General features: G+C 41.7%; 1 protein-coding gene across 3 annotated transcripts; it reads right to left on the bottom strand.

Annotated features, from left to right (window-relative positions):
- Positions 1-67,404: 67,404 nt before the first annotated feature.
- Positions 67,405-139,669, bottom strand: LOC125447274 (kinesin-like protein KIF18B). 3 transcript variants are annotated; one of them, XM_048521573.2, is made up of 18 exons: positions 139,559-139,669; positions 133,629-133,995; positions 127,641-127,798; positions 123,676-123,780; positions 118,528-118,638; positions 116,141-116,338; positions 115,235-115,411; positions 112,756-112,830; positions 108,974-109,080; positions 101,773-101,935; positions 96,974-97,138; positions 96,339-96,460; positions 93,645-93,892; positions 81,189-81,801; positions 79,564-79,650; positions 76,589-76,662; positions 71,911-71,964; positions 67,405-68,441 (listed from the first exon to the last, which is right to left on the bottom strand). In XM_048521573.2, the coding sequence occupies exons 2-18, from the start codon at positions 133,945-133,947 to the stop codon at positions 68,383-68,385; spliced, it is 2,835 nt and encodes a 944-aa protein (XP_048377530.1). In that variant the 5' UTR covers positions 133,948-133,995; positions 139,559-139,669; the 3' UTR covers positions 67,405-68,382. The 3 variants fall into 3 exon arrangements, with proteins under 3 accessions (XP_048377530.1, XP_048377529.1, XP_048377531.1); XM_048521572.2 differs by having other exon boundaries at positions 67,405-71,964; XM_048521574.2 differs by lacking the exon at positions 96,974-97,138 and having other exon boundaries at positions 67,405-71,964.
- Positions 139,670-144,179: the final 4,510 nt, after the last annotated feature.

The following is a 144,179-nucleotide window of genomic DNA, read 5'->3' as shown; positions in this document are numbered from 1 at the left end:
TTTCAAGGTACAGAGACCGAAACGGATTTACATATATCTACCTGCCCAACAGACTGGGTATGCATCTGTGTCTCATAACTATGAGTCGGTTACTGAGGCAGCACTCTAAAACTGTTTTGTTCCCTATTGTCTTTAGGCCAGTCTGTGCTGGTATAAGACAGGGTCTTTCTGACACTGATGACGAAGAGTATACTATTCTTTCAAGGTGGCTGTAGCTCAATAGGTGACTTCCTTATTTCTGGGTCAGGAGTTTGTGAGTTCACCTCCCAGTCCTGGGACATGAGCACAAGATCCATGTTAATTCTCCTGCTGCACTATTGAGGGAGTACTGCACTGTTGGAGGTGCTGCCTTTCACATTAGATCTTAAAGTCCCATGTGTCCTATCGCGGGTTTGACTGCTATCCACTCCTCAGGCTGGGTAGTAGCTGGGCTTCGGTTGTCCTCAGTGTGGTAGGAATCAGCTGATATTGCTACTGTTGGTGCAAACTCAACAGCACTTCCTACATGTACATGGGGATTAAGGCACATAGGAACGCCACACCATGCAAATTCCCCCTGGAACCACTCACCATCCTGACTCGGAAATATATCACCATTCCATCAGTGTTGCTGGCTCGAAATCCTGGGAATCCCTCCCCAAAAGCATATTGGGTCTATCTATACCACATGGATTGCAACAGCTCAAGAAGGCAGCTCACCACCACCTACTCAAGGGGCAATTGGTGATGGGAGATAAATAAAAACTGAAAGAACTGTTAATGCTGTAAATCAGAAACAAAATTAGAAATTGCTGGAAAAGCTCAGCAGGTTTGGCAGAATCTATGGAAAGAAATCAGAGTTGATGTTTCAGGTCGAGTGACCTTTAGGAGTACTGATTTCACTTCGCAGATGTTGCCAGAGCTGCTGAGATTTTCCAGCAATCTTTGTTTTTGTTTCTGACAGGAAATAAATACTGGCACAGCCAGCAACGCACACATCTCCCGAATGAATTAAAAATGTGTATTTTTCTGTGCAAGTGGCATTGGCAATTTGGATACATCCATTTCTAAAATCCTGTTGACTCAAAATCAAAATGGATAGAAATTGGTTTGGTGATGAGGCACGGAATCAGGACACTGTGAAAGTACCTATTGACCATAATCAAAGTGAATGGATTATGAATTAAATTAAGGGCCTCCCTACTGTCATACTTCAATGAACCCCAGCACCTCTGCTCACTGCTTAAGAAGGAGATCTTAGTCAAATCAGCAATTGAAGGTAGATTTCATACCCAGAATCTCACAAAATAGGCCAATGTGACAGAATTTAAGCGAACATAAGACAAAGCTTAACCTTTAGATTCTGGTCCCAATCTCAGCATAGTCCAATGGACACACTTTCTTTTTAAGTATGTGTCACTGACTTCCTTTGCCTGTTATTCCCACTGGAAGGGCTGCATTCCCTGGGAGGGGTCACAAAAGGGCTTCTTTCTCAATCGAGGCATCTCAAAGCGTTGATCAAAGTGTTGGCTGGAGACACAGAATGTAACCAAGGATACAATGTGATCTGAACCAGATACATGATCTGTCCAATGATGACAGTGCACCACACACTCACATAGGTAGACAGACAGACAGACAGACACACACACACACACACACACACACACACACACACTCACACACACACACACACACACACACACACACACACACACACACACACAGACACACTCATAGACACACACAAACACAAGCATAGAGACTCACACAGAAAGATATACACATACACTCACAGACACGTACATATTCACACACACAAACACCGACACATATACTCACAAACACAGACACACACACACGGAGGCATACATAGACACATACACATAGAGATGCACATGGAGAAACGCACATAGAGACACATGCACAGACACATAAAGATACACACACAGATACACACACAAACACTGACACACACAGAAACACAAGTAGCTGTCACTATGTATTGTAGACCTGTGGAAATCAACATGGTTTCACTATGGCAGATGCCTTGATTAGTGAGAGACAGTGATGTAATTACCTGTGTGTCATTTCTCTGGTCAGCTGTGTGACACAGGCCACAAACCTACTTAAAATAAAAGTGAGCCCTCTGTCATTTACATTCTTGACAAATATCTCACCCCTCAGCCATACATAGCCTCAAAGGGATGGATCTTTCTGTAAGCGCTAACATCCATCCATATATAACCTGGAAAGGAAGAATCACACTATATAATACTTTTACCAGGGCCTCAGCTGGTCCTGAAGCACTTTGTACCTGAAGGGTTACATCTGCGGCACAGTTATCACAGAGAGACAGTCAGTATGAGCCCATCACTAGCCCTCACAAAAAAACGCCCGATAAGTCTACATGATCAGGAATAAAAGTGATGAACTTAGAGCATGGATCAGTACCTGGTGCTATGATGTTGTGGCCATAACAGAGACATGGGTTTCTCATGGGCAGGAATGGTTGCTGGATCTTCCAGGGTTTAGAACATTTAAAAAGAATAGGGAGGGGGGAAAAAGAGGAGGGGGTGTAGCACTACTAATCAGAGAGGGTATCACAGCTACAGAAGCTTCCATTGTCGAGGAAGATCTGCCTACTGAGTCAGTGTGGGTGGAAATTAGGAACAGCAAGGGAGTAGTCACCTCGTTAGGGGTTTACTACAGGCCCCCCGGTAGCAGCAGGGAGATTGAAGAAAGTATAGGTCGGCAGATTTTGGAAAAGTGTGCACGCAGTAGGGTTGTTGTAATGGGTGACTTTAACTTTCCTAATATTGATTGGAACCTCCTTCGAGCAGAAGATTTGGATGGAGCTGTTTTTGTAAGGTGTGTTCAGGAGGGTTTCCTAACTCAGTACGTTGACAGGCCGACGAGGGGAGAGGCCATTCTAGACTTGGTGCTCGGAAACGAGCCGGGGCAGGTATCAGATCTTGTGGTGGGAGAGCATTTTGGTGATAGTGACCATAACTGCCTCACATTCTACATAGCTATGGAGAAGGAGAGGATTAGGCAAAATGGGAGGATATTTAATTGGGGAAGAGGAAACTATGATGCGATTAGACATGAGTTAGGTAGCATGGACTGGGAGCAGTTGTTCCATGGTAAGGGAACTATAGACATGTGGAGACTGTTTAAGGAACAGTTGTTGGGAGTGATGAGTAAATATGTCCCGCTGAGACAGGCAAGAAGGGGTAAGATAAAGGAACCTTGGATGACGAGAGCGGTGGAGCTTCTTGTGAAAAGGAAGAAAGTAGCTTACATAAGGTGGAGGAAGCTAGGGTCAAGTTCAGCTAGAGAGGATTACATGCAGGCAAGGAAGGAGCTCAAAAATGGTCTGAGGAGAGCCAGGACGGGGCACGAGAAAGGCTTGGCAGAAGGAATCCGGGAAAACACAAAGGCATTTTACACTTACGTGAGGAATAAGAGAATGGTCAAAGAAAGAGTAGGGCCGATCAGGGATAGCATAGGGAACTTGTGTGTGGAGTCTGAGGAGGTAGGGGAAGCCCTAAATGAGTTTTTTGCTTCTGTCTTTACGAAAGAAACGAACTTTGTAGTGAATGAAACCTTTGAAGAGCAGGTGTGCATGCTGGAATGGATAGAGATAGAGGAAGCTGATGTGCTGAAAATTTTGTCAAACATTAAGATTGACAAGTCGCCAGGCCCGGACCAGATTTGTCCTCGGCTGCTTTGGGAAGCGAGAAATGCAATTGCTTCGCCACTTGCGAAGATCTTTGCATCCTCGCTCTCCACTGGAGTCATACCTGAGGACTGGAGAGAGGCAAATGTAATTCCTCTCTTCAAGAAAGGAAATAGGGAAATCCCCGGCAATTATAGACCGGTAAGTCTCACGTCTGTCGTCTGCAAGGTGTTAGAAAGGATTCTGAGGGATAAGATTTATGACCATCTGGAAGAGCATGGCTTGATCAAATACAGTCAACATGGCTTTGTGAGGGGTAGGTCATGCCTTACAAACCTTATCGAGTTCTTTGAGGATGTGACTAGAAAAGTTGATGAGGGTCGAGCTGTGGATGTGGTGTATATGGACTTCAGTAAGGCATTTGATAAGGTTCCCCATGGTAGGCTCATTCAGAAGGTCAGGAGGAATGGGATACAGGGGAACTTAGCTGCTTGGATACAGAATTGGCTGGCCAACAGAAGACAGCGAGTGGTAGTAGAAGGAAAATATTCTGCCTGGAAGTCAGCGGTGAGTGGGGTTCCACAGGGCTCTGTCCTTGGGCCTCTACTGTTTGTAATTTTTATTAATGACTTGGATGAGGGGATTGAAGGATGGGTCAGCAAGTTTGCAGACGACACAAAGGTCGGTGGTGTCGTTCACAGTGTAGAGGGCTGTTGTAGGCTGCAGCGGGACATTGACAGGATGCAGAGATGGGCTGAGAGGTGGCAGATGGAGTTCAACCTGGATAAATGCGAGGTGATGCATTTTGGAAGGTCGAATTTGAAAGCTGAGTACAGGATTAAGGATAGGATTCTTGGCAGCGTGGAGGAACAGAGGGATCTTGGTGTGCAGATACATAGATCCCTTAAAATGGCCACCCAAGTGGACAGGGTTGTTAAGAAAGCATATGGTGTTTTGGCTTTCATTAACAGGGGGATTGAGTTTAAGAGTCGTGAGATCTTGTTGCAGCTCTATAAAACTTTGGTTAGACCGCACTTGGGATACTGCGTCCAGTTCTGGGCGCCCTATTATAGGAAAGATGTGGATGCTTTGGAGAGGGTTCAGAGGAGGTTTACCAGGATGCTGCCTGGACTGGAGGGCTTATCTTATGAAGAGAGGTTGACTGAGCTCGGTCTCTTTTCATTGGAGAAAAGGAGGAGGAGAGGGGACCTAATTGAGGTATACAAGATAATGAGAGGCATAGATAGAGTTGATAGCCAGAGACTATTTCCCAGGGCAGAAATGGCTAGCACGAGGGGTCATAGTTTTAAGCTGGTTGGTGGAAAGTATAGAGGGGATGTCAGAGGCAGGTTCTTTACGCAGAGAGTTGTGAGAGCATGGAATGCGTTGCCAGCAGCAGTTGTGGAAGCAAGGTCATTGGGGTCATTTAAGAGACTGCTGGGCATGTATATGGTCACAGAAATTTGAGGGTGCATACATGAGGATCAATGGTCAGCACAACATTGTGGGCTGAAGGGCCTGTTCTGTGCTGTACTGTTCTATGTTCTATGTTCTATGTTCTATGATGTACTTGGGCGAATGGCAATCGAGGAATATGACCAAAGATCGAGAGTAAGCCACTCAGCCCTTCAGATCTGTTTCCCCATTTAATACAATCCTGGCTGATCTGATTTTAACAATAACTCTACATTCCTGGACATCATCAAGAATCTATCTACCTCTGACTTCAAAATATTAAGAGATCCTGCACCCACTTTTTCAGAAAGGGAACTCCAACAATTCATAACCCTCTGAGAGAAATATTTTTTCCTCATCTCTGTTTTAAATGGGCAACGCTTCATTTTTAAACTATGTCCGCTAGTTCTAGATTCTTCACGAGAGGAAACATCCTTCTAACACCCACCGATCAAGACCCCTCAGGATCTGAGATAATGGGAACTGCAGATGCAGGAGAATCCGAGATAACAAAGTGTGAAGCTGGATGAACACAGCAGGCCAAGCAGCATCTCAGGAGCACAAAATGCTGCTTGGCCTGCTGTGTTCATGAGGTCCACACTTTGTTGCCTCAGGATTTGATATGTTTCTGTTCATAGAGTCATACAGCAGGAAAACAGGCCCTTCAGTCCAACTTGTCCACACTGACCAGATATTCTACATTAATCTAGTCCCGTTTGCCAGCATTTGGCCCACATCCCTTTAAACCTTCCTATTCCTGTACCATCCAGATGTTGTAATTGTACCAGCCTCCACCACTTCCTCTGGCAGCTCATTCCATTCACCCATCACCCTCTGTGTGAAAAAGCCATCCCTTTTAAATCTTTCCACTCTCACCTTAAACCTATGCTGTCTAGTTCTGGATTCCCCTAACCTAGGAAAAAGAGATCTTGTTATTTGCCCTATCCATGCCCTTCACAATTTTATAAACATCTATATGATCACTCCTCAACCTCTGATGCTCCAAGGAAAATAGCTCCAACTTATACAGCTTCCCCCTATAGCTCAAACCTTCCAACCCTGGCAACATCCTTGTATATCTTTTCTGAACCCTTTCAAGTTTCACAACATCCTTCCTATAGCAGGGAGACCAGAAACGAATGCAGTATTCCAAAGGGGGCCAATAGCGGACTGACCAATGTCCGGTACAGCTACAGCTGAATGATGGAGCAAGATCAAGTAGCTGAATGGTTTCCTCCTGTTCCCAATACCAGTTAATGTGTTTTTGGGATTGGGGTCTCCCCGGCATACTTTGAAAAGAGCAACACATTAATTTGATCAATTAGACATGGTCTTTGCTTAACCTCTCATCCAAAAGCCTTGCAGTCAAACAGAATATCAATCATTTGAGACAGCTGTCAAGGGTTAACCTACATCTGTCTGTCCTCAAGGAGGTCTTGAACTCACAACCTTCAATTGAGATTGTTATCAGTGAAGCCAAGCTGACACATGTGACTGCTCCTCGAGGACAGAGATACAACACAGATCTCTGGTTCACAAACCAGGCACTGAACAAGCAAACACCCAGCCTAACCCAACAACCTGACCCTCCAACCCCCACCTCTAAAGGATTAAGAGGAAGCATTTGGTTTCCCACAGTCAAACTGAGCCATGCACAGGGGGATTGTCTCTATCCTTTGGCCTGTACATTCCTGAGCTGAGTAAAACCATCCGGAGTTTAAGAGTGACTATTAAACTCCGAACCCCAATGAGTGTGTGTTTTGTGGCGATCCAGCAAGGATGTGCCTCCCCCATTAACACGCAGATGGGAAAATAGGATTGAACCTTAAAATGATTGTGTTGAATGGCAGAGCAGGTTCGATGGGCTGAATGGTTCACACTCACTCTTATTGCTTATGTATTTTCCCACCCAACCTTGTGTCCTCGTGACTACAGTCACCGTCCAGGTTCAGATAGGTGAAATGTAGCCTCTTGAATGAAGGATTAGAGGTCATTTGATGATGTGCCATCATAGTCTAACAATAAATTACGATAATGTCTGAAAGGCAATGATCCAACAAAACATGACACAGAATCCTTACGCCTTGGAAGCAGGCCATTTGGCCCATCACGCTTGCACCAATCCTCTGAAGAGCAATCCACCCTGTCACATAAGCATGCATCTCCCATGGCTAATCCACCTCGACTGCACATCCCTAGGCACTCTGGGAAAGTTAGCATGGCCAATCCACACAGCCTGCACGTGTTTGGACTGTGGAAGGAAACCCAGGCAAACATGGGCAGAATGTGCAAACTGCACATAGACAGTCGTCCAAGGATGGAATTGGATCTGGGGCCGTGTGAGGCAGCAGTGCTAACCACTGAGTCACTGTACCACCCCACAGGGTGAGGGTTAGGGTGAGAATTAGATACATTCTTTAAAAATTTAGTTATAATTTTGACTAAGGGTTCCTGCTGGATGTGTGACAGGTCCAACCCCAGAATCAATCTTAGAGTTAGAACTGCTTAAGAGGAGGCCATTCAGTCCCATTGAGGACATGCTGGCTCTCTGTAGAACATCAGAGTCAGTCCCATTCTCACATTCTATCTCTGTCCCTGTATAGGCTTATTTCTCTCATGTGATCATTCAGTTTCCTTTTGGAATTATTGATCACTGCCTCATCAAAACTGCTCCCCCCTCAAGACAATGAGTTCCTGGTCATTACTGCTCAATACTTTAAGCCATTCCTCCTTATGGCCCACCTACATGTTTGGCCAAAACCTTAAATCTAGTTCCTCTCCAGTTCATCTACCAACACCTATGGGGCTAGCTTTTCACGATTCACCTTAGCCAAACTTGTCAGAACCTTGTATGATTCTATCAAACCCTCCCTCCTTTGCTCCAAGGGTACAGCCCCGATTTCTCCAACACAGCCTTGTTCTAAAACCCAATTCCCAACTCCTCACCCAATCTTTGGAGCCATTCTGCTGAATCTTTTCAGTTCCCTCACATCCACCTTGACATGTAGTGACCCAAAATTGGACTCAGTACCTGACTTAGAACATAGAACATAGAACAGTACTACACTGGGGTGGGCCCTCCTGGGCCCACAAAACTGACACCAAATTAAACTAATCCCTTCTTGCTGCCCATGATCCATATCCCTCCATTCCTGGCATATTCATGTGATTATCTAAAAACCCCTTAAAGGCCCCTATCATATCTACCTCCACCACCATGTTCCAGTCACCTACCACTCTCTGCGTGAAAACCTTGCCGCTCACATCGCCTTTGAACTTTCCTTTCCTGTGGCCTACCCAGTGCACCATAGTCTCTAGTCCCTATGTTCCCCCCCCCCACCCCCACCCTCCCTGTTTCCTCCTCCCTCCATCGGGGAAAGGAACGACCTGAAAATCCTTCATCGCTGAATGCTCTTGAAGTCGAGGTCGGTAAATTCCTGACTGGGAGTCAAAGATTTTGCCAGGAAAATGGAGTTGGCTAGAGGGGACAGTCAGATCTTATTGAATGGCGGAGCAGGCTCGCTCGAGGGGCTGAATGGCCTACTCCTGACCTCAATTCATACGTTTGTGCAGAAGGCTGAAAACATCCAAGGGAAGTCGATGGGAAATTCAGTCAGGCTAATCTCTCAAACTGGCGCTATGTAGAGGCAATTGTGAGAATTTCAGTAATAGTTATGGAAGAAAGACTTCGCAGATCCAACCCAGCCCAGAAGGTATTTTTGATACTGGATCTGAAACTGGAATGCATCATCTGTCACGCTGCCTTCTCATCTCAGGTGGTATGCTGTGTCTGAACACCACTTTTTTTTCTGTTTTGCATTTTCTAGTTTATTTTTATTGTTGTACTTCCCTGTGTGTGGAATTGTTGTAGCTCACTTGTCTGAGTTAAGGTGAATCCTGCCAGAGGTTATGCTTTCCCAAATTATCAGACCCGCTGCAGTTCACAGGACTCACTGCTTTGTTGGGGGCGCTGTCTTTTAGATGATACCCTCTCAACTGTCTGTGAGATGCTCTCATACCACGATTTGAGGGAATTCTCCTTGGTCCTGCTGATATTTATCCCTGAATCAACATGCCTGAGAAAAAACACAAGCATTATAGCTGATCATCGTGGTGTTGTTGTTTGTGGTATCTTGCTGTGCGCATGTTAGTCACAGCATTTTCTGTAGCAGAGCAGTGACATCACATTAGAAATACTTCGTTGGCTGCAAAATGCTTTGGGAAGTGCTGAGGTTGTGAAAGACACTATTTCAGAACAAGTGCTGTCTGAACTGGACTAGCCATGCAAATACTGTGGCTAAAATAGCAGGTCAGGCACTAGGAGTCCTAATAGCTCAACTCCTCATTCCCCAAAACCTGTCAGGAATGTGATGCAATTAACCTTCCTAAAGTGAGGAACCAAAACAGCACACAGTATTTCAGCTGTACCTGAACTAACCTTATATATAGCACCATCATAACCTCTGGCCCCTGTTGTCAATGCCTTGGTTAATAAAAGCAAGCATCTTCATGCCTTCTAAACCACCTTATCTAACTGTCCTGTGGCCTTCAATGATCTTTGGACATGCACACCAAGGTCTCTCTGTGCTTTCTACCATTCAACGTGTACCCTTGCCTTGCTAGTCCTTCCAAAGTGCATCACCTCACATCTTTCAAGATTAAATTTCATTTGCCTCTGTCCTGCCTATCTGACCACCCTGTCTATATCGCCCTGCGGTGTAGGGGTCTCCCCCTTGCTGTTTACCACGACGCCAATTTTCATATAATCTTCTCCATCATTCATGTACACAACAAACAGCTGCAGACAAGATAAGACGCATCAGACGACAGCAGGTAGAAATGCTGGTCGCATTAACAAGGGATACAATAAATGTGCTATCCTGAATCACATTACAGAAGAGGCCATTCAGCTCACTGTGTTTGCACCGACTCTCTGAATGATCAATGAATCTCATGCCATTTTTTTGCTGATTCTGTGGACTCCTCCTCTTCAGAAAAAATAATCCAAATCTTGGCTTCTCTGTGTTAAAACTTTCTCAGGTTGCTTCTTTCGTCAATTACTTCAGAGCTGTGCTGTCTCTTTCTTGATCAATTTTACCAGACTGACCATCTTCTCCCTGTCTGCTCTGTCCAGACCTCTCATGAATTAAAATACCACAATCGAATCTCCTCCTGCTCTTCCTTTCTCAAAGGAAATCAATCTCAACTCCTCCAATGTATGTGCATACAATGAAGTTTCTTGAATCTAAAACCATTCTTGTAAAACTTTGCTTCACTCTCCCAATAAGTTCACAGTTTCTGAAGAATTTTAAGAAACAGAGTGAAGTGGATGAGAGAGAAGTCACAATCTTTTTTGTGAGGCTTTGCAGCAAAAACCCATGCGGTGAGCCATCTAGAAAGGCTTCCACTCTGCACCCATTGTGTTGACTTAATGATATATTTGTTTCCTCACCATTCCCAGCTCAGAACATTGGTGATAAAACTTGCCACAATATTGTGCATGCAGTGTGTGAGAAGCCTTGTTCCCGTGATCGAATGATCAAACTACTTGTATCTTAGGGAAGTGTTCCAGAAAGCAAAGACTTACTAAAATATCTTCATTCTACAGTTGGTCAGCGCATTGAGTACAGGAATTGGGAGGTCATGTTGTGGCTGTACAGGACATTGGTTGGGCCCCCTTTGGAATGCACTGTTCAGTTCTAGTCTCCCTGCTTTAGGAACCATGTTGTGAAACTTGAAAGGGTTCAGAAAAGATTCACAAGGACCTTGTGAGAGTTGGAGGGTTTGAGCGACAGGGAGAGGCTGAATGGGATGGGACTATTTTCCTTGGAGCGTCAGAGGCTGAGGGTGATCTTATAGAGGTTTACAAAATCATGAGAAGCACAGATAGGGTAAATAGACAGGATCTTTTCCTTGGAGTGGGCAGTTCAAAACAAGGTTTAAGATGAGAGGGGTAAGATTTAAAAGGGACCTGAGAGGCTTTTACACACAGAGGATGGTGCATGTATGGAATGAGCTGCCAGAGGAAGTGGAGGAGGCTGGTACAATTACAACATTTAAAAGGCATCTGGATGGGTACATGAATAGGAGGGGTTTAGAGGGACATGGATCAAATGCTGGCAAATGGGGCTAGGTTAATTTAGCATATCTGGTCAGCATGGATGAGTTGGACTGAAGGGTTTGTTTCTGTGCTGTACAGCTCTATGACTCTAGCTGGCAATTTCTACCATCAATTTAAGAACTCTAAAGCAGATAATATATTTTGGCACACCCTAGTAGCTACATCGCTAAACGACTTGTCTTGCCAAAAATTACTTCAGAAGCAACAAGCTCAGTAAATCCCATAATGTGCAATGAACACGTCAATGCACTAGCTGAAAAAAGACTTCATTAATCAAAATTCTCTTCTCTATGTCTTTATATTGCCCCAAGAAGGATTCTATCTCTCTGACATCCAGCAGACTGGAAGACAAGGTGGGAGCAAGCTGGATAATTGGTTCAACAACAACTTCCATTTGAGTGCCATCTTCATCATAATAACATTTCCCAAGGCACTTCACAGGAGTGCTGACTGACATGATCTGACACTGAGCCAAACGAGAGCTTATTGGGTCTGATTTGGAAAATGGATAAAGATAGATTCTACTGAGCAACTTAGAACAGGAGTGACGTGGAGAGGTCTAAGAAGGGAGCTCCAGAGCTCACAACCCAATTGGCTGAAGGCACTCCAGCCTTTGTTAGGATGAGGTCAGGAGGACAGTAGGAGGCGAATTCTGAAGAAACCAGAGTTGAGTTGCGCAGGGCTGTTCCACGAGGTTATACAGTTAGGGAAGGACAAGGCCATGAAAGGATTTGAACAGGAGATGCAATTTTTAAAGCATGAGGCAGGTAGCATTTTAAAAAATTCATTCACAGCATGGGATCATCTCTGGTTGGGCCGACATTTATTGCCTGTCCCTAGTTGCCCCTTGAGAAGGTGGGGGGTGAGCTGCCTTCTTGAACAGTTGCAATCCATGTGTTGTGGGTTGACTACGAATGCTGTTAGGGAAGGAATTCCAGGATTTTGAGCCAGCGACACAGAAGGAGCAGCGATACATTTCCAAGTCAAGGTGGTGAGTGGCTTGGAGGGGAACTTGCAGGGGGGTGGTGTCCCCATGTATCTACTGCCCATGTCCTTCCACATGGAAAAGTGGTCATGGGTTTGGAAGGTGCTGTCTGAGGAGCCTTGGAGAGTTACTGCAGGTGGAGAAATGATTCTGAGGATGCGATTGGGCAAATGGCACCCTGCATCTTATAACAAACTTGCAGGTTTTGACACCTCCTGTGTATAAGCATATTTTTGGTGATGCACTAGCTTGTGGCTCTGATATGGTTTGGTTGGTTTCTAAGAAACAGCGCTCTCCCAAGGAACTGAGGAGTGACATGAGTACCCACACTCAATTCATGTTGAAGGTTTAGGGGAATGATTCAATCATTAGCAACAACTTTTTCAAAAGGTCACCACAGAAACCTATGGAAGGTTGAATATTCCGATCTTGGAATAAGCCAGAAAGCTATGTTGTTGGCCCATCATGGAATGCTGGTCGGAGACCTTGGGGGTCTGAATCTTTAATGATATGCTGGCAAATGCAATAGGATCTGCCCAAGGATGAGACAGAACATGACTCAACCAGCTGGTCTTCTGCCAAAACTCTGCAGAAGATCTGTGCGCCTGATAATGTAGCTGTCACTGAAGGTTAATCCTGTTGTCAGGAAGAGAGCTCCTCAGAGTTTGATGTGATTCTGAGAGATCTGAGACATCAGGTCTTGTAAATCATCAACAAAATGGTCCAGATGTTCTGGGAGAGAGGTGGTTGATCTCTTTTCTTTACGGGTGGAGAAGTTGTGTGCAGCTTTTTTGCAATTTTTATTATTAACTTATTTTTCTAGTCAACCTGTTGAGAGACTTTATTATATACTTCTGGAGCAGGTGGGTCTTGAACCTGAATCCTTTGGCTCAGGGGTAGGGAAGCTACCACTGCACAGAGGATAGCCTCCTGTAAATAGCAGACGGTGGTTTTGACCTGTTGGCCTCTGGGTTCTGGGCTCAGTTTCCACTCTCTTGCAGTCAACTTGAACAGTCACAACAGATTTCAATGGCTTTTCCCCACATCATCCCCAATCTGCTGGACCTGTGGGCGATAGGGGAATATCACCCTATATTGTTTTTAGCCTTGAGTAAACTTCAACGTATATCCCAGGATGAATTGTTGGTGCAATACATCAGTGATCACCCAAAGCCAACTCTCCTGACCAGGACACCAGAAATCTTGAAGCAAAGGAATTTGGTCACAGTAGGAGACAGCATTAACTCTTTGGGAATGTACTCAGAGCTTCCTGGAACTGGTCAACCTTCCCTTGCTGGCTTGTGAGAGACTCGGACTTGCGGTTCACCAAAATGGAAAGTGTATAGTTGGGTAGGGAGCAAACACGCAGGAAGAGGCTGATGTGAAGTTGTGCAGATGTCCAAACAATCCATTCACTCAACTCTTCCAGCGCCATCTACCTCACACGTGGTTGGGTTTGCATGTCACCCAAGGGACTCAATGGCTATCATTGAACGAGTGTGAACAGAGGGGGAGCCTACTGGAGAAAGAAAGTGAACGAGTGCTCCCCTCCCAAGAAGACTGTACTTTTGTTGAGACCTGGAATCCAAACTGAGATCCTGAGTTCTCTCATTTGAGGAAACAAAAGTTTCCGAAGACCAAGTAGGGAGTTCTCCGCAACATTCTGCCTAGCGTTTAATCCCTCACCCAAAATAACAGGTAGCAATGATCTAGTGGTATTCTCGCTAGACTATTAATCAGGGAACTCAGTTAACGTTCTGGGGACCAGGGTTCGAACATTGCCACGGCAGATGGTGAAGTATGAATGCAATAAAGAATCTGGAATTAAGAGTCTTATGATGACCATCAAGCCATTGCTGATTATTGGAAAAATCCATCTCATTCGCTAATGTCCTTTAGAGAAGGAAACTGCCATCCTTACCGGCTCTGGCACACATGTGACTCCACACCCACAGCAATGTAGTTGACGCTGAACTTCCCTGTGGGCAATTAGGGATGGGCACTAAATGCGGGCCTAGCCAGTCAGTGATGCCTGAATAAAAAATAAAATCGCTGACGTAGGGCAGCTAGGAAGTTGTTCGACTGTGGCACCAATGAAGCTTAATGCCTTGGCCATTCAGCATCTAGGAAATGAGGGCATTGTTATAAGTACTTGCTTACTCCATAATTACTTGGCACAACAGTGGTATCTATCCTTGCTGACACTCGGGAGGAATATACGTGGAGGTTCCCACTCCTCTGCCCTTTTGAGAGGTCAATCTCCCTGTGTTAAGATCAGTTCCTTCACTACATTAAAGGAACAGATCTATTACCATACAAGACCATAAGATAGAACATAGAAGAGTATGGCACAGTACAGGCCTTTTGGCCCACAATGTTGTGCCAACCTATTATCCTACTAAGATCAGTCTACCCTGCATACCCTACATTTTACTATCCTCCATGCGCCTATCCAAGAATTGCTTAAAAGTCTGTAAAGTATCTGACTCCACTACCACTGCTGGCAGCACATTCCACACACCCACCACTCTCCACGTGAAGAACCTACCTCTGACATCTTCCCTATACCTTCCTCCAATCATCTTAAAGTTATGCCCCTTCGTAATAGTCATTTCCGCCCTGGGAAAAAGTCTCTGACTATCCACTCTATCTATGTCTCTCATACACAGGAATGCAAGAGTTGAGGTTAAAATCAGATCAGCCATGATTGTATAGAATGGGCTGGAAGGGCTGAATGGCCCACTCTTGTTCCTTCCAAAGCATATAGGAGCATAATTAGGCCAGTCAGCCCATTGACCCTGTCCAATATTCGCTCATGGCTAATATGTTTCTCAACCCCATTCTCCTGCTTTCTCCTCATAACCTTTGCTCTCATGGCCAATCAAGAACCTATCTACCTCTATATTAAATACACAATAATTTGGCCTCCACAGGGGTGATTATGTTATGACGACATCGTTAGCCTAATATCCAGGTAATAAATTCCAGGGTACGGGAATAATTTATAATGTACATTTATGTAACTCCGGGACAACTCAGCCTCAACAGCGATCATCATGATTTATAGGTAGCAAAGACATTCATCGCATACTGCTTCAAATTATTTCACTGCAACACTGCAGCTGTGTCAATAATACACAAGACAAAATCATGTACTCGCCTTGGGCTGTTATTTAAAAAATAAGGCGATAAATTACGTTATTCTGCTGTTGACACAACAACAACTTGTAATTGGATAACACCTTTAACTTGGCAAGATATCCAAAGGCATTTCACAGGCTCAATGACGAGCCCAGTTCGACACTGACTCACATGAGGAAATGTGACAGGTGAAATGTGGCAGAGGAGGCAGGTCCCAGTGAGTATCTTAAGGGAGAAGAAGCTGGAAAAGTCAGAGGCTTGTGGATGGATTTGGCGGAGCACAAGGATCTTGGAGGGCTGAGAGTGTGGAAGTAGAGAGCAAGAGAGGGAGAGAGAATTGTGAAGAGGGCTGCAAATCTAGGGTGGCACGGTGGCTCAGTGGTTAGTCCTGCTGCCTCTCAGCATCAGGGACCCAGGTTCAATTCCAGCCTCAGGTGACTGTCAGTGTAGAGTTTGCACATCCTCCCTGTGTCCTGGGTTTTCTCCCACAGTCCAAGGATGCACAGGCTAGGTGGATTAGCCATGCTAAATTGCCCATAGTGTTCAGAGATGTGTAGATTGATTGGGTTATAGGGGGTTGGGTCTGGGTGGGATGCTCTGAGGTTTGGTGTGGACTTCTTGGGCCAAAAGACCTGTTTTCACATTGTTGGGATTCTATGAATTTTTTTGACAAATACCAAAGCGGAATACTGAAAATCTGAAAATAAGAACAAAAAGTAACAGCTGGGAATACCCATCGGATCAGGCAGCACATGTGGAGAGAAGCAGAGTTAATGTCTCGGCTCAATAAAGCTTTCATCAGTTCAGATGAGAACGATTTTGCTCAGAACTACCAGTGAGGTTTCAAAACTAGTCCTAGACTTGCCCCTTGAGATGTGGAACTGAGACAGTAAATTACGGACTAAGTTGAGATTTTGCTCAGGAGTTGACCCCCATCGTTGAAGATGTGTGAACTATTCAGTGACTCCAGGGGATAGCAGTTTGAATTACGGTATCATTACAGTACAGAAGAATGCCATTTGACCGTTTGTGTCCATGTTGCTGTCTCTCTTAAGGAGCGGTTCATGTACTGTCCCTGCTTTGCTCTCTCCTCACATCAATGTGTTATCTTGAGTCTAATTGCCAACTCCAAAGTTTTGTTAAAATCCTTTTGCTCTCTTTCAACACCTGCATAAGACATTTGTTAGACTGCTGATGCAGTACTGTTCTGGAAGCTGCACTACAGGAAGAATGTGAATGCATCGGACAGTGATAAGGAGCTTCAGTGATATAGATAAATTGGGACTGTTCTCCTTGAAGAGGAGAAGGCTGAGATTTGGTAGAGGTTTTCAAAATCACGAATAGACAGGGAGAAACCGTTTGCACTTGTAGAAGGAACAAGGAGGCATCGACTTAAAGTGATCTGCAAAAGAAGCGAGAGTGATGTGAGAAGATGTTTTTTCACACAGTGGGTGGTTAGGATCTGGAATGCACTGCCTGGAGGTTTGTAACGAAAGCAGGCTCGATTGACGCATTCAAGAGGACACTGACGATGATCTGGATAGAAATAATATGCAAGGGATATGAGGAGAAAGCTGGGTACTGGCACAAGGCAGTGATACTTTCTTAACAAGCCAGGGCAGGCAGGATGGGCTGAATGGCTTCCTCTATGCTGTAACAATTGCAAGATCCTGCAAACCTTGGATTTCAGGACTCCTCGATGCTGCAACAGATTCCAAGAACCTGGCTTCAATTTGCAGTTCGTAAATTTGGCTGAAATCCGGGGAGTGCATTCATCTGGCTGGCAACTCACACTGTTGTCACTCTGTGAATTTGAACATATCCCGTGCACCAAATCAGCGGGAGTGCAGGGAGAGAGACAGTTTCATTGCTGTTTATGCAGCTACACCTGGGATTAGGGCTTGCTTTGAGACCACTTGGAACATTTATGGGATTAAATATTGGTGTGAAGGCAGCCAAGATGTTTTCCAAGTTCCCATATCACTTGCATTGCTTAACAATTGAGAGTAGATCAGATTCCACCCCAGCGATTCTGATTTTCATGCAAGTGGAAGAGGAAGTTTAATTACCATACAAGTCTAGTCCCAAATGATTTAAGCCTCCTCTTCTGATTGGGAGAGGTGAAGCTTGATGGAAGCTGTGAGCTGTTAATGTTCAGGAGCATGGGACTGGAGAGATGGATTGTAATTAGTCTGGGGTAATTGCCTCCCTTGAGAAAGTGGTGATGAGCTACCTTCATGAAACACTGCTGTCCAGGTTCATAATTCTTTGGAGGTGGCATCAGATATAGACAGGGTGATTAAAAAAGCATTTAGCACGCTTTCTTTCATTTAGTCAGGCCTTTGAGTGTGGGAGGTGGGACCTTATGTTGAGTTTGCACAGGACATTGATGAGGCCTCTTCTGGAATACTGCATCCAGTTCTGGTCGTCCTGTTAGAGCCAGGCTATTGTTAAGTTGGAGAGGGATTTACCAGGATGTTGCCGGGAATGGAGTGTTGAATTATGGGAAGAGGCTGGATAGGCAGGTACTTGTTTCACTGGAGAGTAAGAGGCTGAGGGGTGACCTTATCGAGGTTTATATAATCATGAGGGGTATGAATAGGCGGAGTGGCAGGTGTCTTTTCCCTGGGGTGGGGGATTTCAAGGCTAGGGGGGCATATTTTTAAGGTGAGAGGGGAAACATTCAAAAAAAGACATGAGGGGCAATGCTTTTACAAAGGGAATAAATACACGTATAATCAACTTCCAGCGAAAGTGGTGGGTTCAGGTACAATTACAACATTTAAAAGACATTTAGAGAAGCATGTGAATAAGAAATGTTTGGAGGGATATGGGCCAAGTGCCGGCATGTGGGATCAGTCTAGTTTGGGATTATGTTTGCCATGGGCGAGTTGAACCGAAGGGCCTGTTTCCATGCTGTATGACTCTATGCAGTGTAGGGGCACCAAAGGGTCTGTTTCCATGCTGTATGACTCTATGTAGTGTAGGGGCACCAAAGGGTCTGTTTCCATGCTGTATGACTCTATGTAGTGTAGGGGCACCAAAGGGTCTGTTTCCATGCTGTATGACTCTATACAGTGTAGGGACACCAAACGGTCTGTTTCCATGCTGTATGACTCTATGTAGTGTAGGGACACCAAAGGGTCTGTTTCCATGCTGTATGACTCTATACAGTGTAGGGACACCAAACGGTCTGTTTCCATGCTGTATGACTCTATGTAGTGTAGGGGCACCAAAGGGTCTGTTTCCATGCTGTATAACTCTGTGCAGTGTAGGGACACCAAAGGGTCTGTTTCCATGCTGTATGACTCTATGTAGTGTAGGGACACCAAAGGGCCTGTTTCCATGCTGTATGACTCTATGTAGTGTAGGGGCACCAAAGGGCCTGTTTCCATGCTGTATGACTCTATGTAGTGTAGGGGCACCTAAGGGCCTGTTTCCATGCTGTATGACTCTATGTAGTGTAGGGGCACCAAAGGGTCTGTTTCCATGCTGTATGACTCTATGTAGTGTAGGGACACCAAAGGGTCTGTTTCCATGCTGTACGACTCTATGCAGCATAGGGACAAGCACAAAGCTGCTCAGCAGGGAGATCCAGGATCTTTCGGGGTCATTGAAGGAATGGTGAAACATTTCCAGGCTAGGATGGGGTGTGGCTTGGAGGGGAAATAGCAGGCGATGGTTTTCCCCTGAATCTGTTGCCCTTGTCTTTCTACACAGTGGAGACTGCAGGTTTGGAAGGTGCTGTTGTAATGAGCTTTGCTGGATTCCTGCAGATGGTACTCATTTCTGTTAGACTGTGGCAGCGGTGGAGGTATAGGATGTTAGCAATAAAGTGGACCCCTTTGTTCTGGACTCAGATGATCCTTTTGCGTGTTGTTGGGGTCACACCCAGGCAGGTGAGCGGAGAGCACTCCATCACCCTTCTGACATGTGCCAGGTAGATGGTAAGCAGTTTTTGGCAATATGTTTTGAACCAAGAAAGCCTGCAGGCTCAAAACTGACTTGCTCAGCCATGTTTGTTCCCACCAATGAGAGTTTGACTCCTTTACAGCACATTAACAGTCCATTGAGATGAGTAGCAGACCTCATTGAGGCTGCTTTGCTCTCAAGCTCTGGGTAGCAGTTCTGCAGAGGTCCCGCTCCCCACATGCAGGCCTTAATCTGATGGGGTCAGGAGAACAACAGCAACGGCGATGTGGCTTTCTCCATCAGAGAGTGCCAAGAGGGGTTTGGATCAGAAGAAATTTGGTTATTTCATTTCTCAGTGGGCCTCTGCATCACCCGGGACACCCTCCCAAAAACGCTCAAGTCCTGCAGGGGTTCCCCTTACGCCTGCCAGGTAACAGGGTCCACGAGGATTAAGGAAGAGTCTGATACGGCTAAACAATGAGGCTCAGGTCAAGGCTCCAAAAAGCCTGTGAGTCCTGGATGGATGGTTTGCTGGCTGCTTCAGACAACCTGCTGAGAATTAAAGTTAGGGATATCAATTAATTCTCAATCAATCCCAGTCAACATGGTTAGCTTGGTTGTACAACATCAGATCTTTTTAAACTGAGGGTCTCTGGCTGGGTGCTGTTGTAAAGACTCTTGCAGTGCAGTGGTAATGTCCCTTTCTCTGGACCAAGAGACCCAGGTCAAAGTCCCACCATCTCTAGAGATGTGTCACAACAGGTTGATTATAAATATCTCAGAGCTGTACTGTTTAAGGTGGCTCAGTGCTCAGTACTACCGCCTTACAGTGCCAGGGACCTAGGTTTGATTCCAGCTTTAGGTGACTATCTGCGTGGCATCTGCATTTTCTTTCTGTGTCTGTGTGGGTTTCCTCCGGGTGCTCTAGTTTCCTCCCACAGTGCAAAGATGTACAGGTTAGGTGGATTGGCCATGGGAAATGGCCCCATATTGTCCAAGGGTATGCAGGCTAGATGAATTAGCCTTGGGAAGTGCAGGGCTTCAGGGATAGGATGGGAGCTGGGGCTGGGTCTGTGTGAGATGTCCTTTCGAGGGTCAATGCAGTCTTGATTGGCCAAATGGCCTCTTTGTGCACCGTAGGGATTCTATGACTATTAGACTGTGGGAGCATTGCTGTCTGCAGTAGGGAGATGTCTTTCTGGTTGCATGAGAATTCTGGATGCTTATAACAGAGACTTTACTGTATTACTGTGTTTGTCACTGTTTCTTTCCCTTTGGCTTGGAGCACATTACTGAGCGAACAGGATCTAGTCTGTGTTGCATCAGAATTTGCCCATGATTCACTACCGACATTTTCAAAAATTCATTCATTGAGTCTGGGCATTGTGGTTTGAGCCAACACTGACCACCGACCCTGGCTACCCCTCCAGCAGGTGGGGGTGAGTTGCCTTCTTGAACCGCTGCAGTCCATGTGCTGTAGGTTGACCCACAATGCCCTCAGGGAGGGAATTCTCTCAGGGAGAGACTATTTTACCAATGGCCCTGAATCACTGAAGGATCCTGACAGCACACTCCTGCTCCTAATCCATTATGTATGTTTGTATTTTGCTAATGCCCAGACCTAATTGCCATAGAGAAGGTGATGCTTCTGAACAGGGCATTCCTTGGAGTTTAGGAGACACACATTCTGTTAAGAAGGGAGTGCCAGGATTTTGATCCCATGATACTGAAGGGACAGTGATATATTTTCAAGTCAGGATGGTGAGTGGTTTGGAGGGGAACTTGTAGGAGATGATGTTCCTGAGTATTTGCTGCCTTTGTCCTCCAGATGGAAGTGATTGTGAATTTGGAAGGTGCTGTTGGATGAGCCTTGGTGAGTTCCTGCAGTGCATCTTGTAGGTGGTACACACTGCTGCGACTGAGCGTTGGTGGTGGAGGGAGTGGATGCTTGTGAATGTAGTGCCAATAAGGTGGGCAGCTTTGTCCCAGTTGGTGTCAAATTTCTCAAGTGTTGTTGGGGCTGCACTCATCCAGGCAGGTGGGGAGTATTCCATCACACTCCTGGCTTTGTGCCTTGTGGATGGATGATAGACAGGCTTTGCGGAGTCAGGAGATAAATTACTCACTTCAGGATTTGCAGACTCAGCCCTGCTTCTTGCTTCCCGCCTAACGGAAACAACTTCCTTCTTCTAAGAATGAGATTTCTAAATTCCTGGAAGTGCAGGGTCAGATTAAAACAAGTCAGCATGGATTTAGTAAGGGGAGGTCGTGCCTGACAAATCTGTTAGAACTCTTTGAAGAGGCAACAAGTATGTTAGACCAGGGAAACCCAGTAGATATTATCTATCTAGACTTCCAAAAGGCCTTTGATACAGTGCCTCACGGGAGGCTGCTGAGCAAGGTGAGGGCCCACAGTGTTCGAGGTGAGCTACTGGCTTGGATTGAGGATTGGCTGTCTGACAGAAGGCAGAGAGTTGGGATAAAAGGCTGTTTGTCGGAATGGCAACCGGTGACGCGTGGTGTCCCGCAGGGTTCAGTGTTGGGGCCACAGCTGTTCACCTTATACATTAATGATCTGGATGAAGGGACTGGGGGCATTCTGGCGAAGTTTGCCGATGATACAAAGACAGGTGGACAGGCAGGTAGTACTGAGGAGGTGGGGAAGCTGCAGAAAGATTTAGACAGTTTAGGAGAGTGGTCCAAGAAATGGCTGATGAAATTCAATGTGAATAAATGTGAGGTTTTGTACTTTGGAAAAAGAATACAGGCATGGACTATTTTCTAAACGGTGAGAAAATTTGCAAATCAGAAGTACAAAGGGATCTGGGTGTGTTGGTCCAGGATTCTTTAAAGGTTAACTTGCAGGTAGAGTCCGTAATTAAGAAAGCAAATGTAATGTTGTCGTTTATCTCAAGAGGGTTGGAATATAAAAGCAGCGATGTGCTTCTGAGGCTTTATAAAGCTCTAGTTAGGCCCCATTTGGAATACTGTGTCCAATTTTGGGCCCCACACCTCAGGAAGGACATACTAGCCCTGGAGCACGTCCAGGAAAGATTCACACGGATGATCCCTGGAATGGTAGGTTTAACATATGATGAATGGCTAAGAATCCTGGGATTGTACTCATCAGAGTTTAGAAGGTTGAGGGGAGATCTAATAGAAACTTAGAAGATAATGTATGGCTTAGAAGGGGTGGACGTTAGGAAGTTGTTTCCGTTAGGTGGGGAGACTAGGACCCGTGGGCACAGCCTTAAAATTAGAGGGGGTAAATTTAAAACTGAAATGAGACGACATTTCTTCAGCCAGAGAGTGGTGGGCTTGTGGAAAATATTGCCACGGAGTGCAGTGGAGGCCGGGACGTTGGATACCTTCAAGGCAGAGATCAACAAATTCTTGATCTCACAAGGAATCAAGGGCTACGGGGAGAGTGCAGGGAAGTAGAGTTGAAATACCCATCAGCCATGATTTAAATGGTGGAGTGGACTTGATGGGCCAAATGGCCTTACTTCCACTCCTATGTCTTATGGTCTTCCTACTCTCGCATTTGTGATGCTCTGATGATTGAGACGTCCACTCACTCACCAGCATGTTCGCTTGACTAAAGAACAAGAGCATCTCCTGGACCATCCTTAAACCCATTTTAAATCAGGAGAGAAACAACTGGAGGACAACAGACAAATTTCCTAAAGCTATGGCTGCGTTTCATGGGAGAATGACTGCAAATTTTGGCAAAATACTCTCAAATCTTCCTATTTAAAGAACAAAGCAATAAATCTGAGATACAAAACCTCAGGGCTGGTACTCTGAGTCCCTAAACAGCACACGCACATAAATCAGAGCCCATGAATTGAACTGAATGCCATAGAAAAGTTGGCACAAGATGATAATAAACAAAAATATTTTATGTTAAACTATGCCCTTGAGACTCTTTAATATTGCTCCAGGCAAAAAGCTATTTTCAATTGAGTAAAAACTTCTAAGGTTTCACTTAAATGATGCCCAAACAAGTGTTTGTTTGATAAATGCTCTTTATTTTGAAACACATTCTCCTCAACTGGCCGTATTTCAGAATTGGTAAAACAAATGAATGAAGATTAATTAAAACAGTAGCCTTTAAAAAATATAATAAGGTGTCGACCTTTCAGCAGCTCACCGAGTGACGCCAAATGCCATCTTTTAGATGAGATATTGAACCAAGTCATTTTCATCCTCTAAGGGCATGTTTTCTTTAGTGATTCAGCGGTGTTGGTGTCACAATGGAAAGGCCTGCACTATCTGGATTTAAATGTGGTAGTATGCTGGGCTATTCCAAAGGGCCTTAAGAGTCAGTAACATAAGATTTGGGGTCTATAGTCACAAACAGGCCAGGATCACAGACTTCCTTCCCTAAACCTTGATATTTTAGAGTACCAGGATAGTGACGAAAGTAGATGGTACGCTTGTCTTTACTGGTCAGTGCATTGAGTACAGGAGTTGGGAGGTCATGTTGTGGCTGTACAGGACATTGGTTAGACCACTTTTGGAATACTGAGTTCAGTTCTGGTCACCTTGTTATAGGAAAGATGTTGCGAAACTTGAAAGAGTTCAGAAAACATTTACGAGGATGTTACCAGGATTGGAGGGTTTGAGCTATAGGGAGAGGCTAATAGGCTGGGGCTATCCTCCCTGGAGTGTTGGAGACTGAGGGGTGACTTTACAAAGGTTTATAAAATCATGAGGGGCATGGATAGGGTGAATATCCAAGGTCTTTTCCCAAGGTAGAGGAGTCCAAAAATAGAGGGCATAGGTTTAAGGTGAGAAGGGAAAGATTTAAAAGTTACCTGAGGGGCAACTTTTTTACCAAGGGGATGGTGTGTGTGCAGCATGAGTTGCCAGAGGAAGGGGTGGAGGCTGGTACATCTATAACATTTAAAAGGCATCTGGATGTTAAGAAGGATATGGGCCAAATGGGACTGGATTAATTTCAAACATCTAGTTGGCACAGACAAGTTGGATCGAAGTTTCTGTGCTGTGCATCTTTAGAACCCTTTGATACTGTTGTTCAATCGAACTGAATCGACTTTCAATTCTGAGTTATCAAAGTGCACCAACTGCCTTGTGAAACCATATCCCCAGAGCATTAGCTCAGGATTACTTGCCAATACATCACTATCACTGAGGTGTGCTGGAGGCGGGCTCCAATGCAGTTATTACACAGGAACATTATCTGAAGAGGAAATATTGCAGAATTCCAGGGGAGTGGCACTTAGTGAATTACTCTAACCAAGAGCTGGCACATACGCGATGGGCCTCTTCCATTCCACATAGCACTCTTCTAACATGGTATGGCACATCTCTGGAACTGATGGGACTTGAACTGAGACTGCTTGGCTCAGAGGCTAGAACACTACACCACAAAACCCCATCACTCTTCCGAAAAGCAACAGCATGATTCCATCCTAGTGCTCTGGTCAATTTTCATCCCTCAATCTACACTAAGAAATAAACAGATTACCTGGTCGTTATCACCGAGCTGTTTATTGGAGCAAGCTGGCTATCAGCTTTTCTACAATATAACAGTAAACAGGGCTCCAGTTTAATATTGTTCCTGAAAAATTAACACCTCCGATAGTGCACTCGAAGTGACAGCTTTTCAGTTTGTGGTCTGGAGTGGGATTTGAACCAGTGGCTTAGGTGACAGTGCTGTTTGCCGCACTATGCCGAGCACATAGACAGGCAAGTACTGAACAGTATTCCCAGTTGGATGCTGATGAATGTACTGAAGTAATGAAAGGAAAAAGAAACAGATTCACTCCATCTGCTTGAAATAACCAACTAGCATCAAGTGTGGTTTCAGTTGCTGCGGTACCATGGTCTGTGTTTTATTTGTTTTTCCCAAGCAGAATCCAAAATTTCAAGCAGAAGCCAGAAACCCTTCCAAGTGTGAGGAGCGTGTGGGAAACCAGAGAGTTTTGGCTGCCAGCGATCAGCCACAGACCATGAGTGAGATTACATCCACCCGCTCCCTCAGAAACCACATTCTGTGCTTCGCTGAGGGAGACTAACCCGACAACAATCTGGAAGCTGACACGAAAGCTTGCCAGAAGACACATTCTGTCAGAATCTCACAAAGAACGGGGCACATTCACGCTGAATGGAGAAGACACGATTGAGGACCTCTCCAGAAATGATACACGATGGGGCATCTGCTCCCAATAGAGTCAGAGAGGGTAAAAACAGACCCGTCAGTCCAACCATTCCATGCCAAACATAATCCCAAACACGAAACCCCCATCCTAGGCAAACAACAGATACCATTAACTCTATCTATACCCCTCATTATTTTATAAACTTCTGTCAGGGCACATCTCAACCTCCTTCACGCGATTGGCAAAAGAATCAAAACCAACATCAGAAATAGCTTTTATCTTCGATAACAAAGTGTGGAGCTGGATGAACACAGCAGGCCAAGCAGCAACTCAGGAGCACAAAAGCTGACGTTTTGGGCCTAGACCCTTCATCAGAGAACTTTTATCTTCGTAGCCTTCTTCCTTCCATTTGTTGCCCATCCCTAACTGGCCCTGAAGTGAAACGGTTTGCTAATCCCTTTAGAAGACAGTTAGGATTCGGCCCCATTGTAGTGGGTCTGGAGTCACATATATGACAGACCAGGTAAGGACAGCAGATTTCCTTCCCTGAAGGACATTAATGAATCAGTTGGGTTTTACAACAATCAGTAATGGTTTCATGGTCACTGTCACTGAGACAGCTGTGAACTTCTGATGTATTAATTGAATTGGCCTGATCATTCTCAACTCCATTTTCCTGCCTTTTCACCTTGCTTCCCTGAGAGACTAAAAATCTATCTCAGCCTCGATTATCCTTAATGGCCCAACCTCTACAGCCCTCTGTGGTAAAGATTTCCACAGATTCACTACCCCTCTGAGAGAAGAAATTCCTCCTCATTTCAGTCTTAAATATATGACCCCTGATTCTGAGGTGATGCCCCTCTGGTCCTAGCAATTTTGTCAAGGGGAGACAACCTCACCTCAATGACACTGAGCCATCTATGTTGCTTATTGCTATACAAGCAACCAATAATACTAACCCTTATTTTCTTTATTCTCTTTTGAGATATAGGCATCACTGGTAAGGCCAACATATTTTGCCCGTCCCTAATTGCCTTTGGACTGAATGACACATTGAGCCATTTCAAAGGGTAGTTCAGAGGCAGCCACAATACTGTGGGTCTGGAGTCACAGGTAGGCCATACCGGGTAAAGATGGCAGCTTCCTTCCCATCAGGGCTTTAGTGAGCCAGATGGGTTTTAAGACAGTGGTTGCAAACATTTTAAATTTCAGATTTACCGAAGTTCACCGTCTGCCCTGGTTGGATTTGGACTAATCTCGCCACAGCATCAGCTTCGGTCTGTCAATTACCAGCTCAGTCACAATACAATGGGTGCACGAGCAACTAGGCATTTTTAATCTCATAATAACCACGGAGTTAGTAACTGTGCTATTTGTGGCTGCGTGCCTCTTGTCTCGGAGTCAGAAGGTGGTGGTTCAGAGGCTCTAGTGCACACACCTTGGGGCATGACGGTGAACAATACAGAGGGAGTGCTGTGCAGCCAAAGTGCCCTCTTCTTCATAAAACACTAAGCTGGGGGCCCTTCTCCTGTCTCGGTTGGACATTGGAGAACCCATGGTGTTATACTGAAGAACAGGCAAGTTCTCCCTGGTGTCCCTGGCCAACATTTAGTCCTCAACCCAACATCCCTAAAACAGATCAGTTGGTCTGATTGTGATGTCATTGCTGTTCTGCGGGATCTTTGTGCAAAATAAATATGTGTCGATTATGGGAGGAGGATTGTTCAGGTCTGCTTCAAATGTGTGTTTCCGCACGCTCCAACAGCGTCTCCACTTCGGAAGTGTTTTACCAGGCTGTTGACTGCTTCGGGACGCCTTGGGTGCTGTGAGGGGGCGCTATGTGAATGCAAATCCTGTCCCACAGAGAGTGCGGCCAAGGGTCAGCTGCGGCAAACTGTTCCCTGGCAGGGCCATGGTCAGTGGAATGCAGGAGGTACCCAGAAGGGCATGGGAGCTACCCTGCGGGTTTAATTCGCTGTGCAAGTGGTGCTGTTCCAGGATCATGTCCTTCGTTACAATTATCTTTCAACAGAAGCTTTCATCAACTGACAGAAGGGAAGATAAAAGAAACAATGAGCACTACGTGTGGAAGTGTCTGACAGTTTTGCATAGCTCTCTATCAGGAAAAGCTGCCTTAGGGGATTGTACCTCCCTTTCTCTCTGCACACAGTGTATCATGTCCAGTCTTGTCAAATCAATTGGCATTGAAAGCAGGCTCCTGTTTAATCCGCTACCTTTGCATAGACTGCTTTGAGAATTCCTCTCGGGATGAGTGAGTTAAGGTGTGAGTCAGTATTTAAACAGAACTGTGCTGAATTTAGCCTGTTAGAGGAAGACAAAGAACTTTTCAAGACACAGAATAACCAACTGACCTGGATTCAGAGGCCAGGCTGTAGCCTAGGACTCAAGCCTATTTCGATGAGATTGTTTCCGTAACCTATTGCGAAGGTCTACCAACCCCTGAAGTTCCAACAGCGCCTTCACAAAGGTCCAGATGCTCTGTTCATTGCTCACATGATCCACTCTCTGTGACTGAAGCCCTCCCTTTTCCTGTCAACCATTCTTCCTGATTCACCCCTAACAATGATGGATGCTATTCAATTTGGATGATGTTCTCTCTCACACGATTGTCACCTCTGGTCTTTGACTATACTAACCCGGGTCAGGGCAGTCTTTGCTGGGACTTTGGTCCAGTTGCTTTAGATGCTGTTAACCTTGCCAGCCCACTCCATCTCAACTCCCTCACCCCTTCATACCCTTAGGGCAACTCATGTCCCCACCCAATCCCCACACCATCCATGCCATCTCTATGACAACTCATGACCACACCCATCCTCCCACATTTCCCCTTCATCGTGCCACATAGCTTCATGACACCCCCATGGTCATTCACACAATATCCACCACAGACAGACCTTACAAATCATGTGAAGATTAAAAACAAACTTCCAACTAACAAGTACAGTTCTGACTCAGCCACACTTGGCATTAACAAGAAACCCTTTCATTCAAGTAATCCATCCAACACTTTTATAACTTCAAATGGTTAGTCTTGTACTAAATAAATTTCTATTCAGGGTGTATATCAAAAACAGCTCATCATTTACGAGTCTCTTTAAACTATCAATGAAACTGAGGAGTCAGAATGGCTGGTGGGATAATTTGAGCTTTTGTAACTCAGTCAAACATTCATTATGATTGCACAATAGCCCTCAGTGAAATGTCAACAAAGGCTTTTACTGCAACTGCTAAGAAAAACAGCAGTGTTAATTTGTAAACTACACCAGATGGCCTGTCAATCAAACCAATTTTGTTTATGAACCCATAACAACAATTCGGCATCTCTTTTCTCATATTTAAAGACCCTTCAAATCATTGTAATTAAACATACATGACAGTTTATATCTATGCTTATATCAAACTGCTAAAAATGATCAAAGAGGAACGAAACTAGTCAGAGGATCTTGCATTGATCTAGGCACCAGAAACAATAGTGACAAACACAGCCCTGATGACCCTACAAAGTCCTCCTCTGGGACAAACATCTGGGAGCTAGTGCCTATATTGGGATAGTAGTCTCACAAACTGGTCAAGCAACAGCCAAGCAATGACCATCTCCAACAAGATAAAATTATCCATTGATTAATGACTAGTGAGAATCCATTCTATGTTTGATCAATGCATTGAATCGCTTGATATTCTGTAGGATGATCACACATGGTTCAGTGGGCATCTCAATTGTGGGAACATCACAAATCTAAGTCACAACTACATGTACAAGAATAAGTAATATGAGCCCCCCACGGTCAACATCCTGCGGGTTACTGTTGACTAGAAACTCAACTGGACTTGCTACATAAATATGACTACAAAAACAGGTCAGAGGCTAGGGATGCTGCAGTGAGAAATGCATCTCCCGTCTCCTCAAAGCCTATCCATCATCGACAAGGCACAAGTCAGGAGTGTGATGGAATACTCCCCACTTGCCTGGATGGGTGCAGCCCCAACAACACTCAAGAACCTTGACACCATCCAGGATAAAGCAGCCCGCTTGTCTGGCACGACAACGACAAGTATCCATTCCCTCCATCACCAGCGCTCAGTAGCAGCAGTGTGTACCATCAACAAGGTTAGTGGAGTCATGTTGACACTTTGAAAGTCTATCCCTAGGAATCGACATTGACCTGGAAGAGGTCAATGTGGCTATTGGAGAGAAAGCCATGAATACAATTAACTGCAAGCACAAAGGAGAGTGAGGTAATACGTTGTATCAGCACAGAGCTAAAACACAAATCAGGAGGGATTATTATTTCTACCAATGGCAAACTTGTCTCCTTGACTCTGTGGTTTAGTCGCCTGGTCGAACGTTGCTTTTTAAAGGAAAGGAAGAGTTGCGTTGATATAGTGCCTATCACGATTTCCAGACATCTCAAAACGTTTCACCATCCAATGAAATACTTCTGAATTGTAGTGACTCTTGTTATGTAGGAAATGTGGCAGTTGATTCACACAAAGCTAACACCCTTAACAACAAAGTGACAATCACCACAAACTCTATTCATCAATCCTGCTGAGGGATAAATGTTGAGCAGGTCCTTTACCTGGAAGGAGGGTTGAGGTTTCCATTTACATTTTCCCTGAAATACCGTTCTTGTGGCCATGCAGCTCTCCCTCAGTAGTGTGGAGGAGTGTCATATCTTCATGCTTGGGAATGGGAATTGAGTTCACAGCCTTTGCCTGATCCTGCTCCAGTATGGCACCTCCGGACGTTTCATAAGGTTTCACCATGATTTAATGAGTAGCATTTTAAACAAGCCTGCGCATAATCAACACTGTTCACTTCTTACATGGATTCTGTTCAGGAGTGCCCAGAGGTATTCTGTTCAATAAGCCCTCACCAAATGGTGTGTTGATTATCACAAAGCCATTGTTGATGTTGGAAGCCATTCCCAATTCAAAACATCCAACTGTTTATTGCTCCCAGTCACATGCCTCCACTTTACCATTGACAATCTGTCCTATACTTGATCATACTTGAATGCTTGTCATTTTCATCCAAAGTACTCGCATAAAAATATTTTTTTGTTAAAAATGTGTTTTGTTCATGGGACATGGGTGTCCCTGGTTAGGTCAGCATTTATTGCCCATCCCGAATTGGCCAGTGAAGTGTCAACCACATCGCTGTGTGTCTGGGAGTCACATATAGGCCAGAGTGAGGTGTAGATGGCAGTTTTCATCCCTGAAGGACATTAGTGAGCCAGATGGATTTTTAATGACAATTGGCGGTGGTTACATGGTCATGCTCAGAGTAACTTTTCTCTTAATTCCAGACTTTTCAAAACTTGAATTCAAATTTCACCATCTGCCATGATAGGATTTGAACCCACAACCTCAGAACATCATTCTGGGGTTCTACATTATTAGTCCAGTGAAGTAAATGAAATGAACCGTTTCTGTTGCTTAGCAGAGTCTTGAGGTCTTCCTGATGCAGTTTCACCCTTCCCCTCAGGTCCAGGGAGACCAGATTTCCTCCCCATGAGCAACTCTGCTGGATAGTCCCGAGACCATCCTGAAAAACTTACAGGTATTAAATTAGGGCTTCACTCAAGCAGTTGTTTTGTAATCAAAAAATCTTTCTCAACCAATTTCACCCCATCAAGCTTGGACCCAAGCCTTTCACTACGATCAGTGGTGACTGAGCTTCTTCTCACTAAACACTGGGACCGAAGTTGTCCCCTTAGTCTGTAAAGGTTCCCCAGTATAGGGTCTCAGTCCAGCCAAGGTCTTGTGCAAACTTAAGGTTCAGAGTCCAGAGGGAATTTTGTTACAGACTGGTACTGCTTCATTGAACAGGTGGTATTGACCTTCATTACAGGTGACCATTTAATTGGAAGCCTATTTTGATTGGCTCTGATGTGGATGTTGCTAAGCAATGTAACCATTCCAAGCAAGATGGTAGGTAGGCTTTCCAGGAAGTACACTCCTAGATTCTGGCCTATGAGTTCCCCGACTCCATTTAGATCTAATGGGGCTCTATTGCCGTCTCAATTCCACATACCGGCAGCAACTACAATGGCACGCTGGCCTGTGTCCTGTAGAAAATCTTAAGCATTTGGCTGGTGCTTGGCTTTGTTTTGGGGCTTTGCAGTGGGCTGACCTGGAGTCCCTCTGTTCAGGCTATGTCCTGATTGAGGCCCTGCAATTGCCTTCACTGAAGTGGTGTGCCCCAAGTTCAGTTGGCCCGGCGAGGGTGTCCACTTGCATCAGAACATCCTGCAACTCATATGCTCCATTTGCCGCATTTTCCAATGATAAAGCCAGTTGTAGTCCCTATTTGAAGTCCAGTTGGGCTTCAGCTGGTAGGTACTTTTGCCTGGTTACATCATTAATCCCATGTACCAAATGGTCTCTCGCCATATCTTTCAGGGTTAAACAAAAGTCACATGGCTCTGCCAGATAAGGATTCCCCTGGTTCTCGAATTGCTGAGTAAAAGAAGTAAAGTCTCAGAATTAGAGGAGGCTTGGAGTCATAATATTCCTCAACTAAATCAGTCAACCCTTGATAGCTTTTATTATCTGGTGTCTCAGGGAAAGTTGGGCTCCTAATATCCCAAAAAGCTGCGGGTTTTCAAGCTGTCAGGAGAATGACTCATTTGTTTTTTCCTCCTATGACAGTTGCCAAGGAAAAAATAATGTATTCTTTCCACATATTGGAGTCAGTCTTCAACAGCAGGATTGAACAAATCAAGCTTCCCGAATGACAACATGATGCCAGAAATGTTTACCCCAACTCAAAGATGACTGTTTTCTCTCGTCACCACTGAAATAACTCCACAGAGTTCGGTATCCCATCACCAAGTCACCCTTTATTTACACATGGAGAGTCCTTGACACTGTTCTTGCTCCCTCAGAGCCAGCTGTCAGACTGAACAAGATGTCTGCCACTCCTGTTCTTCTCTGTCTGCCAGGGCTCCCTGATTGGACCAGATTAACAACCCCAATCAGGGAACTCATATTCTATGAGATCCACCTCATTACAATCACGGCAATTACCACTTCACTACCTCTGTCACCCTCCCCTCCTTTCCCTGCACGCTGCCTTTCACAGCCTCAGAGCAAATGTAACAATATTTTGGACATCACAGGCGAATTTAGATGGAGTTCCCATTTTCTTGAGGCTAATGATAAAAGTCAATGAGTGATTCAATCAAATATAAGGACAAGGGCATAGATGCATTGGGAATTCCACCACCTGCAAGCCTCTCACCACCATGACTTGCCAGTAAATCACAATTCCTGCAGTGTCACTAATTCTAGAATTGCCTCCGTAACGGCGCTGTTTTCCTTTGGAACTGCGGCAGTTCAAGAAGGCAGCTCATCACCTTCTTCAGGGGAATTAGAAACAGGCGAGAAATGCTGGGCCCAGCCAGTGACACCCACATCCCATAAATGAGTAAATTAAACAAGTGGTGCCCTTCCACGTCGCTCCATCCTCTTAAAGTTTTTTGTGTGACTTGTTGGGAGTGCAACTGGATCCCAGTTCTCTCAGAGTAAAGTGTGAGATTATACATTTCTATATTCATCTTTCTTCGAAGGTATCGCTTTCCTGCAGCGATGTGGGGCTTTTACTGAACTTTCTACCTTCGCTCTCACTCAGAACCCAATGCTGATGGTTCTTGACCCCATCTCATGAAGAAATAAAATAAATCGTGATGATTTGCAATGCATGGCAGCCCCAACTTCCCGAACACAGACTAACAGAGGCTGCAACTCACCAATATTTTACAAGCAAGCTCTGGGCTACTATATTTAGAACTACCAAAAATTTCCTAACATTGTGTCCTTGCAACATCCATTCCAGTTGTAAAGATTAAACTCGAGTTAGGATATATTCTAGGAAAGTGCGCACTTGACAAAGGAGAGAGTAGAGTTAGGGTTGACAGATCCAAAGGAGAGATTCTGAAGAACTGTTGTCTAGTCAGGCTCAGCTCTGCAACCTGTAGTTCCTCACAGGACACAGATCACAAAAGCCAAGTTTGGGTATGAGCGTGGGGTCCCTGGGCTACCCAATGCAGAATCCAGAAGATATAAGCTCAAATCCTACTCTGGACATTTGTAAACGTGTTAAGGGTAAACCCAGTGTTTTGGATTCCCTTTAAGCTACTAAAATAGGTAAAGAAATATGTTGGGAAGTGGACATCTGGAAATTACAGAAGGTTGTAGTGCAGTTAAGCAGGTGTGCAAATGGAACAAAATGCAGAAAAATGAGAAATTTGTCCATTTTAGTCGGAAGAGTAAAAGAAGCATATTGTCTAAATGGTGAGTGGTAGCAGAGCTCTGGGCTGCAGAGGGAACTGGGTGTCCTTGTACATGAATCACACAAGCTTAGTATACAGCTATAGCAAGTAACTAACAAAACCAAAAGCAAGTTATCATCTTTTGAAAGGTGAATTAAATACAAAAGTCAAGAAGTTCAGCTTCATAGGGTGGCACAGTGGTTAGCACTGGTGCATCACAATGCTAGGGACCTGGGTTCAATTCCACCTTTGGTTGACTGTCTGTGTGCAGTTTGCCCATTCTCCCGATGTCTGTGTGGTTTTCCTCTGCATACTCCCATTTCTTGCCACAGTCCAAACGTGTGCAGGCTAGGTGGATTGGCCATGCTAAATTGCCTGTAGTGCCCAGGGATGTATAGCTTAGGAGGGTTAGCCATTGAAGAGGCAGGGTTACAGGAATAGGGCAGGGGGCAAGTCTCGGTGGGCTGCTATTTGGAGGGTCAGAGTGGGCTGAATGGTTTGCTTCCACATTGTAGGGATTCCATTCATTCATACAGGGCATTGGTGAGAGAACTTCTGGAATACTGTACACACTATTGGTCACCTTATTTAAGAAAGGATGTAAATGATTTGGAAGCAATTCAGAGGTTTCCCAGACTAATGTATGAAATGGGGTATTTACGAGGAGAGGTTGGAAGGGCAAGGTTTGTAACTGCTGGAGTTTAGAAGAAGCAGAGGTAACATGATTGAAACATAAAAGACCCTGAGGGAACTTGACCTGATGGATGTGGAGAAGACATTTCCTCTTGTGGGAGAATCTAGAACTAGGGCTTTGAAAATCTTGCTCCGCACATCTAAAACTAAGAGGAGGCAAACACTTATTTCGCCTGAAAAAGGAGCAGCGCTCTGAAAAGCTTGTGATTTCAAATAAACCTGTTGGACTATACCCTGGTGTTGTGTGACTTCTGACTTTGTCCAGCCCAGTCCAACACCAGCACCTCCACATCATGACTTTTTTTTAAGGCAAAGCTGGATAGATTTTTGTTAAACAGAGGGGATGAAAGGTTATCAGTGGGAAGGTGGATTTGAGGTTACAGTTAGATCAGCTACAATCCTGTTCAATGGTAGAGCAGGCTCAAGTGGCTGAATGGCCTACTTTTTGCTCCTGCTTCAGAAACAAAAATCCAACTGGCTTTGCTAACATCTCTTAGGAGGCAGGGAGCCTCCTTTCTTCAATGTGGTGAAGCCTAAAGCTGACTGCAATCCCAAACAATCATGGTTGACGTTTCCCAGAGTCCAGTGAATTCTCACAGAATTCTCATGGATTTACACAATGCTGAGTGGCCTGGACAGAGTGGATGTTGGGAAGATGCTTCCATTGGTAGGAGAGACTAGGACCCGAAGGCACAGCCTCAGAGTAAAGGGAAGACATTTTAGAATAGAGATAAGGAGAAACTTCTTCAGCCAGAGAGTGGTGAATCTGTGGAATTCCCTGCTACAGGAGGCTGTGGAGGCCAGGTCATTGAGTACATTTAAGACTGAGATAGATAGGTTCTTGATTATCAAGGGGATCACGGGTTATGGGGAGAAAGCGGGAGAATGGGGTCGAGGAATTGTATCAGTCATGATTGAATGGTGGAGCAGACTTGGTGGGCCGAATGGCCTAATTTCTGCTCCTATGTCTTATGGTTTTATGGTCTTAAGACGACTAGCCTCCTAGAGGGGTAACTAGGGATGGACGATAAAAGACATTGATCGCCAGCGAAGACCATGTCCAGAGAATACTGTGACAAGTAATTTACTTCCTGACTTCCCAAAGCCTGTCCATCGTCAACAAGGCACAAGTCAGGAATGTGATGGCACTTGCCTGGATGGGCTCATCCCCAACAACACTCAAGGAGCTTGATACCATCCAGGGCAAAGCAGCCCATTCGATTGGTGCCACGTCCACAAACATTCACTCCCTCCACCGCAGACACTCAGTAGCAGCAATGTGTGCCATCTACAAAATGCACCGCAGAAATTCACCAAAGATCCTCAGACTGCACCTTCCAAACCCATGACCACTTCCATCTAGAAGGACAAGGGCAGCAGATACATGGGAACACCAACCCCCTGCAAGTTCCCCTCCAAACCACTTACCATTACACTTTGGAAATATATTGCCGTTTCTTCACTGTTGCTGGGTCAAAATCCTGAAATTCCCTCCCTAAGGGCACTGTAGGTCAACCTACAGCACAGGGGCTGCAGTGATTCAAGTAGGCAGCTCATTACCACCTTCTGAAGGGCAGCTAGGGATGGGCAAGAAATGCTGTGGCCCAGCCAGTGACAACTACCTTCCATGAGTGACTAAAGAAAAAGCAAAGCGGTCATTGTGGATGTAAAACAATTCACAGAATTTTTCGATGACTTCAGAGTCTTGTGCAGTAACTTACCGACTGTAGCAATGCAGGGGGTCCCTGAGGTGAAGGTTATCCTTCCAGAAAATGGTAGAATATTCAATTGCAAATGATCACCTGTAGCTCCCCACATCACTATTTCCCAGCCTTAATCTTGACATTCTGCAGCCTTGCCTCCCTTAACACTATTCCACTTATACAGACCCCTGTGCTATCTTAGGGGATGGAGCGTTGTACTGACTTTTCGGAAGCATAGGCGAAATATTCCCGCAACCTTAGCCCTGTCACAAAGATCCATGCAAGAAGAAGCGGGTGGGGGAGGAACAAAGATGGCGAAAGCATGCTCACCCACAACCTTCCTCACGGACACCTGTTCTCCTCCCACCAGGCCCTCTGCTTCCTTCATTCTACATTTTGTCAGCAAATTAAACTTCATCTGCCTGCGAGCTCATTCTGTGACACGCCAGGTGGGTTATCGTCCCCAGCATCCTTTGCAGTGCAAGGAAGTTGCCCCAGAGGTTGCTGGGTGATGGAGCAGGTAATCGATAATCAATAATCCAGGCCTGGCACCTGTCACTTTGGTTTACTGCCAAATCAGAGTGGTTCTAATAATTCGATTATTGCCATTTAATCAATGCACAAAGCTAACTGTGTGCACTTATGATTAGAAATTCATTCTGTAATGAAAGGCCCTTTGACAATATTTGTCTGTTTGGCAGAAGGAACTGAACTTTACAATGTTCGTACCATCCCTGGCCACTGACGTCCACTCACAAAACTGCCGAATCTGCACTTTGGTTACTTTGCAGCAAAATAAATGACATTCCATAACAACACTCCAAAAGCTTGATACCATCCGGACAGAGTAGCACATTTGATTGGCACCACATCCACAAACATCCACTCCTTCCTCCACCAACGCTCAGTAACAGCATTGTCTACTGTTGACAAGATACACTGGAGAAATTTGCCAAAGCTCCTCAGACAGCTCCTTCCAAACCCAAGGCCACTTCCATCTAGAAGGACAAGGGCAGCAGATACAAGGGAACACTGCCCCCTGCAAGTTCCCCTCCGAGCCCCTCCCCATCCTGACTTGGAAATATATTGCTGTTCCTTCATTATCATTTGGTCAAGATGCTGGAATTCCCTCCCTAATGGCATTGTGGGTCAACCCACAGCAGGTGGGCTACAGTGGTTCAAGAAGGCAGCTCATCACTACTTTCTCAAGGGGCAACTAGGGACGGGCAATAACTGCTGGGCCCAGCCAGCGACACCCACACATAAACAAAGGAAGAAAAAGATTTCTAGGCACAAGAAATGCCGAGGAATACCAGCCAGTGCTGGAATAGGGAGATCATCAGCCGAGATCTAGAGTGGCACAGTGGACTGGATGGGCTGAATGGTCTACTCCTACTCCTGTTTTCCCACACCGGCAGAGGTTACGATGAAGACCCTGCCTTCTCGACCTCTCCCCTTGCCTGAGGCCTGATGACCCTCAGGTTAAACTGTCACCAGTCGTATCTTTCTCTCGCTTTCTCTCTCTCTGTAAAGTGAATAGCCCAGTAATCCAGTAGGGCCAGGCAACTTTAGCTTCTCTTTATTTTCCTGTGCACTCAGACAATAGATCTTACCAAAATGCAACCTTAAAGCAGAGAGAGGCAGATTTCAACCCCAAGCAAGGCATGAATAGCTGCAGTGGAGTAACTGTGGTGCCCACCAGCACAGCAGAGAATCTAACCTATTTACTAACACATGACTTCATCTCAACTCACCTGCTGTACTGTGCGACTTCTGGACAAGTTTAGATCTGCAGGAATGTATTGTGTCCTTGTGAAAAGGAAACAGGCCTGGTTTAATGGGTTACAACTGGCAAAAGAAAAATTCAGTCTGGTCTTTGATTAATGGTAGGGGACATTCAAGAAATCAAACAAACTCCATTCTCTTTGCAAGATGACTAATGACATAAATTCGATGCAGACATTAGAATATGCCGCTGAAGTGTTTGCAAACAAGTCATCTTTCAGAGTTTTTTTTGTCTCAAGGGCCACTGTGATGTGTTTGTTGAGACTTTCAGAGGGCGTGTGTTTTCCAATTACTTTCAAATTGTAATTTTGAGTTTTGAAAACGTTCAGTAATTAGGGCCTTGTAGCTGATAAATACCTTTGCTGGGAGGAGTGGTGGAACAGACTTGCATTTTTTACTGTGTCTTTCATATCCTTGGGTCATCCCAGTAAAGCACTTCATAAGCAATCAATGATATTTGAAATAATGTCACTGTTGCATAGCAACACATAGACTGGCCAAACTGTGAGCAGTGAGGTGTCAAAATCATTGTAAACCAGTGAACAGGAATAGGCCATGCAGCCCTTCTAGTCTATTCAGTTATTTAATTAGCTCACAGCTGAGGCATACATTAATTCCATTTTCCCACGTTTGCTCCATGATCTTTCCAAATTAAAACCTGCCTGAATACCACTGAGACACATTCATACACTGTTTTGTCTTGGCAATCATCAGGACAAATGCAAGAATGCCAAATTTCAAATGGACATGACAATTTATATCACAGGGAGAAAAGGGTGGTGATTGGTTGGCAAGTTGACTTTGATTGGTTGAGGCATTACCACGGAGAAGCTAATGAGGAACTATGCTAGTGTGGTGTTAAATTGCTGTGATGTGTGAAATTTGGCATTCTTACATTTGTCTTGTTGAATATAAGATGGAAAAGCTTTAAAACCTTGTTTCTACCTTCAGCAATCCATTTCTAACAGCCTTCAAAACTTTATCTGTCCCAGCACTGTGGTGGTTTTTTGTGGAGTTTGGAGGCAGGGTGGTATGGGGGTGAGCTAGGCATGGGTAGTGGCAGTGATGTGAAACACCACTCCCGGACTTTATTTTGTGAATGGCCACTCCCCGAGCGAGCGTCACAAGCACTATCGGACACATGCTAAACTGCCTTAGCTCTTTATGTGGACAATACGGGACTTTGGAATAAAGCTCAAGGTAATGCTTCAGGACAGCACCAATGTGAAACTCACAGTCTGAAGATTGCTAAAGATTGTAAAGGTGGATGAGCCAAAAGGGAAGCAAAATGCCAACGTCTCCTTCCAATGCCTGCACACATATTCAACTAGAACGTCTTGCAATGTCAGAATTATAGTCCTTAATGAATAGCAGAAGCTGTTTCAACCTCAAAGAGCTCGCATTTTAAAAAAATTTGTTCGTGGGATGTAGGTATTGCGGGCTGGGCCATCTTTTAGAGTCATAGAGTCACACAGCACGGAAACAGACCCTTCAGTCCAAACAGTATATGTTGAACATAATTCCGAATTAAACTAGCCCTACCTGCCCTGTCCCTCCAAACAGTTCTTATTCATGTACTTGTCTAAATGTCTTTTAAACGTAGTAACTGTACCTGCATTCATCACTTCCTCTAGAAGTTCATTTCACATATGAATCACTCTGTGTGTTAAGAAAAAATGCCCCTCAGGTCTTTTTTAAATCTTTCTCCTCTCACCTTAAAAACGTGCCCCCTAGTCTTGAAATCCCTCAACTTCTCCCCCAGGGAAAAGAAACTTGCCATTCATGCCCCTATGATTTTATCAATCTCCTTTGCTCCAGTGAGAAAAATTTCAGCCCATCCAGTCTCCCCTTACAATTCAAACAGTCCATTCCCAGCAACTCTCTTCTGCACACTCTCCAGCTCAATAATATCCTTCCTCTAACAGGGAGACCAGGACTAGACACGATAGTCCAGAGTAGGCCTCACCAACGTCCTGTACAACCTCAACATTTTACTGCCTGTTAAGAATTAACCACAATGCTCTGAGTCTCTAGTCCCAGCAGACCGGACTGGGAAAGCAAGGCAGATTTCCATCTTTAGCAGACATCAACGAACAAGATGGATTTTTATGGCAATTGTCAGTGGTTGCATGGTCCACATTAGAACAGCCTTTTGTTTTTAGATTTATCAAATAAAATTTCACCATCTGCCGTGGTAAATTTTAAACCGATGTCCTCAGAACATCAGGCTGAGATTTTGGATTGCTAGTCAGTGACATTACCATCACCCCCCCATCCAGTGCACACTTAAAGAAAATGCTCTAGAGGTACAGGCTGATTAGAAATTATGTAAAAACTGCTCAGTTCCACTGAATTCGGTGAAAAAAAAATCTTCCATTTCAGGGATGCCACGATGTGGAGGTGCTGATGTTGGCCTAGGGTGGACAAAGTCAGAAGTCACATGACACCAGGTTAGTGTCCAACAGGTTAATTTGAAATCACAAGCTTTCAGACAGCAGCTTGTGATTTCAAAAAAAATCTGTTGGACTAAAACCTGGTATCGTGTGACTTCTGACTTTCTGGGATAAGCAGTTGTCCCACTTTTAAGTCCAGAGCATGAATTTAAAATCATAGAATCTCTACAGTGTGGAAGGAGGCCATTCAATCCATCAAGTCAACACCAGCCCTCTGAAGATCCAGCCCCTATTATATCCCCATAACCATTTATCACAACTAACTCACTTTACCCATTACAGAGCAATTTAAAGCAGCCAATCCACCCCAACCTGCACATCTTGGACTGTGGGAGGAAACCAGAGCACCCGGAGGAAAGCCGCACAGACACTGGGAGAATGTGTAAATTTCACACAGACAGTCACCCCCAGGGTGGTATCAGTCCCAGGTCCCTGATGCAGTGAGGCTGCAGTGCTAACTACCATTGCACTGTCCATATGCACCATCCCTTAAACAAGCGTGAGGGATTTGAATTTGAACTGAGATGATTTTACTGTGCTTTGAGGGCAGTAGAGGACAGGTCAATGAATGCATTCAAAGTTGAGTTAGGCAGGGATTTGATCCACAATGGAGTCAAGAATGAATGTGGGTGAGGGCAGTAATCTGGTTGCGGACAAGAATTGAGCTGAGGCCATAAGTAAACAGGCATAATCTTATTCAATGGTGGTACAGGCTTGAGGGGCCAAACGGCCTATTTCTAATTCATGCTCATGGTAATACGAAACACATGGTGTTACACGTTGAATCACGGCTGCAGGAGACCTGAGGTAGGTCTAGTGTAGACTTTTAACTCGAAAATCAATGGTATGCCTGCCACTGCAAAGCCACAAGCTGCTGTTATCGGTCCTCAGTTAGGGCTCTTGTGGTATATGGGTAGTGTCCCTACTTCTGAGGTAGAAGACCCAGATTCAAGCCCCTACTCTGCTCCAGAAGAGCAGGTTGATTAAAAAATATCTAAAACTGCTCAGATCCATTGAATTCAATGAAAACAAAAAAAACCTTCCATTTTTAGGATGGGCAATTTTAGGCCCAGGCACCAATTCAAAACACATTGCCCTTTTAATGAATGAGGATTTTGAATTTGAGCTGGAGGCGATTTACCAAACTCCTCTGCCTGATTAGTACCAGGGTTCCATTATTATTTTACCATGAAGACCTTCCAAAACATTTGGCTGACTTAGCGAGAGTTGGCCTTGTAATAAAGATCGCTGCTGGTTTATGCTCTTGCACAGACCACAAAACTCAGCTCTCATCGAAGTTTAAAGAGACAGAGTAGCCAATCTAGGGGGCGTTAATCTAGAAACAAATTCAAAGTAGGATAGAAACTCAAATCATGATAACACCCAGAAGGTTAAATTAAAAGGGTGTGTGACGTGTGCAGTGTCTTTGATGAAAAACAACAGGTGCAGCAAATGATCGCTTTTGGCTGCACGGTGGCTCAGTGGTTAACACTGCAGCCTCACAGCAGCAGGGACCTGGGTTCGATTCCAGCCTCGGGCACCTTACTGTGTGGAGTTTGCACATTATCCCCACGTCTGCGTGGGTTTCCTCCGGGTGCTCCGGTTTCCTCCCACAGTCCAAAAATGTGTAGGCTAGGTGGATTGATCATGGGAAATCGCCCCATAGCATTCCGAGATGTGTAGGTTAGGTGGGTTACAGGCGGATGGTTCAGGGTTGGATGCACTGAGTGTCGGTGTGGACTTGTTGGGCCGAAGGGCCTGTTTCCACTCTGAGGGGAATCTATGAATAATCATCGTGGTATGAACTGGTGAACAAATAGATGATTTCTCTTGTGTAACCAGAATGCTGGAAACTGTTTTCCTTCCTTGAAGTCCCACTCGCTGCAAACAGCCTTCAAATTTCTACCTCCTGGACTGGTGATCTGCTGTTAACTCTAGATATTTTCTCATCACTCTGTTCAGGGATGTGGGCAACATCATGTGGGAGTGAAATCTGTTTTTACAAAGTTGAAAGGGGAAATGCTGAATCTCGTCTCAAAATACCAATTAATATCCTGAAATGCAATGTCATTGATTAGAATTCAGCTGGCACTGGTTGGATGGGAGTACAGGCCATTAGGAAAGAGCTTTGATGAAACAGTGGAGACTGGTCTGAGAAGGTTCACTTGGATGATCCCTGGGACGAAACCTTTCCCTTGTCACGAAAGGTTTCAGACTGGGTCAATACTCATCAGAGCTTAGCGGAATGAGACATTCTTATTGAAATATATACGATTGTGAAGGTGTTAACAGAGTGGATGTTGAGAGGTTATTTCCCGTCGTGGGGGAATCTGGAACCACGGGCAGAGTTACAACGTAGAGAGTCTGCCAATGGACATGGAGATGAGGAGGAATTTTGTGAATCAGAATCATTAATCTTTGGAATTCTCTGCCCAGTTCATTGAATATGTTTGAAGCTGAGTTAAGGAGGTTTTAAATCGACAAGGGAGTCAAAGGTTGTGGGAGTCAGGCAGGAAAGTGGAGTTAAGGTCACAATCAGATCAGCCACGAGCTTTTTGAATGGTGGATCAGTGTCTGGGGGTAACTCCTGCTCCTGCTAATCTCGCTCTCTGGAGCAATTTGAAGTTGAAACCCAGCCCCCTGGCTCAGAGGCAGGGGCACTACCACAAGAACACCGTCATCTCTTTAAACTCTTTGCTCGAGTGGATTTGCATGCTTATTGCTAAACCATGGTCACATAGGGTTTGTTTTTCTGTTTAACCCACTGCACAGGAATTGTATCTGCAGGTGGTTTGACTGTGGTATTCCCAAAGTTTCTAAGAAGGTTTGTAGCTTGGTCTGTGGATGAGGTTGTAAACTTGTTCGCGAAGCCGGTGTGTTGCAAATGTTTTGTCACCCTGCTCGGTAACATCGCCAGCATGCCTCTGGTGAAGCGTCAGTGTTCTGCCCTGCTTGCTATTTATATGCCTCGGTTTTCTGGGTGTTTGGTATTCCTTCCGATTCAGTTCCTCAGTGGTTTGTACACAGGGTTTAATTCAATGTGTTTGCTGATGAAGCTCCGGTTGGAACACCAGGCCTCCAGGAATTCCCCAGAGTGACTCTGTTTGGCTTGCGCAGTTATAGATGTGTTGTCCCAGTCGAATTCATATCCCTCGTAGTCCGTCTATAGTGAAACAAGCAAGAATTGGTCGTGTCTCTTAGCAACCATGTTTGGGAGTGATGGCGGTGGGTGTAGAGTAGGTTCTACTAAAAATAAGTCACATAGTCACACAGCAAGGAAACGGACCCTTCGGCCTGACCAGTCCATTCGGACCATAATCCCAAACTAAGCTAGTCCCACCTCCAGGGCCCATATCCCTCTAAATGCATCTTATTTATGCACTTATCTAAATGTCTTTTAAATGTTGCAACTATACGCATATCCACCATTCCCTCTGGAAGTTCATTCTACACATGTATCACTCTCCATGTAAAAAAATTCCCTCATGTCTTTGTTAAATCTTTGTCCCCTCACCTTAAAAATGTGCCCCCTTGTCTTGAAATCCCCCACCCATGGGAAAAGCACATGGCATTCACCCTATCTATACCCCTCATTACTTTATATACCTCTATATGGTCACCTCTCAATGCTCCAGTGAAAAAATACTCCCAGTCTATCCAGCCTCTCCTTATAACTGAAACTCACCACTCCCAGCAACATCCTAGTAAACCTCTAATGAACTCTCTCCAGCTTAATAATATCCTTCCTATAACAGAGAGACCAGAACTGCGCACAGTACTCCGGAAGAGGCCTCACCAGCATCGAGTACATCCTCAACATAGCGTCCCAACTCCTATATTCAACTCCTTTATCTGTCCAACTGTTTATCCTCCGACACCTCCGCCATTTACAATCCGACCCCACCACCCAAGACATTTTTCCATCCCCACCCCTGTCTGCTTTCCGGAGAGACCACTCTCTCCGTGACTCCCTTGTTCGCTCCACACTGCCCTCCAACCCCACCACACCCGGCACCTTCCCCTGCAACCGCAGGAAATGCTACACTTGTCCCCACACCTCCTCCCTCACCCCCATCCCAGGCCCCAAGACGACATTCCACATTAAGCAGAGGTTCACCTGCACATCTGCCAATGTGGTATACTGCATCCACTGTACCCGGTGCGGCTTTCTCTACATTGGGGAAACCAAGCGGAGGCTTGGGGACCGCTTTGCAGAACACCTCCGCTCAGTTCGCAACAAACAACTGCACCTCCAAGTCGCAAACCATTTCCACTCCCCCTCCCATTCTCTTGATGACATGTCCATCATGGGCCTCCTGCACTGCCACAATGATGCCACCCGAAGGTTGCAGGAACAGCAACTCATATTCCGCCTGGGAACCCTGCAGCCATATGGTATCAATGTGGACTTCACCAGTTTCAAAATCTCCCCTTCCCCCACTGCATCCCTAAACCAGCCCAGTTCATCCCCTCCCCCCACTGCACCACACAACCAGCCCAGCTCTTCCCCCCCACCCACTGCATCCCAAAACCAGTCCAACCTGTCTCTGCCTCCCTAACCGGTTCTTCCTCTCACCCATCCCTTCCTCCCACCCCAAGCCGCACCCCCAGCTACCTACTAACCTCATCCCACCTCCTTGACCTGTCCGTCTTCCCTGGACTGACCTATCCCCTCCCTACCTCCCCACCTATACTCTCTCCACCTATCTTCTTTACTCTCCATCTTCGGTCCGCCTCCCCCTCTCTCCCTATTTATTCCAGTTCCCTCCCCCCATCCCCCTCTCTGATGAAGGGTCTAGGCCCGAAACGTCAGCTTTTGTGCTCCTGAGATGCTGCTTGGCCTGCTGTGTTCATCCAGCCTCACATTTTATTATCTTGGAATCTCCAGCATCTGCAGTTCCCATTATCTCTGTCTTTCTCTCTCTTTGGACTCTATCCTATTGTTTACTCCCTACCCCACCCACCTCCCTATTTTCTGCATATCAGTTCTGAGGAAGGGTCACCAGACCCGAAATGTTAACTCTGTTTTCTCCTCCACAGATGCTGCCAGACCCGCTGAGCTTTTCCAGCAACTTTGTTTTTGTTACTGATTTACAGCATCCGCAGTTCTTCAGTTTTCATCCTATATTCAAAAGTCTGAACAATAAAGGCAAATGCCCTCCTATGTGATGCAAACTTCAAAGAATTATGTACCTGAGCCCCTGGGGTCTCTCTGTTTCATGGGAGAAAAACAATCAGCTGTAATTGAAAACCAACATTCCAAACTGGACGTTCATTTTAATAAAAAAAATGATTTGTCAGATGCTTTTGAAGCTGTTCCAGGCAGCCTTCATGCGCATGGCAAATGATTTCACTGCCTTATTTTATGCGGAAGTTATTTCTATCGTGGTGCTCCTGAAATTCAAATGATCTGTAAAACTGGTTTCCTTTACTTCTGAACACACTGCAGAGCGCCTGGTAGAAAACTAGGGAATACACAGGAGTCGCTTTCGCCTGTTTGCCATGAGTCAGCCGATTTTTAAACAAGCTGACAGGAGGAGGGGGTGAGGAGAAAGTCAGCAGAGGGCAGCTGCTGAAAGAAGCCTGGAAATATTTAATATAGTGCAACATTTTTTGTACTATCCAACGTCAATGGATATTTTGAAGACTATCTGATATTCAGTCGTCCACAAGATTGCACTGTATTTCTTGCAAGACCAAAGTTTCCTTTGGTCTTTGATGGCACATGGACATTGCTGGCAGGGCAGTATTTGCTACCGACCCTTAATTGCCCTTGATCATTTCAGAGTTAATGATCTTCACACGAGGTATTCAAGAGCGCATCAGATGATTATCTGGATTAAAATAAAGACCAAGGGTTTGCGGAAAATAACAGGAGCTACGCACTGGGGTACTTTTTGAATTACCATGACTAACATCAGTTATTTAATCCAGATGTACTCGATTAACTACTTTTAAAATCACCACTGTACACAACTCGAACTTAAGACGGTGGACTATTACTCCAGTAACACATCTATGAAATGGAAAGACTTTGAAGGTAGAGAGATTTACATTTACAGAAATATTTTTACGTGCTCATTCTCAGTGTTTGGGTGTCACTGGTTAGGCCAGTTTTTATTGCTCATTCCTAATTGCTGGGTTGGGGATGGTTCAAGAGTCACTTTGTTGTGGGTTTGGAGTCACATGTAGCCCAGACCAGTCGAGGGCAGTAGTATTCTTCCTTAAGGGAAGGACATTAGTGAAGCAGGTGGGTTTTTCTGACAATCCACAGCTGTTCCATGGTCATCATTAGATTCTTAATTCCAGTTTTTTATTGAATTAAAAATCAACTATCTGTCACTGGCTGGATTCAAACCTGGGTCATTATCTGGGTCTCTGGTTCAATTGCCTGTGGATAACACCATCACCTCCCATATAGGTGGAAATGAACTATACTTTGAATTCAATCATATTTAACGTACACTTCTCATTTACATTACAACAGTGTCTACATTTCATTGGTTTTGACAGCTGGTTTCCAAAGAGTGAAACCAACAGCGTGAGCGGTTCAATATCTTCTCAACTTCTCCCCCACCTGAGGTGTGGTGACCCTCGGGTTCAGCCACCACCGGTCATCTCTCTCCCTCTCTCTGATGAGAGAGCTGCTTTTTCTGGGATTATGGTAACTTCTCCTTTACTTAAATAGCTACGAAACACTTTAAGCCATAGGTAGCTCACACGCCATAGGAGCAAGTAAAGTCTTTATTTTCAGATTCTCAAACAAATGAATGGCGTTCATTGACCCAGATGGAAATATACCTGGACCAAATTATTTATCATTCCCGGAAAGTGTCCAGTCAATGCAAAGCTACCAAAGTCAATCAAGTACAAGAACTTCAATTATCATGTGGAAAAGCTTCTCTTAGAATCCTTCAAATGATCCACATAGTTTTGAGATACAGAGAGATCTTGGGATGTAAGGCCATAGCTCTCTGAAAGTGGCAGGACAAGGTGGTAACGATGGCATATAGCATGCTTGTCTTCATCAGTTCAAGCATTGAGTATTAAAGTTCGCAAGCCATATTGCAGCTGTATAAAGGTTTTAGTCGGGCCGCGTTTGGAGTTATGGCGTGTGAAGTTCTGTTCAGCACGCTATAGGAAGGATGTGGAAACTTTGAAGCGGGTGTGCAAATAGACATTTACCAGGATGTTGCCTGGATTAGAGTGTATTATCTATAAACTAAGAGCATCAAAATCTGATGGACACCTTGATAGAAGTATATAAAATTATGAGTAGCATGTAGACTCAGCTGCATTGGGTGCAGCAAATGCAAAGACTAGATTGGAGGATAGTCTGAGTCTTTTTCCTCTAGTGGGAATGTCAAATGTATAGGTTTAAGGTGAGACTGGGAGTGTTAAAGTAGATGAGAGACGCAATCTTTTTACACAGAGGGTGGTAGGTGTTTGGATTGTGCTGCCAGGGAAATTGGCAGAAGCAGATACAATAGGAATGTTTCAGAGGGCTTTAGATAGACATATGAATAGGCAGGGTGTAGAGGGATATGGACCATGAACAGGCAGATGGGTTTTAGTTTAGAATGGCATCATAACTGGCACAGGGCCAACGGGCATGATCCTGTGCTGTACTGTTTTACGTTTTATGGTCAATCTACTTCAAAAGGAGCATGAACAAGGTGAAGAAGAATCAGCAAGGAGTAGTGATTATGTTACTTACAGCTTAGCCTACGACTACTTCAACAAGTGGAGACAATCGTGGACGTGTGATCCAAATTTTAACAAGACAGAGAGCAGCAGGTAATGTGGATACAAGTAAATCATTCAACTGAACTGTCAACAATTGGATCACAGAAGTTCAGAATTAACAAGCCCCGAGCAAGACTTGAGTTGAGATGGAATTTCTTCAAGCCTGTAGCTAAATGGAGCCAGAACTTCCCAATTAATGTTGTCAGTGACTGGTAAAGAATTTATATGATGCAATGTGTTGCAAATGGCCTATGGAGGATTGGGACAGATGAGTTAACGGTGCCATGCTTTATTTCACTTTCTAACCCATTTTTATGAATTAATCACATTGATGCCTCAAAGGCAGCCATTGCTACTATTATTACTTTCTCTACTCCACAGCAGGATTGTTTATCCACTCCATGAGTCAAGAATACTTCTCTACATAAGCTGATGAAAGGTGCTTTGAAGTGGGTTAAGGTGGTCTTTACTCCTGTGGGTTGGATACCTAACCATAGAATAATTCTACTCCAGACTGTAGACATTGAATAGATGTGATAATGGGAACTGCAGATGCTGGAGAATCCAAGATAATAAAATGTGAGGCTGGATGAACACAGCAGGCCCAGCAGCATCTCAGGAGCACAAAAGCTGACGTTTCGGGCCTAGACCCTTCATCAGAGAGGGGGATGGGGTGAGGGTTCTGGAATAAATAGGGAGAGAGGGGGAGGCGGACCGAAGATGGAGAGAAAAGAAGATAGGTGGAGAGAGTATAGGTGGGGAGGTAGGGAGGGGATAGGTCAGTCCAGGGAAGACGGACAGGTCAAGGAGGTGGGATGTGGTTAGTAGGTAGGAGATGGAGGTGCGGCTTGGGGTGGGAGGAAGGGATGGGTGAGAGGAAGAACCGGTTAGGGAGGCAGAGACAGGTTGGACTGGTTTTGGGATGCAGTGGGTGGAGGGGAAGAGCTGGGCTGGTTGTGTGGTGCAGTGGGGGGAGGGGACGAACTGGGTTGGTTTTGGGATGCGGCGGGGGAAGGGGAGATTTTGAAGCTGGTGAAGTCCACATTGATACCATTGGGCTGCAGGGTTCCCAAGCGGAATATGAGTTGCTGTTCCTGCAACCTTCGGGTGGCATCATTGTGGCACTGCAGGAGGCCCATGATGGACATGTCACCTAAAGAATGGGAGGGGGAGTGGAAATGGTTTGCGACTGAGAGGTGCAGTTGTTTATTGCGAACCGAGCGGAGGTGTTCTGCAAAGCAGTCCCCAAGCCTCCGCTTGGTTTACCCAATGTAGAGGTAGCCACACCGGGTACAGTGGATGCAGTATACCACATTGGCAGATGTGCAGGTGAACCTCTGCTTAATGTGGAATGTCATCTTGGGGCCTGGGATAGGGGTGAGGGAGGAGGTGTGGGGGCAAGTGTAGCATTTCCTGCGGTTGCAGGGGAAGGTGCCGGGTGTGGTGGGATTGGAGGGCAGTGTGGAGCGTACAAGGGAGTCACGGAGAGAGTGGTCTCTCCAGAAAGCAGACAGGGGTGGGGATGGAAAAATGTCTTGGGTGGTGGGGTCGGATTGTAGATGGCGCAAGTGTCGGAGGATGATGCGTTGTATCCGGAGGTTGGTGGGGTGGTGTGTGAGAACGAGGGGAATCCTCTTTGGGCGGTTGTGGTGGGGGCGGGGTGTGAGGGATGTGTTGCGGGAAATGCGGGAGACGTGGTCAAGGGCGTTCTCGACCACTGTGGGGGGAAAGTTGCGGTCCTTGAAGAACTTGGACATCTGGGATGTGCGGGAGTGGAATGCCTCATCGTGGGAGCAGATGCTGCGGAGGTGGAGGAATTGGGAATAGGGGATGGAATTTTTGCAGGAGGGTGGGTGGGAGGAGGTGTATTCTAGGTAGCTGTGGGAGTCGGTGGGCATTGAATAGAGTTCTCTGTGTGGTCTCTGTGCTCACTGCAAATGATCAACTGTCTGCAGTCTGGGTGCTACTTTATAAGGAAGGTATGAATGCAGCGCAGAAGCAATTTACAAGAATGGTTTCAAGAATGAGAAACTTCAGTGATGAAGATGGATTAAGAAGTTGGGATACCTGTCTCCCCGTTCACCAACCAAGGGCCTGGCCAGTCTTTCCAGGTGAAGCAGCAGTTCACTTGTACCTCCACCAATCTGGTCTTTGCATTTGCTGCACCCAATGTGGCTGAGTCTACATTGGAGAAACCAAACACAGACTGGGTAAGATAACAAACTGTGGAGCTGGATGAACACAGCAGGTCAAGCAGCATCTCAGGAGCAAAAAAGCTGACATTTCGGGTCTAGACCCTTCCGATGAAGGGTCTAGGGCCAAAACGTCAGCTTTTGTGTTCCTGAGATGCTGCTGGGCCTGCTGTGTTCATCCAGCTCCACAGTTTGTTATCTCGGATTCTCCAGCATCTGCAGCTCCCATTATCACAGACTGGGTGAACACTTTGCAGAAAATTTCTGGTCCTTGTGCATGTGTGGCCCTGACCTTCATGTAGCCACTCACTTTAACACAGCGTCCTTCCGGCATGCCCTACTTGCCTGTCCTCGGCATGCTGCAGTGTTCCAACTAATCAGTGCAAACTGGAGGAACAACATCTCACCTTCAGACCAGGCACTTTACAACCTTCTGTACTTAATATTGAGTTCAACACCTTCAGATTGCAAACTCACTCCCATTTCTTCCCTTTCTTTTGGCCTTACATGTTACATTTTCTGTCACCATGTCCTCTCTCCCCTTCCCTCTATGGTTCACTGTGGTTCACCTCTAGCTGGAGACTGCCCCACTGAGCATTCTAATATGGTCATCTTCCCTCCTGCAATCTTTGGTGCCAACTCCCTTCTCCAGGCTGCTTCACCTGAAGGCTCAAGAGGCATTTATGATCAGGTTAAAAATGGTTAACATGGAAGAACAGGCAAATGGCTTTACTTCATCTAGGGGCTTCTCTGAGCCTTCACCATAGTTTCAAGGCAAATCAGAATCATAAAGATGTACAGCACAGAAATAGACCCTTTGGCCCAACTTGTTCATGCTGACCAGATATCCGAAAATAATCTAGTCCCATTTGCCAGCATTCGGCCCATATTCCTCTAAACCTTTCCTTATCATACAGCCATCCGGATGCCTTTTAAATGTTGCAATTGTACCAGCCTCCACCACTTCCTCTGGCAGCTGATTCCAAAGTTGATAATGATTAAACAAAAACAAAACAAAAGAACTGCAGATGCTGGACATCAGAAATTAGAAACCAAAACAGAAATCACTAGAAAAACTCAGCTGGTTTCACAGCATCCATGAAGACTTAACCTTTTGGGTGATGTGACCCTTCTTCAGAAATGCTGGTGTGTAGAGATAATGATTGCTCTGTCAAATCCATCTGCACTCACTTCAGAAGTCTATTGCTGGCATGACCTCCCAAACATTATGAGGAGTCAGTACCTTTTGATGGTTGATTTAAGTCTGTAGTTAGGCTTGTACTTCAAACCAGCTTGGCACAAGAAAGATGAGTCACCCTGGGTGATGCAATGTCATAAAGTAAAAGAAAAATTCGAAACATGTGTAAAATGACCAAACAAGTCAAAATTCAGGTTGCAACATGAACTTTGGTTTGATGCCCAGTATAAAAAGGATAACAAGATAGAGTTTGGTATTTTAAATAGAAATGCTGGTGGGATTATGTATAAGGGAATTGTAATTCCGCACAGAAAGATACAAATAAGGACTCAGAACAAGCGTCAAGCAGTACATGAGATCAAGGTGCCAGTAAATTCCTCACCAACTCTGTAATCTTCTCCAACCTTCTTTACAGTCTCTGCAGTCCTCCAAAACTTGCCTTTGCTCATCTCTGATTTTCATCAGTCCATCATTGGTCTCTGTGCTTTCAGCTGTCAATGATCTGAGTTCAAGGGTTTCCTCCCTCAGCCTCTCTCTCCTTTCTTTGAAGGTATTTCTACCTATGTCTAACCTGTCTAAATATCTCCTTACACAGCTTACTGTAAACTCTTGTTGAAAACCATTCTGTGATGTTTTTCAGGATGTTTATTATTGTAGCTACCAGCCAGTTGGTACATTACCACCTATTTAAAATGCATTAAATTATTTTTGGCCAGCGTCCCATAGAGTTTTGAGCAAAAGCCTTCCGAGTATCTAAATATACCACATTCATTGGCTCCCCGTTGTCAATTTTGTCAGCAATCTCTCCAACAGGTTTGTCAAACATGAATTCCCATTTGCCAATACGTGTTGACAATTCCCAATCAGATCATTATCATCCAAGTGTCTATTGACTTAACTCTGTTCTCCTCAAATGTCAGAATCACTTGATGATGGACATGTCTCCATTTGGTCTGCTGAAAGTTGCTTCACACCCAATCGAAACCATGTCTAAATTCAGGATCTCTCATCACGCTGGTCGGGAATGCAGAGGTAGCAGTGTTTGGGGCTTTGATTGAATGACAATCTGTCTTATAGGTCAAGAATCATTGAGACATTTGAAACCGTATGCCTACAATATTAAAATTCTAATACTAGCTCCAGTCGGGATTCTCCAGCATTTGTTTTGAAGTTTCAACTTTCAGAAGTTCAAGTAGGATCTGCTCAGCTTTTTGCGAGCCACAACTAGCTTATGGAGATCTCTAAGTAATAGCAAGTGTGCACATGTTAACTCTTAAGTAGCAGCATTCACAGGAGGGAATATTTTAAAAAAAACTTACATTCAAGGGAGATTTTTGCCGGTAGGTTTTTCCTCTTTGACCTGCTTCCTTAATGTGCCCATGTTACAAATAAATAGCTGGTTGGAAATTTGCATTCCTTGGGTCAATGTGATCCAGCCAGGTATAAAGTCATACAGCATGGGCACAGACCCTTCGATCCTACCAGTCCATGCCAACCATAATCCCAAGCTAAACAAGTCCCACCTGCCTGTACATGGACCATATTTCTCCAAACCTTTCCTATTCATTTACTCATCCAAATGTCTTTTAAATATTGTAACTGTACCCACATCTACCACTTCCTCTGGAAGTTCATTCCACATGCAAAACACTCTGTGTAAAATATTTGCCTCCATGTCTTTTTAAATTCTTTCTTCTCTTACCTTAAAAACATGCTCCCTAATGTTGAAATCCCCCACCCTAGGGAAAAGATCCTTGCTATTCACCCTATCTATACCCAGCATGATTTTATACACCTCTCAACTTCCAATGCTCCACTGAAAAAGTGCCCCAACCTATCTAGCCTCTCCTTGTAACTCAAACCACCATCGCCCCCACCATCCCCAGTCCTGGCAACATCCTGGTCAATCTCTTCTGAACCCTCTCCAATTTAATAATAGAATCTAATGCTGATCTTGCTTTTGTGCACCTTCTGTGCAGTTGTTGCCTTGCTCTGTATAAGCACCCAATGATCTCAAGTCCTCATATGTTATGGTCTGCCTGTACTGCAGAAAAAACAAAACCTTCAACTGTACTTAGGTACAACAATAAATCAAATATCCTTGTTTCAACAGGTCAACCAGAACTGGACAAAGCAAACTAAATGAAATAAGTTAACAAAGCAAATTGCTTCAATCAATATTGGTGCACCAGAATCTGGTAAACATACAAGTTGACAAAATTACGCCTTACAGCCTCTGAGATCAGGTAAGATTTTTCTCCTTCCAAACAGGTTCCTTAACCTTTACATGTAGGCACAAGAAGAAGGACATAAGAACAGGAAAGTTGGATATATCAGGAAAGACCGAAGAAGCTGGGGGCTCCTATTTCTAAAATGTAACATAAATGACAAACCTTAAAATTATGAAAGTTTCCACTTGTGGAAGAATTCAAAAGTAGGATCATATATATAAGATAGTTACTAACAAATCCAATCAGAAACCAGAAGAGATAGTAAGAACTGTAGATGCTGGAGTCAGAGATAACACAGTATGGAGCTGAAGGAACACAGCAGGCCATGCAGCATCAGAGGATCAGGAAAGTTGATGTTTCGGGTCAGGACCCTTCTCCAGAAAACCAATCAGAACCCAGAAGAAGTGTCTTAACCCTATGGGTGGTTAGAATGTGGATTTTACAACCCCAGAGACCAAAAGTAGAGAATACCAGACGAATATAAGCACAATCAAGTGAGTAGAGGTGATTGGCTCCCATCTTCTTAACCCCTTTTGGTAGGTCATGACAATTATGTTTTATTTCTAATTCAGTGTGCAGCTTCCACTAAAATGTAAGTAACTATATCAAATAAAGGAGCCAAATTACAAGCTTGTCTTGCGTGAAAGAAAAAGGAATTTTAATACCGACTAATCCTGTAAAAAGAGTAAAGAAGCAACCTGAAACACACACGCACAAATACAGGTAACACGTGTAAAAGGGATGGTGTCTGGTACATTCAGAAAGAAATAAGACAACACAATATATAAGTCTGCAGAGTTTTTCAAATGTTAGTTTTTAGAGAGGAGGCCAGTTAGTTAATTACTAACTCTACACCAAGATGCAGGATACATCGATAACTTGAGTGATTAGTTTTGCTATCCCTACAGCGAGGAAGCAGACCATTCGGCCCATAAGGTCCACAATGACCCTTCGAAGAGCATCCTATACGACCCACCTTATCCCTGTAACCCTGTATTTCCCACAGCTAACACCCCTATTTTGTACAACGCTGGGCACTCTGGGGCAATTTAGCATGGCCAATCCACCCTAACCTGCACATCTTTGGACATGGGAGGAAACCGGGCTACCCGGACGAAATCCACTCAGACACTGGGAGAATGTGGAATGGAACCTGGGCACCAGGCCCTGTGAGGTAGCAGTACTAACAATGAGCCATCATTCTCCAAGTTCCTTTCGCATCAGGTACTGTTTTCTGAGATGATGAGAAACATAGTCAGAGAGATGCTTCTAGCCTCTCTGATGGTCTTAGTTCATTTTTTTTCACATCCTTTTGTTCCTCCAAAGCTGTTGTGTATCTGGCATCCTTGTTTCATTTCAAACCGGAGTATTTGCAAATAACTTTCATCTCAACGTGTAACTTAAAGAAGAGGTGTGAACTGTCCCAGAGATACAGATCTGAGTTTTAGTGCCTTTTAAACAATATCAATTGCACCTCAGTCTGGTAGTTTTGTGAACTTTGGTAAACCTGGTCAGGTGATCCCAGCAGTCAATTTATTTCAATATCTGTCCTTTTTTAAAGTAACATTAGCCTGCAGAAGTCTCATATATGAAAACAAGAAGTCGAACATCCATTGTCCATCATACAAACTTAGAAAATAGGAGCAAGAGTAGGCCATTTTGCTCTTTAAGCCAAATCCATCCTTCATTTTGATTACGACTGACCATAACCAGAGCCAGCAGATATTTGCACTTGGGCAAAAGAAGGTGTGCTGATTAGACAATACAAATTTGGGGAGCAAGGAGGTTCTTTTGGAGTGTAAATGGGCTGAACGGCCTGTTTGAAAGCCATAAATCCTACAGAATTCTGCACAGTTGGCTTTCTACTTGTAAATCAGTTGGATCCAATATCTAACTGGGAATCTACTCTATCAACAGTGAACTTTGTGGCTTTTGATCGCAGGAAAGGTAGGTCTCAGCGTTGAGCTTGAGGCAATATCACAATTGGTGAAAAGACACTGATGAAGATGAATTGCAGTTTTGCAATATCAATAAAAACAATATCCTACAAAAAAAGGGAAGAAAATAATTTTACAGGACCAGCTGGAAAGAGCAAGCAAGTTGATTGGATAGCTCTGGCAAGGAGCCAGTGTGGGTAAGATGGGCCAAATGGCTGCTCTTTATGTTGCAGCATTCCATAATTCCGACATTTATATAAGACAAACAACAGCCATTTGAATACCAAATAGTTGTTTGGTCATACAGAACTACAGTGTTACTGAAAAATACACATTTTATTGAAGCTTTTCATCTTGCACCCATCAGGATAATTTGCATGAATACCAAAGTAAAGGGAGAACAAGACTTAGAATCATACAGCACAGAAACAGACCCTTTGATCCAACCCGTGCCAACTAGACACCTCAATGTGACCTAGAGCTATTTGCCAGTATTTAGTCCATATCCCTCTAAACCCTTCTCATTCATTTACCCATCCAGATGCTTTCTAAATGTTGTAATTATGCCAGCCTCCACCACCTCCTATGGCAGCTCACTCTAGACTCACATGCACCCTTCTCTCACCTTAATCCTGTTATGGGCTCCACCACCCTCGGTAAAAGACCTTGGCTATTCACCCTATCCAGGCCCCTCATGACTTTATAAATCTTTATGAGGTCACCCCTCAGTATCCGAAGCTCCAGGGAAAATAGCCCCAGCCAATTCTGCCTCTCCTTATAGCGCAAACTCTCCAGTCCTGGCAACATCCTTGTAAATCTTTTCTGCGCTTTCTCAAGATTAACAACATCCTTCCTATAGATTATATTGTGTGAGAAGAGAGATCTGTCTGACAAAACTAGATAGGATTTATAGCACAGAAACAGACGATTCAGCCCATCTGGTTTATGCTCTAAACAAACCTCCTGGCAATCTGGTTTTATACAGTATCACCTTTTCAACATGTCCTTCTTTTGCCTTCATGTAACTATCTAGTTTTGAAATTGTCTTTTTTAAGCATTAATCTATGTTTCACATATCTACAGTCAGAAAATAACCTTTCAAATCTGTCTGCACCACACATATTTTGGGAAGATGATATCACTAAACTAGTAATCTAGAACCTCAGGCTGTTGTTCTAGGGGCATGGATTCAAATTCCCCAATTGCATAGTGAAGGCCATGAATTCTGAAAACAAAAGATGCTGCAGATCACAGTAGGTCAGGCAGCATCTGTGGAGAGAGAGCAAGCTAACGTTTTGAGTCCAGACAACTCTTCATCAGAGCTGGTGTGAAATGCGAAGGGGTTAGCATTTATGCAGCGGTTTGGTGGGGGGCGCGGTTTGGTGGGGGGCGCAGTTTGGTGGGGCGGGCGGTTTGGAGTGTAGAGTGCTGGGGCTTAAAGGATGTTGTTCAGATTACGTGATCAGAACGGGAGAATGGCAGAACAACGGTGTGTCTACGTGGCAGACTTGAAAGGATGGACAGTCCCACTGGGATAGAGGGAGGGGAGAGAGGACGTGGCGACAGAGAATGTAACATATAAAGTTACAAGGAAGGAAGGAAGGGAATGGGAGTTGACTCACAATTTGAAGGTGTTGAAGTCAGTATTAAGTCCATATGGTTGCAAAGTGCCTAGTCTGAAAATGAGACGACTTTCCTCCAGTTTGAGCTATGATTCACTGGAGGACAGACAAATGGTCATGTGAGCAGGATGCTGTGTTAAAATGACCAGCCACAGGAAGGTCAGGGTGGAGCTTGCACTAACCTACCCCTTGGCATGCTGCTGTGCTGTCGTGAGATGGGGATCAGAGAGATCAGTTGCCTGCATTGCTGGGTTGGCAATGAAAAGTGATGCCAACAGCATGTGTTCAATTTCTGCACCGGCTAAGGCTACATTCATCCCATCGAGTCGACTTTTCCATTTATTGAGATCGTGGCTGATCCGATAACCCTCAACAGCACTTTTCTGCCTTTTCCACACAACACATGCTTCTCTTACTGATTAAAAATCTATCTCAACTTTGAATATACTTAACAACCCAGTCTCTAACTTAAATGGGCAACCCTTTATTCTGAAACCATGCCCTTTGGTTCTAGACTCTCCCACAAGTAGCAACAATCTTTGCACATCTACCCTGTTGAGTTCTCTACGAATCTCATTTGCTTCAATAAGAGCGTCTCTCGCTTTTCTAAGCTCCAGCAGACTCATCCTCTACTCATAACACAGTCCGTCTGTTCCCGGGATTAACCTAGTGAACCCTCTGTGGACTGCCTCCAATACCAGTATATCTTTCCCTGGATAAGGGGCCCAAACCAAATCGCAGTATTTCAGCCTGGCTAGTGCCTTGTACACAAGCTTTAGCCACAACTTACCTATTTTTATGCATCATCCCCTTTGAAAGAAAGGACCCCATTGGACCTGCAAATCCTTCAGTGCTTTAGCTCTCAGCTATCTTTCTCCATTTAAACAATATTCAAATCTTCTATTCTGCCAAAGTGCATAATCTCACATTTTTACACAGGTTTGCATGTGAAATGAACTTCCTGAGGAAGTAGTGGATGTCGACACAATTATAAAGTTTAAAAGACATTTGGATAAGCACATGAATATGAAACGTTTGGAGGGATTATGAGCCAGGAGCAGGCAGGTAGGACTAGTTTAGTTTGGGGTTATGATCGCCATGGACTGGTTGGTCCTAAAGGTAAGTTTCTGTGCTGTATGTCTCTAATTTTCCCGCAATGTATTCCATTTGCAAGCTTTGGCCCACTTGCTTAACCTGCATATATGCCTCTGCAGATTCTTTGTGTCATTCTTAGCACCTGCCTCTTTTACTCTTTCTCTTTAGCCTTTACATTAAGAGGTGCTCTTACATGCAACTGGATGGCTTTCCCCTCACCTATTTTTATATAACCCGATATAATTGCTGTAAGTTAAAATTCCAGCTTCCTGCAAGAACGCAACCAATGTGTGCCATGTGAAAGAAGCTGTCCCTCCCCCATAGCTCAGTTGTAATGTTCAAGCTCAGACAATCCTCTAGAGAACACATGCAATTGCAAACATTTTCCAATGGCCATCATAGAATAATTCACATAAGTGTACAATGACACATACAAGACACATGCACAATACAGCTGTGCTCAGCAGTAATACATAAACTGTAATTAAACTCTGACAAATATGGATCCCTTAATTAACCTGGACATTTTGGGTGCATCACTTTGTAAATTACTCAGAAATAATTAATGCACCACAAAAACATGAGTTCAGTTTTTAATTCATTGGTTTTGAAAGATCAAGAAGCTAAACATGTGCCCTTAAAACAAAGTAACCGGTAGATAGTCGTGCTTAGGGAAGACTGAACAAATTAGGACTTCCTTTTCCAGTAAAGCAGAGACCTGTTCTTGAAACTTATAGAGGGGCTTGAAAGGATAGACAGAGAAAATAGTTTTTGCTTATTGGGAGTCCAAAATTAGATAAATACAAGACAATCCTTCATAAATTAAATGAGAAACTCAGGAGAAATATAGTTACTCAGACTGCTTGAAAAATGTAACTTGACCCCACAAGGAATAACATAGATGCATTTAACAGAAGTTAGTTAAGTACATGAGAGAGAAAGGAACAGAATTTCTGCTCAGATCAAGTAGGGTGAAGGACACATTTGTGGAGCATAAATACAGACACTAAGCAGTTCAGCTGAATGGTTTGTTTTTGTCCTGTAAATTTGCTATCTTAATATTAACAACAAAATACAAATGATACTATAGGCCAAGGGTAAACTTTAATACCTGAAAGGAAAACTTGTATTTAAAAGAAAAGACTCATTTTTAGAATTCGAGCACCATTGGTCAAGGCCAGCATTTGTTGTCCTTCTCCAAATGCTTACACAAAGGTGGCGAGCTCTCTCTCAAGTCCACCTTGCACAGCAACATGCACAATGCTGACAGGAATGGATTTCTGTAATTTGGGCTGAGGGGCAATGAGGGCATAGCAATGTAATTCCAAATCAAGGATGGTGTGTGGTTTGCAGGGATACTTGTAGATTGCATATTCGCATGTGTCTGCCACCCTTGTTTTTATAGGTGGTATTAGGTCTTGGGTTTAGAAGGTGCTTTCGATGAAGCCTTGATGAATATTTGCAGCGCATGTAGATGGTACACACTCTGCTACAATACACTGATGTTGAAGGGTGTAAATGTTGAAGCTGGTGGACTGATTACTGATCAAGTTACCTGCTTTGTTGAGAATGATTTTGAGCTTCAAGACTATTGTTGAAGGTCTATTTATCCAACCTGATGGAGATACCATCACATCCATACCTTGTGGATGATGGACAGCTTTGGTAAGGAAATGACTTATTAGCTGAAGAATTCCTATCCTTTAACTTGCTCTTGTAGCCACAATATTGAAATGGCTGGCGCAGCTCAGATTCTATTCAATGGTATTCCCCCAACCCCTCATCACTACACTGCTACATTCATACAATTCTGTCATTTCGGAGACTCATTGCTTAACATGTGCAATAGTGTGAATGTTACCATATATCAGCCCAAACCAGAATGTTTTCCAAGTCTGTACATGCAAACATGTCAATGCTTGAGGAACCATGAACATGTTGAATCATGTGCAATTATTAGTAAACATTCCCTTTGCTGATCTTATTCCTGCCAAGATGTCCTGGGGCTCAGACAATTAGCCCCTAAAAACTATAATTATTTTTGTGCTTGGTAAACTCCAACATGTGGAAAGTTGCCTTCTTTTCTCACTTATTTAGAATTTGTTCGGGACTTCTTGATGCCACTTGGTCAAATGCAGCTTTGACGTCAAGGGCAGACACTTGCACCTCATTTCTTCAATTCAAGCTTTTTTGTCCATGACTCTACTAAGGCTTGTAACAAAGTCTAGAACTGTGTGTTCCAGGCAGGACCCAAACTGAGTAATGTTGCACAGTGTGAGAATGAGTAAGCAACATTTGACAACACCTTCTGTCACTTTGCTCCAGTTTGAGAAGACATTGATGGGACAGGAAGTGGCCGTAGTTGTATTTGCCCTGCATTTTGTGAACAGAAAATACCTTGTCATTGTTCTATTGTTAGGTAGATGGTAGGATTAAAGGTGTCTCATTATAATCTGGCCAGGAGCATGGCTAATTCTTGATTACTGTGATAGCAATGGAGATTTGCAATATCAGTGGGGGTCCATAGTTTTAGTTGCATCAGCTGATTGTTGAAATCATGTGGAGTGAGTCAAACTGGCTGAAGCCTCGTATCTGAGATATTGAGGAAGTCAGGATGAGGATGGATTAGCGGCTCAGCTGAGGTGCAATTTCAAAGTTTTGGAGACAAAATTCTTTTTCTCCCCGTTTTCACTTGTGATTTTTAAAAAAAATTGCCAGTGGAACGTGTATTTGTTAAGATGTTTTTACTCAGCTTTATATGGTGGGGATGTTTAACCCTGAGGATGTCTATGTTAAACCACACCTGTCTCTGAAAGAAAATATCAGATCTTTACAGAAATTCTTGGACGTGTTTATACAGCAAGACAGAGTTGACGTTTTACCGAAGAATTAATAGTGTTCAAAATAATGAATGGTTTTGATACAGTAGCAAGGGAGGCTGCTTCCACTAGGAGGGCTAATAACCTGAGGCCATTGATTTTTGGCAAAAGAACTCGATGGAGCATTAAACTTTTTTTCAATGTAGTAAATAGTTTATGATGTGAAATGTACAGTCCAAAAGGGTGGAGAAATCAGATTCAATACAAACATTCAAAGAGGAATTGGATAAATACTCGGAAAGGGATAATTGACAGAGCTATAAGGGGAAAGCAAGGGTATTAATTTTGTATTCTTTTTCAAAGTCCCAGTAGGTACATCATGGACTGAATGTCCTCCTCCTTTGTTGCATGATTCCACATATTTAACTCCCCTGTGTTGCTCCAGGTTAACGTAGAGGTACTTTGTTTAAGTGCTGCACTCTTAACCCTTTTCCTCCAATAGCAACTAGTTGTATAGAATGCAAGGGTCTGAAAGAATTAAAATGAAGGATTGCCCTTAAGCACCACTATGATGATGTCATATGGACTTGTCATACAGAGAACATGTCAGGATCTCAAAGGAATGAATCACATTATTTGCATTTTCCTCATGATCTCTGTATATAGTTGCTACTGTATAATAAATCATCTTGTTTAAGACAAGAGCTTCTTTTCCTTAGACAGCCAATTAGTTTACATCTACCACAACAGGGAGCAAACAGCTCACACAAAAAAGGATGAAGAGTGATGTGAATTTCTAATGCACTAGTCACATCCCATCACAGTCCTACTGGACCATAGGGCCACTCTCTCGTAAGATACAAATGGTAGTGGTTTAACCAGAGGATCACCATGCCTCAGCTAAGGGGAGAGGTTGAAGGAGAGAGAGGTGGAGATGGAGAGTTCTTCCATGTAACCCCAGCCAGTGGAGGAATTGAACCCATGGCATCACTGTGCATCATAAACCAACTGCCCAGCTAACAAAACTAACAGGCCTCACGCATTAATAGTCACAAATGGTGTCTTTCTCAAACATGCAGTAAGAAAAAGGGAAAGAGAACATACACCACTTATTTTATTCTTTCAGGGGATGTGGGCTTTACTGCCCGTCCCTAACTGGCCTTGAGAAGCTGGTGGTGGGCAGCCTTCTTGAACTGCTACTGTCCATTTGATGCAGCTACACCAGTAGCACAGTTAAGATTGAAGCTCCTGGATTATGTCCCAGTGACAGTGAAGGAAAGGGTGACTTATTACTTATTAAGTCAGAATAGTAAGTGGCTTCGAGGGGAACTTGCAGGTGATAGTGTTCCCATGGATCCACTGTCCTTGAATTTCTAGATGGAGGAGAGTTTGGAAGGTGCTTTGGCAAGAGCCTTGATGAATTTCTGCGGTGCATTTTGTAAATTGGTACAAACTACAGCTCTTGTAATGGAGACAGTGAATGTTTGAGGATGTTTTGCCAATCAAGGAATCTGGAAGGTATCCGGCCGTAGTGTTGTTGGAGCTGCACTCATCCAAGCAAGTGGGGAGTATTGTTACTCTCGACTTGTGCCTTGTAGTCAGCAGACAGGTTTTCAGGAATCAGGAGGTGAGTTGCTCACCACCAGACTCCCAGCATCTGATTTGCTTTTGAAATCACTACTTACGTGGCTTTGTCAGATCACTTTATGGTCGACAGTAACTCCTACTAAGTTAATTGTGGGGGATTCACCAATGATAATTCTATTGAATGTCGTGGGGCGATGGCTAGATTCTCTCTAAGAGCAGATGGCCATTGCCAGGCACTTCTGAGGCAGAAATGTTACTTGTCACTTGGAATATAGCCAGTATTAGATTGACAAATCTTGTTGCACTTGGAAAAGAACTGCTTCAGAAGTGTGAATGGTGCTTAACGTTGTGCAATCATCAGTGAACATCCCCATTTCTGACTTTATGATGGAGGGAAGGTCATTGATAAAAGGAGCCAAGTGGTTAAGCGTGAGAGATACCATTGTGAAACTCCTACAAGAGTTGTCCTGAACCTGTACATTAACTGCTATTTTGCTATGGCTCCTTGAGACCACACACGGTCAAGTGTGACCTTAATGGCAAGGACAGTCACTCTCACCTCACTACGAGTTTCAACTTTTGTCCACATTTGAACGAAGGCTGTATTGAGGCTCGGCACTGAATGGTCCTAGTGGAACCCAAGCTGAGCATCTGCAAGCAAGTTATTGCTAAGGAAGGACTACTTGAAAGCATTATGTCCTCTTCCATAACTTCTCTGGTTTTAGAGGATAAACTGATGGGGCAATAATTGACAGGTTGGATGCTAGTATTGTAGCTACACGGGACAGCTTGGCTAGACCACTGCAAATTTTTGAGCACAAGTCTTCGCTGCTATTGCTGCGACATTGCCAGGTTCCACAACCTTTGCAGTTTCCAGTACCTCTGCCATTTCTTGATATCACTTGGAGTGAATCAAATTGGCTGAAGACTGGCATCTGTGAAATTGGGCTCCTTCACATGTTGAGATGGCTCAGCTAATCAGCACATGGGGTTGAAAATTTTTCTAATACTTCAGCCTCATCTTTTGCATTGATGTGCTGCATTTTCTTACACTGAAGTTGTTTCATTACAATAACTCATGAGTGGATATTGCCAGAGATTAGGTGAGATGTGATTTTTTTTGAGCAATCACTTAGCTCTGTCTGTCACTTTCTCCTCATGCTGCCTGGCATGGTAATAGTCCTACATCATGACTTCACCAGGTTGACACCTCATCGTTAGTTAGGTATGCTTAATGCTGCTCCTGGCACGCACTCCTATAATTTCATTTAACCAAGATTGATCCCTTGGCTCGATGGTAATATTCAGCAGGGGTTAGCCAGACCATGAGCCTGCAGATTGAATTTGAGTATACTTTTCTTGTGACTGATGACCCGCAGCCCTCATGTTTGCTCAATAGTTAGTTGCTAGGTCTGTTCAAAACCTATCCCAATTAGCACTTAAATTGTCTCCATATTTTAAGTGATGTACAACTAAGAGAAAGCGTCAACTGAGAATTGTTAAGCACTTAACATGTATTCGCTTTTGAAGAATAGTAAATCCAGGCACAGTAGCATTTTGACTACATTACTGGATTTAACAAATAATGCGTTCAAACCCTTCCAAGGCAGATGGGGAATTTAAATACATTTAAATCCATGGGTTAAATAAGTTTAAAACATAAACTGATACAGTTACAGTAACCACAAAACCACCTTTTTTAAAAAAGCAATCCAATCTGATTGACTAATATCCTTTAGGGGAAAAAGTCTTCTGCCTCTAACAATGCCTACATGATATTCCAAAAACACAACAATGTGATTAACTCCTCGCTCCTGTCTGAAATTGCCTGGAAAGCCACTCAATGTCCACAAAACAACACATTAACAGCTCCTCGGGCTATTAAGCAGTCTTTGACTGAACACAATAAGGCCTGTGCAACATTCTGACTGGCTGCTAAGTGGCTAGTAACATGTTCACCACACAAGTGACAATTTCCAAAACAGTCCAATCATCTTCTCTGGACTTACAATGATATTTCCGTGTCAAATGCCTCACCATTCGAGGGTGGCCAGAAGTTTAACTGGACCAGTCACGTAAGAGTAATTCAGAGCCTGCGTATTTTATGACAAATGATTGAACTCCTCACTCTCCATAGCATCCAAAGACAACATTCAAATCAGCCAAGAGAAACCAGTTGACACAAAGGACCCCCTCAACAATACAACAGAATGGTGAGCAAGTCATTTATTTAATCACTAGGAAGTATTCTGCTCCACTGGGACAGCATATTCCAATATGTGGTTTGCAAAAGCAAACAAACAGCAGTTGAAAATAGTTTGTGTCAGGACCCCGATTTTGCTGCCAGATATGTAAGAGAGGGCTTTTAAAAAAACATTGATTTCACTGCAGCAAACAAGCTTGTCATTGGCCAACCAAAATAATCATTCACACCCAATTTGTGAATCAAAGCACTCCCTCTGGCCTCAAAGGACATCTTACTGTAATGTGATCTCTTTGGTAGCCTTACCCAAACACTAACACAATTAAAATAACAAAATTTGTAATAATGTAATCAGTACTGATAAATGTGTCAAGATAATAGGTTGGAATCCCACCAAGTTGGAGGTTTAATGGGTTTTAAGTATGGCTAGTGTGATATTACAGGCAGATGTTTGCAAACTTTCTTTTGCCTTTGACTCCTTATCCATTGGTCCCAGAGGGTTGTTGTGGATCATTTTATTGATTTTATCAGCAAAGTAGGCTTCAGGAAATAGCACAGCCAAACACAGATAAACCTTGCACAGACAACACTCTAAATAAAATATTAATAATTCAATTAATGGAATTTCACACAGTATTCCAGAATGCATTTAAGTCATTGTTGATGCTTCAATTGCCTAACTCATTGCAGTCAATGTTTTCCAAAATGAAACTGGGATTAACTGGCCCCATTTTCAAAGTCTCAGTCTCTCATCTGAAGGCACTGGCCTCATCTGACTGGCCGTAACTAACATGAAGCAGCCATCTGTGGGGGAAAAAAACAAGCAACTTCAAAAGGCACTGCATGTTTATTGAGGGCATGATCAAACTTTGCTGATGTTTCCCTCCCTTGTTCAGACAGTTAAAGAGAGCAGTGGGCATCTGTATCCCAGCAACAATTAACTGCTTTCACAAGGGAAAGAGTAAAGTGATGGTTAAAATAACAGACTAGCATTTACATAATTTACACAGAGGCTTCACAAACTACCCTAAAGTGATTTATAGCCAGTTATGTGCCACTTGAATAAAGTCACCGATAAAACCATTGAAACACTGTCAGCCAATTTGTGCACTAAGCTTCCAAAAGCTTAAATGATATATTGACCAGCCTATCTGCAATGAACTAATGACTGAGGAATAAATAGCGGCAAAAACACCAGATACTACATTGCTCTCCTTTGAAAATGTGATGAAACTTTTAATATCCACCTGAGGGAACAATCATGGGCTTGGTGTAAAGTTTCATCCAAATGACAGTACTTTCAACAATCTGACTTGGAGATAAGCATCTTAACCAGAGCCACAACTGAAACAAAGAAGAAAGTTGCAAAGGAAACTACATGTTTAAAAATATCCTATTGACTAGTCAGTAGCTGCACCTCTCTTCAACGGTCTAACTGCTCCAGCGATAACAAATACCAAATCATATGCCTGGTAACACAGCCTTCTACCAATAAAGGGAAAACAAACCCAGCTTCTCCAGCAAACCTGAGCCACATTCCATTTCTGGAGCATTATGAATTAAGACGTCGACATAGCCATGGAATCTCCTGGGAGACAGGAAATCTCACGGTCAACATGGGAAATGCATTCTGTAAACTACCTCCCCTGTTCCTTCAAGCAATCAAAACCAACCAAACACATGGCTTTGCCTACTTGTTCTTCCTCTCACCCATCCCTTCCTCCCACCCCAAGCTGCACCTCCATTTCCTACCTACTAACCTCATCCCACCTCTTTGACCTGTCCGTCTTCCCTGGACTGACCTATCCCCTCCCTACCTCCCCACCTATACTCTCCTCTCCACCCATCTTCTTTTCTCTTCATCTTCAGTCCACCTCCCCCTCTCTCCCTATTTATTCCAGAACCCTCACCCCATCCCCCTCTCTGATGAAGGGTCTAGGCCCGAAACGTCAGCTTTTGTGCTCCTGAGATGCTGCTGGGCCTGCTGTGTTCATCCAGCTTCATACTTCATTATCTTGGATTCCCATTATCTCAAACACATGGCTGTCCATACAACCTGCTCGCATTCAGTTAAGAACCAGTCCAGCTCCATGCTGAGCATCAGGAATTTGAAAACATGAAGACCGCAACATTCTGTGATGCCACAAGATATAAAAAATTAAATTCACTAAAGACTAAGAAGGACTAGCAAATATGGCTAGGGTGTAAACATGGGAGTCTTACATCCACTCACAATCAAAAATTGGATCTGGTTAACTCCACATTTAATGGATAACAAAAACAGTAGAAGATGAAATTTATCTGCCAAGTTTTAAAGTAGAAATGTAAGTCACATGGTAGAAATGTAAGTCAAAGATCAAACCACCTGCCATTTTGGTTTGAGGAAGAACTAATGAAGGAGAATATAGATAAAATAAAAACTCAAAAAATTCACACAGTATTGTTACGAATAATCTTTATTTAAAATTTGACATAAAATATGACATCATCTTGGACAACACAAGAAAAGGGAGCAGTCACCAAATGCAACTTTGCACTGATTAGAATGTCAACATTTTTTTGTCCCCAGTTTTAAACTCATGTTCAGTGAAAACATGCCACACTTAAAAGACAATTTATTTCAGTTTCATTCAACATTAAGAAATTACAGGAGTCCCTTCACATCAACTTAACCTAGGTTATACTGAAAAAAGCAATACTTGGGAGGTACATTGACAAAGAAGTTACAATGTACTGACACAACACCATTGTAGTGCTCAAGAACTAGACTATTTCCGAGATCTCTCTATCATGTGGATTATGTATTAATGCTGGACAAGGTGGATTGATATTTGTTGAGCTGTACAGTTCAGGTTCTGGTTTGAAAGGTACAGGCTCAATACAGAAATTACTTGAGCTCATTACTGCAGTAACAACATAGCAGTTTATGTTGTGTGCAGATCTCAATTTCAGTAGCAACTCTAAAGCAGAACAATGAGATGGGAGGTTTCTGACAATTTTAATGTTTCTTGCCTGTTAACAAGTGTTCACTTAACAGAAATGGAATGCAAATTTAAGTACTAGTGAAACAGCAGGAATTTTAATTAACCTTGAAGAAAATCCAGGGGCAAGTTAATGGCAGTGAAACAACTCCTGGTTTGGTTTCTGTCACAAGTTTACCTGACACATCTAACCGCACAACATCCAGCCAGGTAGCACTGGCAACTGCAACTTGAGTATTCTGGTTTCCTCTTGACATTTATGATTCCCCAGGTGACATAATGACTGTTAGTTCAGGAACTGTGGTGTACACGGCCTGGATAATCCTGTGTCCATTGTTTATATTCGTTGGCCAACTCTTTTGACATTATGCAGAGGATTCAGATCTGATCAGCCCTTATCATGTGTTGTGCTATGGTGAAACATACTCAGCTGTGGATTAGTATGCCATTTCCTGGATCTGGATTAGACACCACTGGTCATAAGCCTGGGCAGCTTCTAGTGAAGAATCAAATTAGATAACTACTTATTATTTGTGTATTGCATTTGCAATATATTTTGACATGACTATAGATGGGACTGTAGAATACAACAGGGAGATAAAAGCAATGAAAACAACACCAGGCTGATCTCCACAACTGTATTCAAAATGTGGTTAAGCACTTTACTGCTACCAGGTGTTGAACGCTCCACAGTAGAAAAAAAATTCTGATATATTGCAAGGACATGCTCCATGTTTACATTTTATGGCTGCTCTCTCACACACAACATTTATAAAATTAGTACTTTTATGTTTCAACCACATCAAGGCACAAAGGAGATTTGCACCTAACATGCACTTAAGAGACTAGTTAAAAAAATACTGTGCCAAAATGAATAAAAGCTTTTAACAAAACTTCGATACTTCCTTTAAGCTATATACACATATCCAAACATTATGAATTACTTGACTGCAGTAAAAAAGGCAGCCTTAATCTACATTTTCACTCAGCAATTAAACCATATTGGGGTTTCTATACCACGTCACTGTGTGATTTGCAACATTTTAACAACAACTTCTATTTATTTGACAGGACTCATTCTGTGGAAGTGCTGGTGGTAATTCTAGAGTCCACGTTACCTAACCATCCACAATAGCTGACAAAAATCGGCCCCACCATGGCCAGGTTGAAAGTAGTGATATCATTTGCCGAGTGAAAGAGTTGCAATTGCGATTGTAAAGTTACTGAGATTCATTAATTTTCATTTACAAGATCAATACTTGAGAGTCATGCACAATTTAAAAATAAATTCTCTCTTTAAAAATCCATTTTGTCACAAGCTGAACAAATGCACACATACAATTTTTAAACAGCAATAGGCACCATTAGAAGCTTTTTTTTTCCAAACATATTAGACATAAATGATCAACTTAAAACATCCTTTTCCCCCGCTGTTTAATTCCATCATGGAGAAGTATTTCAAGAAAGTTCTCAATGAGCAATTTTTGGGGACAGAAGAGAACAGAGAGAGGCATAAGAATACCATGCATAAGAAAGGAAACCTGTGACACTCTGATCACCTATATTCAACAATTTAAACATAATCCATGAGTTTGTGCATTGGGAAAACCTTTACTTATTATCAGTTACTGAATTTTGACCTAATTTGAATGGATTATCAGCTTCATGCATTGCAGTGACATCAATGGTGGGGGTGGGGCGGGGACGGGGAGGAAGGAGAAGAGAAGCAACTGAAAAATTTCATGACTCTTCCTGTAAGATTCAGCAGTCAATGTTTTGTGAAACAAAATTTCATACATCCAAATGAAGGCTGACACATTTAGCTTTTAATTCTGGCAAGAAGCAGGCATCGCTAAACTGCTGTATAGCTTCTGAAACCCAGTAAGTTTTAACTGCAATGCCAGAAAGACAACCACTCAACCATGATGGAGTCAGCGTGCCAATGATTGCTGCTGTTTTGTGTGCAATGTTGTATTTAACAGGTCTGAACAGCAACAGTCAGCATTGCATAAAGTATTGCACCAGGAATTGTCGTTCAAGACCATAGTTACATTTATTGAGTCATCATTCTGTTCACAGCAACCACCACCATGCCACAATTAAAGTACTGTAATTTGCTGAGTTGGGTTCACCCTGATCTAAGTGAGACTTTTATGAATCACAAGCACCTATATTGTTGCTTTGGAAAACTCTGATAAGTGATACATAAAAGCAGATTAAATTATAGCTCTGTTTACATATCACTTAACACTTCCAAAGGAACAAAAGGGCCTTTTGTAACCAGTTATCTGCATTTGATACTCAAAAATCAATGGAAATGGGTAATACCATATTTTACAAGGGCCCAGAGGAACTACAGCCAGAGCAATAAAACATTATTTATAGATTTGATATTTAGAAAAATCTATCAGTTGCTAATATTCAGAATTCTGGAGTCAATGTTAAAGAAGTTGTACTTTGCCCTGGAAATCATTCATGCTTAAATGGTAATTTAGAAATATGCCATAAATGGTCAATAGCCAGTAAATTTGCACCCCTTGCGTTTGATTGCATGGCTGTTGAAAGGTTTGATGCTGACCCATACTCATATCTAGAGGTTGGAAGAAATTTTTGTTTGTTTGTGTGCCATTACCAGAATTAACACAGTTCCAGTTATTTGTAGCTTCTGAATCATATTTATGTACAGCAATACTAATTCTCAGGGAGACAAGAAACATTCATAAATTTGATAGAAAATAACTCAAATCAGAATTTGACTAAATTGTTTGACAAAATAAATACAAATTCCCTCCCACTTGAAAAAGAAAAGGTGTGGTGTAATTCAAATAGAAGGAATGTTGCACTTCCTCACATGTATATTGCTAGAGTCTTCACTCTAAAAACAGCCATTAATGAAGGTCATCATCATTAGATAAGAGTGGTACATCTTAACAAAGGCATTGTATCTGAATCCTATTAAGCCGATCAAAAAACAGAAACCAGACCATCACATACGTACCTCTATTCCTGTTAAGAGTACATCTCATAGTATTCATTGTACTGAGTCATCCAATGACAAAATGTTCAATTGAGGGGAAATAAATCCATCTAGAGCAGCAGAAGTTTATTTTACAAAACATCACTGACTGAAATGCACTCTAGAGAACAGTCGTAGAGGGAGGACACCACAACTGGGCCTCAGAATTTAATATGGGGAGTGCAACTCTTCTTTACACCTATTAGCTATATCTGACTGCCACTCTTGAAAGTCTTGTTTATTAAAGGATAAAAATTTTTAAAAAGTTTGTTGTCCAGTTAATTTATATCTAAATAATCTGTGTCATTGGATTTATTTCTCGTTCGTTTTCAAACTTCTTAAACATGCCTGCTATTTAATTGGGCTTTAGCACATCCAGTAGCGAACAGATAACATCAGTCCCCACCCCCACCTAAAAATATAAACTAATAAGAAAGCAGATCTACAGCAAAGCTCAGAATGCTATAATGATGGAGTAATAATATGTAAAGGGAACTCACAATCTATGAGGTCACATACAGCTTTTCTGCAAAGCTGCCTCATTCATTAGGAAAATTTCACCTGAACTCAGTGAGACCATGAGGCTGCAGTACAGCATACAAATCACAATCATACTTCCTGCTGATTACTTACAGAGTGAGGGAATGACCACAGGGATGCCCATGATGTGCATCTTATCTACCGGAGTGAAAAGGTGAATTATGATGGGAAAATTATAATACTTTTGTAGAATTGGAAGCACAACCAAACTACTTAATAACCAATACCAACAATGCAGGTTTAATTTCAAGTGCAGACAGTCTAGACAAGAGCAAACGAATCCAACTGTCATTGAATCACGCCTGCACAGGAAGTACTGGTCAGAAAGCAAATGCTTTATTTGAATTCTTCGAATTGGACTGTGGCAGGAAATGAAAGTCCTGGCTGACTGGGAATGAAGGCAACTCACTGTTGATTGTGCTTTTCTTGCCCACTGATCGTAACCTTGGACTGGAGTACCGTGCTGTGTAAGGAAAAGATAATTAGATCATATGTAATAATTTTCCTTCAAGTAAACTCTTTATATTTGAAACTTTATACTAAAAACGCATGAATGGAATTTTAAAACGCATGAGTTGGACCTAGGGTCAGGCGCACAGATGAATTGGGGAATGAATTAACAGCCCAGGAGGTTAATAATAGCTGTCTTCCTATTCCATGAATCAGTGAAAAAAGATAGAACAAACAAACCACATTGAACAGCACAGCACACCAACAGGCTCTTCGGCTTGCTATGTCTGTGCTGACCACCGTGCTATTCTAAACTAATCCCATCTGCCTGCACATGGTTTGTTCTCTGCCTGTTCATGTACCTGTCTAAATACCTCTTAAATTATGCTATTGCACTATTGTGTCAGTGAGTGTACACGATTATGTGTGAGAGAGAACAAGAGAGCGTGACTGCGCGAGAGAGACAGGCAGAGCAGTGTAACAATGTGTGTGAGTGAAAGTGTGAGCGAAAGTGTGTGCGTGTGTGTGAGAGAGAGAGAGAGAGAGAGAGAGAGAGGGGGAGAGAGAGAGAGAGAGAGAGAGAGAGAGAGAGAGAGAGACAGACACACAGGCAGAGTGGTGTAACAATGTGTAAGTGTGAGTGAAAGTGTAAGCGTGTGTGTGCGCGAGAGAGACTGGTTGTGAGTAAAAGAAAAGTTTGCTAGCCTTGTGCAGAAATCTGTAATACTCATTCATAGTGAACAGGGGTTGATTAGTACAACTCACTTGTAGTGATGCTGTCAATTGTGTGCTCATCAGGGCCAGAAATGATTGGACTACAACCAGGATTGCATTCACTCAGAATTCATGAGTCATAGCACAGCAACATTCCACAAGTGAGAGATATTTTTTCTTTAAATGGTCTTAGCACAACTGTTAAACTTGTAAATCCAGACCTTAATGCTCCCAACAACAGTGGGATCCATTCAGAAATCATACTGATTTGTTCCCTCAACGTTCTTTCAATGGCAGCATTCTTAATTAGCAGAAAAGCTGTTTCTTTGATATTGAGGTGGATGTCAAATCCATCTTTTTTCGAGGGATGTACATGTTCTGAACTACGGCTAATCATACCTTCTCTCCCCCTCTTGGGAGTGATGCTCACAGGACTCGATGAAATGCTGCCATTTGTGCAGTCCAGCGGCAGTTTGGTGACTGATCAGCTCGGAAGTTATTGAACATGGAGACCACGGACTTGATGCAGTCAGTTTCATAACTCTCTAACATACGAGTTGTTTTCATAAAACAGCGACAGAGAGATCCAGCGTGTGGCAAAGTGAGAGCGAGATTTTGCTTTGCTCCATTTACACTTTAAAATCATGCAGCAATATATCCAAAATTAGGATGCAAGGCAATAAGGGAACAAACCGTTGTTATGATTTCTGAATGGATCCCACTGTTGTTGGGAGCTTTTGTCAACAAGTGGGAGGTTGATGCAAGTATACAAATTTGAACGGATGGTGGTAGTGAACCCACCTCTGGGCCAGAAAGTTTGGATTCACCTTTCCTGGAGGTGTGCCAGAACATGTCCAAACAGGTTAATTATCCCTACCACCCCAATGGTGATTCAAGTTGAGTTGTGACTGCTGGAAACAAGAATTCAAAATATTCTTAGCTGAGTTTGGAGAAAGCCGGATGAAGTTTGGAAAAGATTTTTGTGGCATTCACTTGTGGATTTGATCCTTACAGAAATCCAAATATAACGTTTCTTTTGTTGTAAGATGTCTGCTGTAAATGCCTGTGCTACCAGAAGCAGAGTGCTATCTTTTCTGGCAGAATTAGGTCAGTTCTCCCGGTGCAAATAAATGTGCTTTGCAAGTGGGATCCCAATGGAGAGTCAGGAGTGGGTGAAGGCAACTAAGTGGAGCTACAAATTTATTTTAATACGTCAAGGACTGGGCCCAGGCCAAATACTGAAGGAATTTAAGACTCCCTGTGTAACTGTAAATCGATGTATCAATCAAATCACTGCCAATGAAGTCCATTACATTTGGATTCAGTAAGTTCTCAGTTCTCCACTACTTAATCAGTATTCTGGCCCTTCGAACAACAAGCACAGATGCTAACATTTATTCTATGCTTGAGATGATCTAAGCCCTAACTCCAAGAAAGGAATAAATGTTTGCATCTGCGCTTAAAAACTATTTAGCTTAAACTTCGGTATCAGCTGCAAGGCAGACAGATTGTGGACACTGAACAGAAAACCAAAAGGAGGGGATAAAACCCCAACATTTTACTTATGGTATTTAGAAACAGCCAGAATTGCCCAATATTTCGTTTTGAATTGATGACTAATTCCTACTGTCTGATGGAAGTCATTTTGGAAAAATCAGAAGTACTTTTCTCTAGGCCAAGACCAATTGTAGAACTTCTAAGAAGTTGAAATTGACTAACTTGCTAAAAACGTCAAGTTTTGGAAGCAAATTACTTTCAGCAAAAGGGGGAAAAGGTTGGAATTTACTCATGGCAGAGCAGATCCAGATTCTACAATGCTTTTACACATACTCCTGACAACAATTCTATGTTTGAAATAGTGATAGTGAAGAATTATTTTATCCACTGCATTATAATTCAATTTTGGTATCAAAATCAAAACATACAGTCATAAACTCAGTCAGCAGTCTGTAAAACAATTAACTATACAATAGAATTTCCACAAAGTGTTTCCCACAAATTATTAAGCTATCAATACATTGTCATAGGCAGAAATTAATTGTTTCTGAAAGACGTAAATATATTATAGTACAATAAAACATACAGTACGAGCTAATTAAAGGATATGTCTAGTTTGTCACAGATTATCGCCAGTTGAGAGATATATTGTGCTCTATTTAAGGTTAGAACGAAGAGGCTGTGGAGCTATACAGCAATCAGGGCAGAAGCTGAGAGGCAGAAATTTTAAGGGAGACTGGTCGAAGTGGTCATCTAATCAGATGGTAACAACATACTCAGGGCTTCCTCCTGCCACTTAAAGTTGCCTGTAAACGTTGGGCAGAGAGTCATCACAGCAAGAGGAACACTACACTGCCGCCTCACTCAGTAGTCAAAAAAGGCAGAATTCTATCGCACATTAACCTTTTACTTCTATCTCCAGAAACAAAACACCAATCAATACTACTGATATGAACAAAAGTCACACCTCAACATATGGTGAAAGTTTATAATGCACCACTAAGTTGAGCTTTTATCACCCAGAGATAGACATATGAAGAGGCTAGAGGCCAGACAAAGTTTCATTACAGAATTCAAGATCACACTACCAGATGTGCTTTTTTACAACCTAAAAATAGTCAAAGCAACTTGAAAAAAAAGCTTTCTCCTTAGGTTTCAGTGAGAAACTGTATACAGAGAGAAAGAGACAGAAATGGAAAGCATCACATCTGGTGAATGTCCAGAAATTCACTGTGAGGAAACACTTCTGACTTTGTCATTTGAATATGAAATTTCAAAGTGAAGAGAGAAGTGGTACTATACAGGAGCTGAGCGTCTGTAAAAGGTTATTGCTGGGAAAAAAATAGCTGAATCTTTCTTTTTGCCAGTTATACGATCTTTTCAAATGGGCATTTAGTTTTATTTTTATGTATCCTTTCAACCCATAAATTCATGTTAAAAGTACATTAGTAATCTCTTTTAAAAATTCAGTGACTGACCACCACAGTAGCCAAATTACAAAACTAAAACATACAGTCCATCAAGCCAGGTTAAACCGTGGAATATAACTTGTCCAGTGTTGCTATCAGTTGGGCTCATAATATAACGTCCATTTATGAAAAGTATATAGGAAGTGGTATTTTAGAAAAATGGTATGAAGATAGTGATTACATTTGTGAAAGCTTTTTCTAAAAAACATAAAAACAAAGCCAGAGATCCTTCCATAACATTTTTCAGCATTTGTCTATGGTGTTATTGGAAAGATGTTTATATTGCTGGGTTTACAACAAGTAGGGTAATCATATGAACTTGTTTTTTGAGTTCAGTTCAGGAAAGATAGGATGAATACGATTTTTAAAAAAATTTAGTTAAGAAGCAAACTTAGTTCTGTTCAGGACTTACCAGTAGTGAGTTTAGAAATAAGTCTAGTTTCTGTCCTAGGACTGTTCAGGAAATATGTTACCTTAACTGAAGGTTTGTGAAACTTCCAAGCCAGAGAGTTTTGTTAGAAACCTTCAGCTTATTAGAACTAAGAAAGTTTGGTACGTCAGATTTGTGGAAAGTTGCAGGTCAATTGATTTGGAAAGCACTGATCAAATTGTCTCCACAAACCAAGGCCAAGAAACTACCAGCAGTCAAATAACTGTAACACTAACAATTGAGACAAGGGCTATAGTTACTCTGGTCTTGAGTCTCTCCAAAGGATAGCATTAGGAAACAGCTTAAAACTGTTGAGCTGTTTGTTTTGAGATCCACTTTAGCTTGGAATATTTATTATTTCTCACATGCAATTAACTTCTGTTTTAAACAAAGTCTGCAGCCTCTACCAAGTTGTGCTTTTGGAATCTGATTTTACCAGTAATATAATCAGCTGACATCGTAACAGCATTAACATTGGGTTTGAGCAGCATTCCACATTTAATACTGTTAACATTCTTGTTAAATACCTGACAATGGTCGATTCTTGCAGACCTGTGACCTCTTGGATCTATTCTGGCCACTGACATGGGTTGAAATGCCACTAAGAAATAAAGGTTAAGTACAAGAATGATTATCTGGTCAGTGTCAACAAAAGCGGTTCCAATCTAACCTTTGCAAATTAGACAGACTTGAAGAAATTAAGTCCTTACATACATTATTATATTCAGATATTTATGACGACAGTTGCTGAGAGGTTTACTTACTTGAAACATCTGCACCTAGTATTTAGGAATATTATATTTCAGTATTCTTAAAATGAAAACTGAACTGATACAATGGGTGGAATCAGAGGTGCTTTGATTTGCCTCATCTCTGCTCATTCCAGACAAGGAACATACAACATTTTTTACAGTTAAAACCATCACTTTCTTAAATGTACCAGTTCCTTTAGTATTTTTAGAATGAGGTTTCCAAAAAATCTTCCAGAAAGGAGCACACAATGCATAATTGTATTTTTCTTGGCAAATGAAAAGCTATCACTATCAAGAGATATGAAAAAACAACAGCATTGTCAAGAAAGTAAATGCATTTCAACATTTTAGCAGCTTAACTAGGGTGTATTTTACAATGGCAAACTTCTCAATCGAAGTGGCAAGGGTTCCCAACCTTACGCGCTACCCAACAGTTGTCATCAGTTCTACAGGAAATCCAACCTTGTGACATTTACAGAATTCCGCTATTACGAGAGACCGAGTTGTAAAGTGAACGCAATAAAAGGCTTAAAAATATCTGTGACATGTATCCAGCAACACAAATACTAATTATAATACTGCATATCAATCTACATTGTGCATATAGGCTCTGACATAATAAACAAAAGAGGACACATTTAAAGTGACTAAAAGGTGACATGAGGAAAATATTTTTAAAGTAGTGAATGCATTGTCTCAAAGAGTGATAGTGATAGAGGCAGAGTCAGAGTCAATCACGGCTTTCAAAAGGGAGATAGATAGTGCTTGAAGGTGGAAAAATCTGCAGGGCGATAGAGAAAGGGCTGAGGAGTGAGAGTGGCTAAATTGCTCTTACAAAGGATTGTCATGGATGCGATGAATCTGCTTCTATATTGCAACCTCCCCCATGTAATCCCATACTTGATAATTTGCAATGTATGATAGGATAGGTACAATTTTCCAATTATTGCTGTTACCTACAATTTTAGTTTTTTAAAAAAAAGAGACACATACGGTCAGAAGTGGGGATGTTTGCTAAAGATTGTGCAATGTTCAGCAATATTTCAGTGAGGAATTGAACATGGAGAAACAGAGACAGAAATGGAAAACATCACATCTGGTGAATGTGCAGAAATTCACAGAAATTCACTTCTGACTTTGTCATTATTGAATAAGAAATTTCAAAGCACTATTGACTACTTCTCAGATACTGAAATAGGCCATGCTCAAATACAACAAGATCTGGACAATATCCAGGCTTATCCTGCAAGTGGCAAGTAACATTCACTCCACAGAAATGCCAGGCAATGACTATCTCCAGTAAGAGACAATCTAACCACTGCCCTTTGACAACAATGGTGTTACCATCATTGAATCCATCACGACCTACATGCTAGGGGTTACCACTGACCAGAAACATTCAAAAGGGACTCACCATAAAAATACCTTGACTACAACAGCAAGTCAGAGCCTTGGAACATTGTGGCAAATAACCTACTTCCTGACTCCCAAAGCCTGTTCATCACATGCAAGGCCCAAGTCAGGAGTGTGATGGATGACTGCAGCTCCAACGACATTCATGAAGCTTGACATGATCAAGAACAATGCAGTCCCCTTGATTGAAACCACATCCACAAACATCAGTTCCTCCACTAACGATACTTGTTAATAGCAGTGTATACCACCTACAAGATGCACTGCACAAATTCACTGAAGAATCTAATTAGACAACTTCCTAAACCATGACCACATCCATTTAGAAAGACATGGGCGGCAAATATATGGCAACACCACTATCTGCAAGAACTCTTGAAGCTATCCACCATTCTGGCTTGGAACTGTATTCTTGATCTTACACTGTTACAAGGTCAAAATCCTGGAATTCTCTTCCTTATGGAATTGTGGGTCCACCTACAGCCCATGGATTGCTGCACTTCAAGAAGGCAGCTCACCACCACCTTCTCAAGAGAAGCTAAGGACAGGCAATAATTGCTGGCTAGCCATGTCCCAGGAATGAATAAAAGAGATTTCAAACTCTAAAAGAAAATAAATTATCATTGACATTTCCATTACATTTTCCTGTCTCTGCTACTGAGCATTTGGCAATCCTTGCAGCTAAATAGTAATAGTTGTGGAAAGAAAATAAAGAAAATTGTGCTACTTGCTCATAACATTGGAGTCTATAGAATATTTCTAGCTATGGCTAGTGATTAATGTTCAAAAGGTAGATATCATAGTCACAAGTTATGTTGTGGATGTGTTGCCAAGGAAGCTCTTGGTTTTAAATACATTCTAATTTTTGCAAAATTTCACAATGCCCTATAAACAGGATTCACCCCACATTTCAAGTGAAGTTCTTGGTGGCAATCAGCCAGGATGTAATTTAATTGCACAGCAGGTTCAAGTGGCTGAACAACCTACTCGTTACTGTTTGGTGGATAGGCACTTACCATTAATAGTAATTTATCTCAGGAAATACATATTTTATTTCTACATGCCAAAATTACCAACATTACTTGATCACTACTGGAATACTACAGCTCCCGCACTGACTAAACAGTATATTCCCCAAACTAGTTTACAAACTATGCCAGCAGCATTACACTAAAGAGATGTATCAAAAACATTGTATTAGCTAATCTTAACTTTATGCAGCAATTAACACCAGCTTCATGGTTCAGGAGTATTCATTTTAAAAAAATGCTTGTTGGAGCCTTGAACATAACCTCAAAATTAAAGACAGTCATGAATTCCATCTGCTGCTGACAGACCTTAAAGATCGTCTCTTCCGTTGTGTTGTCGGCCGGCTGGCGGTGGCTGGTGGATTTCTGGCAGTGAATATCTGTGGCTGCCCCAACCTGCAAAAATAAAATAAAAAAAAATCAGTGAGAAAAATGGGAAAAATAAAGACCTTGAAATAGATGACCCAGCCATTCTTTTAGCCGGGAAACAAGTCCAGGGTGGCATAAGGCCAAATTTTAAAAAATATTCATGAAAAATTATTGCTGCAACTTTTCCCTCTTTCTTTCAAGGTAGCATTGAGTCATTAATTAGCTCCAATTGCTCAGAGAAATACATTTCTCGGTTAGTGTTTTTACAAGGAATATCTGCGGCAAGCGTTAAGGACGAGGAGCAAATGGAAATCTCTCCAACAAGATTCCTTCTCAGAATACTAAGAGAACCTAGAGAAGGGTATTGACCAATATTCGAATGCCTGAAAAAAACAAACAGATTTGGTGCACTTGCATTTGGCATCATGCTCTATTTTTGACATTGCCATGAGTTAACTTACATGGTATTTCATTCTTGCACAGTAGCAAGCATCCACTACACTTTTTAAACTTGTGAAGACAATGAAACCGATAGTCTTGGCAGTTTTTAATGTAACCAGGTAAGGCCTCAATTCCCAATACAACTAAAGATTTCAAAAATTCAGATATAATAAAGGCTCTGGATGTGAGTTTGCTCGCTGAGCTGGAAGGTTAGTTTTCAGACGTTTCGCCACCATTCTAGGTAACATCAGTGAGCCTCCGATGAAGCGCTGGTGTTATGTCCCGCTTTCTATTTATCTGGTTAGGTTTCCTTGGGTTGGTGATGTCATTTCCTGTTCTTTTTCTCAGGGCATGGTAGATTGGCTCCAAATCAATGTGTTTGTTGATGGAGTTCCAGCTGGAATGCCATGCCCCCAGGAATTCTCGTGCATGTCTCTGTTTGGCTTGTCCTCGGATGGATGTGTTGTCCCAATCAAAGTGGTGTCCTTCCTTATCTGTATGTAAGGATACGAGTGATAGTGGGTCATGTCGTTTTGTGGCTACAGATAAGGAAGGACACCACTTTGATTGGGACAACACATCCATCCTAGGACAAGTCAAACAGAGACATGCACGAGAGTTCCTGGGGGCATGGCATTCCAGCTGGAACTCCATCAACAAACACCTTGATTTGGAGCCAATCTACCATCCCCTGAGAAAAAGAACAGGAAATGACATCACCAACCCAAGGAAACCTAACCAGATAAATAGAAAGCGGGACACAACACCAGCGCTTCATCGGAGGCTCACTGATGTTACCTAGAATGGTGACGAAACGTCTGAAAACTAACCTTCCAGCTCAGCGAGCAAACTCACATCCAGAACCTCAACCTGAGCTACAAATCTGCTCAAAACTCGCTAGCAATAAAGGCATTTTAACCATAGTTAATGCCTTGAAACAGAAATAGAAGAAAACCGAAGAAATGCAATAGAGAACTGACAGGGCACGCTTGCAAAGGCAAGTTTATAAACTCAACAGGACACTGTGTGGTGATTTTTTTTCCTCACTCAATGGTCTATTTAGACAATTCAATATGAATAACAAATTCAGAAGACTAAAGAAATGTTAATTAAGCTAGACAAACCTCTGCAAAATTAAATTCTTGGCCTGCGGGAAAGTGTTATGGCTCACAGTGATTTCTGATCTCTGAACATCTGAAGGGCCGATAGTTATGGTTGCATTTAAGCAAGCGTGATCACCTGCATCTGTGGTTTCAAAGGTTTCATTCAAATTTGGATATTTGGATGTCATAGAAGTACACGTGGCCACAGGGAAATTACAGCTTTTGGGAGTGATGGTAACAGGTATAATCCGTTTATTGGTAACAGTTAGTGGGCAGTTTCTCTTGATACGTTGTTGGACTGAGTTCATAAAGTTAATTCCTTCATTGCCAAGGGTATTACTCCGATTTGAGAAAGGTTGGTTCTCCTTTGTGCACACTTTTGGCAAAATGGTCAGCGGGTCAGTTCTGGTCCTCTTGCGTTTTCTACGTAATTCAGACGTTGCAGGATTACATGAAGCAGTCTCATCTTTCATTCGTCTTTTCTTTAAAGGTGATGATCGCACCCTCTGGGGAGATTTGACTGGTGACCTAAGCTCCGTTAGGCACCGTTTTGTAGGTGGTCTTTTCCGTGTGCTGGTCTTTAACAGAGTCTGTTCAGTTGGGTGTGAAGTCAGTTCTTCTTTTTTAGGTGAACCTGAAAGTCATTAGAACAAAAGCCTTAGCGTTTAAAAGAAAAATCCAAAGGTGATTCAGTTTCACTTTAATAATATTTGGGCCAGAAGGTTTGTGAAGGCTACAGCCCATACCACTGAAGGGAAATATTAGTAGTGGGATTCAAATTCAAGATTTTGGGTTGCTGATTAGTTAATAGAATCCTACAGATCATAGAATTCTTACAGCGTGGAAACAGATCATTTGGCCTGACAAGCCCACATTGACCCTCCAAAAGCATCCCACCCAGACCCACCACCCAACCTGAACGCTGTGTTTCCCATGGCGAACCCACCTAGCCTGCATATGTCTGGATACTGTGGGCAATTCAGCATGGCTAATCCAGCTAACCTGCACATCTTTGGACCGTGGGAGGAAACTGGAACACCAGGAGGAAACCCATGCAGATACAGGGAGAACGTGCAAACTCTGCAGACAGTTGGCCGAGGTTGGAAGATTGGAATCAAACCTAAGTCCATGGTGCTGTGAAGCAGCAGTGCTAACCACTGAGCCACCGTTCTGCCACTGTTCAGTTAGATGATTACCTATACTGCTTTTGATACTTTTGATGTTTTATCTGGAACTCTAATAATCTAGTTGTATAATGAAACAAAACAGGGGAAGGTATTTCACACGGCAATAATTTACATAGCAGCTTTAATATTATGGAATCTGTCTTGCTTCGCAGGGGCATTATAAATCCAAGTATGACACTGAGTCACCTAAATTAAATTATTAGGTTGGATGATCACAAACTTAATTCAAACAAATAGGTTTTAAGGAATATCTTAGTTGAAGAAATTGAGGTAGAGAGATGGAAAGATGAGGGAGAATATTCCAAAGCTTGACACTTCATCAACTGAAAGCAGTCATGAAAGGCAGAACAATCATAACTGAAAATGCACACAAGGCCTGAAATAGCGGAATGCAAACCATTTCTGATGGTTGTGAAGCTGGAGGAGCTTGCAGAGATATCAAGGCTGTTCTTTCCCATTCAATCAAATCATGGATTACTTGTTTTACAATTCGATTTCATTTCTCTCTTATCTATTGCAATCTACCAATTCAAAATTTCAACAGACAATACATCCAGAGGTTTTGAGAAAGTTCCAGATTTACACCATCTTTTGTAGGAAAAAAATAAGTCTACATAGACTAGCCCCAGTTTTAATATTAGGTTCCCTTACATGCTACCAGTGGAAATACTTTCCCTCTAAGAGAGATTCAGAGAATATGAAAGGAAATATTCAGCAACTTTCTTTACAATTTTCAAAAATATTTAAGATTGTTCAGATATTTCAAGAAATTGGTAAAACTCAATCCATAAAGTGGATCTATAAAGTAATTACATTGAATCAATAATAATGTAACAAACGTGAGAACTTTTTGTTCCTTCTGCCACTTCCTCAAATAGAGCACTACATCCTTACAAGACTTGGATTAAACTAATCTCCGTGGTAATAGACTTATTCATTAAAAAGTTTATTTTTGGGACATGTGGCATATCTGGCATCGTCAACATTTTTTTAACTTATGTCCAAGTTCCCTGAGAAGGTGCTGGCAAATTGTTTTCTTGAATACACTTTCTGTTTTACTGGGCCATTTCAGAGGTTAAGAGTCAAGCATATTTTTGAAAACGTAAGGAAAATAGGATGAGGGTGACAAATTTCCTTCCCCCTAGAAACCATCTCATTATAGAGTATGAGGTAACAAGGTGTAGAGCTGGATGAACATAGCAGGCCAAGCAACATCAGAGGAACAGGAAAGCTGATGTTTCGGGCCTAGATCCAAAACACCATTTTGTCTGGGCATTACATATAAAAGATGACTGAGGAACTGGAGAGCTGTCAGCATCAGTGAGCCTGTAACCTCACTGGATTTGTCTTCTTCTGGATAACAGAAATTATTATATTTATATTTAGTTGATGGTTATTACATGAAGCTGTGGTTGATTTTGTGGTATTACTTGGAGTCCTGGAAGTCTGAAGCAACCCATATGAGTTGATTACGCAATTATTATTGCCCAAGGGTATTTGTGGTTGCACAGTCTCGTTTGCTGGCAAAATACAAAAACATTTTCAGTCTGTTGTCCACTAGGCTGAACTGAGCCTTCTGCGCAATACGTTCTGTTAAAACCACATAAAGACCTTCAATAATGCGGTTTGTGGTTGCCTTGAAGTGCTGATAACAAAATTCTCTAGCACTTTAGTCAGTAAATACCAAATTGCATTGTCAGTATCTGATAATGTATAGAGAACTTAAAATATAATTAACCACCATGAAGGCTGGATTTGTGAAAAACTGCTAATAAATTGAGTAGTGATTTTCTTGATTCTGCAGCTAAAATACAACCTGCTAGCTACTTAGCCATGAAAGAGCACACTGCTCATGTGGCTGCAGAGGGAAGTAATTGAAGAAAAGCAAATATCTAAAACTGCAGTACTTAAGGATAAGTTACAGAAGGATGTCATTCATTCCATCAAGTCCATGCTAGCTGTGAAGAAATCTAGCAAATCCCACTCTATTGTTTGTTTTCCATAGCTCCATATAGGCTTGTTTCTAGAGTCCAACCAATTTCCTTTTGAAATCATTGATATTTTCCCATTTCCATCAATCTTGTGGGCAATGAGTTCCAGGTCATTATCACATTGCCTAAGAAATGCTCCTCCTCCCATTCCCCCTGTCTCTCAAATGGTTGTCCCCATGTGCTTACATTATCATCAGGTACTGGCGACAACTTTTCTTTGTCTACCTTATCGAAACCTACCAGTTTGTAGATTTTTTAAAAAAAAATCAATTTGTTCAAACACATCTAGGGTAGGTGGTAATAGAAGCCAAATATCCCAGCCCAGAGGTAGGGACACTACCAATGCAATGCAACAGCCGACTACAAACTTGTACACTTCTATTCAATCTCCACTTTGCTTTGATATCCTAACTTTGTCAATAAGATCAGCCATATTTTTAACCTCTACTCAGGCTTAAAACAAATTAGAATGAAAGAATGGAATCCCTATGGTGTGGAAGCAAGCCATTAGGCCCATCGAGTCCACACTGACACTCTGAAGAGCATCTCTCACATGCCCACCCTCCTATTCTATCCCTGTAACCCTGCATTTCCCACAACTAACTCTCCTAACCTGCACATGCCTGAACACTATGGGCAATTTAGCATGGCCAATCCACCTAAACATTACATCTTTGGACTGTAGGAGGAAACCGGAGCACCCATAGGGAACTCGCACAAACACGGAGAGAATATGCAAACTCCACATAGACAGTCGCATGTGGGTGGTATCGAACCTAAGGCCCAGGTGCTATGAGCAGCAGGGCTAACCAGTGAGCCACCGTGCCACCCCCGTGCTGCAGGTTTCCTGTTCATGATGGAATATCAAGTTATCGTAAATTAAAGTCGCATTTTTAAAAAAGACGTGGTTGATCTACATCATCATTTAATCACGGGTGGCAAGTTAAGAATCTATTCAAATTACACCAGGACACTAGCGAAAACACAGCCCCACTAAAAATAAAAATTAGTACCCGCTTCCCACTTCCCCAGTACTGTTTTGCTTTGCAAGTTTTCAATTAGTGCATAACCAAGTCAGTCAAATCCATCCTCTTTGGGCTTCTTAGCTACTTTGAGTGCACCTGGCATTGGGAAAGCTCCTGTGCAGATTGTTAAACACATCATTAGGGCTAAAAGGGCCACAGCTCACAGGAAAAACACAGGCTTTCTGTGAGAAAGAGTCAACACATGATTAATAGATTGTTGAAAGAAAAGGTGGTTCACAGCCTTCACTTGCTTACTGAGCTGTTATGATCTAACAACGCTGCATGTTTTTCAGAAGCATTTTACTTCTTTGACATTTCTTTCTCAGGTTGCACTATATTTTTAATTAAAATCCCAACTGTTTTCAACTTTTAGCATGAAAGCATAATAGCCAGATAAACTGAATATCAGCCAAATCTCAGTGGTCACATTCTCAACCAAATTGAAATAATTTGTGTTTATTCTTCCTCAATTCAATGACTTGATCACAAAGTCCAGTGCTGTGCGTCACACTATCGAGATGCCATCTTTCAAATCTGATATTAAATCAAGGACTCTGCAATGGAAGTAAAAGATACTACAGCTATTAAAAGAGCTCGGAAGTTCTCCCAACTTCACTCAAGCAGATTACGTGGTCATTACCACATTTTCATCTGTAGGCCTTGCTGTGTACAAAGGTTGCCTGCCATATTTCTTTTGCTTCATTAACTACATCTCAAAAACAGTTAATTGGTTGTAAGGCGCTTTGGAATGCATTAAAGCCATGAACGACCTTGTATAAATGCAAATTTTAGATCTCTTCTTTAGGGAGGAAGCAACTAAAAAGACATTTACAATTATTGATAAGCTTCAAAAACAGAAATTGTTGTAGAAGCTCAAGAAGTCTGGCAGCATCCATGGAGAAAAATCGATTTAACGTTTCAGGGTGAGTGATCTTTCCTCAGAACTCAGTTCTGAAGAGTCATTCGACGCAAATGTTAACTCTGATTTCTTTCCATGGTTGCTATCAGACCTGCTGAGCTTGTTTTTGAGCTTTGTTTCCAATTTATAGCCTCTGCTGTTCGTTCAGTTTTTATTTATATGCCGCAATTTTTCTTCTTAAACTTTGATGAGATGTGGGCATTGCTAGCAATGCTAATATTTGTTGTGTATCCCTGGTTGCTCTTGAATTGAGTGGCTTGCAAGGAGGCTGTTTCAGAGACAACCTTGAAGTCACACGCAGGCCAGATGAGGTGGCTGGATGAGATAAGAATGGCAGATTTCCTTTGACAAAGGAAATTAGTGAATCAGTTACAATAATTAGTGATAGATTTGCTGTCAGCATTACAGAGACTAGCATTCTATTCCAAATTTTAACTGAATTTAAATTCTACCAGATGCCATGGTGCAACATGAACCCATGTTCCCAGAATCTCTGCATAACTAATCCTGTGATATTACCAGAACACCACCAGTTCCCCTAAATTGCCAAAGTTTTACAACTATAGAGCAGCAGTACCCCATTTTAACATTTCTTTATCAACATACTCTTTACCAACTTATAAAAACCACAAGATAATGTTACATGCAAGGGAAAACAGTATCTAAATAAGCATCATACTTCAATATTAGGGATTTTGTAACAGAACAGAAATGACTGCAATCAACTTTTGTTTGAACAACAATTCATTTTTGTTATTTCTATATGTACAAATAACAAGATTTGTTCAAGCACATGAGGTTGTTGCTCTGCCTGTAATTTGGATCAGAACTACAATTAGATTATTACATTTGCTTGTGAAATAAATGCTTATGCTAATGAAAGCATGGAAATTTGAAATTTAGAGGTGGAGCAAGATGATACCAAGATTTGAAAACTGGATTTTTACCTTCAAGCTTGTACATAAAACAAGCAGTGAATAAGACTAGCTTTGGCAAATCAATACCTCTAAAAGAACAGGTCCACATTGTTATAGCACCTTTCATAATCTCAATATATGCCAAAACACTTTATAATGAAATGAGGTTGAGTGATTATTCTAATTAGGAAACATACAGCCAATTTGCACACAGGAAGCTCCCTTCAACAACAATGAAATAATGGCCAGATAATGTGTTATCATGACTGTGTTTGAAGATAAATATTAGCAAGGATACAGGAGAATTCACCTACTGTTCTTTGAAATAGTTCCACAAGAACTTTGACTGGGCAGATAGAACCATAACACACAAACACACAGAGCCCGTGATTTAGGCTAATAGCAACAATAAACCTCACAGAGAGATGGCATACGGTTATTGCCACATTGAGAAATGGCTCCTGCAAAACATTGAAACATAGAAGGGAACCTAGCTTTGTGATTGATAAGAAAAAAGGAAAATCTTGTTTTAGTGCCAGCTCTAGTACATTTGTTCATTAATCGAACCAATCTATGTCTTATGGCGAAGCATGTGCTTAAACTGCTGGGTAGTGGTAAGTATTCGCCACTGAGTGATTTTATAATAGGAATTCGCACTTGTGGCAACTGGGCTGACATTGCTTTCACACAGGGTGATTTACGGATTACGGGAAGAGGAATTTTTAGCCCAGAAATGTCTGCATTGAAGGCTGACAGAAGCCACTGTGGTCATTTGCTTGTGAACTTAATAACCTTTGTTTGAAAATGTTAAATCTTTCCTATCTTGCAAATAGGAATATAAGACGTTTCCCCTAACACTCAGAATTAGCACCATAAAATAAATTGAGGAGTTAGAATGAGAGCATCTAAAAAAATACAGACAAATACTACAGTGAGTAATAAGGCGGCAACTCAATCTTGTTTATCTGCTGTAATCCTAAATGCTTGCATTATTACTCACACTAACCACTGAGCATAGTTTTAGAGCACATCCTGAACACACTCACATTTTGGAGTCATTTCAAAAAGCCACTTGTGTCAAATTTGTAAACCAAAACGGGGACAGAGTATTCAACAGCAAAGAAGCCAGCTAACCTCACTTAAAAAAGACAATTTAAAGTTTGCACGGAGGTATTGCATGCCTGATGCCAATATTAATTTGATGCATCAACTGTCAAGCAAAACTGACACATTATTCACAATCACTGGTGACACACTGACATATGGTCTGATATCCTGCTGTGCCTCACAAGTGCCAATTCTTAATGCACAAGGCTAGATCATGCCTATGAACCATCTACATGACCATGGAGGCATTAAAACCACATTTCCACCTGAAATTCTCAAATTTACTTCTCAACAGATGGGCTGTAGACAACAAACCAAAATGGCAACCCAGCTGAGTGTGCCAGTTGAGATTAGCCAACTTAGCGAAGAGCAAAGATCAAACCAGGGACCTTACTTTTTAAGGTAACAAGGACAAAAATATGCTTAATAAGAATGGGTAACTACAACAAATCAGATACTCGTGAACAATCCTTGTTCATTTTCAATGATCATGGAATACCCACAGATTGGAGGATGCCTGTGCAAACTACATTCCTAACTGGCCAAAGTCTACTCCAAAATGCCTGTTCATCAGAGGTATGTGTGTCAGTTTATGTGAGGGACATAACTTGCAGCTTTCCAGAAACACTTCATACGATGTTGATATGAGTTACCTAAGCTCATTATTTCAGTTAAGTGGCTGCAAAGCTTCTGTGGTCTGATGGCTTTTCATAATAGTCTTCAGTCTGCCTGACAAGAATACTTAGGTTGTTAAGAGATGTATGTATGTTTTGGTATGGGAAGAGCTGAATGAAGTTATTAAGCTCGTAGCTTAATTGTGCAGGTTTTGTACTTCAAGCACATAGGGTGGTCAAGTTTTTTTTCTTCGTCTTTCACATCTCAAAACTACGCACATTCACCTCGAATTCATACTTTTTACTTAAATATGTCATACAATATTTAAAGTTTTCACATGCATAATCCATAAAGAAATCAATTTTGCTGCAATTGAAGTCTGATTATTTTGGTAATGTTGACCTGACAGCCCTGTCTGTGGGCAACCTTAGCTTCAGTTTGAAGGTCAAAATATTATATTTCAGCAGCGCAGGAAAACCTATCCTATTTACATTATATTTTACAATAAAAGTTAATTAGTCTGCAAGTTCATCTACTGGAAATGAAAGAATGTCTTTTACAATACAGAATTAAATATAAAAGCCTCTATTAAATCTGTTGTCTAATTAAATTCATAGATAAGCACTTGACTGGCAAATGAGGATCAGCAACACAGTAGCACAGGGGAAAATGGGGAAAACAATTATCTACACGCTAAAGAGTTACTGTTAATATAAGAGAGAAACAAGTCTTGTATTAAACCTAAACAAGTAGGGATTCAGATTTCCTCAAAATCATTCAAGCTCTCAAGATATCAAAGTAACTACTGAAAGCAATTTGGGATCTTTTGAGGGGGAAAACAAAAATTATGCACCAGGAAAGTAAGCCCCGAAGTCTTGGCACTGATTATTTGTTGAAAGTTCCCATATGTTGTTCAAGGTCCAATTAAGACTGTATACATGGAGATGCAATTAAATTACAGAAATGTCTATGTGCTGTGTTCCCTCCTGACTCTGATCTGCCAGCAAGAAAGAAAGGAACGCTGATGGAAAATCAGTAGGTGGTCTTTGGCTAAGACTACATTTCATACTCGTCAGTACCCTTATTTGGACTGCAACATATGGAATAATTATTTTAAATCTTCTCCTACAAGCTGTTGATAAGGATGATTCTTCACAAGTAGCAATACTGGTTAGGTACAGTGGCAAAATGTTAAGAATTTTAGACATACACTGTTAATTTTGTAGGGGAGCAGAGTGGTACAAGAATGATTGGCTGCATTATAACCTGGTTGGAATAAGTGACTGACTGTTCAAGTCGTAAACTAAATTGCCAATTTTAACTTAGTAGCAGTGATTGGGACAAGGAAGGAATACAAAGGGTCACTTGATTTCAAGGAAAGGTAATTAGAAGGGAATGAAATACAAGTTCTTGCAGGCTGAGGGGACGAGAACGGGGGCTGCAGGGTGGATGAGTGACTGGCCGGAGCACTGTCATATAGGGAGCCATTCAAGTCAAGAGGCAAAAGGAATGTAGCAGATGTAGGGGACTGTATAATTTGGAGGATAGATAGTGTTTTCTGCAGCTGTGAGCAACAGTCTCTCAGTCTGCACTGCGTGTCTGATGCCAGGGTTGAGAACATCTCCTCAGGACCTTGGAGTGGGAGGTGAGTGATCAATTTGTCATTGCCCACATTGGTATCAATGACATTGACAGGATACAAAGGAGGTTTAGTTGAAAGATTTTGAACAGTTAGGAGCAAAATTAAAAAGCAGAAACTCCAAATTAATAATCTCGGAATAACTACATGAGGTGCGGGTAAATGGGCAAAAGGTTATTAAAGTCAAGGCATTAAATGCATGGCTCAAATATTGGCGTGGGAGGAGCGAGTTTTAATTAATGGAGCACTGGCACCAGAAGGGTAGAAGGGAGTTGCTCTGCTAGAATAGGCTTCGCTTGAACCATTCTGGCACCAGCAATCTGGCAAAGCAAATAATCAGATTTATAGGGAGGGCCACAACTAACTGAGGAAAGACAGCAGTTTTGAAAGGGGGTCAGAAAGTTAGTTCTGAAGAGGGGATAAGTAGAGTTACAAAACAAAGAGTTACAGTGGCATTGCAGGGCAGCAATTCAGGTAATGATACCCAGAGTGGGACAGAAAGGGATGGTGGACAAATATTTTTAAAAGTAACAAAAATGGCCCAGGCCTGTTTTGTGCTGGGAATGGGAATGGCGTGTGGAGGCAAAATTAATGGCTCTTCACATGAAAACATCTAGTATTCAGACAAACTAAAATGAATTAATGGTGCAAATAAAGGTTACTAGATATAATCTTATAGCTATTACGGAGACATAATTACAAGATCAAAGCTGGGAACTTAAAATTTTGAGGATGTGACTTTTCAGAAAGACAGAAGAATGTAAGAGTAGTAGGTAGCTTTGTTTCTGGTTGGAAATGAGTGTGATAGCAAGGAAAGATACTGGATAAAAAGATGTAAAATCTACATTGAGTACTGCGCACTTCCAATCTACTTGGAATATTGCGTAGCGTTCTGGTCACCACACTACCAGAAGGATATGGATATTTTGGTGAGAATACAGAAAAAGTTTATCAGGATGTTGCCTGGTATGGGGGATTTTAGCTACAAAGAAAGGTTGGATAGACTCAGTTTGTTTTCACTGGAATACAGGAGGCTGAGGGGTGTTCTGATAGAAGTTTACAAAATTGTGAATGGCATGGATAGAGTGGAAAGTAAGAAGTTTTTTTCCCCAGGAGGAGGGGTTAATTTCTTGGGGTACAGGAGGAGTTTGAGAGATGTGCGAGGCACGTTTTCTAGGTGAATGCCTGGAATGCGCTGCCAAAGGTGGTGGCAGAAGCAGACACATAGCAACATTCAAGAAACACCTGGATGAATGCATGAATAGGAGGGGAATAGAAGGATACAGATCTTGTAAATGTAGACAGTTTTAACATGGAAGAGCAAAATATTTTAGTGCAAGCTTGGAGGGCCCAAAGGGCTTACTCCTGTGCTCTTATGCTCTGAAGTAAGAAATAAAGGGAAAAAGGCACTGGTGGGAATAGTCTACAGGCCTCATTACAGTAGTTATACTGTAGGAAAGGGAATAAATTATATCAGCTCAGCAATTAATTCTGGCACGCAGGGCCCATTGTCTACGTTTTGAAATTGTCACCAATTAAAGTCCATAAGTGGTCAGTTAATACCACTAAAAGGCCCTATCCCATCTGGGCTACAATTATTTCAGCACAAAATTAATTGAAGCTCCATGATAGCCAGTGGTTTCTCGGAGCTCGGCACCTCAAAATTTCAGCTTGTGACCCACTAGGGATCCTGACCCCAAATTTGGCAAGCCCAGGCCTAGGACTTCATGAGTGAAGGGGGTAGCGCCTGAGAAACAGACCCTCACCCTGGTTTTAGATACCCCGATCCCTCACCCTATCCCATTCCCAGGCAAAGCTCCAAAACAACAGTTATCTATCTTGTTGCTGATCCTCCATCACGGTGTCCTAATGTGGCTGAGTTTTTGAAATGCCAGTCTCTGACTGGATGGCAGTTCCAGTTAGGTAGGACTTCCTGGTATGGTTTTGTAATTCCAGTCAAAAGTCTACCAGCAGCCAATTACCTGCCTTTTGACAATCAATCAGGTAGGTTTTTTGACAAAATGCAAGTTTCCTTCCCACTAAACTTTCCGACTTTCATACTCAGTCAAGAATTTGGAAAACCCCAGCCAATGGTAATTTAAAGTCAGGAGTCAAATAGTTAAACAGTTAAAAGGCAATTTTCTTACTTTAGTAGGTAAAATAAGTACAGGGTAGTGATTAAGATTTTTATAACTCGCTTTAAACAGATTGAGCAATCATTAGTTGCAGAAGTGTTGCAAGTCTGCACACTGCAAACCATCTCGAATTCCAGCAATAAAAATTCTCTCCTGCTGTCATGTTATGGCTTTGAAAGATCTGGATTCTTAGCTAAATAATTACCTCAGCCTTGTTAATCCTTCAAAAATTGTACAAGGTATTTTGAAAACAGTTGTTCTGTTTAACAGAAAACAAACACTCCATTTTAAAATAAGTTGCAATTACACTTCAGAGCATTGTTAACCGTCACAAGTTTGTCTTAAAGAAGGGAACCATATGAAGGTGGCAATTTGAAAAAAGCCTACACAGTGGTTAATGGAAAATGTCATACACCAAACGTTGCCTTAAGTGTCATAGCGCAATACAGTTCTAGGTTATCTATACCTAACAGAAATGATGAGCGGATATGCTTCTACAGAAGGACATGAGAAACCTATGCCTCGAAATATACTCAGTTCAGAAGCTCAATAATTAGTTTTAAGCCACCTGCAAGTGATAAAAATCAGGAAACAGTGTATTAAATGCTCGTTAAAAATGAGATGTACAAAATTACCAATGAGAATTGAATTACAAGTCAACAGAGGTCAGATGATGAAAGGATAGAAAAAACATAATTTGAAACAATGAATTAATTAAGTTGTGAGGATATATATCCTACAGTTATATAATTGTAGGAGTGTACATTTATTTGTGAAGGACACTTCTAGCAAAGTGGTAGCGTCCCTGGGCCAAAAGGCCTGGGTTCAAGTCTCACCTACTTTAATGACATCTTTGAACAGGTTGATTTGAAAATATCTACATTTACTTATGTATGTACATAGATGTGGCTTAAGTACGCAGTGAGGAGAAAAGCGGCTTACCAGTAAATTCAAAAAGTTTGTCAGGTAGAATGTTCAGTTTTGAAAATGTAGCAAGAGCGGTTATTTCTGATTGTTGATTCTCCTTGCAATCATCTGCATTTATTTGATCTGCCCATAGGACGACTTTCTCTCCCCGTACAAGGCGCTCCAACTCATTGAATTGTGTTACTGTCTCTGCAGTTGCAAGGTTAGCTTCTTTCAGAGTATAAAACTGTTTACGTACAATTTGCAGTAGAGTAGTCACTAACCTAAGATTGAGAAAAATGTGGCAATCAATTTCATTACTCAGCTGAAATGACAATCAGCTCTTTCAGAAACCCCTCACTCTTTTCCCAGGAGGCAAGGATTTAAATCTCTGGAAGACAGTTTGTTGTTGATCAGATTCTGCCAATAATCTGAAAACCATTGCCAGTATTTTGGCATTCACCACTCACCATGATAGGGAATTCCACTGCAGCTCACTTCTCACTTTTTGTAAGCAGTCACTAGACAATCAAGTTTATACAGTTGACTGTTTACATCTTGAAATGACATGATGCTGGCATGTGATTTCTCTTTTCATTATGGTCCCTTTGGTTTTTTGCTTAAACAATTTTACATTTAATCATCTCATGTATTTAACTCGATTACTTGATAGGACTTTACATTTATTTTATCCTTGTTCCCTTCAATCTTACTTTTTTCATCAGTAATATCCTCCCCTTTAAAAAAGGCCACACCCAGAATATTAACACATTCATCCTTTTTAATGCTGCTTGACAGGTGTTTGCAGTGTTGCTCCCTTTTCAGAGTTACGACATCTATAGCTTTTCCCCCACACAGTATTTTTCAATTTACATTCTGATTATGTTCAGAATATGTTTTAATGGGCATATTTTGAGCTAACATTAAAGAATAGACTTTCAGGAAAGGACTGTCCCTAATCCATATCCTTGCCGATATCAAACAGAAATTGACAGAAAATACTGATCACACCCGGCAACACAGTTAGTATCCGAAAACAGCAGAGAGAGATTGGGTCACTAAGGAATTAATCAGTCTCAAATTTCAAAAGATGACAGGGATCATTTCTGGGGGCAGTGCTCTCTGTTTCCTTTCAGAGTATTACAGATTGCGGTATTAACATGGACTTCTGAGTGAAATAGAAATCAGATTGGGTCACTGTGTTCTTCCCAATTGTGTTGTTTGACTTTGCTGCAAAACTTGGGCCCAGTGGCTGGTGTTCTTTACTGGGAAGAGATGTTGGGAATTTTCCACCTTCTCAAATAAAGGATGACTGCCAAGTTGGAGCCTTTACAAGTGATTCAGTTAAGGAAAAATAAAACAATAGAATGCACAACTAACTATAATGCCTTGACGTGGGGTTCAATGTTTTAACGAAGATCAGTAGCTCAGGTTGTGGTTGGAGTTGTTGGTTGGTTCGATGAACTGACTGGTTTCATGCAACATTTTGTCTCCCTTCTAGGTGACATCGTAAGTGCTGTGTAACCTCCATTGTAGTGCTATTGTTCTGTCCTGCTCCGAATCTGTATGAATTTACTAGACCTATGCCTTATCACCCACTTTGTCTGCAATCGCCAGGTATATGAACAAATTAATGGAACATCCATGGGTTCACCCATCTCGGGGCTCATAGCGGAAGCTATTATGCAAAGACCAAAATGCACAACCGTCCCCCAGATCCAGGCTTAATTACGGGTTCGATACGTAGACGATACCTTCGTGATCATTAAACAAGCAAAGTTAGAAGAAACACACCACCTCATTAACAACATAGTCACCAGGATCAAGTTCACCAGGGAAGAAGATAGTAGAACGAATGAACAACGGGGATTTCCTTACTGGCGTATAAAGGCTACACACACACAGACCAAATCCTGAATTACAACAGTAGCCACTCCAGCATCCACAAACAGGGCTGTGTCAAGATTCTGTTTAAATGAGCAATAACTCACTGCAACATCCCAGAGCTCCACAATACACTCATTTCAATACACTACCACATAGAAGGACATCAATTTGACTCGGACAAAGTTACAGTACTAGGACAAACGAGATGAAGACAAGCATGCGAATTCCGGGAGGCCTGGTTTTCGACCACCGATGTGGCAATTAACAAACATGTTTAAATAGACGCCATCTACATAGCACTACAGTACAAAACCTGAAACAAGACTGCCTGCCATGATAGACTGGACCATATAAATTCAAAGCGGGACAGAACAATCGTGCTTCAACGGAGGCTACACAGCGTCGATGTCACCTTGAAGGGAGACAAAACGTTTGCATGAAAACCAGTCAGCTCAGCAAACCAACAAACGAATCCAGTGGAGTTCAAGTCAAGTAGCGTAAACTCAACAACAGATGAATTGGTTCAAACTTCTTGTCCCAGCCATAGTCACATGCTGGTTCACTAATGAGCTTTAGGGAAGGAAATCTGCTGTCCTTACCTAGTCTGGCCTACATGTGACTCCAGACCACAGCAACTCAGTTCAAGGGCAACTTAAGGATAGACAATAAATATCAACCCTGCTGGTAGCACCCATATCCTGTGCAACAATAAAAGGAAAGCTTTTGATATTCATTTCCTAAGCAACATTTTGTACAGTAAAGGTCAGGATGAAGCTTGGGGCTTCCTCATCCATACTGAATTAATATGCCACATACTTCATGGTCATTCTGATTCAACCTTACTTTTCCGTCTGTCGACGGTCTCGATCCTGTAGCATCATCAGTTGGGTTATGTATTCGCTGTGTTGCTTTAAGCTGTTCAATTCAGTCTCTAATAGAAGTTTCTGCAAACTCAATTTCAAGACCTGTTCATCAAGAAATTTTGAAAGAAGTTAATGCACTCGTCACCGTACCTTTCACTTTCTAGAAGCATAATTGCTTTCTGCAGCTTTCCTCTCATGCAGTCTACACACTTAAGCCTGGAGGATAGGAGTAATGGGACCAGGGTCTTGTCCATTACTCGAATCAGCACCTCAGAATTCACTTTATTAAGGGGCACTTTTATCAACTTTCTGCTGGGTATGTCATTAAGCAACGCAAGAAACCTGAACTCACGCAGCAGCAGGAGCCAAGTCTAAATAACAAACATTCACATACTTAAAATGTGGTGTAATGTGACTTGAAAGATTTCACAGTACCGCTAAGCGTTAGCCTGCCTCAATGGTGTTAACTTCCCCCAAAATTTCATGCCAACATGACTTTTCAACATTTTAAAGTAAAGCAATGGAACAGGAAACAATTAGTAAAATTTGTTTAAATCAAAGCGCCTGGAGGAAGAAGTATGACTCCAAATCAGCAGCAATTGATCTCTCTAATACCTGGGGCACTGATTGGTTTCTTCCATCTGAACTTATTTTATTCCCCATCTCGGACAGGAGGCTCCCATTCTCTTTGAGCTTTACTTCGACTTGCTGCATCTGTTCCAGCAGATAGTCACGGCGCCTATTGGAGGATGCCTGGCTACGTTCAAATTTACAGGAAGCCTGTCCAGTTAGATGAACCAGAATTACTGCAGTTTGTAATTGATTCATTCACAAAATTCTGACATAACATTCATAACCTCAAAAAAAAGGCAAAATATCAAAACCATTCAATTAGAATTGCAATGCATTGCCTAAAACTTTGAAGTGCTTAGTGCAAGAGCTATTCTTTATTTTACTGTAACCACCAAGAATGAAAAAAGCCTGCATTTACATAGCACGTTTCAGAAAAACTTGTATTTACATACAGCACCTTTCATGTAATAAAACATTAACACTCTTCACAGAAGTACTATAAACCTGACACCGAACAACAGGAGAAATTAGGGCACATGACCAAAAGCTTGGTCAAAGTAGGTTTTAATCAGTGTTTTAGAAGAAAAGTGAGCACGTTGGCAGATGAAGGGAAGGCAACTAATGGCTAAATTATAAGTGAAGTGACCAGAATTTTGAGTAGTGATAGCCTGGAGGATTGTAGCAGACTACAATTAGGAATGGTAGAGACCATGGAGGGATTTGAAAACAAACAAACTGAGGTTTCACCTCCATTCCTACCAACGGCAGAAATTATAGTAGCATTTGACTTAATTCAAAAGATTTCTGGCTTGCTAAGTGTATGGAGGGTCGAATGTGGAAGACTGGCCAGGAATGCATCAGAATATTCATACTGAGAATTAACAAAGGCACAAGCTGAGATAGGATGAATTAAAAAAAATTAATTTGATTTATTATGTTCACATATACCTAGGTACAGTGAAAAGTTTTGTTTTGTGCAATACATGCACATCTTACCGTACAAAGTGCATTAGGGTAATAGAACAGAGCGAAGAATATAATGTTAGGGCTGCAGAGAAGGTGCACAAAAAGTGAGATCAACATTAAATTTAAAATTTGAGGAGGTCCAAAAAATGGATGGAAAGTTGGCTTGCGTGATGTACTGGGCTGTGTTCACAACTTTCTGTAGTTTGTTACAGTTCTGGGTAAACCATGATGCAACCAGATAGAAACTTATTGTGGTGCATCTATAAAATTTGGTAAGAGTTTTTATGGACATGCCAAATTTCCTTAGCCTCCTAAGGAAGTAGAGGCATCGTTGTGCTTTCTTGATTGTAGTATCAATGTGGGTAGACCAGGACAGATTGCTGGTGATCTTCATTCCTAGGAACTTGATGCTCTTAACCATTTCTTCCTCAACGCCATTGATGTAGACAGTGGCATGCCCTCCCCCTTGTTTCCTGAAGTCAGAGACCAGCTCCTTTGTTTCGCTAATGTTGAGCGAGAGACTGTTATCTTTACACCATGCCACCAAGCACCTTATGTCTTTCCTGTATTCTGTCTCTTCATTGTTTGAGATCCGGCCTACAGCAGTGGTGTTGTCAGCAAATTGGTAGATGGTGTTAGGACAGAAGTTAGTCACACAGACATGAGTGCACGCGGAGTACAGCAACAAGCTGAATGTGCAACCTTACAAGATGTTGAGGATTACCATGGAGGATTTGTTGTTTATTCTCACTAAATTGTGGTCTGTGGGTCAGGAAGTCGAGGATCCAGTTGCCAAGGGTGGAGCAGGGACCTAGGTCTCAGAGTTTGGAAATTAGTTTAGTTGTAATTAGTGTTGAAGGCAGAGCTAAAGTCAATAAGTAGGAGCCTGATGTAGGTACCCTTGTTATAAAAGATGTTTGGGGTGGGGAGAAGAAGTGTAGCACCAGAAACATGGTGTCTGCCACAGACCTGTTGAGACGGTAGGCGAACTGCAAGGAGTCAAAGCAGGCCGGCAGGCTACAGTTGATATCATGGAAGTTGAAATAGGTAGCCTTTGTGATGGCATGGCTACAAGTTTGGAAGCTCTATCAAATATGACATTGAGGATCCAACAGTCTGGTTTAATCTCAGATACTTACTTTGGACAATAATGTAAATATAATAGTATACTCAGAATGTTGTAAATCTTGAAGTTAATGAAAAGCTTTGAAATTGTAATTATTGTTGTAATATTAGAAAAACTACATGGCAATTTGTACACAGCAAATTATCCGATTTCTGGTATTGCTTGTTAAAGAATATTGTCCAGGAGAGCTGTACTGCACTTCTTCAAATAGTGCCATGGATATTTTTACACTCAGCTGAGAAAAGAATAAAGGGAACTTTAGTCCAATGTCTCTTTTGAAAGACAGCACTTCCAGCTGTGTAGCATTTCATCAATGCCTATTAGATTTGTCATAACAATTTGATAGTGATCCAAGACAATACAGAAGCTAGTAGTCTCCTTTGCAACATTTTGTTTTACACAAGGGATGTGGGCAATGCTGACTGGCTCAGCATTTATTGCCTGCGTTTGGTTACCCTTGAGAAGGCAGTGCTAAGTTGCCTTCTTGAACTTGTTATAGTCCATGTGCTGTAGGTAGACCAACGATGCTGTTAGAGATAGAGTTTCAGGGTTTGATCCAGTGACACTGAAGGAATGACAATGTATTTCCAAGTCAGGATGGTGAGTGGTTTGGATGGAAATTTGCAAATGATAATGCTCCCATGCATCTGTTGCTCTTGTCTTTCCAGATGGATATGGTTGTGGGTTTGGAAGATGTTTTGGTGAATTTCTGCAGCGTCTTGTAGATTGCTTACACTGCACACACAAATTTTGCTGCAGACCTTGCAGCACGTAGGCTTGCACGTGGATTTTTTGTTTACTTTGGGTAATGTATTGTCTGGATGGGAAGGCATTCTATGGAGCAGCAACAAGCATGAAACAGATAACTTTTTTTTGATAGCTATTCATTCAGCTTTTTTACTGTACTTATTTATTAGCTCTGACAAATCATGACTATCCAGAATTTAATTCAGACAGCAGCTGTGATGTTGGTTTAAAGCTTACAGGATATGTATACCTACTAATTATAGCCATTTTTCAGTTTGGTATTCTTTTCTGCCAGCTATGAATTACATATGCAGATAGGCAAGTATCACAGGTATTTTAAATGGAATGAAGAGCACAATTTTGCTATTTTGTTTTTTTCTAACTATTAAAAAGAAATGTACAGAGGCAAACGGGCTTGGCTGCCAGTGATTTCTATCATCCCCTGTGGGAAATTGTTTTCTCTCCCATCCGGTGCTGCCCCTGAGAGAATGAGAGGCCTCAGTTTTCTCAGACTGCGGGATTTTATTTTAATCACCGACTTCATTACCACCATCACCATTTTTAAGAGCTCCTAAACTCCTAACAACTATTTTATTGATAATTTTGTACTTTCCTGAATACGTAAGTCTAAATTCTGAGTGATCTGGAACATAATAATCATAGCTCCTGTTGATAGTTAAGTGAGGAGTATTTCAACTTACCTACAAAACAGCATCTTTCTCAACGTCCAAATCTAGTAATTGTTTCATGAGTGGCTAGTGACGATTCAGTGCAAAAATGTGAACAAATCTGATTTGGTTAGAATTGTGGATCGACTTTATTCTGTCTCACAAGAACATAAAGAATAGTAGTTGGAGTAGATCATTCAGCTCCTCAAGCTTGCCCCACCTTTCTATAAGATCACAATTGATCTGCTCAGGCCTCAAATTCTTGCATGTCAGCTCCTCATACCCCTCAATTCCTCATTATTTTAATAATATACTGAACTCCTCTTTAAATATTTTCAGTGATCTAGCCTCAACAACTCTCTGGGATGGAGAATTCCAGACACTCACTACCCTCTGGGAGAAGAAATTCCTTTGCATTTTAGTTTTAAACGAGTGTCCCCATATTCTGTAATTTTGTCCCCTACTTTGGCATAGATTGGGAAAGGTTCAATAAAAACTGGCTGTCCTTGCCCACTAGTCACTGAAAGTCAGCATGGAAGTACAGTAGTGGTGAAGAAAGCAAATGGTACGTAGGCCTTCAGGATTCAAGTACAGGAACATGAATGTCTTGCTGCAATTGTACAGGGCCTCAGTGAAACCACACCTGGAATAAGGTATGCAATATTGATCTCCTCATCGGAGGAAAGATGCGCTGGCTAAGGAGGGAGTGCAACAAAGGCTTGCCAGACTGATTCCTGGGATGGAAAAACTAATGTTTGACTGGATTGGTTACATTATATTTACTGGAGTTTAGAAGAATATTCCTGATAAACCAGGTGTCACTGTCTAAAGACACAGAATAGGCCATTTAGAACTTAGCTGAGGAGAAATTCAATCACTCAAAGACTGGTGAGCCTGCAGACTTCTCTGCCACAGGAAGATGTTGAAGTGGAAACATTGAGTGTTTTCAAGAAGAAGAGATCAAAGGGTATAGGAAAAAGGTGGGAACAAGGGAGTGAGTTGTATGGTCAGCCATGACGGAATAGGCCTGAAGTGCAAACGGCCTACACCTGTGCCTATTTTCTACATTTCCAAGCAATTTGCTATTTTGGCGACTAACTCAAAACACTTATACAAATGATTACCAGCACATTGCAACTGTCACAGTTGTAGCAACAGATTGAAAGAATCAAATCTAATCAAAAGCTACTCAAAATTAATAACAAATATGAAAGAACAGAAGAGCTATTGTATTTAATTATTACATCCCAGCAAAGATATCCCAGTATATTGTTGCATAAACTGCCCAATTATCCAGTCATCTGATGATTCCACTTTAAAATAGAAAGTCTGACCTGTTCTAATCGCTGTTCAGTGCACAGTATTTTAATTCTCTCTTGGTCCCGTAATCGAAAGGATGTTTTCAGCTCCATTTCTTTTGCAAGTGCTTCTAAGTCAAAATAGCTCTTTTGAATCATTTGGCGGTCAGCAAAAACCTCCTGCAAAGACTTCACCCAGCTGGAAAGTGAGAAATGAAGAGAATAGTTTGGAACTGTTCTCAGAATGGTGGCTTTGCTTAGCAACTTATGAGGAATTGTAGTTGATGAAATGATGGCTTGGCAAACTCAAAGATGCAAATGTTAAGGTAATTCGACAAATACATAAAACATAGAACAATACAGTGCAAGTATTAAATTACATATAGTATTACGCACATATTTATATAGGAGCAAGTAAAGGCCCTTTGCCTCTCAAGCCTGCAGCACCCCACCCCACTCCACTAAATAAGGTCATAATTATCAGCCCCATGTGTCAAGTTTTGTTCAATGCCTGCTCATTGTAGACTGTAAATCCCTGGTATTTCAGAAATATATCTAGGCCTTCTTTAAAGGCTTCTAATGGCGTAGGTTTGAATAGGGGTGTCTTTAATGGTTTTTTAGTCTGCTGGAAATGTCCTGGAATCCTGACAGTTCAGGAATATTTCAGCCAAGGCCTCCACAAACTCTGAAGCCATTTCCTTCTTCCCGTTAGGACTTTGATTATCTGGTATCTTTGGATATTTGTAGTGTCCTCCACCATGAAGACCCAATACAAAATATCCGTCCCCATTAATTTGCCTATTGTATCCTCCACAGTCCATGCACTTACTTTAGAGGTTCTCTTTGTTTTTATATTACCTAAAGAAGCTATTTTTAATATTTCTGGCCAACTTACTTTCTAACCAATTTTCACCCTCTTAATGAACTTTTTAGGCACCTATTGCTATTCCTGCTTTAGACAATTCTTTCTTCATGTTAGTGATTCCCTGTTAAGTTGAGAACAGTGGTTTGAGATCTGAGTTGCTTTGCCTCAAACTGAATTTGAAATTCTACCATGTTGTGATAGCTGTCCCCTCGAAAATCCTTAACTACAAAATCTCTTATCAATCCTCTCTTATTACAAATTATTAGATCTAAAATAGCCTGTGAACAGGTCGGTTCAACAACGTACTTGTCTAAGATGCAATCCCTTCTACGCTCTACTAATTAATCATCCGTGTTCCCTGGTCCATCTGAACTAACCAGTCAAAATGCAGATTAAAATCATCCATGACATTTGTAGTGGCCGTCTTACATGCATCCAACTTTTCAATTTATACTTTGTCCTCTAGTGAGGCAACTATAGATGTGTTGTGAGGCACTATCACCATGCTAAATGGGACAGACGTAAAACCAATCTAGCAGCACAAGACTGGGCATCCATGAGGCACAGTGGGCCATCAACAGGAGCAGATTTGTGCTCGAGCACAACCTGCAACCTCATGGCCTGACACATCCCCCACTCAACCATTACTATGGCAATCCTGGTTCCATGGAGAATGCAGAAGGATCTAACAAGGGGCAGAACTATGCATACCTAAAAATGAGGTGTCAACCTGGTGAAGGTACCAAACAGGACTACATATGTGCATAACAGTTTAAGTAGCAAGTGATAGAGCTAAGCAATTCCACAAATAATGGATCAGATCTAAGCTCTGCAGTCCTATTACATCCAGTGGCAATGGTGGTAAAGAATTAAACAATTCACTGTATGAGGCCGCTCTACAAATATCTCCAACCTCATTAATGGAAGGGCCCAGTAAATCAGTGCAAAAATGCATTTTTAGCAATCTTCAGCGAGAAATAGAGTCAATGATCCATCTCAAGCTCCCGCAGCAGTCCCCAGCAACATAAATACCACTCTTCAGCCAATTTTATTCACTCTATGTGATATCAAGAAATGGTTGAAGGCACTGGATACTGCAAAGGTTATGGGCCCTGGCAATATTCCGGCAATAGTATTGAAGACTTGTGCTCCAAATCTTGCTGCAAACATAAATAACCAAGCTCTTTCAGTACAATAACAACATTGGGACCTGACCGACAATGTGGAAAATTGCCCAGGTATGTCCTGTATACAAAAAGTTGAACAAATTCAACCCAACCAAGTAACCTGCAGCCCAGTCAGTCTACTCTCAATCATTAGTAAATTGAAGCAAAGTGTTCTCAGCAGTGCTATCAAACAGTAACAAAAACCTGTTCAGTGACACCCAGTTTGGATTCTGCCAGGGCTACTCAGCTTTTCATTACAGCCTTGATTTAAAAGTGGACAAGACAGTTAAATTACAGAGGTGAGGTGGGAGACACAGCCCTTGACACTCAAGGCCGCACGTGACAGAGTGTGGCATCAAACAGCCCTAGCAAAATGAAATCAATAGGTATCTGGGCAAACTCTCCACTGGTTGGAGACATATGTGGCATATAGGAAGGTGTTGTTTGTGGGAGGTCAGTCATCTCAGTTCCAGGACATCTCTGCAGGAGTTCCTCAGGGTGGTGTCCTAGGCCCAACAATCTTCAGCTGCTTCAATGGTTTTCCCTCCATCATAAGGTCAGAAATGGGGTGTTACCAAGTGGGAATGATTGCACAATTTTCGGCATCATTTGCAACTTCTCATCTACTGAAGCAGTCCATGTTCAAATGCAACAAGATCTGGGCACTATCCAGGCCTTGGCTGAAACATGCCAAGCAACATTTACACCACACAAATGTTAGACAATGACCATCTCCAACAACAGATAATCCAACTACTAGCCCAATTTGAGGCTGCTATCAGATCAGACATAACCTTATTAAAAGGTGGAGCATACACAAAACCCCGAGTAGTTTACCCCTGCTCTTGTTTATGTACTTGTATGCATTATTCCTGGCCTTCTTTGAATAAATTAAGCTGTTTGAATGTATAATACTGACGTTGCCAAAGCAAGATACATATAATAGTGAAATAGTGCAGTTTCTCATTAACTGCAGATAAAACCTGTAAGTAAAAGCAAACACTTGAAGCATTGAGAGTTGCAGGAGCATAAATTATCAGTCATTAAGAATTGGAGGATGTAACTGTCAAGTTACTATCATGGACCATTAGCACAATTACAACAATATGCACATATTTGCACAAATTAGTTCAAACCTTGGACTCCCATCAACATTTTCAGTTCTTCCCTAGATGGCAAGCCAATTATAGTTGCGTTTAAAGGCAGAGCACCTACCAGAGTATTATCTCAGCCAAAAGTATTCTTCAAAACCTCTACAGGCAATCTACAAGCAGGGTAAGCCATTCCATTCGGAGCTCCACTCTGCTCTCCAGTTCTCTTTCTTTGTCCTTTCTTTTATTTCCCCTTCTTGTTCTCTCTCCTTCTGTAGTAATTCTACCGCCCCACCCCAAGCCCTTTTAACTACCTACTAAGGAGACGGAAAGGAGCCAGGTCGTGGATGGGAAGGAGCTGGATCGTGACCAGGAACCATGTGGCAGGAGCTGATCATATGGATTGTATTCTGCAGCAATGGTGGATTCAGTGTGGGTCGAAGCGATGGCAACAAATTAAGAGTGGGCCAGTGAAGCAGTGGCGGCGATAGCAGGCCAGTGAGGCAGACTACAGTGGGACACTGGCGGTGGCATGGTGCAGGATGGTAAGCCCAGAGCCGGATTGCAGCAGTGGAAAGGAAAGTTGGACTTAAGATCTTAAGTTATCTTTTTTTTCTTATCTTATTCTAAGTTAATGTGAATGGCACCATATATGTACGCTAAAGGTACACACTTTTCACTATATTTGAACGTTGAATACACGCGACAATAAACAATTCAATTCAATTCAACACAGAAGTGTTGCTGGTGTAGGCTGGGGGAATGACTGAAATCACTTTCCCATGCTCTTAGTCAACATCATGGGCACTTGGGAGAAAAGCTGACAAAGGTCAATAATGTTTAAAATAAAACCGGGTGGTGCAAAGTTCCCTGAAGGGCGCACTTGCATTGTATCTGTAGCAGCTGTGCAAAGCAATGGAAGCTGTGAAAGTGTAGGTGTATCTGAAGTCAGGGCCTAATCTAATGCTGAAGAGAAATCCTGTACAAACCCAAAACTACTTTGCAGTAATGTTAAACGTTTACATGTATCTTTAACGGTCATGTCTGCAGTCACTTGGAATGCTTAATGCAGACTTCAGCTGAATATTTTCAGTACCCAGCTAAGAATGGTGTATAAGGAAGAAAAGACACCAAGATTAGATGGTTGATTAATGAGTGCCTTTTTATCCCCTAAACTCTGAGGAATTGTTGTGCCAATTATAATAATTCACCTGTCTACGTGCAGTCCCTTGAGGGGTTCCGAGGCTACATCCAACTCCAAAATCAATCATCTTAACATTCTGCAGAAAAATAACTTCTTCACCTGGGCAATCTACTACAACATTCTTTACATACCTCAAACAACCAGAGTGCAATCACCTTTAGCACATGCCTACTCCCTCAGCAACTAGAGGTCTGATGCCTGCGAAATCAACACCTGTCAGATTGTTCAATGGATGAAACAAAAAAGGCTTCCCAACCATCACAGCTAACATCAACAGAACAGCAACAACTCATTTCATCTTCCATATTTAGAGCTCTTAACAGTCTTGTCCTAAAAAGTTTCAATTGAAAAGTCCTTATGTATTTAAAATACAAGGGCTACAGTAGCCTTAGGAGTCGTGATCCTGGGGGTCAGGACTCCTAAAAACAGCTGTCTGAGTATCCCCATGCATTTGCTGCTTCCACATGGTATAGGTGAATCTTAAGCATTGTCTGCAAGAATTTATGCAGTATGTAGTTATGACTATTTCGATGCTTGCTTCACATATTAACTACTCACCCTGCCAAGGCTAAATGGTTAAGGAGATTATTACAGTGCTATGTTGACCTGAGATACACCAGCATTGAACTCCTTTCTCCATCAACTTTTATAGAAGCTATCAGATGGATAAGATTTATGCCGATGGCTCCCAAAGCATTCTAAATATGAATTTTCTAGATTCACGGAGTCTGATTTGTAGAATGAACTATTTTCACTGAAGTTAATTCAGAATGACTGCATCAGTGAGGTTGGTACTCATTGATAACAAGCAAAGTTTACAATTCTACAATCAACAAAGAACAATATTTGTAGTTCAATTTCATAATCCAAATGGCTATCTTTTGTATAAGTACAACAGCAAAATTAGAACTGTAGTTCAGCAGTAGTCACCACCTTCAAAAGGCAGCAAGAGTAGTGTGGGAAAGAAACATATTTAAACAAATGTTTAAAAATAGCCATAATCCTTTACTTTCATAAAAAGTGCAAACACTAAATTGGTAAAAACCCTGCTTAAAACTCCCACAGTAAAAACCCTATTTAAATAAAAGATAATCCTGATTTGTTTCAGTTCCCATTACCTTTGTTATTCACTACAGTGTTTTGTAGAATCAACTGCTTTACATAAAGTATTTTTGAATAATTCATGAGATTATACTGACTGCCCATATTCAATGCGAAATATTATTCAGGATATCTAAAACAAAACTCAGGCTTTCCTTTAAAGCAAAAGAGAATAGCATTCTTTTACATTAAATCCACAAAAATCATGTTATATTTTTATCCTTGTGTTTAATTCAGATTAGGCGTAGCTGAACAGTTAAATCTAAATAAATTTAGATCATCCTTCCTTTTAAACTGGCCGAGATTATCTGCATTTTCTAAACTCATATTCCTCCTTTTTACCTCTTACCTAAAGCACATCTACATACTCTGCGTGCAATTTGCTTTCATTTGTTTCAGTGGGGCTGAAGTCCATGCAGGTAAGGGAATATGTAAACACTGAAAATTTAAAATAAAAGCAGAAACAGCAGGAAATATGTTGCAATATTACGATGAAATGTGTTGAATATTGGAAGCTTTCAGACAAACCAGCAATAAATTGTAACTTTAATCCATCTTTTCTTTTCTGATGCAGATGGAAGTGTTTTTTTTCAGATTTTGATGAGCATAGTTTTGAACTACCTACAATTCATTTTGAATTACCTTCAGTTCCAAAGCTCAACTTAACATAGCGAGTTTTGAGAAGATTTGTAGCTCAGGTTGAGGTTCTGGATGTAAGTTTGCTCGCTGAGCTGGAAGGTTAGTTTTCAGACGTTTCGTCACCATTCTAGGTAACATCATCAGTGAGCCTCCGACGAAGCGCTGGTGTTATGTCCCGCTTTCTATTTATCTGGGACATAACACCAGCGCTTCGTCGGAGACTCACTGATGATATTACCTAGAATGGTGACGAAACGTCTGAAAAACTAACCTTCCAGCTCAGCGAGCAAACTCACATCCTCAACTTAACATTCCTCAGTACTGCTTAAAATATGGAATAAAATGTTCAATTATTAATAACATTTGAAAATTGTTGCCTTATGATTTTATAGGCTTTTCCGTTGTACAGATTTTGAGACATAATCTCTTTTTATGCATGAGTTCAGTGATTTAAACTCACTTCATCACACAAGTTTCCAATAGGGACATTTTGTTTTTAAAATCAAGGGTTTACTTGCTAAATAGAGAATGCACTCAACTAGATCAAACATACATACTAAATTTAATTGATAATAGAATTTCTGCATCTTCTTCTAGAGTTGGCTGAGCTCTTGCTGAATCTCAAGGTAGTTAGTAAATACGGGATTTCACCTAACAGCAATTAATGATTTAAATAAAAAAATCTGCATTACATCTGAATACTTTAGGAGGGAAGAAAATAAACCCCAACATTCAGAGCACTGTGAATATATATAAAGAGTTTCTAAGAACTTACTGACAAAAACATAACAAATGCCAAGCTACATTTAACAGACAACTAGAAATCTGTTCATAGTTGAAACTTTGGGGCATGGGCAGCATTTACAGTACAAGCTGCAACTGATCCATGCACACCATATTCTGCACAACATTTAAACAATTGTATTGTTGGATTGAGAAGTTTGAGAAATTATTTCTTCAAAGGTTTTGGGGCTGTCCCTGTTCCTTGAGTTTTATTTTACATTTTATTCCGTTATATTCAAAACCACGTGGGAGAGCTTGGGTATTGGTTTGGATGTGTACCATCCATTTACGATGAAATCCAAAGGAAATAGTTATCTCTTTAAAAAGAGAATCTATCCTTACTTATCTGATACTGGTTCAATGAAGGAGTGAAATCAGATTATCCTACCGCTGATGTTGATTGGATAACTTTGCCAACACTGGACTACAACCAAAATTGGAGACGGTACATTTGGCGTCCTCATAGGTCTTCAGCTTTTCTTTCAGTTGTGTGACCTGGGGATAAATAAGATTCCAAAGGAGTCAGTCATTGTCCATTTCACCAAGTTAGGCTGTAGCTAATCATGCAGGAATTTATTACTACACAGGAGCTAGAGGCCATGGTCTAAACAGAATTCCACAGAAGCCAGCCACACACAACCCCTCCCTCTGCTATTCAATTAGGCACACCCAAGACCGAGGTTTCTGAGACTCATAAGGATGTAATAAATAACAGCAGCGCTGATGAGTGGATGAATTTGATGATTGGACATAACTTTAATGCCAAACATAACGAAATGGAAAGGATATTTGCAATGTGTTTAGCCTAATAATAGTACGGAAAAAACACTACTGCACAGATAATTGCCATTTATCTGGTAAAGGCAGTCCCACTGAGGCCCAATCTTGCAGATTGTAAAGTGTTTTTTTTCTGTTGCCTGTGTAGAACATGAGACAGCAAATCAGCACCATTCCAGCAGTTAGCAACAAAAGACAGTGCTAACTTAAAAGGTTTACAATTTTAAAAATAACTTATCACAAGCAATTTTTAAAAAACTTAATTTTGTACAAAATTTCTAGATGTATCCATTGTTAATTAGTGCACAATAAATGCAATAACAATTTCTAGTCAAGTTATATGTTACAAGTTCCATAAAAAGGAATCAATAATTCGGACTGAATGCACATAATAATTAAAGAGCAGATATTTTATTATAGTTTACAAGCTCTATAGGACAATTACATTTAATCTGCAATATTTAAGTGTTGTGTAGTTAACCAGCAAAATGATAAAATCCCTTTAACAGGAGACAGAAAACACACCTCGCTCAGAAGAGTCCTAAAGCCTGGACGTTAATTATACCTATTCATAGTCATTGCGACATACAGCGCGAAAATAGTCCATGCCAAACATAATCCCAAACTAAACGAGTCCAACCTGCTTACTCATGGCCCATATCCCTCCAAACCTTTCCTATTCATATATCCATCCAAATGACTTTTAAACATTCTAATTGCATCCACATCCTCCACTTCATCAGAAAGCTCATTCCACATGCGAACCACCATCTGTGTTAAAAAAGTGCCTCGTGTCTTTTTAAAACCTCCCTCCTTTACTTTAAGGATGTGTCCCATAGTATTGAAATTGCCCATCTTAGGGAAAAAACTACTACCATCAATTCAATCTATACCTCTTTCTGGACAAAAGGTTAAATGGAACAGGTTTTTATATAGCTTTTCTCAGATAAGTACATAGAAACAATTGAGACATTCACAAAGGCCTGTCATAGAAACAATTGAGATATTCACAAAAGCCTGTCACAAGCTTAAGCAATATTTTTCTCCAAGAAAGCCAGGATATACAGCCTAAACACAATAGCTCCAACATAGGATCTGTGTACGTAATGTGCTTTGCAGCTTGTACTAAGAAAGTTAGAGCCCTACAGTGTAAATCAATTAGTTTCTGTTGCAGGACAACTAGAAAAGAGCACGATAAATTCATTATAGCCTGTGTTCGAACAGTCAGGATGCAGTACTATAAATCCTTCACATCCTATGCCAGGATGGTCAGAATTATTCACCATAAACATATTACAAGATACACTAAGAAAAATCACAGATATCTGAAGTGTACAAATACATAAATCTGAACCAAGACCTTTCTATGTGGGAAACAGCAGTGGAAATGCCCAGCTGCCAATGAGGAGAAGAACAGATGTGTCAGCAGAGGGATGAACACATCTTCACAGCAGACAGGGAAGAATCACATGGCGGAGGAGAAAAGACTGATGAAAAGAAAGTTAAAGCAAGCTTACGCTAGGGAATGCCCCTTTCTTTACAGCAGGCTTCCTGTAAAGTAGGGAGAGAACAGCAGGCAATAAAAACTTTTTTTTTTAACATTAAAGGTAAATTAACAGAGCTACAAAAACATTCAAGTGAAATTAACATCTGCACTGAAATAATACTTTAAAATCCCATCCCAGGCCATTCAACACCCTCCCAACAATGGTATCTGTCATCCAGTCCCCCTCCGAGCCATCAGTCACAACCCTTCCCATGGTGCCTACCATCAGGTTCACAAGTGATGGTGGGACAATCAGTAGCAAATGGTGGAGGGAAAGATACTATGAAGGAGCAGTATACAAGTTAAATCATTCACCTGGCTGGAGAGAGCTAGGTGAGACTGGTTGAGGCTTGGGAGAACACTAAAGATCTAAAGGGTTAGGCTCATGCTTGGGGTGGTCTGGAGGTGTGAGCTTTTCAGTGTGAGTAGCGCAGGATTCGAGGTGGAGTGGTTATAAAGGCAAGAGGGATGACTGACTGCAAAGGTGAGGCGAATACTGAAAGAGGCTGGAAGGTGGTGGTCAGGAGAGAAACAAGTAGCTGCAAAAAGTAACAGGGAGGGAGGCTGCAAACTGGAACAAACAGTTTTTAAATCTGTCAATAAAGGAACTCCCAGTTAACTGGGAGCCAAGTAAACCTGAACTCTGAGGACATGAATTCCGGAGGGCTGATGATTATTGAGGATATACTAATGAATACTAATTTTTTATTTTTGTTTGAGTCTAAATATCTCACATCAACAAAATCACAGAAGGCATTGTTAGTAAATGACTGCATTTGAAATACTTAATGAATTAGCAAGAATGAAAAAGTAGTTTTTGAGAAATGGCCTCATGCTGAGAAATGCTAACTTGGACAGAGTACTGGAACGCAAAGGAGAGGGTAGAAGAAACTAAGTGAAGTGAGAAGCTGAAGTCCACTGGTGAATGGAAAATTATACACACAGTTACATCATACAGTATCAAATTCTATACAAAAAATGGAACAATTTGTTTTGTGGTGATTCATCCTGTGAACACAACAAATCCTTTGTTTGTTTTGAATATACTTCCATGGCACTGACCATGAACTTTCAGAGTGTTATGGACTACAGTAGCCCAATCTTTTTCCTTTCAAGACTGCTCTTCCTCTGTTCCATGACATACACATTTCTATTCAGTATTAGATAGATCCACCTGAACAATACCCAACTTTATCCATCTATATAGACCCATTCACACAACACATTTGAGGCTTGAGCAGTTCAGCAACATCCATTATTTGAAAACCTGCAGATTGTTCATCAAATAGCTAACTTGTAAGCTCTCAAGATAATGAATCCTAATAATAATATCTGAACCTAAGCAGAATCTTGAATCCATTAACACTTACACAGCTAATTCTTAGTTTACTGAAGCAGATTACAATGCTATCTTGCACAATTCTAACTTACAGAGTAATGTTTTGGAGGAATTTGCTTTTCTTTTTTGTACAAGATCTTGGTTAGGCCTCAAGTTGTCTCTAGTTTGGTCTCCTTACGTGGTGGGTAATATTAAGGCATTGGAAAGGGTGCAGAGAAGGACCACAATCTTAATGCACCATTTAAAATACTTTAATTGCATTGAGAGGCTCAAAGAGCTGGGCCTGGAGAGAGAAGCATCAATATGGAACAATTTAATTGAAATAATTTGACTTCATTTAGTACCCTTCAAGGCCCTAGGTTCACCGAAGGCACTTTATAGCCAAAGTACCTTTGAAGGAAAGACTGTTACAACATAAGGGAACTATTCACGGATTCAGAGCCTATGCAGAACTATTCCAATCATAATAAAAATTAGACCACACAAATAACATGACTGAAACACTTGCCTCTTTCCGTAGTTCCTCACATATGGCTGCATATTTACTTATATGACAGTCCAGGCTCACAACATTACTCTTCAGCTGTAAAAGGAACAAAAAGGAAATCAGTGTACACTAATAATTGATTACCCCTCCTAAAACTGGTGACTTATATTGAGAAAATCGGTAAATTCAGCAGAGAAGTCTTAAGTCAGTACCTGGGTCTTTTATCTTTATTTTAAATACTTGGGTTTTTTAAAATCATTATTTTAAAGTTATTTATTTAGAATAAAGCCGTGGGGAGTGTTGCAAGCGTACTAACTAACAACTGAAGCTTTTGAATTAGACTTACCTGAAACGCTGAGCTTCTTTTCTCTTTCAGATTCTAAGCAACTAACCCTGTTTCGGCGTTTATACCTACCTTTCAGTAAACTTTTGACAGCAGGTTGGGTACTAATCCAAGCAAAGCTGTTGGCTTGCAGTTCTCATGGAAAATGGGCAGTTGAAAGAATATGATCAAAATCCCCAAAATGAGAGTAAAAATTCCAGTCTTCCATAAGATTAAAAAATTTCACTTATTCAGTTCATTATAAACCAGTGCCGTCAAAATAAGGAATGGCTTATCTGCTTTGCATTTGAGTAAAGCAAATGGATCATAACGCTAAAGCCAGCATCTTTTTTTATCTCTTAAGCACCCAAAGAGCATTGAGTATGCCTCAGGTCAGCAGTTAAGCTTTACAATGAAGTTCAACTCTGACTTTTAAAAAAAGCATGTCTCAACTACACCTGCATAGTTCCCATTCCCTAATACTCATTCACCAGATTTAACACAAAAAAACCCGCAAGGAATTTGGTGCCTCAATTTTTGTTTCAAATTTGCTTTGATCCACTTTTAAAGCAAACTCTCAGAATTCAACAAATTGGTAGGTGGCATTTTCTCAGGTGACCATTCCTGGTATTTTCTAGTACTTGACACCTCAATCAATATGTGAAACTAGGTTAGAGATTTTGGGCTAGTTTTCTGCATTAATTTTTCTTTGTCTTTGCTTTGTCTTAAGCTTATTGATTGATTAGTGGTGGAGGACACACCACTACAGAGTATCAATTCTTAGGTCACAATCGCATGATACCAAAATGTACAACTACGTTCAGTCAGGCATAATTATCAGCATCTTGGTACAGACACACTTGCTCCCTCTGAAAGCTCGAGGTAAACTCATCTCCATCCAGAGATTGTGTGTGGCATCCATAACATGGGTAGAGCCAATGTAACATGAACGTTAACTCCTTTAGAACAATTATACTTTAAACAGTGGCCTGCATAAGTCTTAGACAAAAGGCTACAGTGTGAGATGGGAGCAGCTCCCACTTTATACTGAGCTGCTCCACTGAGCAGAACCTTAAAACTGATTTGTGGTTACCACAAATATTATCCTGCTGCATCGAATATCGGGAATACCATCCCATTCCAGTGTCTTAGAACATAGAACAATACAGCGCAGAATGGGCACTTCAGCCCTCGATGTTGCGCCGACCTGTGAACTAATCTAAGCCCATTCCCCAACACTATCCCATCATCATTCATCTGCTTATCCAAGGACTGTTTAAATGCCCCTAATGTAGCCGAGTTAACTACAACGGCAGGCAGGGCGTTCCATGCCCTTACCACTCTGAGTAAAGAACCTGCCTCTGACATCAGTCTTAAATCTATCACCCCTCAATTTGTAGCTATGCCCCCTTGTACAAGCCGACGACATCATCCTCGGAAAAAGACTCTCACTTTCCACCCTATCAAATCCTCTGATCATCTTATATGTGTCTATTAAATCCCCTCTTAGCCGCCTTCTCTCCAATGAGAACAGACCCAAGTCCCTCAGCCTTTCTTCATAGGGCCTGCGCTCCAGACCAGGCAACATCCTGGTAAATCTCCTCTGCACCTTTCCCAATGCTTCCACATCCTTCCTGTTATGGGGCGACCAGAACTGCACGCAATATTCCAAGTGAGGCCGCACTAGCGTTTTGTACAGTTGCAGCATGACATCACGGCTCCGGAACTCAATCCTTCTACCAATAAAACCTAACACACCGTAAGCCTTTTTAACAGCACTATCAACCTGGGTGGCAACTTTCAGGCATCTATGTACATGGACACCAAGATTCCTCTGCACATCCACACTGCCAAGAATCTTTCAATTGACCCAGTATTCTGCCTTCCTATTATTCTTCCCAAAGTGAATAACCTCACATTTATCTGCATTGAATTCCATTTGTCCACAAGAAGCTCACTTCTTGTCCTTGGTCTGTGCTGGGCTTGGTGCCAGGATGAAAGCATCATTTGGAAACTTTTATAGTTCTTTATCATAGAGAGGCAGATGTTGGTGCTTTTTTTTTATAAATACAATAATTTAAGGATCCATAAAAAGTAGATAAAACAAAATAATAATGTGCAATTGCACATTTTACAAAATTATGAGATTACATACAAGATAAACGTGAATAAACTTACTGAGGATTTGATATCCTTCGCACGGTTTGCATACTTTAGGGTATTGTATGTATCTTCATAACTGATGGCTGAAGGGCTAATGGTAGCAATCATCACAGTACGGCAGTTTCCCCCCAATGAGTCCTTAAGGAGGCGGGTCAGCTTACTATCTCGATAAGGAATATGGGCCCTTTTAGCCTGATTATATTGAGAAAGGAAGAAGAATAACATTCATTGAAATTTCATACTGAATACTTCTACAAAGAAATCCATACAATATCCTGCACGTCATTAACAGTGAAGAATTCTGCACACAAACAGCGTCCTTTTTGAAGAATTAATGCAGCTGGGCAGGATGCCTTCCCTCTGTAGGCCTGTTACATTCAAGGACCATGTCTGACAATTCAGTATTGGAACATATATTTGTACCATCCATAGCTAAAACAATGCAAGTGGTCTGTTCCCAGATATCTGCATTTCCACCGCATGCTAAAAGGTGCAGCAATAGGCTAACCTTTTCCGTCTGTGGGAATATGATAATCTTTGTTGAGTGTCTAGAAAGACAGTTAAACGGACAGTGTAGAAATGTTAAACCAAACTATATCCTGCTGGGATGTCCTTATTTATTCAACTAGACAATTAATAAACCTGCTAGTGCAATTTTACTTTCTAAACAATGAAGGCCAATATTCAGTATAATTCTGTCATCACCCATAAGAGCAGTCTTCAAGAAAAAAAATTAATGAGTTCTGAGTGGAGGTGGCAAATGCTATGTAATTTTTGTTATAAAGCCATCTAAAGGTGTAAATACTATATTTTTCAAAATAATTTCAATAATTTATGTTGCACCTGTGTTCCAAAAGAATTCACCAAAATCTAATTTCATGAAAACTGGCTCTTGCCATTAGAAGAAATGACCTGCTGTACCTTGTTGTCTGCCAGTGAGTTAATTACATTTCCTAATGCAAGCAGGGAGCGGTTTATGTTTGCCCCCTCCCTAAACCGTGCTCCTTGAGCCTTTGTTGCATTGGCACGTTCTGATCCAGCAAGATCAATCAAGCACATCTTAGCAATCCGCAAATTCTTGCTGATGCTGGCAATTCGATCTTGTTGCTTCACATAGACCTACATGAAGAAAAATAAAGGAAGGCTCACAAAATATAAAAATTATTCACATACCCAGTCTGGCAATTATGATGAACATCATCAGCCCTTAGACCTGTAATCCACAAAGTAATTTATTAAAAGTCAAATGATTATTAATACTAAGCTTTTATTTTAGTGTAGCCTTACATTCTGTTTATAATGAAATTTTCTTTGCTCTTAAGGTGTCATATGATATTCCCCAGCTCCTGGCATGACCATTTGAGCTTGAATATTGAAGGGTACAGGACAATTAGGAGTGACAGATACCTAGGAACAGGGGGAGGATGGCTCTAATAATCAATCATAGTCATCTCTCTTTATTGTGCTATACTAAGTTCAGGAAACCAGAATTTAGCAGTGTTTTGGGTACAGTCAAGAAACGATAAAGGCTAGAAGTCTCTTGTGAACGTGGTGTACAAGCCCCCGATAATAACTATAAAGTAGCATGGAGTATAAAGGAAGAATAATGCGAGCTTGTCAGAAGGGTCATGGGGGATTACAATCTACATATAGACTAGAAAAATCAGAAGAACAAGTGCAATCCAGAGAAATTCATAGAATGTTTTTGTTAAGTTGCTTAGAACAGCACATTCTGGGGTCAAGCAAAGAGCAGGCTACACCAGACCTAATAGGTCTGTGCAAGGACATAGGATTGATTAATGAATTCATAACAAAGGCACCCCGAGGAAACAGTGATTAGAACATGATTAAATATTCAGTTTGAGGAGAGGACTGTGTCCAAAAATTGTATTTTAAAAACTTTGAAAATGGCAATCATGAGGATCAATTTAAAGATTAATAGAAATTTAAGGGAATATTTCAGAATACACAGAATGAATATATTCCAAGCAGAATTGATAAACTCAATGGGAGGACCAACCTTCTGAAAATTACAGCTGAAAAAGTTATAGGTAGTATTAATCTTAAAGACAATGCACACAATTGTGCAAGGACAGGTAGAAGGTCAGAAGACTGAATAGAAATATTGATGCTGTTTCTCTCTCCACAGATGTTGCCCCAACTGCTGAATTTCTCTAGCACTTTCTATTATTACAGGTAGGAAACTAAGTTGAGAAGAGGACGCAAGAAATAATGGGTTTTTATTTGCTTTAAGAGGATTTAGGACTGAGCAAAGTAAACAACTGCACTTCCTTTATAGCTGAAGGGGAAACTCACATAGCTTGGGGAGAAAGTGCTTTTTTGTCTCGTCTGTGAAGCAATTCTGCAGAAGTCTTTGAATGAACGTCAATACTGTCCTCCAGAAAATGGGAAAATATTGTAAAAATAGATTATCTTATCGTAAAGAATTTAGTGATAGTCCCAGATCATAAATGTTTGGATAGAACCCTGAAGAGGCTATTTGAAGCTGAGAACATTTAACTTTGGAGTACTATAGTTTCAGGAAAAGGCAATCTGATTTTCATACAGGAAGCTGAAATTGAAGTATCAGGGAAAGAGATTTTCTTATGGGAGTACTGCACAAAGGATGTTTTTGAGTACTGTAAAGATTTTTGGAATTAATGGGATTATGTGTTTAAACAAAATGTGTATTGTATGGAAATAGTTTGGTCTATTCTTTTTTATCTTAATTTCTTTTGATTGACAAATTTTAGTGTTATCATTGAAACTAAATCTGCAACATGTATTTCTGCTCAGCAAGAGACCACCTCATCGAGGCATTATAGGCATACATAGAACACTGGTAATCGGAAATCTATCAATCTCTACCTTAAGCATAATTAAAGACTGAGCTTCAACACCCTTAGTGTTAGAGAATGTCAAAGGTTTATATCCTTTCAACTGAAATAATTTCTCATCTTGGGACGAAGCGGTATCCCTTGTATCAGGACCTAGGCTAATCAACCAGGACAAACATTTGACCAGCATCTACCCTGCCTAAGAAAACAACACACGATCTATAGAACAAAATTTTAGTTGGGGCCTTATTGGTCCAGTCATAACAACAGCAATCACAATGTATGTTATTGGGCAAGCAACCCAGGCAGTGCGAACGCTGATGCTAAAATAAATAGGAATAAATTACAGTCAGTCTGAGGTAAGCCAAGGATTTGTGTATGTACTCCTATAAATTCTCAAAGATCCTATTGACATGCAAGTTAGAAATGTTTTAAGAAATGAATGGTTTTAGTTCTGACAATTTATTTCACCTGAAAGACAGCATGGGATCGTGAAGATGTGGCGTTTGCATCGGTTGGATGTTGTGTCCTGTTCAGGTTTCCATTTGCCAACATCTCTAAAAGCTCTTTAGCAGATTTGGGCTGTAAGAACAGAAAACAAACAGTCTATAAAAAGATAATTTTCCAATTCAGTAAATTAAATTTATTTTTGTGAAGTGTGATACAGCCAAGTGAGATTATGTGAATCAGCTCACCGCCTCAGTCGGCCACAACAAAATATTTTAATTTTCTTTAGCATGCGGCTCCATCTCACACCCACTAAAACACAGTTGGTGTTACTGAGTGAACGCAAAACCAATTTTCTTTTTTGCTAACCTGGAGAAAAATAATGGACACAACTTCAAGCATTCAGGCGCACACCTACACACACAAGTATAGAAAGTTAAAAAGGGACAAGTGTCCTCAAGAAGAAAGCGGTTATCAGAAAAGCAGATAAAGTCCTTAGGGTATTCTTGAGATGTAAGATTCCAACCAGACATTGCATTGGTTACAGAGATCCTGGATTAACAGCAGTTGTAAATATTGCAAATATTCTTGAGTTCACATGAAAATGTATCTGTGAGCAAGTGTGATTTTTAATATGTCATTACTTGTTCATACATTCAGCAGGTGCATAACTATCAAGCTGCTCAGGCTTAACATTACTGGGTCATGTAGAATATTCTACCTCCTCTCTCAAAAAACACTGGTACACTTTAAGGGAATGACTATTCTATGGGGAAGTATTTTAGTGTAAAGCTGCTAGCCTTTCATGCCTCAGGAATAGATATTAATAAACAGTGAATGTACCAGCAATATACTAGTTTACAACATCAAAACACAACTCTGTAGAAATGTTGGACATTTTGCCTCTCCTCCCCTTCCATTTTCTCACTAGTAAGATGGGATTTGCATTTATAGCGCATCTTTTGTCTCAAAGCGCTTTATAGCAGAGTATTTACCTTTTTGAAATGCAGTTAATGTTGTCAGGTGGGAAACACGGTGGTCAATAAGTTCAGACTGATCTCCCACAAACAGTTAGTGTCTTAATGAATAGATCATCTGCTTTTGCAGTCTTAATTGAGGGATAAATATTAGTTAGGACACCAAAGATAGCTTCCCTGCCTTTGTTCGAAATGGTGGTAATTATCTTTTACGTGTCCAAGCAGGTAAATGAGCCTCAGCTTAACATTGTTTCCAAAAGGTAATACTTCTCACAACACAGCATTCCATTAGTACTGCAATAAAGTGCAAGTCTTGGTTTTGTGCTCAAGCCTTAGGGTAGATCTTGAACCCTTTGAATGAGTCAAGAATGCTATCAACTAAATCACTATTGATACCGTTCATTTCATTTCAGAAAGCGAGCTGTCTACTTCTCCTGGTGTTGCTTATTGTTAAACTGGATAATATTTTGTTTACATCCTGTAGTTTGCATACCATTTCCAATCATGCCTTCACCAAACACAACTTAAGGACAAGGCCCACCTTCTGCAAATTTTATTCTAATTCTCACTCAGGGCAATTACTCAATTTTCTTTCTTGATCCCCAAGCCAGCTGGTGTTTAAAGAATTCCCTTGCCTTAGCTACTCTCTTCCATCTTTCTAAAATTTACTTGCAACCTTCCTCCACTTAAAAAAAACTCACATTTACCTCCTTTATGGCTGAAAAGTATTTGAAAGTCTCATCACTGACAAATTCACGCCACCCGTTCCTGCAACTCCATAATTAAATTTCTCCAATCAAGTCCTATTCTTGCAACAGTTCTGAATGATTCAAACTGAAACAAAAAAACAAAATGACACTGTCTGAGGCTGTCCATACGGGAGATTTATCTTCAACTGCTGCAGCCTTTGGTGCAGCTGATCAATGTTTTTCCACAACTGTCCAGCTCAGTTGGACCTCTCTTACTTGGTTCCAGGCTTATCCCTTTGATTGTGGCCATCGCATCTCTGGCAATAAATTCTCTTCTTACCCCTGTACCAACACCTACTGAGACCATCGAGAATCAATATTTGGTCTCCTCCCCTTTCTCTGCTGCCATTGTGGCATCACCTAAAGTCATGGGGTCAACTTCACAAGTACACTGATAACACCCAGTCCAATCTCTCTACTATTCCAATACTTTTGAGTTTCCAGTGTGTTTCACTCTGTCTTTGGTCAGCCTTGATTTCCTTCACTTAAAATATTGGGTAGGCCACAGCAGTTCTGTCTAGCGAAAACTCCATTCCACTACATTCTCCAGATAAGGTCTTAGAATAAAGTGGATTGCTTGAAATCTTAGCATCCTGTTAGGGTTTTATAAAATTCTGCTATGTAATGCCTTCAAAATCGAGGTAATGTAGGACACTGTCATACATCCTTTAACTCAAGTAGAGGCTTGAGGATGAGGAAAGTGTGAAAATATCTAGGTCAATGCTTGCTTCAAATCAAGTCAATGACATAAAACACAATCTCTTAAAGTATGTCAGGCTCGAGGTTCAAATTAACTCATTGGACATCAGTTAAATCAAAATTTTGGTTAAATCTAAAGACAATCTACAAGTAATTAATAGACAGTTAACATGACTCTCAACTCTCATCTAAGACAAACAGTAATTAAATAATTGACTACAGACTCACGTGCTTGGAACAGCCAGCAAGGTTTGGATGCTGTCTCGAAATATCCCGAAGTGACAAATATCAAGAGTTTTTTCGCCCTTTGGATATTAACTTCATTTTCCATATATGGTCACATTTGTGACTTTTACAATTCACTGAAGTCATCAAATTTAGCTTGTAACCCTTAGGTCATTGAATGTAACTTCACTGGGCACTTATGACCCTTAGCCTATCAGTTTTCTGAACACGCATCCAAAGCAATGATGTACTTATCAACATCTGAACTTATTATTCAATCTTTACTGCAAAAGGAACTTGTTGGCATTCGCTCTGGAACCTACTAAGCAATTAACATCCTTTCACCATGTTCCTGTCAGAAGTATTAAAAACCAATCTGGAATAACTGTATCTTGCTGAAGTGGGTTCTACTGTAACAAGCATTTGGTTCAATCTTATTTAATGCCAGCAAGCTTATTCAATTAATAGTCAGATGGGGCCAATTTACATAAACACCAAGCTTAACACCCCACTCATCTAAAACATCATTTTTTCCCACCGCTGCAGCAGAGACTATTCCTGCCTTAGTCCAAACACTACCATAATTCTCTTTTGCTCCTGAATATTGGTCATTGCCACCTCCTGCTTTGATTCATCCAATGCTCTGGGCAGCCTGCATGCTCCTTAAACTATACTACAAATTCTCTCCCTAATTCTCTATGTACAGAAATTCTAAGGACCAACACCTTGACAGACAGCGTGGTTGACTGATTTATTTATTTAATGTCATGTGTATCGAAATATAGTGAAAAAGCTTGTTTAAGAGCAGTACAGGCATACGAGTTACATTGCACAGGGCGTGTGCTATTGGCAAGATTAACATCAGCAAGGTCAGCATTATTTAAGGCTAGAGAGTCCATTCATTAGTCTGAAGCCTTTCCTGAACCTGCGTGAGCATGCGTTCTGGCTTCTGTATCTTCTGCCTGATGGCAGTGTGAAGGGTCTTTGGGGCGGCACGGTGGCTCGGTGGTTAGCACTGCAGCCTCACAGCGCCAGGGACCCGGGTTCTATTCCACCCTCGGACGGCTGTCTGTGTGGAGTTTGCACATTCTCCCAGTGGCTGCATGGGTTTCCTCCTGGTTCTCCGGTTTCCTCCACAGCCCAGGAGATGTGCACGTTCGGTCGAGTGGCCATGCTAAATTGCCCATAGTCTTCAGGGGTGTGTAGATTAGGTGGGTTACATCTGACAGTAACAGGTCCACAGAGAATGCCATATCCTTAGCCCTGCACTCATCTCTGAAATATAGGTGTAGCGGGACGGGTCTGTGTGGGATTCTCCGAGGGTCGGTGTGGGCTTGTTGGGCCATAGGGCCTGTTTCCGCACTGTAGGGATTCTGTTCTGTTCTATTGGCAGCCTTTCCGCAGCAGCGAGCCATGTAAGTGGAGTCCATGGATGGGAAGGTTTGCTTCCATGATGGTCTGGGCTGTGCACACCATCTTCTGTAAGTTTTTTACAGTTCTTGGCAGAGCAGTTGCCATATGAGGCCGTTATGCTCCCAGACAGTATGCTTTCAATGATGCATCTGTAGAAGTTGGCGACAGACTTTATGAATGCCAAATTTCCTGAGCTGCCTAAGGAAGAAGAGGTGTTCTTGTGCCTTCTTGACTGTTGCATCTATATGGGAAGTCCAAGACAGGTTGCCAATTATCATCACTCTGAGGAACTTGATGCTTTCCATCCTCTCAACCTCAGATCTGTTGATGTAGATGGGGGCATGCTCTCCTCCTTTCTCTCTGAAGTCAACGAGGGGGTGGTTTCCAGTGTTGAGAGTTGTTGTGGAGGAGGTGCAGTTACCTGCCTTCACTGACTGCGGCCTGTGGGTCAGAAAGCGGAAGATCCAGTTGCATAGGGTGGAGCCAAGACTAAGGTCATGGAGTTTTGACATCAGTCTGGAGGGGTTAATGGTGAAGACGAAGCTGTAGTCAACGAGCAGGAGTCTGACATAGATGTCATTGATGTCCAGATATTTCAGGGATGAGTGCAGGGCTAAGGATATGCCATTCTCTGTGGACCTGTTACGTCGGTAGGTAAATTGTAGGGGATTGAGATGGGCTGGGAGGCTGGAGTTGATAATGGGCCACGAGCAGTCTCTCAAAGCACTTCATGATTATGGAGGTCAGACTCCTGCTTCCCACATTCAAATACTTGCAATATATAAATAAGTATGTGCCGCATAGAAAGAGGCCTTTGGACCAAAATAGTTCACACTCGTGAATTTTATAATCCTCTAAAAATGTAAAAACATTCAATATTTCACCATGTAAGGCACAATCTTGTAACGGTTATTGAATACGGTTAAACTTTGCATGCAAGAAACTATTCTTTCCACTTTAAGACTGACCCTGCCATAAATAATAATTTTCCTTATTTATTTGTAAATGTCAAATATGGCTTCTTAATACCTACATTGATAACAACAGTAATGTAATGAAATTATTATTAAAAAAATCAGGGTATGTATAAACATTACTGTGACTCCTACCTGATGAAAGCTTAGTCTCTGAACAACTGTTCCTTTCTGAGGATCTTCTCTTACAGCTAGTGAGCCTTTAGGATCAAGCAGATCTTGAATCTGTTCATTGTACACCTGGCAACGCATTAATTGGTGTAAAACATGAGCATCTTTTACAACTGCTAACAAATTATATTGATTCTTAACATTAGAGCAATGTCAAGACAGAAGAGTACACAGCTTGCCTGTGACGATGATTGCCCCAGTAACATTTATTGCCCAGACTGTCAATCAATATTTCTTACTGAGTGACATACCAAACCAGCACAATTCTCAATGACCATATTGACACAGTTGCCCTTTCAGAGGGCATCAAAAAACGTGGAGAAAAGAAACTGCACTTCTCATCTCCAAAGGTCTTTTCAACAAAACGGCTTTACTGTGCAGTCTGATATATTTAGGATTCCTTTCACTAGACAATTTTAATCTGGATCTAAGATAACAATGTCACGAAGTGCACAAACACATTTGACTGAGAGTGAAGATGTGCAGCCATGAACCAATGAACTTGCGTTGTATAAAGATTTGATATGATGAAATTGTGTGGGAGATCACTCTTTGGTACCCCCTAGAGTGCTTGAGGATCGAACACTGGAACATAAACTTTATGGTGTGGAGTGGTATGGCCTGCTCCCTGGGAGCCCAGGAACTTGGATGGGCTGCTTGCCTGCAGAGAATTGAAGGTATTTTCCACAGATAAGGCTCAATGAATCAAAACCATCCTCTGTTCATTCGAGAGATCCAATTTGCTGCAAGTGCGTGTCATGTCCACTTGCCCCCCAACGAGCAGTGTTCCTTGGTAACAGCCCTATTCTACCCACTGCATTTTGATCAGCTTTCTGCTTCCCATAGCTTCACGTATCTGAAATAAGTATCCCATGATGATACACTAGCCAAGTTTACACAACTGAGGTGACACATGTGAGAAGGTCTGAATGGTCTTCTCCTGCTCTCTGCCAGTCTCGTATGAATTGTATCCTAAAACCTCTGGGGCGGCACAGTGGTCCAGTGGTTACCTCTGCTGCCTCACAGTGCCAGGGACCCAGGTTCAATTCCAGACCCAGGTGACTAGCTATTGGAGTTAGCGCATTCTCCCTGTCTCTGTGTGGGTTTCCTCTGGGTGCTCCGGTTTCCTCCCACATTCCGTACATGTGCAGGTTAGGTGGATGGGCCATGCTAAATTGCCCATAGTATCCAGGGATGTGTAGGTTAGGTGGTTTAGCTGTGGGAAATGCAGGGTTACAGGAATAGGGTAGGGGCCTTAGTCTGGGTGAGATGCTCTTCAGAGTCGGCGTGGACTTTTTGGGCTGAAAGGCCGGTTTCCACACTGTAGGGATTCCATTATGAATGTGAATACATATCACTACTTCCCACTTTCTTCTTCTCGGGGGAAGTTACAATTACTGAAGACAAGCACAATGAAGTAATCAGAAATGAGCTAAGATGGAGGAGGGGGCTCAAGAGGCTGAAAATGTTATTGGCTTTACGAAGTGCTTTTGGAACATTTTACTACATTAAAAGTGCTGCATAAATTAGTTCCAAGTCAGATAAGAAAACATGGACTCAGCGCCTAGCCACAACGCACTGGAATACAAGAGCTGGATTCATTTAAATCTCAGAACAAAGTCAAGAACAAGAGTCAAACATCAAGGATTGCAAGATACAAGTTCACTGGGCTTGCTCAGCTGTTAAGCATTGTATTTACTTCCTTGACTATCTCCATTGAGTTTGACTTAATTCCAGCTCTGCTGTTTCTGTTCTGATATGAAGGACTCAAAGTCTCCATTTCTCCAGTTTCTACTTATCCCTTCCCAAGTTTGCTCCAATTTTCTCTCCACTTTGAAAGATGATTATATTTTTGTCCAGAGCTAGAGCAGTGCCAATTGACGTGATTGTAAATTGTAAATGCCCAAAGGCAAAAGGTCTAAACAAATATGCCATTATGTCACAAAATTACACACACTACTTTAATATTTAGAAATATTATTATTTAGTAATAGCTGGCTAATCTCAGAAACTGAAGCAAATTAGTCTCACAAAATATGGCTAAACACTGCACATCTTGTTTCACTTCCTCTCTCACAGCAATACAGCAATGTAATTTCAAATGGGCTGCAAAGTTTCTGATTACTCTGACAATGAAAGAACGTTGTTAATGTTTCTTAATGATAAATACAAATGGCAACACTGCTTAAGGCATTACACAGGTAAACGTTAACCAGCTCTATACTATATGAATCCAAGTGGAATATCTGGTTAATATTACACAAGATCAATTTAGAAAGCTTTTAGTTTCTTCAAATCATTCCCTACCAAGTTAGCTCCCTGCATTTAAAATTCCATATTTCTCTGGTAGCTATTCTCCAGAATTTATAGAAGTAGTATTACATGTTAAAAAAAATTAATAGTTCACAGCATTTCAAACTTGATGACATTCACCCAACACATTGTAATTGTGCAAAGACAAACACTAAATTCTGACATAAAAGGTTATTATTTCATACACATTCTGAGTTATATCAGTGGTCTGCAAGCATTCAACTGCAAAATTGTTATGTTGGACATTATACTTATAGAGCACTGCTGAATTCCATACAACTCATCCTCCTACAACCCCATTTGTGAGACGCAATTTGAATGGGCTACTGTGTGAAACTTTGATGGATAACAATCTTGGGGCTACATGAATACTCAAAAGGCCTTCCAAGTCAGCAATCTCCTACAGAAGTCCAGAAGACCTGACAGCACAAAACTTGAATGGTTTCTGATCATCACCTGCATCCCAATAATAAGATTTTTTTTTTGTTATTTTCAGATATCCATCTGAAAAGAAACACAGCTGGAAGTTTTAATTGATTCCATTTGGCTCAGATGTTCAGGCAACAGTTGACATCACAGTCTACGGCAACAGACAATGTTCTCCGAATTGTTAGTGCTTCAATTTGAGTGGAACCGTGCAACCACTGTGATGCAACCATTAGTTTAGAACATTTAGTTTGATTACGAGGTAGAAACAAATTGCTGGACAGTTAATCCATTATGCCTCATACCATCGGGAAAATAAAAATAATTGATATCTGTTGCCTGAACCAAATGGAATTTTTATTTATAGAAACTGAGTTTTGATAGGAATCAATGTTCAGTTCTGGCCTGAAGGTCAAAACATAAAACAAAAATGTGTGGACCAAGAAAAGCCCAAAGACTACAGGAAAGAAATGGCCAGTTTCAAGCACAAATGACCCACCCTTGCAAACATCCATAACCTCTGCTGAACATTTAACCTGACTTTACTAGGAATTATCCCTTGTCATCAGTCTTAACCAGTGCTCTTTCCTTTTTCAGTAATCGACTTGAACCAGTAATAAACCTACCAGCAACCAGCTTCTTCTCGTAGCCACCATAATTTATAGTCCCTTCACACACATTTACTCCTTTCAAATACCAGGCATGCACTCGTTAGTTTGAGTTGGGAGTACAGTGAATCAATAGCTGATTACACTCCATTGTGACTTCACCACCACACAGAGTTACATTTTGGAGAAATTTACAATATTTTATTAAGCAACTTTTTGCTGGTAGGACAGCTGAAGATCTTTAAGTTGAAACTATAATTCCCCACCATGGGTGACCATGCTTGCAGATGATTAGGCTGGAAGCTCTGGATTTCCCTTCTAGAACGTTGCATTCCCTCTTTAAGAGGCCCCTTAAAGTCTAAGCTTTAGGCAGCTAACCCAATATTTCCTTTTGTGGTTTTGTTTAATATTGCTTCTGTACAGCTCTCTGGGGCACTTACGTTAAAAGTAAGATATAAATATAAATTGTTGTAAAATGTTGATCCACGTAAAAAGGAAAGCAATGTTAAATAGGATTCAGAAACACTATACATAAAGTTCTCACGTGAAATTTCCTGAAAAATAATATCACTGTCTCCTCACCTCCAAATATGAAACAGCAACTTCACAAATTTTCTCATCTTTCATCTGTTCGATTCTCTCATACAGTTCCACCATCGTGTGATACATCACTCCAGGCTGATCAACACTACCCAACATTGTGTGAGTCTTCCCAGATCCTGTTGCACCATAAGCAAAGACTGGAAAATAAAATGCACAATATATTAGAAATTTTCTCAGTGGAAACCCCTCATCAACAACCAAATGATCCTTCATCTCCTATAAATGCTCCCATATAAACAGGAAAAAGTAACGAGATGAAAAGTAATAATAGCTCTGCCAAATGAGGATCTTTCATCTTCACTTTATACTTGGCAGACTCTTCTGAGGTGGCGGCACCGTAGTGTACATTGAACACTGCACTATCCTTTGGTCCTCAGCATTGATGCTGGACCACATGTAGTCTCATGACATCAGGTCAAACATGGACAAGGAAATCACCTGATTACCATCTACTGAACATCCACCACTCCCACCTCAGGCTGATGAATTAGTACTCCTTGATACTCAATATCACTTGGAGGATGGCAAGGGCACAGAAGGTAATCTCGATGGGGGAACTTAATTGTCCATCATCAAGAGTCGTTTGTATTGTAATGTAAACCGAGAGATTTATATATTTTTTAAACATATACATATGTACATGTGACCAGTGGGATCTCTGAGTCTCTTCAGTTTATTATTACATTCCAAGTATTTCTGTAGCCATTATTATTTACTTTTAGAATAGTCTTGAGGTCTGGCTTTAGAGTGAATGGGTTTTGTGCATTAGTAATAGATTTGTGTTAAATTTGGATTGTTCACAACCCAGCATGGTAAACAATGAAGATTCATGGTTTGTTAAATTTGTTAGTTATTTAACTTGTTGAAGCCTAGGAGAAATACACATAGCTGAAACAGGAAAACTTTTAGTCTGACTTTTGACTTTGAGTGCAGCAGTCCTATCAAGGCCCTTGAATAGGATGGTCATGTAGAAAAGTGCTTCTGAGAAGAGAAGGACATATAGTGAACTAGATTACCCTAAAGTGATGAGTCAGTGCTAGTTCCAGACTAGTTAAATTAGGATAAGACCCTGAGAGGTTATTTAAAACTGAGTACACCGAAGCTCTGATGTATGATAGCTCCAGGAAGAAGCCACCTGCAGTTCCAGTCTGAAAGTTGAAGTCACAAGTGACTTAAACCTACCAAGGTTTTAGGTACAGGAATGCTGCTATGAATATTATACAAGTGGTGTTTTCGGTGCTATACCATTGGTGTTTTGAGTACTGTACAAAAGCTATTTTGTTTCTTTTCAATTTATAAAGGAGTTTTGGGATTAATGGGATTTTACTTGTACTGAGTATTTAAAATTTTTGAACTTTTATTATGAATAAATGGTTTGGATCATTCTATTTTTTTCTTTGTTTGTACAATAGACTTCCATTTTTAGATTAAGGCAAACTCTGTAACACTGAATACTTACGTTTCACCAGGAGACTGCTTCACTAAAACCAAAACAAATAAAAAATATGATCCTTCATACATTCCCTGTTTGCAATCCGACCTGTCAAGTAATTGCACCAGCTCACATTGAAACAGTATTAACATTTATAACCAAGCAGGCTGAGTTGTAAAGGACATGGCTGCCACACAGGTGATGCTTTAGGCGATAACGGAACAAACACACATTTGGGCTCAGTTTCACCAACTTACCTGCTGCCAATGTATTTGTCCATTACATTATCAGTGGCAATGACCACCACATAGTTGCTGTGGAATGAGGTCCTGTCTCCTCCAAAGCTCATCAGCATCGTAGGTGCCAATCCTCAGCTACTTCAATCAGCCTGATAGCAAAAGATGGTTGAACCAGCTGGATACTTCAAAGGTATGGGCCCTGAAAACACCTTGGCAACAGTTCTGAAAACGTATGTTCCAGAAGTAGCTGTGCGTCCTAATTAAGCTCTTATATTACAGCTCCAACCCGATAATTTGGAAAATTAATCAGGTATGTCCTGTACACGAAAAGACAGACAAATACAACCAAGCCAATTACGACTTCATCAGTCTACATTTGATCCTCAGCAAAGCAATGGAAGGGGTCAATGACATTGTTATCAAGTGACACTTACAATGGAATAACCTGTTCCGTGATGCTCAGTTTAGATTCCACCAGAACCACTCAGCTCCTGATCTCAATGCATGGACAAAAAGCTAAATTCCAGAGTGGTGGTGAATGATCGCCCTTTCTGAAGGTGATTCTTGCAGGAGTTTCTCAGGGTCATATCCTAGCCGTGGCCATCTGTAGCCATTTTATCAATGATATTCACTCCTCCATGATATCAGAAGTGGAGAACAAAGAACAACAAAGCATCCCACCTGATTGGCACCTCCTCCATCACATGTAACTTTCATTCCCTCCACTACCAATGCAGTGGCAACAGTGTACACCATTTACAAGATGCATTGCAGTAACTCACTAAGGCTTCTCAACAGGAAATTCTAAATTCAATACCTCTACCTGTTAGATGGACAAGAGCTGCAGATGTGTGGGAAGATCACCTGAAATTTAACATCCAAGCCACACAACTTCCTGACTTGGAAATATAGTCACTGTTCCTTCATTGTCACTGGTTCCAAAATCCTAGAACTCCCTCACTAATTTCACCTTGGGTGTCCCTACATTCCAAGCACTACAGCAGCTCACCACCATCTTCTCCAGGGTAATCAGTGATGGGCAATAAATATTGGCCAACAATGTCTATATTCCACGAACAAATACAACATATGTAACAGACAATTTGCACCCAGCAAGATCACACAAATAACAGTGCAGTAAATAAATAAAGCTAGGTTAGTAGATGAGTCTGAATGGAATAAAGAGGTCTGCTGATTGTTAAATGGAGGAAGGCTAGGGGGGAGAACAAATCAAGCATAAATTCCAAGATGAGCTTTTAGACCAAATGGCTATATATTTGCTGGGTGATAAATAAATATTGACCAGTGCACTAGAGAGAACTGCCTTTTATCCTACAAATAAAGGTTTGGTTCTTTTGGATCCACTTTGGAGGGCTTCAAACATCTTATCTGAATGACAGCGGTGCTCCACTATCTCAGTACTGCATTGAATGTCAGCATAGATATGACAGTGAGGCTCAAAACATTCTGAATCAGAGGAAAGAGCATGGTTCACTGACCTACACTATTACATCTAATCCCAATATACTCATAAAATTACACCATGAAATTCTTAAATATTCAACTAATGCAAGACCAGCATAACATCTGGTTCTGAATATATTCCACAAAAGGTCAACTTAAGAACATAGGAATAGGAGCGGGCCATTCAACCCTTCAAGCTGGTTCCACTATTCAACAAGAGGGCGGCACGGTGGCTCAGTGGTTAGCACTGCAGCCTCACAGCGCCAGGGACCCAGGTTCGATTCCAGCCTCGGGCGACTGTCTGTGTGGAGTTTGCACATTCTCCCCGTGTCTGCATGGGTTTCCTCCCACAGTCCAAAGATGTGCAGGCTAGGTGGATTGGCCATGCTAAATTGCCCATAGTGATCAGGGTGGGCTATAGGGGAATGGGTCTGGGTGGGATGCAGCAAGGGGCGGTGTGGACTTGTTGGGCTGAAGGGCCTGTTTCCACACTGTAGGAAATCTAATATTGTGGCTGATCTGTGGCCCAACCGGCTTTGGCCCATGTCCCTTAATACCTTTGCTTAGTAAAATTTTATCTATCTGAAATTTAAAATTAACAACTGATTCAGCACCAATGCTACTTCTGGAAGGGAGTCCCAAACATCAACCACACTTCTCTGCAGTCAATAAGGAGTTACAATAAAGAGATTAATAGACAACCAACATCAAGACACATATAGGAGTTATTAGTGACTGCAGATGCTGGAGGTCAGAGCTGATAAAATGTGGAGCTGGAGAAGAGCAGCAGATCAGACAGCTTCAGAGGGCCAGGAAAGTCGATTAGGTTTCATCAGGTCTTAAACCTTCCAACGTCCAGATCCGAAACGTCAACATTCCTGCTCTTCTGATGCCGTCTGACCTGCTGTGCTTCCCCAGCTCCACATTTTATCAAGGCACATATATCTGGTCAACATGATCAATACAAATTGTACCATTTCTGGAAAGACCAAATCGTACAATTTGAACTAATTAACCCTAAACCTTGCACTTATGCTCAGAACAACTCTCTTCTACAGTCTACACGTGAACTCCACAATGTGGATGATACCTCAAGAAATGGAGAAAGAATGCACTAGTGATTATTTGTCACTAGTGCCTCAAGAATGTGAGCCACAAGTAACCATTCTGACTAATATTTTCAAGTTCAAACTTTTTGAACCTAACCACAAATAATGGATAACTATTCTATAAATCTTCAACAAATTACATCCACTAAGCCATTGTGGATGGGAATTATAGTATCTAGTAAGAATGAACTTAAATCTACTTAGAAATGAGATACCACATAGCAGAAGCTCAAAAATATTCAAGTGACTGGCTGTGTACTGTCTGTGTACTTACAACAGTGGATGAATAACATTGTGGTTTGTGATTGCAAGTATAAAACAGGCAACCCTGTAAAGGGTTAACAATGATTACAGTTCAACATTCCAGCGTTAATTGTAAACATATTTATGCTGTTGATCATTGACAGGCTATATTAACACAAGTCATTGGTAAATTTAAGCAACATTAACCAGATTTAGTTTGAGGTCAATTTTAAAGGCATTTTTGTTTTCTGAAGGCCTTTCTATTCTGTTAAATTCCCTGATGTACAATTCTAGCCTTTCTGGCTACTTAGGAGATGTAAAACTGACACTTACTTAAGTGGGTGGAATACATGACAAATCTATGTTTTAACATGACAGAAATGCTGGAAAAGCTTAGCAGATCTAACAGCATCTACGGGTAAAGAAACAGAACTGGTTCTGATGACAGGTTACTGACCTGAAACATTAATTCTGTTTCCCTATGCAAAGGTGCTACCAAACCTGCTGAATATTTCCCAATTTTCTGTATTTATTGCAGATTTCCAGCATCCAAAGTATTTTACTATTGTACAAGTTAAGCTTCTTGATAAGAGAAGAATAACAGAGGGGCAAGGAAGAATAGAAAACGGAAAGAGGAAAGAGTGGAGAATGAAGGAAAAGGACGTCAATTGAAAATCATAATGCAAGAAAAATGAAAAGAATTGTACATATCAAATTCATTTTACCATGAAATACAGAAGTTAAAAACTCTGGTACTGTGTTCCTTAAACTTTACCATTGACCATAGCACTTAAAGAAAAGGTAGTTTATTTTTTGTCTCATTCTGATAATATGCAGTATGATATAAGCACTACATAGACTGCTCAGCAGTACTCATTTTACTTTCTAAAGTATTTTCCTTTGTTTTACAAAAATGCTCCCACCTATAGGCAATTCAGCCTTGATTCATAAAATGAATTATAAGCTTGTTGCAAGTAACTGGTAGTACTTTGAATTAAACCAGGCCACACAGCATCATATCAGAACTTGCTTAGTGTGTAGTCTCAAGTGGCAACAAAAGCTCACAAAGCAGTGTCTAGAAGAGGCAGTTAATATGGGGATTAAAATAGCACATTGGAATTACATATCTTTAGTTCTGACAGCTAACCAATGGCTTCAATGCATGTCTGCCTCAAGATTAAAAATATTCTGGCCTAAACAATTTATTTATTGGTTTGGAGAATTCTCACATCTAGACTACAGTAAAGGCAATACGTTCTTGAAAACAACTGTTTACAGTTCAGCAGGGCAGGTAAAATGCTGTTACTCAAACAGTTTTGCAAATTGGCTACATCAAAGGTTTCTGTCACCAGTCATGCTTATCTGGGCTTCTGCTGTGGTTTAAATGAATTTCAAAAGGTTAGCACAAGGGTGCCGCTTGGGTTGTAAATGCACATACACATCTGTGCATTGCCTTTGAGTTTTCAGCTTTAACTCTTACCTGAGCAATTATATCCATTCAAAACACCATCCAAAATATGTTTTGTTGTGAACTCAAATATCTCTTGCTGTGTAGAGGTTACGCTGAAAACTCTATCAAACACAAACTTCAGATCCTTGTTTTTCCGACGTGGGATTTCTCGGTTTCTGAATTTAGCTCCAGAAAACATATCATCGTTTGCATCTTCCTTCGGATCAAAGACCAGAACATTTTCATCAACTACTTCCACAACTGCCTGGATATCATGCTCCTGTTCTTGTTGATTCTGCGGTCGTATTCGGACAACCACAGTAATGTTTCCTTCTTCTTCCAGTGCCATGATAACAGTTATGACTCTCACTGACTCGTTTCCTTGTATACCTGTAACCTAAGGAAACATATACAGAATGAACCAAAGAAGAGACTTCAGAAATTCGTCAACATGTACCAACAAGTAAACAAGATTGCAGCTCTGACTGTCCAGATCCAAATCTCACCAACTCAAGGGTACAGAGATAGTAGGAACTGCAGATGCTGGAGAATCTGAGATAATAAGGTGTAAAGCTGGATGAATACAGCAGGCCAAGCACTATCAGAGGAGCAAGAAATTCTGAAGTAGGGTCTAGGCCCAAAACATCAGCCTTCCTGCTGCCCTGATGCTGCTTGGCCTGCTGTGTTCATCCAGTTCTATACCATGTTAACTCAAGGGTACAGTTGTGCATGTTTTTAACCTTCAGTACAAATAAACTGTACATAGTAGAATACGAAAGATATGACAATCAAGTATATCAAGTGAAGTTTGTAAGCCAAGTAAATGATCCTCATATAAATATATTCTTTAGTCGATGTATATAGAAGGCCTGTTAGCTCAGTCGGCGAGACAGTTAGCGTGCCAATCAAATTAACGATAATTGTGTGGGTTTAATTCTATTCTGGCTGAATTGGGCTTGGAATCTGCCTCCTCACCCTGCCACAGAATGTGCAAAGCACTGGCAAGCCACCACTGACAGAACTGCCAAGAAAACAGTTCAGGATGAAGCAGCAGGAGATAAACCGAGAACATGTCTTCAAGCACAGCATACATGAACTAACAAATTGATATGTCCCTGAAAATACCTATATTTTGAACATGACCTGAAATGAATTGCATCTGCATGTTATCATTTTACTCAGAAGAGCAACAGAAATCAGAAAACTGATCATGCTGGCTAAGTTTCAATAATACTGTAAAAGCATCCTTGCTAGTCCTTCAGGTGGTATGCGAAGGTTGCAGGAACAGCACCTCACATTTCGCTTGGGAACCCTATTGCCCAATAGTATCAATGTGGACTTCAAAAGGTTCAAAATCTCCCCGCCCCCCCCCGACTGCATTCCAAAATTGGCCCAGCTCGTCCCTGCCTCCCTAGCCTGTCTCCCACCTATCCACTCCTTCCATCTCAAACCCCACCTCCTATCTGCCAGCCTCATCCCCGGCTCCTTGGCCTGTCCGTCTTCCCCTGGCTGACCAAACTCCACCTTAACTCCCCACCTACTCTTACCTTTACTGGCTCCATCACCACCTCCTTGACATGTCCATCTCCTCTCCACCTATCTGCTCCTTTATCCATCTTCCATCCGCCTCCCCCCCACCTATCTATTTCAGAATCCCCTTCCCCTCCCCCATCTCTGAAGAAGGGTCCTGACCAGAAATGTCAGCTTTCCTGCTCCTCTGATGCTGCTTGGTTGGCTGTATTCATCCAGCTCTACAACTTGTTATCTCAGATACTTCAGACAGGTTGCCTTGATTAATTCTCTGGTATACATCACATCATTCAACACTCCAAGAAATGTCTATGAGGGAATGCAAGATTCACCACAAACCTACAATGCCATACAGTGATCTTAAGTTTTAAATTGCGGTTTTAATTACTGTAGCATGCCAATCCAACATCTGGGAAAGAATGGCTTTGGTGATACTTCTCTCTGAATTCTCAATTGGAGAGTCCAACCTTAAATCCTAACTCCATTGCTGATTTCAATCATGCTTTTCAGTGCTTGTATTTTGGCTAGTATCAAAATCAACCTGCCTTTGGAGAATCAATCTTTCACAATAACTTAATTTGGCAGTAACATTCACACTCATTTAGTTGTTGTGGCCTCTTCCTTAGAAGAAGCAGGCGATGAAATCTGGTCAAATAACAAACCAAAGCATAACAAGGTGTGAAGCTGGATGAACACAGCAGGCCAAGTAGCATCTCAGGAGCACAAAAGCTGACGTTTTGGGCCTAGACACTTCATCAGAGAGGGGGATGGGGAGAGGGTTCTGGAATAAATAGGGAGAGAGGGGGAGGCGGACCGAAGATGGAGAGAAAAGAAGATAGGTGGAGAGGAGAGTATAGGCGGGGAGGCAGGGAGGGGATAGGTCAGTCCTATAGGGAAGACGGACAGGTCAAGGAGGTGGGATGAGGTAGTAGGTAGGAAATGGAGGTGCGGCTTGAGGTGGGAGAAAGGGATGGGTTCACCCACCCCCCCCTCCAACACAAGTCCTCTTCCTGGAAATAATCTCTTCAACAAATTAAAGCATACTAGTTTAAGATTTGACTTCAAGAAAATATTTTCAAGTTTTTTACATCTCAAACATAAAAAAAGTGGATAATAAAAATCCCATGGGATGAACTCAGTTAATTTGAAAATGCATTTAGCTAAACTACAAGGTTGATAGCAGTAGAGACAAAACAATTGAAACTGGGATATTATTGAGGAAGGCCAATCCTTGCATCTAACCCATCTGGAAAGGCTTATTTGTGATAGAAATACAGAACACTTACAGCACAAAAAGGGGGCCATTCAGTCCATAATGTCAGTTTTTTTGAAGGAGTAATTCACTTCATGCTACTCCCTGCCTTCACCCTATAGCTTTGGAGCCTTTCTTTTTAGATAATAATCCAATTTCCTCTAAGTCCCTCAATTGAACCTGTCTCTACCACACTCATGCAATGCATTTCAGTTACTGACCAAATGCTGGTCATGTCAACATTCCTCCTTTTGCAAGTTAGATAAAATCTGTGCTCTTTTGTTCATGAATGGCAAAAACTCTGTATCCAGGGCCTTGATTTCAAATACGCCTATTAAATCGTAACCATCCGTTCTCTGATGATAACAGTCCCAACTTCACCAATTTAGGTACATAATTGGAGTTCCTTAGCCTACAGTTAATTTGCCAAAATTTATCGAGTTGAGTTTCACATAAATAATATCTGAGACTACCCTTATAAATAGAAAAAGCATCCTAAAGAACTCGGAGATATAATTCCTTCAAAGCTATATTGACGGATATCAAGACAAGTGACAAAAAGCTTGACCAAAGAGAATAAATGGAACAAGAGTCTTGAAGACAAATTGTTGAAGAGGCTTCAGTAATGTATTCTAGTTGTTAGGGCCCAGGCAGATGAAGGTAACAGTGGACAGATGAAAGGTGAGGATGTGCAAGATGGCAGGATGGAAGATGCATAGAGAAATTGTAAGGATATAAAACGTTTGAGTGAGTTAAGGCCATGGAGAGCTCTGAAGACAAGAATGAGAATTTTAAGGTGATCAGTGAACATAAGAGTGAAAGCGTGTACAAGTCTTGGTGATAATCAGTGTTCTAGCAATAGGGCTTTGAATAATCTCAGGTTGGCAGATTGGAAAGTGGGTAGCTAGCTTGAAGAGTACTAGAAAAGTTGCATTTATCTGCTCCAAGGTATAGTTTGTAAAAATCTGTTGGTAAGCCGATCTTGGAATGCATATATTACAGAAGTCAGCAATCTCGGTGATGGACAAAACATAGTCAGAATCTTAGCTCAAGGCCACATTAGAATCCAAGATCGCAGACTTCTGCTGCAGACAGTGTCCAGGGAAGATATTGCATCAATGGCTAGACAGAAGCTTTTATATCAGAAATATAACATTTACAATATAAACAGGGAAAAAGTTTGCCCAAGTGCAATAAAGTGAATATTAACTACTTCTCATAGAATGTCTCAGTATAGATTCAATTGGTGATAGACTGTGTCAGGGATTATTTTATTCACACTTAGAGTAAAAATACAAGTCTCTTGTTCAACATCTCAACTGAAATGCACATTCTCCTCCATTCAGGTTATTTCACTCCTTAATCTCAGTCTGGAGTAACAGCTGTTGACAAGTGTCAGCCAATATTGCTCTTGATTTGGCTTTCAGAGTACAAGAGAAGATGTTGTTTAAAAAAAACAGTAATTGCTGGAGAAACTCAGCAGATCTGGCCACATCTGTGATGACAAAGCAGGGTTTGCGTCTTGAGTCCAGCAACTGCCAGTTCTGAAGGATCACTGAACTTGAAACGTTAACTCTTGCTTTCTCTCCATTGATACTGCCAGGATCAAGATTTTCCAGCAATGTCTGTTTTTTTTCAGATTTCCAGTTCCACAGTTCTTTGCTTTATTTTAGAGAAGATGCTGTATTCGCATAGGCCCAAACAAGATTGCATGTTGTTTTCGCTTTTAAAGTGAGGCAAGATCATGTCTCTAATTTTCTCATTTAATGCTCACAAGTTGATTATTTCACTTGATCCACTGCCATTTTGAATTTACACACTTGCTGCTTTTGCCTATTTGAATAACCTAGATAGAAATACAAAATTCGAAATACCAGAAAATCAAATTTTAAAAGTACACAAGACTAAAGAAAAAGGTGCAGGACTAGCTGCTCGGCCCAAAACGTTGACTTTCCGGCTCCTCCGGTATTACCTGATCTGCTGTATTTGTCCAGCTCCAAGTTTATTGACTCTGGCTTCCAGCATTTGCAAACCTGACTGTCTCATAGGTTTATCAGTCTGTCTTACAAAGGTGCTGGTGGATATCGTGTTTTCTGTTTGTTTTTATGCAAGAGAATTCAAGACATTCTCGTTACAATTATCAAGAACTGAGCAAGCAGCAGCAAATGCAGATGGGAAACAAGTCCACCCCTGCCTCATCCCTGAGACTATTTTCAAAGTTTACGGCAGCATTTTTCACTATCGGGAGCGCTGCAAAGCAGTGGCAGTCAGCCACACCACTCAGAAAAAAAATATTACAACACCTTTCGTGATGTAGACAATCTATTCAGTACTTTACAGTCAATGAAATACTTTTGATGTGCTATAACTGTGGAAGAAACGGCAGTCAATTTACACATAACCGTTCCCAGCACATGTGACAGTAATAAATCAGATCAAAAATGTGTTTGTGCAACAATGATCGAGGGATAACGTCCAGAGCTCAGGAAAGGACTTCGCAGGTCTTCTTCCTCAAGGCGAATGATGTTTTAAAACCGTCTGAGTGAGCCACCAGTGCTTCAGCTTAAAATCTCTCCTGGATCAAAACATCATGACAGCGCGGTACTCCCTTTGCACTGCGTTTGGGAGAATGAGAAATGGGATGTGGGCATCATTAGCTGAGCCAGCATTTATTGTTCTGGAGAAGGTGTGGTAGTAGTAAGCTGTCTTCTTGGACCGCTGCAGTCCTTGGTGGTGTAAGAGTGCTGTTAGGCACGGAGATCTGGGATTTGAACCCAACCACACCCATTGGCCCAAGAGAAGCAGATGGAAAGGATTTCTATGGGTGCCAGGTCTGAACAGACACCTAGGTTTGGTATAAAATTGCGGATGTTGGAAATCCGAAACAAAAATCGCTGGAGAAATTCAGCAAGTATGACATCATTTGTGGAGAGAAAACAAACGAAACGTTTCGAGTCCCAGAGACTCTTTTCGGGTAATGGTGGGTGGAAGAGGGAAGAGAATCCTAAGGAGACCTTCCGCACGCTGAGATGTTTACAAACGGCTATTGGCGACAATCAACAACCCGAGGCCTAAACGTAGGCCCAAGGCCGTGACCAGCCAAATCATAACAATAAAAAAGCGCCTCCAAACTAAACAACGGAATCCGGCAGCAGGCAAACCCGGTCTGACTACCTACCGAGTGCCGCTCACCGTCCGCCCACAGCTGTCGAGACAGGAGCCTCCCGCTCGGTTTGCGACTCCGGGCGCCGTTTCTGAATTTTCTCCCTCTCGCCCTTAGACGGTTTAAAATTACGCGCGCACGCACTACGCATGTGCCGGCTCGGCAGATGGCGGCAAGGGCAGGCGCGATGGGCCGGCCATCGGGGCGAGCTACCGGATGTGCGCGTGCGTGTCGGCTCGCGCCCGGTGACTACGCATGCGTATTACCATCAGTGGCATCTCTCGATCATGGCGGGTGCTTTCCAACCTCACGGACATTTCGGACCGAGGTCGGGGAATGTGAGAAAAAGATATGGGGGGTGGTGAAACGTGAAACTGAGAGGAGGGTTGGGCGGGGTGAAAGAACATGAGATTGGAGGGATGAGCTATGAAACTGAAGAGACTTGGGGTGGGGGTGAGATAGCCATGAAATTGTGAGGAGAATGGTGAAGGGCCTAGGCCCGAAACGTCAGCTTTTGTGCTCCTAAGATGCTGCTTGGCCTGCTGTGTTCATCCAGCTCCACACTTTGTTATCATGGAGAATGGGGGTGGGGGCTTGAAACTTTGAGGAAGATGGAGGGCATTTGCAAGGGGGATGGGTAGGGATGTTTGTGAAACTCATGATGGGGGGGGCGGTAGGGGTGGGATGGGACGGCAGATTATGAGAGCGCGGGGGGGGGGGGAAATAGTGAAGCTGTAAGAGTGGGAGGCTTGCTAAATCTATGGGTGATGGGGTGAAGCCTGTGAATGTGGAGGTTGAGCTGGGGATTGGTGGACCTGTAAGCATGGGAGAGAGTGATGCTTTGAGACATTATCTCAAGCTGAAGTGTGCAGACATGGGGCTCATGCAAGCAGTTGGAGTGAGGATGGAATATGAGCCATCCTTATTGAAGGTGGAATAGACTTGGAGGGGAGGGAGGGGCTGAATTGTCCACTCCAGTTCTGATCATGTTTCTGATGACCATATGTAAATATTAATTCTTGAGAAATCTTGTCTTCTTCCTGAACAAGAGAGTCTCTGTGTCTTGACTGAATGTGGTCCTGCAACCTAACTTCAGCATCAACCATGAAGATGGAAGCAATTTTTAACATTTTAACATCACCATACGAATTGTCAAAGTGCACTTTTGACCCCCTCTCTACAACTGAATACACTGACTGAGGTTACCATGAAGGCCCTGCCTTTACAGCCTCATCCCTTGCCTGAGGTGTGGTGGCTCTCAGATTAAACTCACTACCAGTCATTTTTTCCTGATGAGGGAGCAGTTCTATGGTCCTCTGGAACTATGGTGACTTTGTTCCAAATTGACATTTGCATCCAATTAAGTCTTCCACTTAACTCCATGTTCCTCTAATTCTGGTCTAATACACAACTCTTGTTTTCATTGCTGTATGATTCATACCTGTACCTTCAACTGCCTTGATGATAAATTCCAGAATTTTTTGTTTCATCCTCTGCACTATTTCAATTTAAATTGCACCTGAAAGCTTTATGATCACCTGTCCTAATGGCTCTACCCCTCAGGCTCAGTATCAACTTTTGTTTGATAATTGCGACTAATGTGGCACCCTGCAATAAGATGGAGTTGTCAAAATTGGCTGTGTCTGCTGACACCCAAGATATTTTTTTAAATTAATTAAAATCCTAGCAAACAAATAAAGATGAAAAGAGTTTAATAAAATATATATTGTTAAATATGTAAAAAAAATTAAGGAAAGTAGATTCTTATGTTAAGTTTTAAGACAGCTTTTTAATTGCACATTTGAATGAGAAAAATTGAAGGTGTGTATGCACAGCTGGCAATTATTGGTGGATTGTTAGTATTAGCAAGCACTTCATATTAGAAAAGTTTCCATGAGAGTTTGCATAACTGACAATGCTCAAAAATAGAAATACGAGCAAACCTCCTCCCTTCAACAAGTCTTTTTGGTTGAACTTCAGTTTTTCTCTTAATCCTATTACTTTTTGAGTCTGTTGTTAGTCAAAAAATGTATCTACCCCTGCTTTAAAAATATGAAATGAACCTGCCTCCACTGCTCTCAGGGAAGACAGCTCAAAGACTCACAACCCTCTGAGGGAAAAAAAATTATCTCCTCTGTGCCCCTTGTTTTAGCCTCTGTTCCAAAAGGGGAAACATCCCCCTCAGGATCTTGAAAGTATGCTACTTGTCTCCTGCAGTTGAAGTGCATTATCAACTGGGTTACGTTCCAAGTGTTAAAAAATGAAAGAACTGCAGTTGCTCTAAATCAGAAACAAAAGCAGAAATTGTTGGAAAAGCTCAGCAGGTCTGGCAGCATCTGTGAAGAGAAATCAGAGTTAACATTTCGTGTCCGGTGTTTCTTCCTCAGAACTGTTCTGAAGTAGAATTGTATTGGAAGTGAAATGTTAACACAGAGTGTCTCGTTACAGATGGTGCCTTTTTCCAGCACTTTTTAAAAAAATTTCTGATCTCCAGATAGCACAGTATTTTGCTTTTACACCAGGGTGTTGCATTGCATCATGGCTGGTTGACGTCACTGGGTCTGAAATAGAAAGGGAGGGAAAGAAAGGTCTGTTCAGTCCATTGTAGCAGATCAAGAAAATAGAAAATATTTGTAAATCCAACCTATTCATGGTTGGAAAATGGATATCTTCTTTTAAAACGTTGCTCCAACACAATCCAGGTGTTCACAAGCCTCACTGTGGTTGATTCATTTCAAATATTTGAACTTCAAAGGCTTGTGCAGACAAAGAAACTGTGGCAAAATTAGAATTTGAGGATCTCTTGTTACGTTATTGTGTGGTACACTGAACAGTGCTGGCAAAGATATCACTTACCTGAACTGTGCATTAGGAGTCAATTAATATTCATATTCTCCTTTAAACAAGGAAACAGGAAACCTAAGATGGCTGAAGGAACATGAGATGGACTCTCATATTATTAATACCTGAAGGTCCAAAACAAACGTGAATCAATTTAGCTTGCAGCATATCAGGCACAAGGCCTCGTACATGTGTTTTCTTCTTAGGTCTCATAATTACAGGCCATCTTTTCTGAAATTAGTATTTTGCTTCAGGCGCAAATACTCTTTCCTGTCTTTACCTAGCGTACAAGTGAGAACAAATAAAATCCTAATTTCCAAATGATTTCTGTGCATGGCCCATTTTTGGTTTTGTATCTGCGCAATTTGCATTTTGTTCCTTGGCACTGGCTTCTGCACTTCTAAAACAATTTGCCAGTCATGTATTCGCTTAAGAAGTCAGTCATAGGCAATATATTTCCAAACCTCCTATTGCCACTCTACATTTTCAGTGGGCATGAATTTGAGTTTCACTTGACGCCATTCCAAGTGGTAAATGTGGACTGAGGTAATTTAGTGTGACATTCTACAGACCCGTGCTCATAAAGGGCTGGACAATTCCAAATCCTTTGCTGTGCCAAAGCAAGCTTGAAAATTGCTTTTCTGTGGAAACAGTAGTTAGCCTGACTTTATTTTGTTGTACAAATGCTATGGATACTTGCTTATATGGGGAGGTAGGTACAGGAAAGTAGGTGGATATGTGAATGTTGAGTCTCATCAGTGTTACTAATGGCAGCAATAGTGTTCATCTTCCATGTTGCTAACATGAGTAAAATTTTACAGGGCTTGAATTAACAATTATTAATTATTCTGGAAGTCTCTCACTGCTGCTTTTTGAGAATGTTATCATATATATTATTTTATGGATTATTGGTGAATTTTCCTCAGCAGCAACCGGTCCCAAAAAGGATATCTGTACCATCACTGCTTTTTCTGATATGAGTCATAAATTGCCTTAAAGCATTAACTGGAGCAGAAGGAAGCCATTCAGCCCCATATTGCCTGTTCCACCATTCACTGTGGTCTGGAACCCAGCTCTAAATCCCCACCTTGTCCTACATCCCTTATGGTTAATTTAAAAAAAGTAAATTTCAGATCTAAAATTCATAACTGGTCTAGCATTAAAAGTTATTGCAGACAAGTATTATTGACACAGACAAGATCGTAGAAGCAAAGTGGGAGCAGGAGTAGGACATGCAGGCCTTCTCAAGCCTGCTCAGCCGTTTGTTATGACCATGGCTGATCGTATATCACAGTAGCCAGCCTCACTATCTTGGTTGAGTTTTTGGAAGAGATCACAAGGAAGATTGAGGGCAGAGTGGTGGACGTTGTCTATGTGGACTTCAGCAAAGTGTTCGACTTCTGCACAGACTGGTTAACAAGTTAGATCACAAGGGATCCAATTGGACACAATTGGCTTGAAGGTAGGAGATAGAGAGTAGTGGAGGACAATTGCTTTCCTGGAAGCCCGTAATAGTGGTGTGTCGCAGGGATTGGTGCTGGATCTGCTGATTTAGATCATTTGAACAAGAATGTAGAATGCGCATTCAGTAAGCTGGTAAGTGACACCAAAATAGATGGTAAAGAAGATTATCTCAGAGTACAAAGGGACCTTGATCAGATGAGCTGATAGGCTGAGGAGTGGCAAATGGAGTTTAATTTGGATAAACGTGAGTTGTTGCATTTTGGTAATGCAAATCAGGGTAGGACTTACCCAGTTAACAGTAGGGTCCTAGGGAATGTTGCTGAACAAAGAG

The sequence above is a fragment of the Stegostoma tigrinum genome, chromosome 38 (assembly GCF_030684315.1).
Source record: "Stegostoma tigrinum isolate sSteTig4 chromosome 38, sSteTig4.hap1, whole genome shotgun sequence".
Taxonomy (NCBI): Eukaryota; Metazoa; Chordata; class Chondrichthyes; order Orectolobiformes; family Stegostomatidae; genus Stegostoma; species Stegostoma tigrinum.
The sequence above is the reverse complement of the archived record's forward strand: the minus strand, read 5'-3'. Positions and strand labels throughout refer to the sequence as shown.

Excerpts from the sequence above, each read along its gene's own strand:
- LOC125447274 (XM_048521572.2), bottom strand. The coding sequence starts at position 133,947 with ATGGCACTGGAAGAAGAAGGAAACATTACTGTGGTTGTCCGAATACGA. Across the intron at positions 93,893-96,338 it reads GACCGTCGACAGACGGAAAA|GTTAGTGACTACTCTACTGC; the intron begins GTAAGGTTGAAT and ends TCTCAATCTTAG. Across the intron at positions 81,802-93,644 it reads CAAACTTTTTGAATTTACTG|GTTCACCTAAAAAAGAAGAA; the intron begins GTAAGCCGCTTT and ends AATGACTTTCAG.